The sequence below is a fragment of the Panicum virgatum genome, chromosome 3N, assembly GCF_016808335.1.
Source record: "Panicum virgatum strain AP13 chromosome 3N, P.virgatum_v5, whole genome shotgun sequence".
Classification (NCBI taxonomy): domain Eukaryota; kingdom Viridiplantae; phylum Streptophyta; class Magnoliopsida; order Poales; family Poaceae; genus Panicum; species Panicum virgatum.
Window position 1 is genome coordinate 5130362 of NC_053147.1, and position 138987 is coordinate 5269348.

General features: G+C 46.8%; 15 protein-coding genes, 3 long non-coding RNA genes and 1 pseudogene across 22 annotated transcripts; 11 read left to right on the top strand and 8 right to left on the bottom strand.

Annotated features, from left to right (window-relative positions):
- Positions 1-8865: 8865 nt before the first annotated feature.
- On the bottom strand, positions 8866-12717 carry LOC120663847. Its single transcript, XR_005670637.1, has 2 exons — positions 12448-12717; positions 8866-9101 (listed from the first exon to the last, which is right to left on the bottom strand). It is a non-coding gene; the product is annotated as an uncharacterized LOC120663847 (long non-coding RNA).
- An 8480-nt stretch (positions 12718-21197) lies between these two features.
- Positions 21198-22300, top strand: LOC120667196 (probable carboxylesterase 15). The gene has a single exon (XM_039947259.1). It carries the CDS (start codon positions 21198-21200, stop codon positions 22230-22232), a length of 1035 nt encoding a protein of 344 aa, XP_039803193.1. The 3' UTR covers positions 22233-22300.
- Positions 22301-25438: 3138 nt separating this feature from the next.
- LOC120667325 (myricetin 3-O-rhamnoside 1,2-glucosyltransferase UGT709G2-like) lies at positions 25439-27186 on the top strand. The gene has a single exon (XM_039947429.1). It carries the CDS (start codon positions 25550-25552, stop codon positions 27008-27010), a length of 1461 nt encoding a protein of 486 aa, XP_039803363.1. The 5' UTR covers positions 25439-25549; the 3' UTR covers positions 27011-27186.
- A 1197-nt stretch (positions 27187-28383) lies between these two features.
- Positions 28384-30108, bottom strand: LOC120663849 (jacalin-related lectin 10-like). Its single transcript, XM_039942791.1, has 4 exons — positions 29683-30108; positions 29321-29516; positions 28956-29156; positions 28384-28795 (listed from the first exon to the last, which is right to left on the bottom strand). The coding sequence occupies exons 1-4, from the start codon at positions 29961-29963 to the stop codon at positions 28541-28543; spliced, it is 933 nt and encodes a 310-aa protein (XP_039798725.1). The 5' UTR covers positions 29964-30108; the 3' UTR covers positions 28384-28540.
- A 710-nt stretch (positions 30109-30818) lies between these two features.
- Positions 30819-32391, top strand: LOC120663848 (mannose/glucose-specific lectin-like). Its single transcript, XM_039942790.1, has 4 exons — positions 30819-31210; positions 31323-31521; positions 31594-31791; positions 31934-32391. Exons 1-4 carry the CDS (start codon positions 30930-30932, stop codon positions 32198-32200), a joined length of 945 nt encoding a protein of 314 aa, XP_039798724.1. The 5' UTR covers positions 30819-30929; the 3' UTR covers positions 32201-32391.
- A 3318-nt stretch (positions 32392-35709) lies between these two features.
- LOC120667197 (disease resistance protein PIK6-NP-like) lies at positions 35710-39501 on the top strand. The gene is made up of 3 exons (XM_039947260.1): positions 35710-38506; positions 38583-38680; positions 38784-39501. The coding sequence occupies exon 1, from the start codon at positions 35710-35712 to the stop codon at positions 38014-38016; it is 2307 nt and encodes a 768-aa protein (XP_039803194.1). The 3' UTR covers positions 38017-38506; positions 38583-38680; positions 38784-39501.
- Positions 39502-40657: 1156 nt separating this feature from the next.
- Positions 40658-43260, bottom strand: LOC120663850. Its single transcript, XR_005670638.1, has 2 exons — positions 42826-43260; positions 40658-42731 (listed from the first exon to the last, which is right to left on the bottom strand). It is a non-coding gene; the product is annotated as an uncharacterized LOC120663850 (long non-coding RNA).
- Positions 43261-47767: 4507 nt separating this feature from the next.
- Positions 47768-50503, bottom strand: LOC120663851 (translation initiation factor IF-2-like). Of its 3 annotated transcripts, none has more exons than XM_039942793.1 (2): positions 49275-50503; positions 47768-47951 (listed from the first exon to the last, which is right to left on the bottom strand). In XM_039942793.1, the coding sequence occupies exon 1, from the start codon at positions 50361-50363 to the stop codon at positions 49377-49379; it is 987 nt and encodes a 328-aa protein (XP_039798727.1). In that variant the 5' UTR covers positions 50364-50503; the 3' UTR covers positions 47768-47951; positions 49275-49376. The 3 variants fall into 3 exon arrangements, with proteins under 3 accessions (XP_039798727.1, XP_039798728.1, XP_039798726.1); XM_039942794.1 differs by lacking the exon at positions 47768-47951 and having other exon boundaries at positions 48256-50289; positions 50320-50503; XM_039942792.1 differs by lacking the exon at positions 47768-47951 and adding an exon at positions 48256-48505 and having other exon boundaries at positions 48781-50503.
- A 6421-nt stretch (positions 50504-56924) lies between these two features.
- Positions 56925-58368, top strand: LOC120664503. The gene is made up of 3 exons (XR_005670923.1): positions 56925-57253; positions 57559-57784; positions 58174-58368. It is a non-coding gene; the product is annotated as an uncharacterized LOC120664503 (long non-coding RNA).
- A 7911-nt stretch (positions 58369-66279) lies between these two features.
- Positions 66280-67500, top strand: LOC120663854 (TLC domain-containing protein At5g14285-like). Its single transcript, XM_039942798.1, has one exon. It carries the CDS (start codon positions 66516-66518, stop codon positions 67287-67289), a length of 774 nt encoding a protein of 257 aa, XP_039798732.1. The 5' UTR covers positions 66280-66515; the 3' UTR covers positions 67290-67500.
- A 457-nt stretch (positions 67501-67957) lies between these two features.
- LOC120663853 (DNA polymerase alpha subunit B-like) lies at positions 67958-73195 on the bottom strand. 3 transcript variants are annotated; one of them, XM_039942795.1, is made up of 16 exons: positions 72940-73194; positions 72766-72841; positions 71827-71958; positions 71379-71748; positions 71213-71308; positions 71044-71123; positions 70874-70949; positions 70624-70800; positions 70240-70344; positions 70050-70145; positions 69872-69964; positions 69579-69620; positions 69446-69487; positions 68902-69032; positions 68681-68807; positions 67958-68506 (listed from the first exon to the last, which is right to left on the bottom strand). In XM_039942795.1, the coding sequence occupies exons 1-16, from the start codon at positions 73028-73030 to the stop codon at positions 68354-68356; spliced, it is 1887 nt and encodes a 628-aa protein (XP_039798729.1). In that variant the 5' UTR covers positions 73031-73194; the 3' UTR covers positions 67958-68353. The 3 variants fall into 3 exon arrangements, with proteins under 3 accessions (XP_039798729.1, XP_039798730.1, XP_039798731.1); XM_039942796.1 differs by lacking the exon at positions 69579-69620 and having other exon boundaries at positions 72940-73195; XM_039942797.1 differs by lacking the exons at positions 72766-72841; positions 72940-73194 and adding an exon at positions 72391-72729.
- Positions 73196-73927: 732 nt separating this feature from the next.
- LOC120663855 (stromal 70 kDa heat shock-related protein, chloroplastic-like) lies at positions 73928-79140 on the top strand. Its single transcript, XM_039942799.1, has 8 exons — positions 73928-74488; positions 75229-75481; positions 76239-76318; positions 77011-77153; positions 77265-77363; positions 77481-77670; positions 77816-78214; positions 78459-79140. The coding sequence occupies exons 1-8, from the start codon at positions 73943-73945 to the stop codon at positions 78861-78863; spliced, it is 2115 nt and encodes a 704-aa protein (XP_039798733.1). The 5' UTR covers positions 73928-73942; the 3' UTR covers positions 78864-79140.
- LOC120667472 (GDSL esterase/lipase At2g42990-like) lies at positions 78941-81206 on the bottom strand. Its single transcript, XM_039947540.1, has 5 exons — positions 81169-81206; positions 80945-80970; positions 80482-80664; positions 79758-80251; positions 78941-79392 (listed from the first exon to the last, which is right to left on the bottom strand). Exons 1-5 carry the CDS (start codon positions 81204-81206, stop codon positions 79237-79239), a joined length of 897 nt encoding a protein of 298 aa, XP_039803474.1. The 3' UTR covers positions 78941-79236.
- A 1488-nt stretch (positions 81207-82694) lies between these two features.
- Positions 82695-84645, bottom strand: LOC120663856 (54S ribosomal protein L37, mitochondrial-like). The gene is made up of 2 exons (XM_039942800.1): positions 84462-84645; positions 82695-83454 (listed from the first exon to the last, which is right to left on the bottom strand). The coding sequence occupies exon 2, from the start codon at positions 83432-83434 to the stop codon at positions 83039-83041; it is 396 nt and encodes a 131-aa protein (XP_039798734.1). The 5' UTR covers positions 83435-83454; positions 84462-84645; the 3' UTR covers positions 82695-83038.
- Positions 84646-84876: 231 nt separating this feature from the next.
- On the top strand, positions 84877-87182 carry LOC120663857 (lysine histidine transporter 2-like). The gene is made up of 7 exons (XM_039942801.1): positions 84877-85172; positions 85309-85692; positions 85813-86206; positions 86358-86463; positions 86593-86684; positions 86815-86883; positions 87029-87182. Exons 1-7 carry the CDS (start codon positions 84991-84993, stop codon positions 87125-87127), a joined length of 1326 nt encoding a protein of 441 aa, XP_039798735.1. The 5' UTR covers positions 84877-84990; the 3' UTR covers positions 87128-87182.
- Positions 87183-90121: 2939 nt separating this feature from the next.
- On the bottom strand, positions 90122-94234 carry LOC120663858. Its single transcript, XM_039942802.1, has 6 exons — positions 94075-94234; positions 92914-93061; positions 92579-92649; positions 92269-92318; positions 90603-90739; positions 90122-90511 (listed from the first exon to the last, which is right to left on the bottom strand). Coding segments are annotated over exons 2-6 (471 nt in total). The 5' UTR covers positions 92916-93061; positions 94075-94234; the 3' UTR covers positions 90122-90300.
- A 5868-nt stretch (positions 94235-100102) lies between these two features.
- On the top strand, positions 100103-101465 carry LOC120667384 (acyl transferase 15-like). The gene has a single exon (XM_039947469.1). It carries the CDS (start codon positions 100121-100123, stop codon positions 101360-101362), a length of 1242 nt encoding a protein of 413 aa, XP_039803403.1. The 5' UTR covers positions 100103-100120; the 3' UTR covers positions 101363-101465.
- Positions 101466-109918: 8453 nt separating this feature from the next.
- LOC120663859 lies at positions 109919-110845 on the top strand. The gene has a single exon (XM_039942803.1). The coding sequence runs from the start codon at positions 110115-110117 to the stop codon at positions 110364-110366; it is 252 nt and encodes an 83-aa protein (XP_039798737.1). The 5' UTR covers positions 109919-110114; the 3' UTR covers positions 110367-110845.
- A 22406-nt stretch (positions 110846-133251) lies between these two features.
- On the top strand, positions 133252-138138 carry LOC120667473 (annotated as a pseudogene).
- Positions 138139-138987: the final 849 nt, after the last annotated feature.

The following is a 138987-nucleotide window of genomic DNA, read 5'->3' on the forward strand; positions in this document are numbered from 1 at the left end:
CCTACACGCGGGCCCACCTGTAAGCATTTGATGAGAGGCTGACCAGCAGGGCCCACTGACCTGCGGACCCCACTGACACGGTTGACCAGTCAATGTTGACTTGGTCAACGCTGACGTCAGCAGGGCCCCACTGCTGACGTCAGCAGAGCTGACCCCGAGGTGACATCATGGTGACATCATCATGCCACGTGGCACGCTCTGGTGCTGCCACGTGTCACCTTTGTGTTTTTCCTTTTCCGATAATCATTTATTAATTCCAGAAAATGCTTTGATCTTAGAAAAATCGCAGCAATTCAACCGGAGCTCCGAAAAATATGAAACCATTTTCATAAATCTTCTAAAATCATGATCTACGCGTTAGAATAGGTTTTGTTGTGATTTGGATCTTATTTGAGCCTATTTTGTGCATTCTTGCACTTTGGCCCCTGTATTTATATGTAATTACGAATAGGTCCTGACAAGAAGAAGTTGACCGACGTCTCGGACGACCACAAGATCCAGAAGGACTACCCCGACACTCGGAGGACCCAAAAGGACGTACCGGACGACCAGAATACATCAGAGGACCAAGAAAGACCACGAAGACCTATTAGGTTCATGCCCATTCGCTATTGAATACCTATTAGGCATTGCTTGCTAGATACGCTACGCACCCAAATTGAGTGTGATGAGATGAGCTTGCATGTCCATTTACTTTCCGTATTCCTTGTTTCCCATACTTAGCTTTGATTGTTACATGCTATTGCTACTATGAGTGAGATTTGGGGTATGGGAATATATGATATTATAGTCCTTGCTTGCTGGAAGTTGCCTCCACATATATGGGAGTTGGTGATTAGGTTACAGCGGGGGCGAGCGGACCCTTTTCTCGGATAGAGCCGGGGATTGTGTGTTGGGCACGATCCTGTGAGCACCTGTAATGGGTGACGAGCACCTGTGGCGGGTGCAAGGCTGTTCCCGTGGGAACATGAGTTGAGGAGTTGAGGTGGCGATACCTGTAATGGGTGCCGATCACGAACCGTGTTTACGGAACGCAAACTATGATGAAGACGCTCGTCCTTGCGGGATTAAGGACTTGACTTTGTGGCCCTAGTGACGGAACTATGTCAAACGTGCACACCACTTATCCTTTATGAGGGGGGACCCAGCCCGAGCTAGCTACGCGCGGCACCATTACTGTAGGAGGATGGTGTTTCAGTGTCAAGGGGAGTGGGCAGGACCCTTTAGCCCCCGATCGCAGGATCCATAGAGATTCCATTGTAGATAGCTTCACAGCCCCGGGCGACCTACTGCGGGAGGACGCGCCCCAGATCGGGAGTAGGATGGTGCCGTAGCCGTTAGTTTCGTTGACTGGTGCCTCGGAGAAGGTCAGGTCGCTCCTGGCCGGATTCGTGGCGAGTGGGTACAGGTGTACAACCCCTGCAGGGTGAAAACTATACATATAGCCGCGTACTCGGTCATGTATAACTCTTGATCTGGCACCACACTGTAGGTAGATCCACATATACTTTTCTACCTCCCTCTAGTCTACTTTTCCTGTTTGGATAGCAGCTGAGGTGCGGGGAGAGGGAGTTCCTGCACCGAAACAGGGTTGAGACAGTTGTAGTGGAAGATAGGAGACCGGGAGTCCGGGTTGCCGGAGCTGCCCATGTTGAAAGGTGTTTGGATGACTTATACATATACTGCTTGCATAGGAAAACATAGCCTATCCCTGGCATTACTTTTACACCGTCTGCATCCACATAAAGCTTGCATACGGATGGTGACGTGAACCTATCACATCCTTGGGGATAGCCTGATAGATGCAGGATCCGAGAGAAGGAGTCGACAGGACGACAAACGTGGAAGGAGTTAAGGATGGCCCGAGCTACACTCCGAGCTGCCTGTGGAGAGGAATTGTGAAGATGAAGTTCGCCTAGAAGACTAGATATCGTTTCCGCTTTCTATTTGTTTTCTTTTAGCCCAAGGGGCTTGTACTCTGAAATTCGTATTACAATCCTTTGGATTATGTAATAAATAAACCCATGTGATGTTGTAAACGTGAGATATATCTATGATATTCGATTGAAATGTGTTCTGTATGTGATAGCTACTGATCCAGGGACTATCACGACGATACAGAAAGTCGGGTTCACCTTTCGGGAACCCGGTCTGTTTCATATGGCTTGCCTTAGGTATCGGTTTGGGAGAACTGGTTGGAAAACCGGTGCCTAAGGCCATTTCCAACCAGTTCCATAGCACATTTTTAGTAGTGTCGCATACATGCTGACAGTTATTAGAGCGAGTTGGCCACCTACCATTTGATGATTAAAATGAAGACGCGCATGGCTGTACATTGGTGAATCTAGAATTTATTGCTAGCGTGGTTCAATATATATAACATTTTTAAAAAATATCTTAGTGAATAAATCAATTTTAATTTATAAAAAAGTAATTTCTCATAATTCACCTTTCAATTCAACTATGAGTTGTTGTATATAAGAAAATAATTACTAGCTATTTTTCTATTAGTAAAAATATAGACAAATATGAATAAAATTAGAGGAGAGGGTCTTTGGGTCGAATCTTAGGGTGGGCTGGGGGCCACCCAACCCACCCCTGGATCCACCGCTGGCTGCGTATAACATGCTTTACAACAAAAAATAATGTGACTTTGGATACCAAAGATGAAGTCTTCTGCACACTTAAAGTAGTAATTAAGAAGCTTCTTGGTTTCAGGAGTAGAGAACCATAGGCCTAAATGATGACTTCCATTCACGTCAAATGTATTTCATGTTACTATATAGCAGTCACATTCATGCATGTGATACATTTTAATCCATGATTGCATCTCCGTTCACAACTTCACATCACAGTATGAACGTGGAATAGAAAAAGAGGACGAGGGATCGGAAGACTGTGCCCTGCATGACGTATATATGCTGCCGTCACATGACACGTAATACCTCTATCTATGTGCCATCTTGAATTTTGCATGCGTGCGATGCTGATTCCGGCTCTGTGGTAGCGTACGTTTAAGTGAGTCCGAAAGTGGCGTAGCACACAGACGACGCTTCCTTTTACAGAAACAAGAAAATCTCATTGAGAATCTCTAGCACATTATTCATTCCTCTCTCTAATACTAAAAAAATCTATCTTTTTAATAATGGGAGGAGCTCCAGCAAAATTACCAATTCTATCGCCAAAATACACCTCGTCGTATCTAAATGTAGGGGATTCCTCCCTTCACCTTGTTCTTTGAGTAATTTCACTACCGGACTGACGCGCTTTGCCGAGTGCCGAATACACTCGGCAAAGGTTTTACCGAGTGTGGCACTCGGCAAACCGGATAAGGTAAAAAAAGTGACGGTGAAATCATCTTTGCCGAGTGCATTTTTTCAGCTACTCGGCAAAGCCTTTACTGTGAGCCGGAAGCCACTCCGCAAATATTTTGGATCGGAGCAAAAATAACAATTAAAAATAACAATTAAAAATAACAAAAAAAATTATTTTTTTCCTCAGAAACCACACCAGTCATCCAACGTCAGAAGCACGTGCATGCAAGATTATTTGAAAGATACAAAATAGATGGGTTAACAACTAGAACTGGCCACCTATACCCCGCTGACTAAAATGATGGCACTGCGTATGCATGCATAACCAAAGAATTAACAGAGGCGTTCATTTTTTCTGCCCGTCTCTAAGGTTTTTTTAAATCACTACTACATAAAATATTTGTAAGGACAGATAAAAACATACTTTTAGGGGCGGATGCCGCACCCACCCTTAGTTTTCGCAGCTAAAAATACCATTTTAGGGGGCGGGTCATGGGCTCAACCGCCCAGGCGGGTGAGACTATGACCCGCCCATACAAATTATTTTTCGAAACACGGAAAAATTGGAAAAAATACAAAAATAACAAAATAAAAATAAAAAAAAATATCCTACCCTATCGAGATAGGATTATTTTAACGAGTAAACCGGGATTCGAACCGGGATTCGAGCCGCCTACCTCAAGGCTCACGCGAACCTTCCTTACCATCGCACTACGTAGCCACTTGTGTCTCAAAGAGCTATGATATTCTTTTATATTAAATATGAAATTGATTTGTAGGGCCGGGTGATGCCCCCACCCGCCCCTAGCTACAAATGATTTTCAATTTTATTCTAGAAATTTGTTTAATTCAAAAAAATAGCAAAATATATAAAAAAAGGTGAAATTTTTAGCATAAATTTATTGTGATATACAGAATTAGGAAAAAATATCAAAATCATATTTCAGCATATATAATAGCTAAGAGTGTGAAAACATAATGTATAACTCACTCACTCTACTATCATGCAACTCAAGCCTAATTTAACGGTTTCCACATCCATAATCACTTTATACGCTCAAATACACTTTTAATATATTTTCCTAGTTCTATAGATCACATTAGGCTTATGCTAAAAATTTCAATTTTTTTATGTGTTTTGCTATTTTTTATTAAACAAAATTATAAAATAAAATTGAAAATTATTTATAGGGACGGGTGATGGGGTGAACCGCCCCTAAAAATCATATCACCCTCTCACCTGCCCCTAAAATGGATTATTTTTAAGGGCGGGTGAGAGGGTGACCCGTCCCTACAAATGATATTTTTAGAGGCGGGTGAGGGGTGACCCGCCCCTAAAAATGGATTTTTAGGGGCGGGTTGATTGCTACAGTAATTTCAATCCATTTAGCAACGGGTCAAATTTTGAGCCGCCCCTTAAAATAAACCGTTGTGTTGCTACAAATCATTTTTGTAGTAGTGAATGAAGCGATTAATGCTTTTCTGTACTAGTAGCATAAAATATTTTCAAGAACAAAGGACGGCTTGTCACTAAAGAGATAACTCAATGACTGCTTGGAGTGACCAAATTTCAGTCGTCTTCTCTTAGTTTAATCACTAACAGACTGTAATGGTTTGGTACTAGAAGAGCATCTATCCTGAATAGGTAAACTCCGTCAAACAATGCTAGCATGTTAGTAGGAACACGCATGTGTGCGAGCAACCATTTAAAATCTGCCTTGATCTCATCACGTCACATTCACAGTATGAACTATATATATAGATTCATCAAGACTACATAAAAAGAGGTAGAATGAATAAGATAATAATGATAACACGCATGACACCTAATAGACGAAACAATACACCTCAAATTACCTATTTGCATGTTCAGCGATCACATGGTTATACGTGAACCACATTTTAGTCTCTGATTGAATCGCTGATGGCACCACAGTTTTAACAATACAGCCATGCATATGACTTGTTTAGTTGCAGGGTGTAAAGTTTTTGAAAGGGAATTTTTCTATATTTGAAGTACTAAACATATATAGACTAATCACAAAATTAATTACAGAACTCATCTGTAAATCGCGAGACGAATCTAATGAGCCTAATTAATCTGTCATTAAAGATCGTTTACTGTAGTATTATTGTAGCAATTTAGCGTCTAATTACAGCCTAATTAGGTTCATTAGATTCGTCTCGCGATTTACAGACAAACTGTGCATTGCGTTTTTTATTTCGTCTAGATTTAAGTCTCCATGCAGGTGCCGGAAAAAAATTTAGAATTTTGAATTATGCAACTAAACAAGGGCATAGATAGGTTGTCGGCACATGAGTGCAAATAAGTTACCACCCCCTATTAGTCCCCGATTAGATCTAGCTGGCCCATTAATTACATGATAAAATATTTGATCAAGACTGCATAGAGCTAGGTCTAGGAAAAATACAGAAATAGTAGTCCAACTTGTTGGAGAAATCTTACTTTGAATAGATCTCCAATCAGTTGAACTATTTGTGTATCTTCAAACTATTGCAACTAAACTTCTAAACCTGGCACATGCATGTGTACATGCTAATTTAAATGATGGCATAGTCACGTGCATAGAATATTCTTGAGAATAATTAAATGACATGGCGCCAATTAGATAAAGTCACTGCAAGAAAAATGAGCTTTCGTCCCTTCACTTAGTACCGGTTAATTTAATTTTGATTCGATACTAAAGTTGGCACGAAGCCATTTTAGTACCGGGTCCAAATTTGAAAGCCCCCGGAACCATTGTACCGGGCCAAGACACCGGTGTCGGTGTTCCGTATAACCGGCTAGTAAATTTGTAAGCGCGTCGCTGCTCCGGATGGTAATGCAAGGATTCGACACTAGGGTTTATACTGGTTCGGGTAGAACGTCCCTATGTCCAGTTCGAGGTCTCGCGCTCTTGCACTCAAAGTTTGCAGTAGGGGTTACAAACGGGCGAGAGAGGGAACGGGCTTCCCAAGTCTCGGGTGGAAATGAGCGAGTGTGTGCGTGTGCGTGTGCAGCGTGTGTCGATCGGTCCCTCATGCTTGGGGTACCCCCGTCCCTTTATAGCCCAAAGGAGATCGGGGGTCGGATACAAAAAGGATGGAAAAGTGAGAAAGGGGAAGCCCAGGGGGTCGGATGCGTCTTGGTCATCCCCTCTTCCGGTTGGTTGGCCTTGATACGGCCCCTAGTCACCTATTTTTTCGGCGGCAATCTTCTTCCACCAATTTCCGCTCCGGATGATCATGACGGGTGGAAGAAAGTCGTGGCGTGTTGTAGCTATTGTCCCGTCATAGGGACACGTGTTGGCGATTGCTTTGCTAGTGGTGCTGGCGTTGGCAGGGAGGGACGTCCTCCCCCCTGTCCCCGAGGACAGTCTCCCCATCCTTAGAGCTGACTTCGGGGTGGGAAAGGGCGTGCTCCGTCCCATCGATAAGGCGTTGTCACGTCGGACTGCTGTCGCCCCTGCCCGAGCCCGTGCTGTGGCAGGGGCGAATGGTCTTGTCAGCCCACTCCGGCCTCTCCCAGGTTAATGATAGTCTTCGAGTTTGGGGCACGGTCAAACTGTCTCGTGGACCCGCTCCTACCCCTTCCGCCGGGATCGGAGCAATATTTTTCCATAAGGGTCCGATGCGGCAAGAGTCTCTCCGCGAGGGTCGGGCGAGGCGGAGTCTTCCTCGCGGGGTCGGTCTGAGGGCGGCGCTCCCCCAGGGGTTGGCTTCCCATGGGCCGGTTGCGCCCGTCTCGGGGCCGTGATTATCTTATCCTTATTGGGCTTTTATTGCTTAATTGTGGGTTTTGGGGGTACCCGTTACATTTATCTCCATCAACCGGCTGGTACTAAATGTCACATTTTAGTACCGGACCGTGTTTTGACCCAGTACTAAATAATTCTGGTAGGGTTACTTTAAAAGGAACGCATCTCCCACCTAGTCACATGCGATACATAGGTGGGGTGGTAAGAAAGAAACGTGTGAGGGTAAAGGTCATGAGTTTCAATCCTAGGAATCGCGCACGAGCATATTACGTGTAAATTTTTCGTGACTTGTGACCAAATGTCAGTCTTCTCTTAGTTTAATCACTAACGGACATTCATGGTTTGGTACTAGAAGAGCATCGATCCTGAATATCTAAATTCTGTCAAACAATGCTAGCCTGTTAGTTAGAACATGCGTACGTGTGAACTACCATTAAAATATGCCTCGATCTCATCACGTCGCATCATAGTATGAAATAAATAGGTTCATCACGACTACATAAAAAATAGGACCTAGAAGGAATACGATAAGAATGATAACGTGCATGACACCTAAGAGACGACTTCCACCAAAAACAATACTCCTTAAATTAACTATTTGCATGTTCAGAGGTCACATGGTTATATGTATGTGAACTACATTTTAATTTTTGATTGGATCGGTGCTGCCACCACAGTTTGAACAATACAGTCATGCATGAACAGATAGGTTGTTAGCACATGAGTGCAAAGAATTTACCACCTCCTAGTAGTCCCTGATCAGATCTAGCAGGCACATTACTGGATAAAATATTTGATCAAGACTGCACAAAGAGCTAGGTCTAGGAAAAATAAAGAAATAGTCCAACTTCTAGGTCTAGGAAAAATAAAGAAATAGTCCAACTTGTTGGAGAAATCTAACTTCGAATAGATCTCGAATCAGTTGACTATTTGTATTTCTTCAAACTAATTGCAAGTAAACGTTAGACCTAGCAAATGCATGTGTACGTGCTGATTGAAATGATGACATGGGCACGTGCATAGAATATTCTTGAGAATAATTAAACTTCTTGGAGAGACCAAGAATTTGTCTTCTCTTAGTTTAGCGACTACAATACAGTCATAGTCCTTTGATATTGATATTGAAAGGCGTCTGATCCATCCCCAAGCTATATGCCAATGCCATCCAACAATGCTAGCCTTTTGACGATATGATATGCATATATTATATATGTACCTGTGAACCATCATTTAATGCTTGGCAAGTTCACTTTCATCACAATTTGATCAAGACTTCATAAAAAATAGGACCTAGAAAACACCATCCATGACATGTATAGGATGGGGTCACATAGTTTAAGATAAGTCAATTACTTAGTCAATATCTCTAAGTTGAAATAACTTAAAGAAATGTAAATGATGAAATTACTATAAAAATTTAATCCTTTTTCCTTTTCTTCCTGCTGAAAAGATTGATTTTTTTTCTTCTAAATATGCAGTATAAGGACTATTGGCCATTGGAAAACTCTATCCATAAATATATCCTAAAATAAATCCAGCAAAATGCGAGCATCCATGCTGAATCGGGAACTCGAACTCGTGCGTGCACGTTCCACCACATGGAACTTTTTTTTTGAAAACCATAAAACTGCAGCACTTGCATTAAAATAGAAGGGGGGAGAGAGCAAAGGAAAAGGAAGGGAAAACTACAACTAAATTACTTAATAGTCTCTAGCCATTGTAAGTGTATAACACCCCATGCATGTATCACGCAACCCTAAGATGCTACACTCTACAGTACCAAAAGCGGAAAATTAAAATTTCAGCAGCAAAAACCTATAAACAAACACGACGCGGAAGCAACAATAGATAGATGTATATAGAAAGCGTGATGCTCCAACAAGACAACCTTACATCATGTACAAATATGATTTAAGTTATTATAAGATCTAACAAATTTAGAATTATGCACCAAATCATTATCAAATCCTGTAGAAGTGTATGGCGTGCAACTAAACCACTTTCCTTCATGCTAGCTTCAAAGGATAACCTGGGAAGGGATAAACAAGGGTGAGATTGAATAATCTCAGCAAGTGAACTACATTAACAAGTTATTTAAACTGCAATAGATTAATTATGATTTGACAAAGTAGCAAGTATCAAAAGATAGCTCCACCATTTGCCAGTTGTATCAAAAGCATAGCAAGGGTAAAATAATATTATTTGATACCGAGGTACTAATAATGAATAATGTAAGATCCAAATACGGCGATGGTAAGAAACCCTTAACACAACCCTAACATATAGGTTTCCGTAGAAATTAGAAATAAAAGTAGCAATGTGCTGATCGTATGACAATAAAAAATAGAATGATATTTGTAATCCAATTATGGTGCAAAGGAATGCTAGAAAACAACACGTGCAATATATCCATAATCTCGTAAGTCATACAAAATGCCCATCACCATGGAGAAGTATCACTCTAGCAAATTATTTTCATTGCAACCATATCCACCATTATCCAAATATCCATGCAATAAAACATGTGAATGTAAGAGGCACACATATGGTATACCCAACTCTCATAAGCTACATCGCAGTGCGTGTCACCATGGGCCATAGTATATGTATGTAATAACATATCTCCATCACATCCAACATTAAGCCAAAAAATGCATACAATGCACATGAACTCCTGCCTTCATACCCATCAAGGTATGAAGCTGCATCAATATGCCAAACCAATGATGTATGCCTATGGATGCATATGAACTCCTGCCTTCATACCCAATAAGGTATGAAGCTGCATCGTTATGCCCAATAAACGATGGTGTACCAGTCCGGTCGCAACCATAGGTTCGCGACATAACTCCAAATGCCATGTAATGCAATGTAGTGCAGTGTAATGCAATGCAATGCAATGCAACAGGATCTCCAAAGCCAGATATCATATACTCCAAATTCAAATACCATGTGCTTCATGACCGAAGAAGAAAATAATCCATGATAGTTAATGCCAGAAATGCATATAGTACTCCCTCAACATAAACAACACCACTCATGATTGAATAATCATATATTCCAAGCATCAACCAACCATGACTGAATAATTATATATTCCAAACATCAACCAACCATGACTGAATAATCATATGTTGCAAACATCAACCAAACAATTATTCATACTATTATCTCTATAGATCTCCTTAATCTTAATAGAATTAGAATAGCGTGTAGCCATTATGAATTTAAATGTACAAGGGAATAATTTCATAATCCAAGCCTCAAGCATATCTATCATATAAAAAAATACATTTCTAAGTAGAGCCAATCAACCCAGGATTCAATCCATATATTTGAACACATATACCAAATAATTGTAAGAAACTACTTCGAACCTTGCCCGTAATCCAAAGTCCAATTTATCCACACATGATAGCACTAGAAGACATAAAGTAGCGTAAATGTCATAGAGGTTTTCATACACCAAGGTTAACATACCTCTACTAAAACAAGTCCACTCACAACTAAACCGCTAAGGATTTCATAGATTTTACTCAAAGAAAAACATTTATAGAATAAATTACGAAGTATCTGTCATATGTAAATATACTTTCATCCCCATCCATAAATTCAAAATCCATCACATATAGACCACCTCATTTATCAATCCACCCATGTTGAAGTAAAAAAAAGTCATGTTACCTCTATATTTATATTAGCAACAACATTTCATACTTCACCCAATCATTATGAGTCATGTCCAAATTTGTTATATTATCACCTATGTGTGCTGTATTTTATAAGTAGAGGCAGTAAAAATAGAATATTAAAGTTGTAGCAACGCAACCGGTATGTTCACTTGCCTTCACCGACCATGTGGACATGGCATAAAAGACTCATAGCAACATCACCTGCTAAACCACTCATGTATCAGATACACAACTCCAAATTATATAGCTATGGAAATAGGAAAAAGTCTATATCACCCCCTCAACTATGGGGTTGGACTACATAACCCCCCCCCCAAACTATGAAATGGTCTATATCACCCCCAGAACTTTCCAAAACCGGTCAAATTACCCCCTAAATCAGTTTTGAAAAATCATAGTAAATCACATAAAAATCATAAAATAGAAAATCGAATTGTGTTAGACTCCAAATGAGTAGATCTACACAATGAACATATAATATGGTATGCTTTAGTACAATTTTTTACAGTTATGAAGAAAAACATAGATCTAAAGCTACAGCAAAAAAATATACTAAAGCATACCATATTACATGTTCATTGTGTAGATCTACTCATTTGGAGTCTAACACAATTCGATTTTCTATTTTATGATTTTTCAAAACTGATTTAGGGGGTAATTTGACCGGTTTTGGAAAGTTCAGGGGGTGATATATACCATTTCATAGTTTGGGGGGTTATGTAGTCCAACCCCATAGTTGAGGGGGTGATATAGACTTTTTCCTATGGAAATACAAAGTGATTCTATGCCCAAAACCTCAATCCGAAAGGGCACCTACATACAACAATACTTGTCACCAACATCGATGAAGATCAGCAGTGCTTCTCTTTTTCATATCTATTTTTATACAATGAATGAGGTGCTAAACAAATAGATATTTCAAAACTACAAATAAATACCTAAAACTTTCATGGAGGAACTTTATTTTTATTATGGCATTAAGATGGTCAAAACTACAGTTGAAAACAGAACTTTGAATCTGCCTAGAAAATCATGACAGCAAGCTTCACATTTCCATAAGTCCAAATCTATTTGTCTAAAAATTCTAAAATTAAACCAGAGGATAGATAATTCCACGATCTACAACTTTGGTATTATGAACTTTTACTAAAAGGGTCAATAAGATGGCCTAAATAAGGGTTTAACCTTAACTCAAATTCTGCTAACAAAACAGGGAGCCGATTTTATAAAATCTAAAACTGCAGATATACTTATCCTAAAAATACAATATTTACCAATCTAGAAAGGTAATGAAAATTACTACAAGTTCCCCGAGGTTGGAAATTCTAATTATGACTTTAAGGTTTTCAGAAACCTTCTTGTTCCAGTCCTGTCCAGATTTTTGTCAGAAAAATGACAGCTAGCTCATAAAATCCATATCTCTCAAATCCCTTAGGATAAAATCATGAAATTCGATGAGCTACTAGATCTGAATGTCCCCTACAACTTTGTAGTTCATTCCAAAAACCAGTTCGGCCTCTAAGTGCCCCGAAATTCTCTCTCAACATAGCTACAGTAAAGTGACGAATCTGAAATTCTAGGAAAGCACTAAAACATCATTCATCCCTACTAATCCACTAAATCTCCAACCCAAACTCGCACATGAACATTCAATTTCAGTAGGAAGGATGGAATCCCACTCACCTTTGTCATCCTTGAAACCCTAGGGAGGGGGAACCGATCTACATCGAATGCGCACGTCTCCTTCTTCCTCATGCCGCCCTCATTCCATTTTGCTGGTTTTCCCCTATGGATTTGGTGCAGCAGAGGGTGGATGCAAGGGCATGTGCTGCAGAGGGTGGATGCAAGGGCATGAAGCCGTGGCTGGAGGAGCACCAGAGGAAGAACAAGAGGGAGAGGTCGGTCAGCCAGGAGGAGAGCGTGAGGGAGGGAGGAAGTGGGCTGTTGGGCCTTTACTCTCTCCTAAAAAGATTTTCTCTTCCTCTTTTACTTCTCTTTATTTTTTTGGTATTACAGTAAGATAGGTGGACGCAGATCTTCTCTAACTCTCATGAGCTGGAGCTTAACTAAACTCTTGAGCCAGAGCTGAACTGTAGGGGTACCATTATAAAAAAAATCTTTGAGTTCCTCAGGTTCCAAATTTCCCACGCAGCCATTATAAAGATTTCCATGAAGAATGGGACAGGACTAAGCCTCAGAACTTCCATGACTTTCTCATCAAGATCTGGCAGTGTGGACCATTGGATATCCAGCTTATTCCAACAAGCAACTGCAAAGGGGCATTCAAAGAAAAGGTGATTGATATCTTCTTCCTCCATGTTAGCACACATGATACAATTGGCATTGGGCTGCACATAGAAGTGTCGATGGATGAGCATGTTTTTCATGTTTAGTCTGTCCACAAATATGAGCTATGACCACATGGAACCTTACCAGCTGAGCTATTTGCATGACACGTATGACACCTAATAGACAAAACAATATACCTCAAAACCTACAATAATCATAGCCCTTTGATATTGGAAGGCATCCGATCCATCGCCAAGCTATATACCAATTCCGTCAAACAATGCTAGCCTGTTGATGACATGATATGCATATATTATATATACCTGTGAACCACCATTTAATGCATGACAAGTTCACTTTCATCACAATTTGATCAAGACTACATAAAAAAAGGACCTAAAAATAGTACACCATCCATGACAATAGGATGTGGTCAAATAGTTTCAGATAAGTTAATTACTTAGTCAATATCTCTAAGCTGAAATAATTTAAAGAAATATAAATGATGAAGCTACCATAAAAATAGAATCATTTTTTCTTTTTCTTCCTGCTGAAAAGATGGATTTTTTTTCTTCTAAGTATTGCAGTATAAGGACTTTTGGCCATTGGAAAACTCTATCCATAAATATATCAGCAAAATGCGAGCACCTGTGCTTAGTCAGGAACTCGAACCTGAGTGTGCACATTCCAGACGCAGATTGGGTGACATTCTCCCATGACATTTTCGGTGACATTGAGTCACTGACATGTGGGATATGTGTCCCACATGTCAGTGACTCAATGTCACCAAGAATGTCACAGGAGAATGTCACTGAATCTCAATCCGCACGTTCCACCACATGGAACCTTACCGGCTGAGTTATGCTCAGTTCGCAAAGTTGATGTGTTAACAACTAGAATTGGCCAGCTATAACCCATTGACTAAAATGATGACACGGCATATGCATAAAGTATTTTTAAGAACAAATGATGTACATGTCACCATAGATATAACTCAATAACTTCTTAGAGTGATCAAATGTTAGTCTTATCTTACTTTAATCACTAACACACAGTAATAGTTTGGTATTGGAAGAGCATCGATCCTGAATATGTAAATTCTGGCAAACAATGCTAGCATGTTAGGAACATGCATACGTGTGAACTAACATACATGTAGGAGTAGGTATGAAACTCTCTGCACTTCCAGGAAGTTTAATTTAGTGGCTTCATTATTTATGGCCACATATTTAGATTTTATTTAGACCTAACATAATCACTGCGTTCGGCTGGTGCAGAGATCTCCAGCCCTACAGTGTTTTTATCTCACACTATTCCAGCTCTAGCCTCTAGCCACCAGCCAGGTAACAGTGTTTTTCTCTCACACCATTCCAGCTCCAGCCTCCAGCTCCAGCCTGCCGAACGCAGTGAATATGTACTTCCTTCTTGACCAATGTGCAATGCAAGTCGCAGTATTATCTGCCGTGATTCGAACCCGTGACCTCTTGCTTCGCCGGTAGCCTCCTCTACCACTCCACCCATGCGTCACCTGTGTCTAGATTCTGTTTTGATTCTCCACATATCATACTAAAATGAGATCACATTGCTTGTTTGAGGCCATAAACGAATTCAAATAAAAAAGTTTGAACTACAAAGTTTCATAACTGTTCGAGATCTACAACTTTGATGTTATAAGTTTCTTTATACGAGGTCGTTTGTGAAATTTGAATTTCAAATTTGAGAAAATCAAACACATATTCGAAATCCTAAATAAATTCAAATAAAAAAGTTGTGAACTACAAAGTTTCTTAACTTTTCGAGATCTACAACTTTGATGTTGTGAGTTTTTTTCGAAACAGGGTTAACCCAGCTTTTAAAGAAAGCGTATTACAAAGTAGCAACGACTGGGGAGACTAGATCGTTCGAAAATCAAAGAAAAGAAACAAAAGGAAGGTCTAAACAACCTGACTACAAAAGGTTCTCATCCACTAAGGCAGTCTTCATTTTCTCCAGGAACGACTCCACCCAGCTCTTGACTTGGGCAGCTAACTCCTCCAATCTGCTATGATCAATACCCCTCAACAGCACCTTCCACTTCTGCAGGAAAGAGTGTATTTTAAAGAGAATGTCAGAAGGATGTCGCGCAAATTGGCCCGCTATGGTTAGTTTATTGCGAGTGGTCCAAAGAGCCCACATAACTACAGCCAGAAGAAAAACTTTTGTATTATAATTCAAACACCCCACAGGTAGCCAATGATCAAAAAAATCCTGCAAACTGATCGGACTTCTGTCCCACCCCAGAGCTTCCTGGAAGCAAGCTCAACTAAATCTAGCAATGATGCAATCAAAGAAAATGTGATCCCCTGTTTCTAGCTTTCCACACAAGTTACAGCGGGCATTTCCTTTCCAACCACTTTTCCTTAGTTCCACCCCTGTTTGCAACCTATCTTGTACTGCTAACCACACAAAAACTTTTAATTTCATTGGTAATCTACTGCTCCACACTCTTTGCATCTGTGTGTTCACCACCCCCCCCCCTATGCAGCTTGACTCTGTACATTGACCTTGTAGAGTAAGTGCCAGCTTTTTCATGGACCCAAAAAATTTGATCTGCATCATCATTCAGACTTATCTCTCCTAACATTTGTAGCAGATCCTCCCATTGTCTGACTTTTGCCACTCCGAGAGATCTTCTGAAAGGTATCCTCCATTCCCCCCCCCCCCACTTTGCAGTCACTGACTGTGCAGTTTTTAGTATAGCCTCCATGCCCCCCCCCCCCCACTTTGCAGTCACTGACTATGCAGTTTTTAGTATAGCTGAAATCATACAATTTAGGAAAGACTAGCTTAAGAGGGATTATTCTAATCCAAACATCCTCCCAGAACTTTGCCATTATTTACAGAAAAGCTAGCTCCCCCATCCATCAGATGTTTAATTTTGTTGAGTCCTTTCCAAAAGTAGGATCCCTTGTTCCCTTTGCAAATAGATATCGGTTTGCCCATTAGGTACTTGTTCCTAAGGAGTTTACAGCATAAATCTCCCTCATCGCTTCTATATAGTCTCCACACCCATTTTAGGAGAAGAGCTTCATTTAACACTCTTGTATTGGTGATCCCAAGACCACCAAAATCCTTAGGTAAGCAGACATTCTCCCATTTGACATGTGATATTTAAACTTACTACAATCCCCCCGCCAGAAAAACTGACTTCTGACTGAGTCCATTTGTGCATGAACCCCCTCATGAATATTAAAGATGCCCATCATGTAGGTGGTCATACTGCTGAGAACAGAATTTGTCAGCACAAGGCGCCCTCCTGAAGAAAGAAGTTTGCCTTTCCAAGGTTGTAATTTTTTCCTCATTTTGTCCACTATACTTTTGAAGGCTTCACCGTGTAATGTTGTATCACTAATTGGGAAGCCAAGGTACTTCATGGGCATACTGCCTAGCTTACAGTTCAGCCAATTGGCAATGTCTTGTTGTTCCTGTGGCTCATATCCAAAGGCTACCACTTCACTCTTGTGATAACTGATCTTGAGTCCTGTCATCCATTCAAAATAGTATAGTAGAAATTTCAAGTTTCTAACTGAGTCCTTGTCTCCTTCCTTAAGTATAGCAGTGTCAACTGCATATTGGAGATGTGTAAGCCCCCCTTGGATCAGATGTGGAACCACCCCTCTGATTAAACCTTGTTTTTTTTGCTTTAGTAAGCATGTCATCCAAAGCATCTACTGCTAGGTCAAATAACAAGGGAGAAAGGGGATCTCCCTGTCTCATCCCCCTATGGATCTTGAAATAAGGGTCATTCTGTCCATTAATGTTGATACAAACTCTACCCCCTTGAATAGTACTCATGATCCAGCCCCTTAGCTTAGGAGAAAAACCTTTCTTGTCCATTACCTCCTCAACAAAAGACCAGTTGATGCTGTCATAAGCCTTCTCGAAATCTATCTTAAAAACTACCCTCCTCATCTTTTTTGAATGGAGTTCATGAACCACTTCATGTAACATTACAGCACCATCTACTATGTATCTCCCCTTGATGAAGGATGTTTGATTTGGAGATATAATTTCACCAGCAAATTAGATAGTCTATCCATAAGAAGTTTGGTGAAAATCTTAAAACTCACGTTCAACAGATAAATTGGTGGTATTGTTTGACATCATTAGCATCTTGCACCTTTGGAATCAAAGTGATCACCTCGTAGTTTAACCTTGCTATATCAAGATTGCTCATGTAAAAGTCATTAATCATGCCCATTAGCTCATTTTTTATGATATCCCAACATTGTCTGTAGAAAGACACTCCAAAGCCATCAGGTCATGGGGCTGTATTTTCTTTCATATCAAACACAGCTATTCTGACCTCCTCCTCTGTAAAAGGTCTGCATAATAGTTCATTATCCTCTTTAGTCAATCTCCTGTTGTTCTCCCAAACCTCTATAGTTAGAGACACCTTCCTCTGATGACTTTTTCCAAACAGTTGTTTATAGTTGGTATAGATTGCATCCTGGATCTGACTAGGTTCTGTAATTGTACCCCCCCCCCTCTCATGTTTCAAAGATAGGATGGCCTTCCTCCTCTTCCCGCCATTTGCTACCAAATGAAAAAAGGAAGAGTTCATGTCTCCTTCCAGAACCCATTTTTCTCCACCTCTTTGTTGCCAGTAAAGCTCTTCTAATTCCATCAGATGCTCCAGCTCCTCCTCCAGAATCCCCCTTTTCTGTGATTCTTCCTCACTTAGAGGTCTCCTTTCTTTCTGTTTATCTAGGGTTTGGATTTGAATCAAAAAACTCAGTCTTCCTTCTTTTGTACTCTCCTCTCAGGTTCCCCCCCCCCAACCTTTTAAAAAATGTCTGATGGCTGAGACGCCCCCCCCCCCTATGCCATTTATCCATGGAGTATGCTTGTAAAGGCCATTTTTCCTTGACTGAATTCCATTTGGATTCAATCATCTTAAGGAAGTTATCTTCCTTGCACCATTGTTTTTCAAAGAAAAATTACCTTTGACTTTGGATTCTCTGTTCCCCATCATCTAACAGTAAAGGTGTATGATCAGAGCCTATTCTTGTCAGGGCAGACAAAGTAGCCATAGGGTATTTTTCCTCCCACTCAGTGCTAATCAACACTCTGTCTATATTACTCTGAATGGGGTTGGTTTGCTTATTAGTCCAAGTAAATTTGTCTCCCCCTCAGTGTAAGTCTCTCAGGTCAAACTTCTCAATAAAGTCATTGAAAAGCTTCATTAGTTTCTCACTGCCTGTTTTGGTACTTTTATCATCTAAAGTTCTTATCAAATTAAAAATCACCTCCAATGACAAGAGGTAGGCTGGCATTCTCACATCTTCTGGAGAGAGAATGGATGAACTCCTCAGAAAGATCGGGATTAGCAGGACCATAAACAGTGAGAAAGTCCCATCTGAAATTCATTTTCCTATGCCTTATGGTAGCTCCAACAAAAATTCAAATTCAAATTTCATCCGAGAGGATTTGCCTAGTGTATCTTTATGGCACTCGGCAAAGAGATGCTTCGCCGAGTGCCAAATGAAATACACTCAGCAAAGAAATTAAGCAAAAAAATTTAAAAATATCAAATGGACCCGAAAAATTTCCAAAATTTCACATTAAGCAATCTATGTTGTATATTGCCTATATAAAAAGTTTTGAACTTAAACAATAATTCGACCATCAATTTGACTCCAAATCTTACCGAATCCTTCTCGACTCTATGATTCTTCTTTGGAGATGTTTTGATTTGTAAGCGACGTACGTGACAAAGTGTGTGAAACCTCCTCAATTTTTTCCCACAGCCTACACATATGATATTACGACATCTTGCCAAATCTCATAATTTTTAGACTTTGTTTGTTATTTTTAAATTTTTAAAAATTTAGGAATGGGTTGTTCGCCGAGTGCCCACCCCTTGGCACTCGGCAAACACCTCTTTGCCGAGTGCCAACCCCTAGGCACTCGGCAAACAACCTTATTTGCCGAGTGTCTTTTTTGTCGAGTGTTTTTTCCTTGGCACTTGGCAAATAGATTGTTTGCCGAGTGCCCGAAGGATTGCACTCGGCAAACCCATTGGCACTCGACAAACTACGGTTTTTCCGTAGTGTTTGCTATTGCACTGGCTACCAAAAATGTAAAAAGCATTATTGGTGATGGAGATAGAAAATATATAGGGTATGACAAATAAGTATGCTACTGGAGATGCTCTATATTCGCCGCGTCCAATAAAAATGCAATCGTAAAAATTTTCAAACAAATTAGTAATCATGATAATGGCCTAATAGGTGCTCCTGATTAACCATGTTAATTGTGTTTGAAAGTCATGCACATACATCTTGGAAAGGGGAAAAATATATAGAGTATAGTCTATCACCGATTGTTCGACTGTGTCATCCCGGTCCCTAAACTCGCAAATCGACCGTTTAGGTCCTCAAACTTATTTGACTGTATCATTCCGGTCCCTAGACTTAGAAATTTCTCACCTGCTTAATTAGGTCCTCAAACTTGTTCAATTGTGTCATTTTGTTCCCTAATCTTGGTTTTGAGTCTCATATGGTCAAAACAGGACGATCTAAAAACTCTATATTAAAAAATAATTCATAACTTTTCCATAGGACATCAAATGAAGTTAAAATTTATGTCAAACTATAGCCCTCGACACTGTCTACAACTTTGAAGATAAAATCGAAGTCTAAGAAACTACATGCACTACTACAAATCGATATCCCAAATACCATGATAGCAGCGGCGGATCCAAAGGGGGGGGCCTAAGGGGGCTCGAGCCCCCCCCCCCCCTACTGCCTGGGCATCCATGGATCCCCCCCTCAGCCCCCCCCCCTCTAATTTTTAGCCACCATGGATGAGCAATGGAGATGCTGGAGGTAGAAGAAGACTCTTTCTTCGTGACATGGGCCAAAACAACCAACCAGCCCAGCTGCCCAGGCCGACTGGCCCAAATCGCGCCTCGTTGACCTGCCCAAATGGCGCCCCGATGGCCCATTTAGGATTCAGCCCACCCACCACTGGTTTTCCCCAATCGAAATCCTTGGAGGCGAAGACAGGAGGCTGGCTCGGGCGCTCGGCTGCTCACGAGCGGACGGCAAGGCGGCACCCGTGCGGAAGACAACCAGGGGCGGCGGCGGTGGGAGACCGGTGGGCGGGGCGGGGGCTGCTCTGCGACAGGTAGCCAGGCAGGGGCTCGGTTGGCCGCTCGGCTGCGCATCCGCGCAGCCGCAGGGACCCGCGGTCCCGGTCTGCGGGGGCGGAGGGGCGTCCCGGCATGGCCGCGGCCCTCGGGCGGCCGGGCGCTCCGGACTCCGGAGCAGGGGCGGAGGGCGGATGGACCGGCGGTCCGGCGTAGTCGGAGCCGCGGAGGCTCGGTGTTCGGCATGACAAGATGCGGCACGCAGCGCCGCGGCCGTCCAGGTATGGAACTTAAACTTTCTGACCTCAAATCCCCAATTCCATGTTATCACATGAAACTACTGTAGACTATCACGTTGATATAGTTTGGGAATATGACATGTGTTGATGAGTTAGTGTATTGTGGTCAGCCCCCCTATATTTTTTTCCTGGATCCGCCCCTGCATGATAGAATTAAAGAGTGGGAAGGAAGGGGATTGGTAGAGGGAGGAGAAAGGTCATTGAAGGAATTTATTTTGTAACCACCACTACAAAATTATGCATTGGGAACTATAGTTTCTTATGTGGTGTCTATGTGATATGACATATCATAGACACTACTAATTTCTTGGTTGGGACTGCCCTTAGAAATAAGTAGGATTGCATTCTTTTTTAGTGGGAGAGGTTGGCACCACGCCCTTTGTTTTCACACTTGACCATGCATAGTAGTGATAAGTAGTTACTTAGAAACAAGTACTAACATACATGTAGGTAGGTATGAAACTCTCTGCACTTCCGGGAAGTTTAATTTAGTGGCTTCATTATTTATGGACACATATTTAGATTTTATTTAGACCTAGCATAATAGGTAGTTCCTTCTTGACCAATGTGCATGCTAGTATATATTGCCTGCGCAGCGGCTGTTCTTAACGCACGGCTTCAAGAGCAATGCAATAGGTTTAATTTCTCCTCCTCCTCGTCGTCGTCGTCAGTCATGAATTGAAGAACCTTCTGCATTTGATGCCGATCGAGCCATGTTGTCCACCATTGTCCCCTCTCATGAACCTCCTGTCAGGCAACAACCCTCTCTTGCCACCACTGCGGCTCCCTACGTAGTGGAGGACTGCCTCGGCTTGGTACAGGTGCTCAGCGACGGCACCGTCCTCCGCTTCCCACCGCCGCCTTTCCCCGCTGGCGCCGCCTGCGACGATGGCCGGGTGGAGTGGCGGGACGCCGTGTACGACGCCGACAACAACCTCGGCGTGCGAATGTACCGGCCTCGCCGCCGCGTAGCGGCTGATAACAAGGGGGCGGCGGGGCGCAAGAAGACGAAGCTGCCCGTGCTCGTGTACTTCCCCGGCGGGGGCTTCTGCTTCGGCTCCTACTCCTACCCCAAGAACCACGCCCTGTGCCTCCGCATGGCCGCCGAGCTCCCCGCCGTGGTGTGCTCCTTCGACCACCGCCTCTCGCCGGAGCACCGCCTCCCCGCCGCCTTCGAGGACGCCGAGGCCGCGCTCCTCTGGCTGCCCGGCCAAGTCCTCCGCAACCCGTGGCTCGCCGGCAGCGCCGACCCGCGCCGGGTGTTCGTGTCCGGCACGTCCTCCGGCGCCTGCGTCGCGCACCAGATGGCAGTCCGGTTCGGCACCTCGGGGCTCCATCCCCTGAAGATCGCCGGGTACATCCTCCTGATGCCCTACTTCCTGTCGGAGGAACCGACCCTATCGGAGCTGAGCACGCCGGCGACCGCCTTGCTGAGCCGGGAGCGGAGCGACAGGTACGTCCGCCTGGCGATGCCGGCGGGGTGGAACAAGGATCATCCGCTGGTGAACCCGTTCGGGCCGTGCAGCCCTAGCCTGGCGTCGGCCGACGTCGGGCGCGTGCTCGTCGTCGCGGCGGAACGCGACCTGGTCAGGGACAAGAACCTCGAGTACGCTGAGAGGATGAAGGCGTTGGGGAAGGACGTGCGCCTGACCGTGTTCCCAGGGCAGGAGCACGCCTTCTGCGCCATCAAACCACTCTCCGCGGCCGCCGATGAGGTCATTCGTCTCATCAAACGCTTCATTATTTAGAGATGAAGAATTCGATCACGACACGAAGCGATCATTCGTCTGAATTTTTAGTTTGGAGATCATTTGCTCATGAGTGCAGAGTACGTTTCTTGTATAAAAAGTTTCTTGTATAAGATTTTATCTAGCAAAGAATGCGATTGTAGCCTCTGGAATAGCTTGTGGGACTCAGTTAAGTTTGTTATTTTCTTCAACGTTTTTAGTGTGAGTAATTACAATCTGCAAGCTCAGCGAACTCGTCCCTAATAATTAGGGGTGTTCAAGTCATTGTTCTTCATCACTAGCTAAGCCTTCTAAAATTCCACAGGATTGCATTCTTTTTAGCAAGGGGAGCAGATAGATTGATTATATGCGTAAAGCTATCCATGAACACATGGTATACATGGATTGTCGAACGAACGAACTATCAAACCGCTTTCGAACATTTCACTAAAGATTGGATTTTCAATTTGCAATTCGTAAAAACGACTTCGATCTCAAGGTCCAAAAATATTTCAAAATAAAAATATAGGAAGTTTCATAGGTAATTAGTGGAATACAATTTTAATCATTGAACGACTTCTCAAGGTCGTCGTCGTATAATATTATTGAAGGAAGACTTGACAACGTGATGGGATGGTCGATGGGATGCTGGCCGTGCGCTTACATGCATGTGGTTCATTGGGATGATCAACCTCGCATGTGGTTATCTGGATTGGCGTGGAACTCGAGCAAGCATGTTGTTGGTATTCAAAAGATTATTATGAGAAAGACCGAAACAAAAAGACTATGGGATGAAGTCTGTTAAAATATAATATACACACACATATATATATAAAGTATTGTTTTCGTTCACAGCTTGGGAATGGAAATAAGATTGGAGCGCCTGTAATAGTGTATGAACAATCACGACGAGATGGACAGTCAAGTCAAACAAAGAATTTAGTAGCAGATGCAGCCGAACGTGTTGACAGATAATTAGAGGGTTCTTTAATGGATAGCTACTTAGTTAATTATGGAGGGTAGAGCTGTAGTTGGGCAATTAATGATACTTAGAGATGGCTGATGCGCCAGACAGGCTTGTTACGACTCATTTTTTTGAAAAGAAACCCAGCATCCAGGGCTGGCTCTGACTTTGGCTCTGACTTTTTGGTGGTCACATTAATAAGAGAAAAATAAAAAAATTAAAATTACCCGTCACTGCCATTATAATAAAAATTAGCCTAAAATACCTCTATGCCTAATTAAAAAACACCCGCCAATGTCATTATGAAAAATTAAATATAAAATATCATTTAGCTATGTATCAGTTACAAACATATACTATTAATAAAAATTAAAGCTAACAACAATCAATCAAAATAAAATAAAAATAAGAATAATTATATGCATAATATTATTAAAGCTCAACAAATCAAATTGTTATTATAGGTAGATCATATTTGAATTGTTTTAACCAACAATAAGATATAATTTACGAGAACAGGGTGATATATGGTAAAAAATAGTATAATTTTTAAGTAAAGATACAACGATATGCAAATATTTGAATTTTCAATACTAGCTAGCCGCGCAAATGCGCGGACTATACGCCAAGTTTACCATAAAAATACAAAAAGTTAAATAGGCAATCAAGCATGATAAGCAGGCGGCGAATCGGTGATATGCAGACTGCAGTGTCGTCGCGTGAGAAAGTCAAATAGGCATTGAGGCGTGCAGTTGGGCAGACGGTGCATGAGTTATCGATTGGTCTTCCTCTCTATTAGGTCTACTCTCTATATAAACCTGCAACTGGGCTTTGTTGGCACTTGCGACTTTTTTTTATCCCAATACAGCTCGTTGCTTTATTCATCTAACTGGGCAGAGATGTCACACACAATAATAAGGGTTACAAAATCTCCTCGAGGGAATCATGCCGAATACTTGGACGATTCAGTCCTTTTCAACACCTAAACAAGCTAACTTATAAGTGTTACTTGTGACTTGACATGTCTCTTAGCATAGCAATTTTAGGAGGCCCGGTGCGGTTGCACCGCATGCACTGCCTCAGAGCCGGCCCTGCCAGTATCAGCGTATAGATGCTCACAAATAATGTACACATAATTACCCAGTAATACACGCGCGCAACCCTATCTCTATGATCACTTCAGATGGAATTTACATAAATTCGGGGTCTTTACAGTTAGATCTATGTACCTCCACAAGATGAACCAAAATGCTCCCTTTCGCCACAGATTAATTTGGAAACTAAAAATTTCTCTCAAGATAAAGATTTTCTTTTGGTTTCTTCAAAAAAGAGTTATCCTAACAAAAGATAATCTAGCGAGGAAGAATTGGAAGGGGAGTTTGAAGTGTTGCTTCTGTAATTGTAATGAATCAATTACACATCTCCTCTTTGATTGTCACCATACAAAGGAGATTTGGAAGATAGTCTATTTAGCTACAAGGTTAACCCCGCCAAGATCGACTTCTCATATGCTACGAAATTGGCTCTCAAATTTTGATAACAACGAGAGGCGTGTCATTTTGGTGGGGCAGCTGTATTGTGTTGGGCTATTTGGAGATGCCGTAATGATATTATTTTTAACAAAATCAAATATTCATCATTTATGCAGACTGTTTTCAGGGGACCTACTGGTTGCGTTTATGGGCGCAACTGCAGCATAAAGATACGATAAAGGTGATGTTCCGAAAGGCAAGTCTTGCATTGGAGGTCGTCGCCTTGGAGATAGCCAATCATAGGTGGAAACATAACCTTAGAATTGGTTTAGATGATTTTCCCTTTTGTTCATTCCACCAGCTAGCCAATAGACGACTATGTTTTGTAATAATCTTTGGGTTGTGTACACTTTGTAGAGGCCGGAACTCATTTCCATTATCTAAAAAAAATGATCACCTCCGAGAGACTAAGTCGGTAGAACCTCGAAAGAGGATGATGCGTGGGATCTACGTGTTAGTGTGTGTGGAGGGGAGAGTTGAAGGAACCGTTAGGATTTAGAGAGTATGGAGAGTCTGTTAGAAAGAACTCATCAGTATGATCAGTATGGAAAGAAATCTTTTTAGAGAGCCGAATAAAGAGTTAAAAATGACTAGATGCTCTTAGGTAGGCTGAGCTAACCAACAGCTCTGGAATCTCGAGTTTTTTCTAAGTGCACTCTAATGCTTATAAAAGAACGACGATATGTCACTTCCAATCCCTGCCATCTTCCTTCCCGTGTCCTCTTCCAACCCCAAGGGCCCCTTGACCCCATCACCCTAGCTCAGCTCAGACACCCACCACCACCCTCCCTGCATATACATCCTCCACCTGTTGTCACCCGTCGAGCCTCAATCAACCTCCAATGGCTGTAGCTGCGGTGCACGTGCTTGTGTTCCCATGGCCTCTGCAGGGACACATCAACACGTTTGTGCCGTTCAGCAAGGCCCTGGTCAACTCCGGCGTGCACGTCACCTTCTTGCACACCGACCACAACCTCCGCCGGGTCCGATGCACGGCGGCGGCGCCACGCCTCCGCTACCTGTCAATCCCGGACGGCCTCCCCGACGACCACCCCCGCTCGGTGGGCGACATCTTCACGCTCATGGAGTCCATGTCCACGACGGGCAGCGCCGCCTACCGCGCGCTGCTCCTCTCGCTGCTATCCCCCGGCAGTGGCGGCGAGTTCCCACCGGTGACGTGCGTCGTGGCCGACGGCATCATGTTGTTCGCCATCGACATCGCCGAGGAGCTCGGCGTCCCGGCGCTCGCCTTCCGCACGGCCAGCGCTAATAGCTTCTCGGCGTACCTCGCCGTGCCCAGGCTGCTGGAGCTGGGCGAGACGCCGCTCCCCGTAGACGACCCCGTGCACGGCGTCCCCGGGATGGAGGGCTTCCTGCGGCGGCGGGACCTTCCACGCCTCGCCCCTGCCGCCGACGGCCACCCCACGGAGAGCGCGGCGGCGGCCGGCGTGCACCCATTGCTGCTGACGATGGCCAAGGGCATCGCCGACTGCGGCAGGGCACGGGCGCTGGTGCTCAACACCGCGGCGTCCCTGGAGGGCTCGGCGGTGGCGCACATCTCTCCGCACATGCGCGACGTCTTCGCCATCGGCCCGCTCCACGCCATGTCGTCCTCCGTGCCGGGGCCGGCGGCGAGCCTGTGGCGCGAGGACGATGGCTGCGTGGCCTGGCTGGACGGGCACGCGGACAGGTCGGTGGTGTACGTGAGCCTGGGGAGCCTCACCCATATCTGGCACCACGAGTTCACGGAGTTCCTCCTCGGGCTCCTCGCCACGGGCTACCCTTTCCTGTGGGTGCTCCGGCCGGACATGGTCGGCGCCGCCGAGGAGGCGGCCCTCCGGGGAGCCGTGGGAGACGGCAGCAAGGTGCGCGTCGTGGAGTGGGCGCCGCAGCGGGACGTGCTCCGGCACCGCGCCGTCGGGTGCTTCCTCACCCACTCCGGGTGGAACTCCACCATGGAGAGCATCCTGGAGGGCGTGCCCATGGTGTGCTGGCCCTTCTTCGCCGACCAGCACATCAACAGCCGGTTCGTCCACGCCGTCTGGCGAGCGGGGCTGGACATGAAGGACGTGTGCGACAGGAGCACGGTGACGAGCATGGTGACGGAGGCCATGGAGTCCAGCGAGATCAGGCAGTCGGTGCAGGCGCTGGCGCAGCGGGTGAAGAGGGATGTTGCCACGGGGGGGTCGTCGGACGCCGAATTCAAGCGGCTCGTCGGTTTCATCGCCGAGCTCAGCGCGACGCCCCGGCACCAAGCCCAGACTCCAGTTATTACCAACGGTGATGGCAGGCACCAAGAGTGAAGACACAAGGCTTGCCTTGGAAGCTGCTCGTGAGAAATAGTACAAATCATTTCCTTGGATTACTACATGTATTTGAGAGAGAGAGCAAGTACGAAAGTGATATCCTATTTTATGGCCAGTAAAAATTTGTTTGAGAATTGAAAACAACAAAGACTAAGAAAAAGTCCATTGTCCTCCCTCGAACTATCACGGTAGTCTAATTTTCAACCCTTAACTATAGAATCGGATAACTAGATCACATCCTAATGTTAAATCGGGAGTGGATCCTTAGGTGGTTTGAAAGGTGGTTTTCCATTTTTTTAAAATATAAAATTCATGTGTGGTCTAAAAAAAATTAAAGCTACATTTGAAATCAGAAAAAATATGACACGTACTGTTACCAAAATTTTTGTAACAATATAACACATTTATTGGTGCTCTATTTGGTACTTATTATTTAAAAAATAATAGGCATACCTACAAGCAAAGTGACACTTGGAAAGGAATAAGTTGGATCCAAATAACTGACAAGTAGAGTATATCAATAGACAGGTTACACGTTTAGAAAAAATAGTACTAGTTTTACATTTTTTCAGATTTAAAATAAATTATTGCTGACTATTTGATTAGATTTGAATTTTTTTAGTTTCAATAAAATGAAAATCCACCTTCAAAACCACCCACAGGTAACTGATTTTATAGTTGAATGTTAAAAAACAAACTTTTGTGATAGTTCAAAAGTGTAAACCGAATTTTCCTCAAAGACTAAGACCTAGTGCGCATTCACTACATGATTATTAGTCGGTTGTGATGCATGATTAGTGATGGGCCATTCCCTACTTTTGTGTTTTCTATCAACTTTCCATGTATTTCTTTTAAATCATGTATTTTTAATCCGTGAGGGCTATATATATGGAACAATATGTACAGATTATCATGTTTAATTTAGCTTGTCTTCGAAAAATAACTATTAAAAATATATGTTAAAAATAGTCATGAAAAAAATAAATATTGCAAATACGATCATTCTTCAAATTATTGTCGCAAACATTATCATTTACATATAAAATGGTTAACTTGTTAGTTACAATATGTGGATAAAATAAAGATGTGTGTGGGAAGTAGGGAGACAATTTGATTCGTTGCTAGAACCGATAACCATGACAATCAATTTATTAGTCCACCCTGAGCCTAACTACAAAAACCATTAATTTCCAGTTGTGTAGGATTCTGACCATGGAAGCTAAGTGAATCAGCTGTAAATAGGGTTTGTGGTACCCTACTTGCCTGGGATACATAATCATTTCGAAGCAGTAAAAATATTACATTGCACAACAACTTTTCTCTCATTTTTTCCGCAAAAAAAAATCTCCCATTTCAAATAGGCACATAAGTAATAACCAACAAAGCTTCACGGGATTATTGATGCTTATTTCATTCAAAAGACAATAGGTATAAATGGGAAAAAAGCTAACATAAAGCATTACAAGTACAGAGGATCATCAGCACATGAGACCCCCCTTATTATTTCAGCAGCACACCGGAACCTAATCAAATCTGTGTCTCTTGCACATAAACGCCAATGGCGTCGAGGTACAGCTTGCCGCGCGCAAAGAAGCCCACAATGGTGCTGTTGTTCTGCACGGGGATGCTGAATGGTGCGGTTCCATTTCGTGGGTTCCCAAAAGGTCCATATGTCCTGACGTTGGTGACGATCACAAGGGTCCTAATGATGTTGTTGAATTGGCTGTAAGATCCAATTGTTCCAGAAACTTCCTTCACAAACTCAGAAGGGCCAAGTTCGATCTGCGTTACAAGAACAATATATAGGAGTAGTTATTTACTACTGTTAAAGTAGCAGAGGTACTCTTATTGGCCGCAAATGGTGGTTTACCTTGGCCTAAAATAAATAAAACAGTAGAACCACCGTAAATAAAACATGCTACTTATTTAGATTTTCACTTACCGTTTTGGTGTACATTCCGCCTGAACCGCACCACCGACCTGTAGTCCGCTTCTGACCAGATTGGTTAACATATGAAAACTCAATTCCATCAATAACCCCGGCGTAACGAATTGTGATACTCTCTAGGCGACTTGGTGTGTCTGATATGTCCCAAGCTACCCCACCATTCCCACCACATGGCCCAATCTTGATGACACGGCTCTGGTGCATCCAAATATATAACAAAAATTATTACATAATTATATTATATCTGTGTGGTATTTTGGCGTCCAAAATGAAAATTGACAATAATTTCATTCTTGGTAATTTAGAAATTAAAACAATCTATATTGGGCTACAAATGGTGAATACAATATCACTGTTACCGTCGGTGGCGACCGTTTCAGCACAGGGAAGAATCCGCGGATGGTAAGTTGTATGATGTTACCATCGCTCCTCTGCTCGTGAAACTTTTTGTAGATGACACCTCTTGCCATAGCAAACTGCCCTGTTCCACCAACAATGGCATGCTCACCATGCTCAACAGATATGCCCATCACCTCAAGCGTTGAACCCCTAAACCTGTCCCATAGTAGTCATATTCAGGTATATGTAGTATCATCCACAGCAATGATCACTCTGGTATATATTTCTATTCAGCAGAAAGCTGCTTCACTAATTCTGTGCTTACACGAGGACATACAACCACAATTATCAACAGTAATAAAAATTTATTATGTGTGTGTACCTCTGATTCTCGAACACTATGCTGAAAACATTGTTCCAGTTACCGGCATGGATGTGCAAGCCTTGCGCGCGGGCTACGAGGGTGGCGCCTGCGCCAACTCCATCGTATATCGGCCAGTTGTTGACGACGATCGAACCCAGACCGGTAGCAGCATCCGAGCTTGTCACTCCAAATTGGTTCCTGTCAGGACCCAGAGGGGTGTGGAACAAGTAGAGGTTGCTGAAGCTGTACTCGTTGTTCTCAACGGTTGCAGGGCTTGAGGTGATTTGGAAATTGGCCATGGGTGAGTTTGGGAGCTAGCTCTCTTGCCGGCCGGAGAGGTAGCTAGAAGACTAGCAGCGAGAGCTTAATCAGCTAGGGAAGGCTATCTCCTGTGTGAGAAATGAAGGGTGGGGATAGGTACTTATATGCTGGAAGGATGCCTTGTTTCTCATTTCCACTCTGCTAAAGCCTGTGAAGAGAACACTTATCATTGACAGACTCCCGTAGTCAATTTTCATTGCAGGTCTTCCTTAGTCATTAAAATTATCAGGTCCTCCCGATCCATCAATGCACATGGGCCGGGTTCACATGCGACGAGCTCATCCCTGAAACTCAAAACTGAAGATGACGTCCAATAAATGATGTAGGCATGACGTCAGAGGGAAGAGATGACTATAGATCGGCAGCAAGCATCCATCCATTATTGGCTTCATCAACCACCAGGTCAAGTCTTCATAACAAAACAAACTCTCTGCGCCATTTTATGAATGCCGTCCTGTTTGGTTCCTGCACGCTATATGCTTCGTAGTAATGGATCAGCACAAAGCACTGTACTTAATTTGACTTGACACGGGATTAACTTAACAACTTCTTGAGGTCGAATTTGTATTGTTATGAACACTTGACCTGCTGGATGCACAAGTGACGGTTCGATGATGATCGCCTGAACTTTTATGAATGCCATCTTGTTTGGTTCCTGCAAGACCGCAATAAAAAGGCTAAGCAAGTCCGTCAAAATCTAATATATATCGTCGCATGTGTACCCATGTGGAATTAGTATTCAGAAGACTTGAGCAAGACCAGAATACATAAAAGGACTTAGAAAGTCTGTCAAAATTTATGGAATTGTTTAGTTTTGCAGGGCTTGGAGGGTGAGAGAGCCCTACCTAGCGAGCCATAAATAAACCTATGCCCACCTTCCATTTTTCAGGGCAGCTAGATCAAGCCTTTCATCACTCCTCCCAGAGCTCGCCCAAACTAACCCCATGGCCAATCTCGAAATCATCCGATCCCCTTTGCCTGAGGAGAACAACAACTTCAACTTCAGCAACCTCTACCTGTTCCACACCCCTCTGGGTCCAAACAGGAACCAATTTGGAGTGACAAGCTCGGATTCCGCTACCGGTCTGGGTTCGATCATCGTCAACAACTGGCCGATATACGATGGAGCTGGCCCAAACGCCGCCATTGTTGCCCGTGCACAAGGCATGCATGTCTATGCTGGTAACTGGAACAATGTTTTCAGCATAGTCTTCGAGATTCAGAGGTACATACAGAAACATCTATATGTAAGATCTATACAGTATAGTAAGAGCAGAGAATTAGTGAAGATTTCTAGCTTTTGTATTAGATCGGAGTGAAAAATGAATACGATGCAGGTTTAAGGGGTCAACGCTTCAGGTGATGGGTATCTCGGTTGAAAATGGTGAGTTTGCAATCGTTGGTGGGACGGGTCAGTTTGCCATGGCAAGCGGTGTCATCTACAAGAACTTTCATGAGCAAAGGAGCGATGGCAACATCATACGACTGACCATCCAGGGATCCTCCCCCCTGCTGAAAGGGTGGTCGCCACCGCCGGTAAGAATCCTAGCCAATTTTGTTGAAAACCAAAATTCCATACAGTTAATTGTCGTGTGATCACTTCACCAGAGCCAGGTCACAAAGATTGGGCCATTGGGTGGAGATGGTGGGGTGGCTCAGGACATAACAGACACACCAGGACGTCTAGAAAGTATCACTGTGCAGAGTGGTGTGGTTGTTGATGCGATCTCATTCTCATATGCTGACCAAGCTGGTAAGAAGCGCACCGCAGGCCCTTGGGGTGGTTCAGGCCGATGTTCCCACACGGTAACTGAAAATTCGAACTCTGAACACTTTTCATTTGAGATGCGGTTTGAGGCTAATTAGGCCAAACAATTTCTGGTCAAGAAGATTATTAGCTCGCTCTGCACAGCTTTTGCAAGTGAAGTTGTTCTTTATAACAATGCAGATTCAGCTTGGCCCTTCTGAGTTCGTGAAGGGGATTTCCGGGACAGTTGGCCTCTACCGCTCGTGCAACGTCATAGCATCCCTCACCATTGTCACCAACGCCAAGACGTACGGGCCTTTCGGACTCGGAGACGGGACCCCTTTCACCGTCCCGGTGGAAGATAACCACAGTGTTGTGGGCTTCTTTGGGCGTAGCAGCAGATATCTTGACGCGATTGGCGTTTATGTGGCAACCACAACAATGAACCAGGGCTGCTGTGATTTCTAGTTTCCACTGTGTTCCTACAATTATTACTGAATAAGATGGGGATCTTATCATCTTGTGCCAGTGATCCTTCCTACTTGTAATACTTTCTTTTAATTATTTGTTTCAATACTGAATGTTGAATGATGCGCCAGCTGAATTCGTCTTGTCATGGAGAAAAAGATAGTAGAAGAACACAATAAATGTTATCATCATCATCTCACGCAAGAAGGGGAAAAAATGGTTCACTTGAGCAAACTGTTGATCCACAGACGAATGAGAGTCATCAGGCTGGGACCTGAGCAAACCCTCCCGCGACGCCCTGCCGGGGCTCTCCACGCCACACCGGCGGCGGACAGGACCCCGCCGCCTCCTCAAGGGCGACGTAGGAGCCGATCCCGACGGCCGCCGCGGAGACGGCGAGGAATGAGCCGCCGGCGAATACCCCGGCGACGAGCACGGTGCATCTGTAGTAGGTGGAGGCGTCCCCTCTCGGCCGCCGCTCTCCGCTCTGGTTCCTCAGGGCGCCGACGAGGAACGCGATCGCCGCCAGAACCGCCAGAAACCTGCGCGCGCGCGGCGCCGCTCTGAGCGTGGACGTAATCAACCCGATGCTAGCTAGCTAGATAGTGCTTACCAGGAGAGCAGAGAAGAGGCGACGGCGCGGGCGCGGCGGACGTCGGCGGCGCGCGTCCTGCAGCGACCCCAGCAGCCGGCGGCGGCGGAGAGGACGACCTGGCCGGTCAGCAGCGAGGCCGCCGCCGCGAGGCCGCACCCGAACGCCGGCGTCCTCCGGTACACGCAGGTGGCGCCGTCGTACCTGACAAAAGACTGCACCGCCAGGTCAGGTCAGTCAGCCAGGCAGTGACCCATCGTGCACGCGCACGACGTAGACGGATGCGTGCGCGCGCGCGTTGCCTTGGACTTGCCGGTCGCCTCGCCGACGATCCCCAGCGCGGCGGCGGCGAGGGCGAGCGCGGCCACCGCGGCGCAGATCACGGCCACATGCCCCTCCACCATGGTAGCATCACGCGCTCCCCTCGATGTGCATGTGCTGCTCCTTCCTCGGAATAGTCGGGGACTTGGGATTTGTGAAGGATGTTTCGATGGAGACGAGAACAGCAAGGCAAGGCAAGTTAAATTACTTGTTGATGTTTCCATTGACGTGAACAAGTATGTATCGCAGCTCATCCGGCCCACCGTGTTGTCAGCAGCCCAATGGGCCATCTGGGCTGGGCCTCATTGTGCTCCGGACACAACGACGAGTTGAAAATTTCTTGCTTGTTTTTCCCAAAAAAATAAGCAGAGCGGACAAGCAAGTTAATTAGGGTCTTGGTGTTCCTTGGCTACAGAACCTGAGAAGGATCCATGGCTACTCACCGGAATGACGACGAGAGGGTTAGGTACCAGATACAGGAAGCATCGCGAGGACAACCTAGCTAGTTAGCCCGTAGAAAGAAATGGACAAGGAAAAGACCAAAAGTTTGAGAGGAATAAAGAAGGTTTGAACTGGAGCTGTCGCTTGTGGGGATAGACGGACGGATCATCCTAGACAGCCACGAAAAGAAGGAAAAAGTATTCGATCTTGTTGCCTTCCTCCATAGGCTTGCGTTGGCGTTGCTCTTATTCTTGGATCATCAATGCAAGAGGTTAGGCACTAGATGCCAGCGTCGCCTTCCATGCATATACCGACACCCCGTTTGGCCATTGTGTGCGTGCGTCACACCGTCAGCCGATCGATCCACAGGACGTACGTTAGATTTAAAAAAAAAGGGCGAAATACGTTAGGTGTAATAATTCGCCAGCTACATCAAATTTGTAAACCATCTCCTCCTCAATCTCAATCTCTCAAGATTACGAGCTTGGTTGGTTGGATGCCAATTTTATGCCCAGTCAAAATGATATCAAGTCAATATCTTGGCTTACCAAAATTACGGCAATGCCAAATTGTTGACAAAAAAATTAGGTGTTCATTTAGTTTAGTTCCAACTAATGCTTTCTTCTCCAGTAATAAGGTTTAAGAAGTTTGTAGTAACTTACCATAATTTCAGTTAAAGTGGCTAATTTATTGGCATAAACTAATTGGTAACTAAATCTTATTGGCATGCCTGATATGGGCATGGAAAATTTGGTATCAAACCAAGCTTCTGCATCCAGCCAATGCCAATAATGGGTCCGTTCGTTGTCTGCCTCCGCCGGACCCGTTAGTGCCCTTTTGGGCTGTTTGTCTGTCTTGGGCCCCATAACAGCCCAACATTGTATATGGACCAGGCAAGTTTATTCCCTCTGTTTTTCCTATTCGGTTAAATGTTTTGAATATTGGTCTTCGTTCTCGAACTTGTTTATTTAAAGAACACATGGCTTTGAGCATTTCTTTACAACATAAGTAGGGTAGGGATGCTAATTCCTCATCCTTAACTCAAAATTATATACATAAAATATGAATGGATCGGGTATTCATGTCCTATGGAAAAGTACTGACTGGATGTTGCGTGGTGACGTCATCAGAAGGTTGTCGTAGACCTGGTCTTTTTCTTTCCTTTCATCATCCGCAAACTCATGAACAGGTCCTTAACAATTCCGTCGCCTTTCGTGTTTGTCCTGCCTTGCTCTGTTGTGCTGAGAAAGAAAAATATTCAATTCCGTCGGCTACAGGGTCACGCTTAGTTTTGCTTCTTCCTGGCGACATGGCACAACAAGGGCTCTCCTCTTCCATGCATAAATACTCCCCATTGGCCATTGCCCACTGGCATCCATCATCCTCTCTCTCTCACACACACGCGAAACGGAGGGGGGGGGGTGCGAGAGAGAGAGATTAAATAAATTAAAGGAAGAAGATGGCTGACCTTACCCAAGGCGCTGTGGAATCGCTGCTGGGCGTCCTCGTGAAGGCGATCGAGAGCGAGACGAAGCTCCAGAAAGGCGTCAAGGGCAACATCCAGTTCATCAAAGACGAGATGGACAGCATGAACGGCTTCCTCCTCCACCTCAACAAGTCCGGCAACGACCACGACGACCAGCAGCGTGTTGGCCCTCCGGATCGCTGCTGCGCCGCTTGCCTCGCACTCTCGCGCTCACTCTTGCTGGCAGACCAAGGAAGAAGATGAACAGTAATTTCAGCGACGAACGCCCCGGCGAGCGACCTCGCCCGTATGTTGGCCATTTATTCCATCTCGACTCGGCAAGCATTACACAGGGATGGGTGGTGGCTCTTATAGCCGCTGTGCGTCTCTGATCCGCGCCCGGCGCTCTCGCCATGACCGCGCGACGCACGTTCGTGCCCAACGGCCTTCCGCTGCGCCCGCCACCACATCAACGATCCACGACTGCGTCTACACACACGTGCTAGCCCTTCCTCCCGCATCGCCCGCACCAGCCCGAGCCACCTCGTGCTCGCTGGCCGCGACGCACCCACGCACATGGCACTTCCACTGGGCTGCACACAACTCACGCACACACGCATGCACACCGTGCCCCGTCGTGCACGCACGCACGATGCACACAGGCGCGCACGCACATCGCCACGACTCGCCATGTCTAGCCTAGCTCCAACACAGCGCGCGTGGATGAAGCAGGTCCGGGAGATCGCCTACGTCGCCCACGACTGCATCGAGCTCTACAACATGTACTGCACCACCCCGCCCCGCGACGGCTTCTGGGCCCTCGCCACCTTCGTACCCAACTACGTGCACGCCTACCTGCAGCGCCGCCGCTTCTCCATCAAGATCCAGGAGCTCAGGGACCGGGCCAAGGACGTCGGCGAGCGCCGGGAGCGCTACGGGGTCACCGTACCGTCCGCGGGGGCGGAGCGCGAGAGGTGGCGCGGCGGCGGCGGCGACGGCGAGGAGAGAGAACAGTTCCTCAGCGCGTTGCTGCAGCCCACCGGCGAGGAGGGCCCCTCCTCCTCTTTGCCTTTCGTCTCCGCTCTACGGAGATGGGTGTCTCCTCCTGATGCGCCATTCGACAAGGCCATCAGCTTGCTCCCGATTGACCTTGCGACTGACGCTCGCAAGATACACAGAGGTCTCGGTCTCCTCAAGCCCAAGGCGGCCGCGGCCGCCGGCACTGACGCGGACACCGCCGCCGACGTCTGCATGGGGATGGTTCTCCGTGCTCTCCATGCTTTCCGGCAAGGCCCTGCCGGAGACATGCGAGAGCTGCAGAAGCTCGCGGCGGCCGCGGAGGACGACGCAGCCGCGGACCTCCCCAAGCGAGCGCTGACCTTCTGCTACAGCGAGCTGTCCACGGAGGAGAAGGGTTGCCTGCAGTACCTGGCCGCTTTCAACCGCGAGAAGAGCATCAGCAGGACAAGCTTGGTCCGGCGGTGCGCCGCCGAGCGCCTCGTGAGCGACGACAAGGAGAAGGAACAGACCGTGGAGCAGCGAGCCGAGCGCTGCTTCGACGAGCTCCTCTTCCGGGGCTTCGTCTCCTCCGGCGCCGTCATCGGCGCCGCCGGCAAGGTGAAGAGCTGCCGTATCAGCAACGTGTTGGTCAAGAAATTCATCGAGGACATGTGCAAGCAGGAGAACTCCCAGGGGCACGGCTTGCCGACGCACCTTCAGATCCAGATCAAGATCCGCGACGCGACGTTGCCGGCGGCCCACCTCCCTTCGTCATCCATCATGCCGCTGCCGCGACACAAGGATGACGCCATCGACAAGATGCTGCGAGAGCTGAAGCAACTCCCGAACACCTACCGGCTCAACGTGATTGATCTCGGAGGCTGCGTGGCGATACTGAACCGGAGCCACCTGAGGAGAATCTGCAAGCAGGCGCCGACGATCAAGTACCTGAGCCTCCGGAACACGGACGTTGATCACCTGCCCCATCAGCTCCAGGGGCTCCGGCTGCTGGAGACGCTGGACATCCGGCAGACCAACATCCACGGCTCCCACACGAGGAACGTCTTTCCGAGCAGCCTCAAGCATCTTCTTGCCGGGAACGTCGACTCCGATGTCACCGTGATGATGCCTGCCAATGCCAGGGAAATGGCCAACCTGGAGATACTCTCCCAAGTCCGAATTTGTTGGCGCAGAGATCTGAGGAAAATCGAGTACCATCCAAAGCTGCGGAAGCTTGGCGTTGTGCTGGTCCCAGGGGACGAGCACGCCGTCAAGGATTTGCTCCTGGTGATCTGCAGGCTGAGCGGATGCCTGCACTCCCTGTCAGTGAGGGTGGCAACTCCCCCCATCAATGGCAGGCCAACCCTGGAGGCCACCGACGGCACCTTGTCCCCGCTCCCCTCGAACCTGGTGAGCCTGAGGATAGACGGCATGCGGAGCTCCGGGATGCCCAGCTGGGTGGAGAGGCTCAAGAAGCTGAACAAGATCACGCTGTGCAACACCCTGCTGACGGATGAGAAGCTGGACGCCCTCGCCGGCCTCCCGGCCCTGGTCTACCTCAGGCTCCGCCGCAGGTCGTACAGCGGCGGCGAGCTCGCCTTGAGGAAGAGGCCAGGCGGCGGCGGGTTCCCGGCCCTCAAGTTCCTCCGGATCGAGGGCGTCACCGTCATCACCGAGCTCACCTTCGAGGAGGACGCCGCGCCGGCGCTCGAGACGATCGCCTGGTCCTCGGCGGAGCCCGCCACTAGCTACGACGCCGTCGTGGCCGTCCCGGTTACCCTGACTAGGGTTGAAAACCTTCCCAAGCTGAAGGTGGGGGAGCTCACAGGCCTACGCGAGCATAGCTGGCCAACTGGGCCGAGCCCGTTGGGCCGGCACGGGCCCGGCCCAAGAAAACATGGCACTAACCCGGTCCGGCCCGGGAGCATGCGGGCTAGTGCCGGGCCCGTGCCAGGCGTCGGGCCGTGCCTGGGCCGCGATCACGGCCCGCGGCACTAGCACGGGCCCGGCCCGACAGAGGCGGCGGCACGGGGAGGCACGGCCTCGGCCCGTGAGGCACGGAGGCGGCCCGATGGGGCACGGCCGCAGCCTCCCCCCTCCTCGGTGACCGTTGGATCGGCCCATTGGGGTGGCGATCTGCCCATTGGGGGCTGGGCTATATAAGCCCCGGCGCCGGCCGCCCTCCATCCCAACCCTAACCCTGATTCATTTGCTCCCCCCGGCAGCCGCTCGCCTCACCTCTCTTCTCCAGACTCTCCTCTCGTCTCTGATCTCTCACCCTCTCGCCTCACGGCCTCTCCCCTCGTCTTCCCGAGCTCCGGTGAGAGGCCGGGGCCTGGTGCCGGCACTAGCAGACGGCACGGCCTTGGAGACCCATCATCTCGATCTCGCACAGACCATGTAGCGTCCTCATCTTCTTGTCGTCCTCCTCGTCATCTCCATCGCCATCGCCGCCACCGGACTCTGGTACTCCGGATCCGGATCTAGCGTAAGTGAAACGAATCCTCTCCCTCTCGTTCGCTCTCTCTCAGTCTCAGACTCTCACTGTCTCACTTCTTCTGTAGATGTAGAAGGGATCCGTTGAGGAACCAGGGCCGGAGGCGGAGGGCTGGATCCGTGCTTCATCCACGGCGCCGGTGCACCTAGTGCTCCAGCTACAAAGGTGGGTCCCAAACCCTAACCCTAATCCTAGATCCAGTCATCCAGTACCGTTTCTTCTCCAAGATTTAACCCTAACCCCTGTTCTTTTCTGTGTTGCATTGTAGCTGTTGAGGAACCAAGTCACTGACGCTTGAGCATGGCCGGATCTGACGAAGAGACGGTGGAGGTGGGCATGAACGAGGAGCGGCGGTTGTGCGGCTTGGCCGGAGATGACGACGAGGACAACATGGAAGAGGACCGCGCGGCCCTATTCGGTGCAACCGCTGATGATGCTATTCCCGTCGACGGCGACGGTGAACACGTTGAGGAACTACCTGCACCTGACGGTAACTCCGCCAAACGCCCACGCCCCTCTACCTCTCCTGTCTGGGCTGACTATGAGAAACTATTCAAGGAAATCAAAGGTAAGACGGTCAGGTATGGAGCTCGATGCCTTCACTGCTCTAAGGTCTACTCTGCTTTCTCTAGTGGTGGCACTGGTCACTTATCCCGGCATATTTTAGTTTGCGTTAAGAAGCGTTCCTGTGTCTACCATATCTTCAGAATCCACTTTTAGTATGACTGGCAGGATTATCGAGGAGCGGCGAAGGAGTTTGAAGCCTGAAATGGTGGAGATGCTGACCTGCATCAAAACTGGGAGGCTGCAGAAGCAAGACTACAACAGAATGTGGAGGGCAAGGAGCTTGAGGAAGCTTTTGAAGAACTTTATCTTGATTCATGATCATTTATGTAATGGCCTGTAATATTTAGGACTTGGACTCTAGAACTTTAAGTTTGAACTGTGATGTAATGAACTATTTAATTGGAGCTTGGTTGTACTCTTTTTCCCTCTCTAGGATTTCTCACAAGGGTGAGTTTTACCTAGAGAGGTTTTTAATGAGGCAGTCATTGCACAAGCTCCTAATAAAATTGATCTTTTGTTAACTGTCTGAGTTTGGTTTGTGTGTGAATTTGATTCAGTTCAATTTCTTATCTGTTATTTGCTTCTATATGTTTGAAATTTAAAAGTGCTTGAAATTTAGAGTTGAATGAGGTGTTTTGGCAGTTTGGCACTATAGTGCCAGTGCCGGCACTGGCACTACTGTGCCCCTTGACACGGCACGACACGACACGACAAAGTGTTAGCCGTGTCGTGCTAGTGCCTGGACTCCGACACGGCGGCACTACTGGGCACGGCACGGCTAGTTTGCCGTGCCACTTAGTGCCGCGCCTGGCACGGGCCGTGCCGTGTAGTGCCGTGCCGTCACGTTTGGACAGCTATATACGCGAGCAGCATCCTTGAGCCTTGAAGCAGGTCATGGATGAACATCCAAACCACCCGCGTCTCATTCATAATACCCGCTACGCTAGCTAACTGATCGTGTCTACTTGTGTGTGCGCGCGCGAACTGCGGCGAATAAAATCGGTGTGCTGCGTTGTGTGTATGTATGTATATGTAAATAAGGTGGTTCGTGCTAATAGCCCGGCCAGATTTACTGCACTGTACTCTCAGTTGTAAATACAGTACCAATTAAGATAATAATAATATATTGTGAAATTTGATCATCAAGATGGGTGTATATATGTGCTGCCGTACCTAGCTATAAATCGTTCTATGATGATCCCTCCTCCATTTGATGCGAAGAAATGAGATAGCTAGCACTGCGCTTTTCTTTCTTGAAAGGTTTTAATGATTATTTTGTTCACCTTTTAATTAACTTGTTCTTGAGGTAGAGGCGGAGGTGTCGGGTGATGATTTATTCTTGTTTGCAGCATAATCCGATCCTCGAGGAAATGATCCTCTGGTTGGTTCCTACGTTAAGGCCTAGTTTGGCAGCAAGAGACATAAAACCCAAGGATAGGAACCCCCAGGGATATTTTCGTGGCAGGTGAGAACCCCCTCAATTCCATGGGGAGAAATCCCTGCTTGGGATTCATCCCCGGTAACCATTTGGAAGACAAATGGTAGAAATCCCTAGATACAAAGAAAATGATCAAATAAATTGGAAAAAAATGAAAAAAATTAGGTAACTTGCGTATCTTCTCTGGCAACGTCTACCACGGTTACAGAATATAGAACATGTGGTTTGCCGTACACACATAAATTAAAAAACAAAGATAAACGGCTATCAAGGCATAATGCATCTAACAGATTTGTATCATCCAACCATATCAGGTACTTGCATGCATACAAATAACACAACTGCAAAGAATCAAGAGGACTTGTAGCGCCATTAACAGTCAACTGCCATGTTGATTCATCACAAATATGTAAAACTTCACTTCTCTGAGATCATGCATTGGTTCCCACCAAGCACACTGCAAGTAACACAAAAAATAGCGACATGTTAACTCGGATTCAAAAGGTTAGATGTTAAAAGATATCTGTATTTTTCATACCACACACACAATATGATTCTACTTAAAATCAAACTTAAAAGGTCATCAGTTGTTACAATTCACTTTAAGAATTTCGAAAAATACTCCTAGTCTCCTACAGTACAGCTTAGATTCAACATATAATTTAGACCTCATATGTTCAATACCTTTTTCATGACAACCACATGTTTTATGCTACTAGAAAAAAATAATACTAGCAGCTAGTGCTAATTGAGGCTTCAGAATAACGCGAAGCTGCAGCTCGAGCACGTGCAGATGCTGCTGAGCAATGTGCCGGGGCAGCTGAGCAACGTGCACAAATTTTGGAAGGCCAAGTCTCCACAGTGGTCGAAACAAATGCACAATTGCAACAAGAGCAGCAAGCCCAATGCGATGAGCTTAGTTTCTTGAGTGATGAGCTTATTTCCTTGCGTCAAACACAGAGTGTGGAGAAGTCTCACGTCTAGTGATGTGAGAACTTGATCAACAAATGGGTAACCTTATTGCACACATACATTCTGGTGCTTTGCAGCTTCCATCAAACACAAAATATGTGGAATTACAATTCAGATCTATGTGGACAGTGGACACCACCAAGTAGCACTCCAATATCAATGCAAGAAAATTGGCATCAAAGAGATCTGCTTCGATCATTAGTTTAGATATCAGTAGTTTAATAAATTGTGATGATAAAGGTGTCACTTTTCACATATCAATTGTGATGATTTACTTGACACTGTTATAATAAAATAGTGAGAAGAAGAATTGACACAATAATTTCTAACTAAATCAAATGTTTTTGTGACAACAAAAGGTGCCACAAATGGATAGGCTAATAGTGCTACATTAATTCACCACTATTGGGTATGGTTATTTGTGGGGAACAAAATTTCAACACTACAATATTTTTGACTCGAGTATTTATGGCAATTGGCAACTAGTGGTTTTATGTTTTTGTGATTAGTTTTCACCACAACCCCCCCCCCCCCCCCCCACCCTTGTGATTAATCTAGCATCAAGCACATTTTTTTCTTAGACCAAACAAGTGTAATGTCTTCCTCAACTACTGTCTCTAGGCTTCACAGAAGAAGAAATGCATACCTGATTGCTTCAGTTTTATACCATTCATTGCTTCCACTGAGCACTCCGCAAGTAACACAAAAATTGACATTTCGCTTAGTTTACATGATTACAAAAGCATTAGAAATTCAGGTGCAAGACCAAAACAAAACTTCATCCATTTGATGATATCTATACTAACTCTACTTGCTTTTTCAGTCAGATATGATCAGACAAGTTTACATGGCTCAGTTTCATGGTTACAGAAAGTGCATATTCAGCCTTGAACAAGATTAGTCCAACTTGCTACACATGGATCACATCACATCCTAGCATGCATCAGATCAAATATGCAGAAGCATGCTACACTTGCTTTGAAACTAGCTATTTTATTTCCAATAAATATACATGTAGATTAGTATTTCATTAAAAATTGCACTGGTTAGCTAACTACCACTATTAGCATTGTCATGTTCTTTCGTGAAATGAGATGAAAAAAAAGGCAAAATTGAGAATGCAGGTACCAATTGCACTAATATTTCAAGCCAAGCCACCAGCAGTTAGTAGTATGAGCTGGTTCGATGGATCAGGATGAAACAAAACGCACACTGCCGGCTGGCCGCCTCACCAGCCTACTGCATACACATGATACAACATCACTAGCCTGCATACACATGATACGACAGATTGAGAAACAAACAAAAAGAACTGCAGGAACAACAAGCCCACCTAGTAGATCTTGACGACATGCCGCTGAACGGCTGAAGTGATAAGATAAGATCCTCACACTCCCACGACCAACTGCCTCAGATTGTCGTCTATTCGTGGCTGCAGCTCTTCTTCCCCGTGATCTACAAGAAAAAGTGCGAGGAGATACTAGCGGGGGCACGGAGCAGATGCGGCGCGTAGATCGGATCGACTCACTTGATGTGGTGGCGATGGAGACGAGTACAGCGAGGCGACCAGCGGTGGCGGCGGAGAAGGAGAGCGCCACCGCGGTGGGGGAGGGGGGGGAGGAGAGCACGTACGCGCGGTGGCGACGGGGAAGGAGGAGGAGAGCGCGACCAAGGCGGTGCGCGGCGGCGGAGGAGGAGGAGAGTGCAGCGGTGGTGATGGGGAGTGGAGGAGTCGAGTCGATGCGGGGACGGGGAACGATGCCTGGTGTCCGGAGGTCGGGCTTGTTTCCACGTGGAAAATCGGCTCGATCGGGCTGGAGATCCTCGTCAGGCAGGCTTCCAAATGCGCCGATTGAGTGGCCCGTGAAAACTTTCCACGCGGCCTGCCTCCACGGGGAAATGGCCGGGAACCCGGCGGGGAATCAAGCTGCCAAACGAGCCCTAATTGGAGGGGGGGGGGGTCGTGTGGTCTTTCCTCGTACTGCACCAGAGCACTTGCATATGTATATATGGTGGCTTTGTTTCCAAAGCTTCGTATTTCTTTTGTTGGACGGGGAGGGAGAGTATGACTGAGGCTCCGTTTGTAAACTTTGGATCCACCCAGCTAATTGGCTAATTGATATATTTAGCTGGTTCTGCTACCTGTGCCTGTTTCTAGTGAAATCACTACGATATCGCAGATCATGCGGCGCGCGCGGCCCACCGTGTTGTCTGCAGGGCTGCAGCCCAATGGACCATACCGCCTCATGCTCACAACCAACGAGGAGTTGCAAATTCCTTGCTTTGTTTTCCCTCCTCAGCGTGGCCCTCCAAGTGATCTCTGACGGAGGACGCCCTTGGCCGCTCGCCAATGGCCACTTCGAAACCTCAAACCACCAGCCAGATGCTTCCGGCAAAGCAGCAGCGCATCGTCCACCTGGCCCTCGCCGTGCCGCCAAGGATCTCGCAGCAGATCGCCTCCGCCCTTTTCTTTTTTCTGCAGCCCAATAACCTATCCCCGGATTCGAGAGAGAACGGCGTCGTCGCCGGGCTACCTGGACCAATCGCGCCGCCGGGAGCCCTGCTTTTTATAATCAGACTGGCCGGCCGATCGCCCGGCGTGCTACGGCACAGTTGTTGCAGTTCTTGTAGCGATGCATACGTATACGTATACTATATCCATACAGCATCCTGATGTCTTAAAATAGTAAACATGCTCGACGCTGACCTGGCGCCCCAATGTATTAGAAAGAAGCTGGCCTTCGCAACTTGAATTTATTAATTATTAACTGACTAGTTAGACCATACATTATTTGTATTTATTAAGAAACAAAAATAAAAGGAGAAGATCGTATATATGGTTCTTTCACGCTGGGGAGTACAAGATTAGACCTATCAAAATCCGCTCGCTTGATTTTCTCGCTTGAAGCATGGTTTGATAGTCCAAATAGAGTTTATTGGTGATCATATTTTTTTAATAATATTTTATTAACATCATAATGAATAAAAAAGTATCCATGTTTGGCCCATAATTCATATATTGTTGGAGTAATTGTTGGTCAAAGCGTGGCTTGATTGATAATACTTTGATTGCTAACTTTTTCACAAGGTAGGCAATTTAATGAAAAAATCAAGGTATAAAATTGCGGGGTAAGATGTTTAGCGGAAATCCTTCCAAAAAGCTAAGAGAGTTATAGCGAAAGCTATAGCGGAGCTATCCATTTAGCGGTTTGCAAAAAAAAAATATGCATAATGCGGCCAATAACACCAGTAATGCAACTAATTTCAGCAAACTTTTCATAGCCATACGTCCATAATACATACAAAATTAGAAGCATCATTGGTCTAACATTCTAAAATAGACTCAACAAGTCTCTTGACTGCCTAACTGTGCCCGTGATGCTTTGTCTATGGTCCACCCTAGTTATATTGATTCTTTATTTCTTTTGGCTACATCTTTAGCGGAAGTAGCGGACATTTATTATCACTGAATCTTATAAAAAATCCCTATAGTGGACATAGCGGACAAATATTGTATAGCGCGGGAGATATCTTAAAAAGCTAATAGCGAACAATAACGGGCTATTTTGTACATGGGAAAAAATACAGTTTCGTACGCTAAAAAACGCTTACAGTCTGACTGATAGTTGAACAAGACTTGCAAAGTTTTACTTCTTTATAAGAACATGGTATGAATACCCCAAAGCTGTTTTTGCGGGTGACCGCAAGTTTGGAGAGACACGGTCGATTTTCATCAATACGGTGGACCCCATACCACGTGATGTTATCAATTCCTCTGCCGACCACCTCTCTCTCAGATTCCCTTTCCCCTCTCTCTTTTCTCGTTCTTCCCCAGATCCGCCCCTAGGGCGAGCGGCCCGACTCTGGGCTCCGACCTCAGGGGAGCAACGCGGCAGGGAGGTGCGGCGGCGACGGCGGGCGCCCCTGCGGCGCTGGGAGCTCCGCCCCCCAGCGAGCCTTCTCTTCTCTAGATCCAGCGAGCGCTGGGGCCGGCGGCGCTGGGGAGCTCCGCCCCCCAGGGCGAGCGGCGGCGGCGCTGGGAAGCGGCACGGCGGGGAGGCGCCGCGAGCCGGCGACACCGGGGGCGGGAGGAGGCGCCGCCGCCGCCGGTTTGTTTTTTTCTTTTTTTTTATAATCTGAACAATTTTTTTCTACCTCATTTTGTTTTGATGTAATTTTTATCTAATTAATTTTTGCACAATATTTTTCTCGTTAATTTTTCCTCTATCTCTTAAAAAAAATTTGAAAATTTTTCCATCTCTCTTGAAATTTTTTTATCTCTCTGAAATTTTTCTTGAAATTTTTTATCCTCTCTAAATTTTTTCTTGAAATTTTTGTTAAATTTTTTTTAGAAAAAGACAAAACTTTACCAAAAAAAAGAAAAAAAAACAGTCTGAAAATCGACTTCCTAGGGTCCACCGCAAACTATCCTAGCCCTATGAATACACGTACAGGTAGGCACCTTTTTTATTATACCTTAAAGAGTGCAAAGCTTACCTCATCCTCATCATGCGGTCATGCCCCCCTCTCCCAACACCCCCTCGTCATCATCATCTGCTCAAACTCAAAGCGATTAGTTCCACTTGGACCCCAAATTGACGCCCTTAGCCACTCCCCAATGGCCACTTACCACTGATCGATCGGCCAGTAAGTACACGCCTGCTCCTTGATTAATCATTTAATCCCCATTCCCCCGGCATCGATCCATGGCTTTCTGCCCGCCCGGGAGACCGAGACGGGCTGAGCTGAGGTGACCAGATGCTTCCGGCGAGGCAGCACTCTCGCTGTCCCGCACCATCCACCTGGCCGTCACCCCCCTATCTCCGAGATCTGCGAGCCGATCCCCCTGCGCCCTTTTTCTAAACCCTGGCCAACCCCAGGGCCCCCCCCCGGCTTCGAGAGAGAACGACGCCCTGGACCAATCGGGCCGCCGCGGATTGTCGCTTTTCAACCGGATTGTCCGATCGCCGGTCGCCGTCGTCGGAGCCATCGATAGACCACCATTCGCCGTGCGCGGAACTGTTGGGTGCGGCGGTTTGGTGGCGGCTGGTTGGTGGAGGGGTAAGGGGGACACAGTACATGCGGTAGGGCCCGGCGGGGCGCTGTCCCTGTCCTGGGGCGGACGTGGCGCGCCTCGGCGGGGCCGCCGGCGCGGGGATTTAGGTCTGCACGCCGCTGGCGATGGTGGCCGGACGAGCACGGACGGAATGGCTGGTGGTGGTAGCAAATAGATTTTCGGTTGCTAATCTCCCTCTAGCTGTTCCATGCTTTCGAGGTCATCCACTTCCCAACCATCTGATCCTTTACTTTCTCTTCTCTCTACTTGTAACATCTGGCTGTTCCCCCGGTGGTCTTTGCGTAAATCATTCTTACTGGAGGTGTCGCATTAGATCTTAGGAAGCAAAAGAAACAATATATACTAATATTAGTAGCTGTATGTGAATATTCTTTGATGTAAAGAACATATGAGTGATTTCTTCTTTTTATCTTCAGATATGTTCATGCATACAAGCAAGGTTCTTACTAGAGTTATTGTTATCATCACGTATAATCCGGTAACATGACGATTGAAAAGTTCATGTTATAAAATTCAGATAAATTGATTAATTAATTAGCTGACTAAAAAATATCATTAGATACATGCTTGCATTCTTAGAAATAGATGTTTGGCACAGTGCGTGTGCCATGCATATAGGTAGCCACGTGCTGGCAAATCTCATTGGTATCTTTGGCAGCTATTGATGAGCAAAACGTCAATTGTTCTTCTATTTTTGTTTGTGGTAGCCAGCAAAGTAAAAAAGAAATGAGGAATTGATAGAAGGTGTAGCTTTATATATTTGTGGTGCCCTCTTCAATGTCAAGAAAATCACGCGTGCCATTTCCTCCCATTCTCTCTTATTGTTTTTCATGCAAAGTACTTATTCACAAGCAATTGTGAGTTGTTTTTGGGCTGAACTTCTCGGGCATTTGCTGAAACAACCAAGGCTGTGTTTAGATCTGCAAAAAGTGGTAAAAAGAGTCACATCAGATACTGTAGTATACTGTAGCACTTTTCGTTTATTTGTGATAAATATTGTCCTATCATAGTCTAACTGGACTCAAAAGATTCGTCTCGCAACGTACATCAAAACTATGCAATTAATTTTTTTATTTACCTACATTTAGTACTCAATGCATAAGGCAAAAGATTTGATGTGATAGATGAATAGTAAAGTTTGGAGAGAGATTTTGCAACTAAACACAGTCCAAGCAAGTGCTTTCCTGCCCGTGAGTAATGACCAAGAAAACGGTGATGATAGCAAAGTAGAAAAAGATATTTAATTCGTTTCCTAAAAAATATAACAACTTCCGACAGGAAATCACCACTATCTAGCTAGTGCACCATGACAAAATCATGTGAATATATATAAAGGCCTCCCTTTGCTTGCCCATGTGAGCAAGTTTTCTACTTAAAGCAAGGTTTATTTTCAATGTGGTATCACTTTGAAATTCTAATAATCTAGTTTAACTACGCTTCTAATCGCTCGATATATTCCCTAATGCTGAAATTACAACCACCCTAATTTTCCAAACTCCGATATATTCCGCCTAACGTCATGGCAGCGACCGGCGAGCGAGGTCTTCTAGTTCCAGTCGGAACGGATGGCTGCGATCATGACGTCCTGATATCGGACGGGTGATCGACCCTCTGACAAGTCCGCGCGATTCCTTGAAACGTCAAAGACTTCACGACGACCCCAAACAGGAAAGCTGGATGCCTCGCTGATTGAATCACCACTAGTGTAATCAATTGGATTAGTTTATCGTAAGCCTCCACACACATATCAAATTCGAAACCTCCATACATTTGGGGGGAGAATCAAATCAAGCAAAATAAAATAGAATAAAAGAGCTAGCTGCTTGCACATCCAGAAGCTTCATCCATCACATGGTTTGGTTTCTTCTTCTTACACTTGCAGGTTCTTGTAATTGCAACTCACTCACTCAAGAGTGGCGGATCCAAAAATTTGCAGCTGAATATGCCAAATATAAAAAAATTGAAGCTAATACACAATATAATAGATCATAAATTATAATGGTCATAGAAAATCCATAATAATAACCAAAGTACAAACATGAATAATTAAAAAATATTATAAAATAGTAAAGGATACTACAATATAACCCTACAATCCTTTTTCTTCATCTACATTATAAAAATTAAGAACACAATCGAAAATTAAAAAAAGGAAATCTTGTATAGTTCACCGATGATTGGATGGATGTGGATCCAGAGTGTTCATCTTACCTTGCTGAGCTACTGGCTTGCTTGAATTGAAAGGCCGAGGTGGAGGCGTGGAGCACTGGTCAGTGGAGCAGTACTCGGCGCCGCTGGCCGCTGGGGCCGGGGCGCTGCGCTGCCGCGCTGATGCCTGGTGCAGGTGCAGGGGCGCTCGCTGCCCCTGGATGCCTGGCTGTGGCGCTCGCCTGCTAGGGCTGGGGCGCTGCGTTGCTAGTGCCTGGGGCTGGGGAGCTGGGGCTGGGCAGAGGCCGGTGGCCGGAGGCGGAGGCTGGGGCGCGGACGGCAGGGGAGCGGCCGGAGGGGGGCCTCGGGGACGCAGAGACAGGGAGGGAGCGATTCCTATGTTGGCTTGGTTGCTGGGCTTGTTGAATTAGGACCATAAGCTATAGATGACAATATACATCTGTGAATATATATTGGTATACCTAATCTAATAATCCATAATTAGTATACCTAATCTGGCCTCGACATGCTTAATTGGGCCCGACCCGGTTGGCAATACGCCGGGTTGAATCAGTAAACAAACCCATGGTTCGATTTGCTAGATAAAATACGCCCCCGTACGAGGGACACGTACTCCGGTTCGGATGGCTGTGCTATGCCTAGCTGTAGTGGGGGAGGCCGCCGAGGGTGAGCGCCGCCTGCAGGTCCAGCCGCCAGAGGTAGCAGCCGCCGGCGTCCAGCCGCCACACGTCGCAGGGCGCCACCACGGAGGAGCCACCGCCGCCGCCGCCGCGGCGCGGGGTGGCGCTGCTCGCGTGCCGGACGACGCGCACCCGGCAGGTGAACCCCGCGCAGGTGCCCCACGCCGGGAGCGCGCCGGCGAGCCCCACGGCCCGCGCCTCCTCGTCGCCGTCCGCGGACACGGCCCGGGCGAACGCGGCGTTAGTCCACGTCACGCGGCCCCACTGGTCCGACACGAACGCCGGGGCGTCGGCGGCCGCGGAGGACGGCGCCTCCTCCCCGTCGCGCCACGTCGCGGTCACCTCCTCCACAGTCACCCAGGAGGAAGCCGCCGCAGCGGGAAGGAGCACCGGCCGCGGAGGCACCGGCTGTGCTCCCGCGGCGGGCGCGGGCGCCATAGACGCCACCGGGGCCGGCTCCCCCGTCGCAGCAGCAACGGCAGGCTTCTCCTCCACTGGCGACACGGGCATGAGCGGCAGCGTCGCCGGCTGCCGCGCCTGCTGCGGAGGCGGAGGCGGCGACGAGTCCACGGACGTCATCCCCGACGAGGACGAGGACCGGGACCGCGACTTCTCCTTGTCGCAGTCCTTGTCCTTCCTGCAGTCCCCCGCCGCCGCAGGAGCAGCAACTACCGGCGCAACAGTCGCCGCCCTCTTGGGTTTCCGCCCCCTCCTCCCCCCACCGCCCACGGCCTTCCGCTTCCCCCTCCCTGCCCCCGCACCCGCCGCTGTCACCGGCACAGGCGCCGGGGTCGGGACGGGCGCCATCGCCGCCGGCTTGGGCGCAATAGGCCTGAACTTGAGCATGATCCTCCCCATCTGCCACGCGGCGCCCGCCTGCTGCTGCTGCCCAGCCGCGGCGGCGCCGTACCTCGGCGCGAGGCAGCACCCTCCCTTACTCTCCATCCCGCCTCTCCAACGCACGCCCCCAAACCAACCAACCAAGCAGCTACGCTAGCAAGTAACCAAGCAAGCACTCTTCCTTCCGCTACCACTGAGATACGAGACCACCACCACCGGGACGCCGGCGACCGAAGGGTCGGGGAGGAGGGGGGCGCTTTAATACCGCGCCGGGGGGAGGCCGGAGGCCGGAGGGACACGCGTCGGTTCAGGTACGTGTCGGGCGCGCCCCAGGCCGCGCTATCATTGGCGCGCCACCACGTGGCGGCCCACCGCGGCGCGGGGCCCGTGAAAGGCCGCGGCCCGACTGGGGAAGCACCGCGCCACCAATGGGCAATGGCTGCCGTGGCACGCAAGCGGGGACAAAAAACAAACCCCACCTCGCCGTGCGCCCGCTCGCTGACACCCTGGACCCACGGGAGACCTACCGAGCTCGCCGGGATTGGTAGGGCAGCGGCCCCGGCGACGTGTCCCCGCTGCTGTCCCACCCGTAGAGCGCAAGGGAGCCTGATCGCTTCCAAGACACGTACGTGAGTCTGGCCCCTCACTGACGTGTGGGTCAACGAATCTTTCCGGGTCACGTGTCAGTGGCGAGGGCGGCTGGGCTCCGTGTGCCGAGGGTAAAGGCGCGGTGGTCGGGGAGGGCGTGCGGTTCGGGCAAATGGGAGGGCGCGGAGTGTGCAGCGCTTTATGGTGGGGCGGGGGCCTGGGGGACGGAACACGTAGGGAGGTCGGGTGGGCCCGCGGGAGGATTGCGCCCGGGCCCACGTCCGGCCACCAATATTCCACTAGCCCCACCCCGGCACTTCGTATCCGTGGATGGTGTCCACCACCGACCTGTGGCCTCGGAAGAACTTGCTAGATTTCTGCCTGGCCCGATAGGCCCAAAGGAGGACATCCTTTTTAGTTTTCCCCCTTGTTTCTCATGAAAAACGCAGCCTCGCATGAGTAGATTTGTTACCCACTGTGATGACTTAGTGGGGCATATGTCAGCATCGATCATCAATATATCTCTCTACATCTACCCGTTTAGTTACAATTAAACTGCGTTAAACGAGACAATAAACTTAATAATGATAATGTTCGAAGGGGCAAAAGTGTATGCTTTTGCATCACCTAACTTGATCCTTCTCGACATGTTCAAATAGATTTGTGTAAAATATCAAATGAAATAGGTTTGTTGTATCTGTTATTCTTGGTCCGGAATAAATCCTAGATAACCGAATAAGACGTGTCTTGTTTGGTTTTTTCCCCCGTTTTGGAGTGATCCCTTTGCGCACGGTAATTCTGATTATGGCGAATTGAGAACCATGCCTGCCTGCTACTCTAGTAGTATAAGAAGATAGAATAGAAATACTAACAATCAGGGAACGGAACATTGCAGGCCACGCCACACCACACCAGGTGGCAGGCCTCCTCCCTCGTTCCTGTGTGTGTGTGTGTCATCGTGTGTGCGGATGAGCGAGTGCGCGGTGCAAAACGGCAATGAAGGAGCCCTGGAGTGGAAGTGGGGACGTGAAGCGACCGCAGGGGGTGGTAGTCCGGGACTCCTCGTACAGTACGTGGACCAATGGTTGCGCCGGGGGAGCCATAATTGGCGCGCATCGGATTGGAGCGGATGCGCAGCGGGGACAGGGACACCGCCGGGGACGCGTGGCCGCCCGCCCGCCGGGCCCGAATCGCGCGCCGGGATCTCGTCGTCGGGGTCGGGGCCTGCTGTGGTGGCTGCCGCCGCTCGCTACTCGCTAGGGTTACTTGGGCCGCCGTATGGCTGCTGGACTAGCGCCAGGATTGGTCCGTGCCGCAGGGCCCGCCGCCGGAGTACGTCAGGCACCGGTAGAGGCAGGGTCGGTGGTCGATGCGAGGTGGGCCCCGCGCACGGCGATGTGGGGCCGACTAGATGGGCTGGCTGGCTCGTACCCTCCATCTAACATGGGTCTTGTTTGGCATTTTAAAAAATAGCGCATGTTTTTCGAAAAAGAAATTGTCGCATGCATAAAATACTAAATGATGTTTATTTGTAAAAGTTTTTTAAGAATGAGTGTAACTTTTCGCGACGATTCTAATGATAATAATTAATCAATAATTAGCTATAGTGATGCTACAGTATCATTCTCTAATCGCGAGGTCAAAGATTTTATTAGATTGTTCAAAGTCACTAGCGCGAGGGTCTGGAGTTGGTTTTGTAAATTGCTTTTATTTGACACCGTAATTAGCGCGAACCAAACGAGGTCATTAGAAAATTCGAAAAATTCATTTATGCAAGAACTATTTCTATTTTTCTCCGAGACACGCGCCGGGGCGTCGCTTCGTTTTTCACCCGCGCAGTAAATCGCACCCACGTGGCCGAGTACATCCTGCTCTGGGAGGCGGTACAGGAGGTTGAGTTCTCTGTTGAACCGGATCAAATTTCCTGGAAATGGACTGCAAGCGGCATTTATTCCTCAAAATCTGCATATGAGATCCAGTTTGTTGGGAGCTGCTGCAACTTTAACACGCAGGCAATTTGGAAGGCAAAAACTGAAGGCAAACATCAGTTTTTCACTTGGCTGTTTGTTCAGGGAAGGATCCAAACAGCAGACATAGTGCTGCCAAAGGGTGTCGTGTGCAATCCGATTTGCTGCCTGTGTGATCAGGAACAAGAAACTGCAGCTCACCTTTGTCTTCACTCACCGTGTTCGGTTGGTGCACCAGCCTCCAGTCCTACAGTATTTCTCTCTCACATCACTCAAGCACTAGCCTCCAGCCACCAGTCAGATAATAATGTTTTTCTCTCACACCACTCCAGCTCCAGTCTCTAGCTCCAGCCTACCGAACGCAGTGACTGTTGATTTGGTCTAAGAGGTCTGGTGGCAGGTGCACCTGTGGTCAGATGGCCTGATTAGCACTCCAGCACCAGGGTTCGATGCCGCGGAATGGTGGAACTCTTCACTGCGGGAGGCTTGCGCAACCCCCTTCACGAGTTCTCACTTTGATCAAAAGAAGAAATGGATGTTCGACGTCAAGCATGCGAGGGCGGAGTCACCTAATTTTCCTTATATTATTTTTAGTTAAGAGATCGAGTTTGTTGTTTATTTATGTAATCACAACTATTATAAGAATTCCTATTCTTCTCCTTCTTATGATCTGGCAGCGCTCCTGCCTTTATGTTAAAAAAATCGCACCCACGCGTGCCTTGGGTTTCCTTCCACGGTGATCCGATGCGACCGATCCTCCCATCAGACTTCGTTCTTTGTTGCCGATGTGGCCATGGCGATGGCGCGAGTTTCTCCGGGAAGTCTATTTATCGCTCGCGCGACTGGCGCACGAGCTATCGCAGAGACCTCCCCTGTTCATCTTCTTCCTTGAGCAGGGGAGGAGGCGCGGCAGCCGGCGAGCTAGGGAAGGGGGGAGGGGGAGGGGGTGGCCGGCGAGGGGTGGTTGGTGGGGGGGAGCGGCCGCCGGCGAGGTCACCGGCGGCCGGGGTGGCGGAGGGCGGCGGCGGAGCTTATTGTTCCGGGGTTGCTATGGGTGGGGGGCAGTTCCATGACCACCGGACTTAGAGGACGAGGTCGCCGGCGGTGTCGGCCCGGCGGTGGAGGCGGTTCGGCCGGCGGAGGCGAGGCGGCGCGAGAGCGCCGCCGGCCGGGCAGGGCTGGATATCCGGTGGCCGGTGGCCGGCGGCGGGGGCGATAACAGAGCTGGATAGGTAGGTGGGCGGTGGGCCGGCGGCGGTGGATGGTGGGCGGCGCGGCGGCGGGAGCCGCCGGCCGGGGCGGAGTATGAGGGGGCGGGGGCGCGGGCTGGAGGAAGAAGATGGCTCGGCTTCTGCGATGGAATTAGGGGGAATCGCTGAAAGCAATAAATAGACACCCCCAGTTTCTCGGCTTTTTGTCGCTGGTGAATAAGGCGCGCGATCTTTCCGTTGGCAATGGTGTATGCATAGCGGATCCGTTCCGATTAATGAGGCCTTAATGAGTATGGTGAAGTAACGAGCAAATACTAAATGCCAGTTTAGCTCTGTTAATTTCTCCTTGGCCCCGTTTAAATCCCAAAAACTCCCACAAAAACCAAACTTTCCATCACATCTCCATCACATCGAAATATTAAATGTTGCAAATGACCCATACATGGAGTAATAAATGTAGGTAAATAAAAAAACTAATTATATAGTTTTGATGTACGTTGCGAGATGAATCTTTTGAGCCTAGTTAGGTCATGGTAGGACAATATCTATCACAAACAAATGAAAAGTGCTACAATATACTACAGTGTTTTTCACCAGCACTACAGCGTTTTCCAGGGGAACTAAACACATCCTTGGTCTCTGATAGTTGGATGGAGGGGGTGGGCCGGGGTAGTACAGTGAAAGTAGCGGTGGACGTGGCGACCGGTCCGGGTGATCGGGGTGGTTAAATTTAAAAATGCTGGTAGGACTACCAGCTGCCCCCCGGAGGGAGCAGCGTCTGTAGCGCCAGTGCGCCACACCACACGGGCGAGCCTCGACTGGTTACGCTTGCGACCTGGTAGGACGCAATGAAAGAATTGGACGGAAATGGCTAGGTATACTATAATATCGTGGTGCTGAGAGAGTAAGGTTAATAATTTAGTTTGCTGTTGGTTGTAAGAATTTTTGTAGTCTATCTCTCAGTCTACTTGTATTGTGGTTTAGTCCTTCATCATTAATATATGGCTCATCTGTCTCTCTCACATGTTTTTTTGTTACTGTGTCGAAGTCAGTTGTAAATTTACAGCCTGTTTCTTCTCTCCCTCCTCTCTTCTCTACTCCAAGCCATAATTGAGCCTGCTTACAATCTGTTATAATATTTGCTCTGATGTGTACGATATGACTCTGTTTGGCACGTGTAGCAGCGAGCAATTATGGGAGCCAAATGCGGGTGATGCGTGTGTGCTACCACGACACCATCTTGTGCTAACGAGAGAGAAACTAGAAAGCGAGAGAGTGTGAGAGAGTTAATAGGCATTAGCTCCTGCCCCTATGTTCCGATAATTGCGAATCAAAATAAGGTCCTACTACTTGCATCCTGTTATTGGTAGGCTGTACTATTGGTACTGGCGTAGGTTGTGCGAGGTGGCAGCCTACACCTTTGCCTCGTTCAGGCTGCTCGGCATGCCATCTCTGTTCTCAAGGCTGGTGGCCGTGCGCGCGGTGCCAAACCAACCAAAGAGACAAACAGCGACTTGTCAAAAATAAAAAAAAAGAAGAAAAAAGACAAGAGCGGAGGCGAAGGGCATGACACGCCGCCGGTAGGCCAGCAGGGGGGGGGGGGGGGGCGGAAGGGAGCTCGCGGGGCGTTGCGGATTGGGTGGTGGAAACGGGACGCCGGACGACGCGTGGCTCGCCGTGCGCCGGGCTGCCCTGGCGCCGCCGCGGGGCCGGGGGAGTGACGACGGTGACAACGAGAGCACTGGCAGGCTGGGGCTGGCTCTGGCGGCGCCGTGCGTGGTGGGGGGCTTGGGGGTGGGCCGTGGGAGCGCAGGCGCGGCACCGGCGCCGGCGCTTCAGGGAGCGCCGCGTTGGCTCCGGAGACGGCGCCGCAGGATTGCAGAGTGCGACCGGTTGGGCTGGGGTGACGTGGTGTACTGGTGTTCGTCCGGTCGCCCCGGCCCAGGTGCGCTGAGAGAATTAGGAGGTCTGTAAGCCCACAGAGCTTGCCGGACATTCCCGCCCACACCAAATCCGGCCCACAAGGCTCGGCCCGTAAACGACCTTTTTCTTCTGCCAACGCCTCCAACTAGCACCGAATGATGCCTCCTATACAGTACAGTATTCCGGTGGCTGATGGCGAATCGCCGGCTCGCCGCCTTCCGCTACACCCTCTACCCTCGCCGCCTTCTCCTCGACGAGCCCTGTTGTGCCCGCTAGGATTAGCAACTACTATGAATGAATGAATCTATAGCTGCAAGGAAGGTCGGAACACATGAGCACAGGATGCACATGAGCATCAGAAATGCTCAGAAGTACTGCACGAGAGCATCAGAAATGCGTATCCATGGTGCAGTGAAGCAGCGCAAAGGATCCAGCTGTCATGCAAAGCAAGCCTCCGTCTCTTCCGCGACGCGCCGAGGGCGAGGCAGCCATCTTTCCGTTGCCGGCGTCTGCTCCTCTGCTTGTCTGTTAACATCTCAAGTTCTTAACGATCTCTGAATTTTTGATAAAGACGGACGTCACGCGCGGTGCCTCTACCAAACAATCCCTCGTTCCCTCTGCTATATGGCTGCCTCCGCCGGCGGCCTCGTCGCCGCCGCCTCGCATCCGCAGCGCCATGGCGGCATGCTCCAGCAGTCTCGTGCACGACCGGCTAATCTCTCCTCGTCAGCAAGCAAACGACCAGACCTAGCTACCTATTGCCGCTCAAATGACGTTGTTATCATGCTGCTTGGCATGATATTTCAACTTTCTTTTCTTTGCTCTTGCAGTTAGGAAAAGCGATCGAGTCAGAGCTGCAAACGCTGTGACCAACTGACCATGGAGGGCTGGGCGGCACGGCTGGAAGCCCCGGTCTGGTCACGGGAGCGTCACGAGAGATCGGCAGGGCAATTGCCGTGGCTCTCGGAAAAGCAGGTGCAAGGTGCTTTTTCAGCTGCTGCCTCTATCTTGCCAATGCCATCACCAACTGAAAAGCCTAGCTACATTGTCATTGATGTACACTCTGTTGTTATGAAGTTTTTTTTTTCATTCTGAACCTCCTTTGTCTCTTTCGTTTGTCCAAGGTGGTTGTCAACTATGCCAAGTCAGGCTTGGAGGCTGAGAAAGTGTGCAGAGAGGCGAGCCGATTACGTTACAATTTCATGCAAAACCATGGCAGATGAATACAGCTCGTCACTTTTTTCTTTGTCATGTGTTGGTTTGTGCTTTCATGATTGCATCGAAATCGGATGGGTGCAGATTGAGGGTGTGTTTGGCAGGGCTCCGGCTCTTCCAAAAACAGCTCCGGCTCTGGCTCTTCAGATGGAGCGGCTTTTCTGGTGGAGTTGGAGCCGTTTTAGAAAATATTTGGCAAAACAGCTTCACTTGTTAGATTGATGTGTAAGTCGCGTGAAGCCACGATTTCATGGCTTCACCTTGCCTGTGTAAGCCGCTGATGGCTTCAGAACCGGCTTCACACGTGAAGCCAGTCCCAAAACAAACGTTTGGGAGGGCTTCACCTGAAGCCGCTCGTGAAGCCGCCGGTGAAGCCCTCCCAAACGGGGCCTGAAGAGTCTGGTGGCACGGCGTTCAGCTTCGCCGCTGACATCTCCTGCGAAGCAGAGGTTGAATCCATGATGAGAACTCTGAGTTGGTCTTCTCTCTAGCCACATCTATGCTACATATATAGCAATCTGATCAAGTGCATGAATCCTTAATACCACTATGTGATGATTTGCATCTCTGCCACAGGTAATTAATGCTTGGGGAACTCTGGACGTGCTGGTAAACAATGCAGGTAGCTGAACTTCTGAACTTTTACATACTATCGATGCCCAAGTTGACCTTTTGGATGACACAATGCGACATGGCTCCATAACGCACTGGGATTACACGAGATGCGCTGCTGATGCGGATGAAGCGGACAATATATATTTTTTTAAAGCTATATAGTCTTGTCTATATTCGGGCTGCCTATACCATTAAACAAACTTGTTCCTTAAAGTGGTAGTGGACAATCGCATGCTCAACATCTTTGTGACTTTGTCATATGTCTTGACACAAACCAAATTAACCTTTTCCTAGTAAAGATCTGACTTCTTTGTTCGTCCTTTAATTTTATTATAGAATTGAAAATAAACCACTTGGATTCGTTTACACTGTTTTGAACATATTGTATACCTGCAGGTTATGGACAAGAGAAGAGAAAGAGATAGCCATTGTCACTCATAGTGGTTTATTGTGGCATACCTTACGTATGTATAACAACGGGTGTCATCCTACTGTAAGGTATGAAGTGAGCAAGTAGAAGAAATAATGTATATGGATGTAACCGGATGTAGCTGTGTATGGATGTAATAAAGGAATAGAAGAAATTTTGAACTTTTTTATTTCACATAGGTAACGGACGTTACCATAATGCCCATTACCTATAACTTTCATCGGTAACGGGCGTAATGATGTCTGTTACTGATATTTAGTTATTGGTAACTACCGTAATTGATGCCCATTAACGATGATGGGTCATCAGTAACCCAACGTTGGCAACACATGCTATGCTTGTTACTAGTGTGGTTCTACGCCCGTTAACATTAACCCTCTTCACGTAGCGAGAGGGGCTATGATAGGGTCGTGGTGGACTAGCATCTCCTTGCGAACAAGTCTTGCTCCGCGTTCACTAGCGGAAGCCTGAAGATGTTGTTGGCTTCAGTAGGATCAAGGCAGCGTCGCTTTCTGCTTCCTCTACTTCGACTACATTGGCTACGACGAAGAGTGATCTGAGGATACGACGAGGCTCAAGCGACACCGAGGGTGTGAGTGCATGGCGCCCAAGGCTCCAAAGTCTATGGAACTGTTGATGCCGTTTTTTGACACGCGTCAAGGTGAATATTAAAAGGAAGGAAAATTGCTGGTTTGGAAAGCAACGGCGGATTTGGCAAGAAAAGGATGATGTTTTGTTGCCGATTGAATATTCTGTTGACCGGCGGAAGGATAGGGTTGACCAAATCTTAACGGGCTCCGATTTGGAAGGCGGTATTTTTGTTTAGGGAGTTTTTTTTTGCGTCAAGATTGTATTTGCCATAATCGGCTAGGACTCTGTTAGTGCGGGATATAAATATGTATTCCTCGTCATTGTAGAAAGTTTGATACACATCCAATACAACAAACCTTTACAATTTCCAGCAGCTTTGTTTTTCTTTTCGGCAACTTCGCCACCCCTTTTTATGCGATTTCTTTCGAGCCGATCAAGGACGTATCACATTCGAGCGACTTGGTGTACTGATAAGCTTTTGTTTTTACCAATTAAATCTAAGCTTTAGTTCAACCGGCACATCGCTGTTGCTTCGTTTAGATTTATTCACAATGTATCGATATTTGCTAGATCTATAGGATTTCCTATCATTTTAGCTTTTATCAAATCTATCCTGCTCAGAATACGTTTGATGGGCTGTAAAATCCTTTGTTTTTTGTTCTAAATCTCACAAAGCCGATTAGATCTGTTTCTAGCATAGCTTTGCTTAAATCCACACGTTCGTGGCTTTCTGCATCATTCCGTGCACGCATCGGTTAGATCTAGCCGATTGTCGCTTCCTGCATTAGCATCCTTTGCCGATTCCTTCACATCGCGTTTAATACTAGTTTATCCTGATCGCTTTTGTCATTTTCTGTATTGGCAGCATCTTGCCGATACGTTGTGTGAGAGTTATTCGGAAATCTAGCCGATACACTCTCGAATTTAACGTTTGTCAATTCCACGAGGATGTGTTTATTTTTTTTGCGACAGAATCTTTCTAATTTGAAGTACTAAATGAAGTTTATTTACAAAACTTTTTGCGCAGATGTGTTGTAAATCACTAGACGAATCTAATGATGCTAATTAATTTATGATTAATCAATAATTAGCAGATGATTACTGTAGCATCACTGTTGCAAATTATAGATTAAGTAGGTTCATTAGATTCGTCTCGCGATTTACAGCCCATCTATGCAAAAAGTTTTGTAAATAGACTTCATTTAGTACTTCAAATTAGCAAGATTCCTTCGTAAAATTTTGCGTTTTTGCGTTTACGGGGTGGGAACTAAACAGGGCCTCGGTGGCAGTTTCAACGTGCGGCCGCCAAAAAGCGAGAAACGGGTTCGAGCCGCGTTTTGCTATAGTGTCCACCTCGGATTAGGAGTGTGTATTTTTTTTGTGATAGTACTTCCTGCTTTATATTAATTCATCTCGGTGTTTAGTGAGGTCACTACTCACGAACCAACGAAACATTTACTACGTGAGGCTGTATTTATTTCGCGAAAAAGTTTAGTTTTTTGTATTTTAGCACATTTCATTATTATTTGATAATTAATATCTAATTAGTATCTAGTTATATTAAACAGTTAAATTGTGGAATTAATTATTTTTTTCAACAGCATTTAACGCTACATGCATGTATTCGAAGATTCGATGTGACGGATACTGTAAGAATTTTTTTGAAACTAAACATGGCCTGAATCAAGGTGAGGGTGTATCCAAAAAGCAGGACCATCCGGGTCCCTATTTCAACCAAATTGAGCCAAATTTGTACCTATTTATAAAACGAGTATGGTTTCCACCTAAATTATTTTTGATTTAGTTTGTCTTATGTCATTGATAGGTGGGCCTTAGTTCATCCTATATGCAAGTCGGATTAACCTTTCATTAATCGGAATTCTAACTGCAACCCAGACAAATCAATTGAAATCCTAATTAGAACCCACAAATCAATCGGAATCCCAATCGGATCCCGGACAATCAATGCCTCGTATGACCACAACATGGCTTGTACACAGAGTGACGAGCACAAAGTTGGTGATATTACTTTGTTAATGATATTATGTAGATCTATTATATATTACCCGTAGCAACGTACGGGCACTACGCTGTAAAAAAATGATCCGCCAGGGGAACACCTCTCCGAAGGTATTAAGGTAGAAGATAATCTTGATCACATATCAAAAAGTATACCCGAACCCTGACTTTAACTGATGAGGACATTTTTTTAACACCAGCCTCGTAAATTCGCTCCGACTAGAATTCGACGCCGGACCTAATGGATGCTCTAACCACTCAACTAGAGGGCTAGGGGCCCTTTTGCCAAACTATTATAAGAACGCGGTGCATGAACCACAACCATAGATGAAAGTGCATCTAGGCCCTTAATGGGTTTTGGTGAGTTAATTGACAAACATGATTAAAGGACTAACACTTTATTTGAGATATCATGAGCAGGGACTTATTTGTATATCATTTATGCATTGACTCATGTGAAAAAAAATTAAATAAAAGAGAAGCTTATTGTTGAAAGTCAAACATATTGTGAAGGAAAGCAAGAGACAAGTATTCATGAGATATTATCGAATGGTCTCTATTTATGGCTTGGCACATTTGAAGTACAAACTGTTGAAAGCATTATTGCAAGACTTCATAGTTTAGTAAAAATAAAAAGAGACATACACTTGTGAGTTAGATATATTGGTCTTATTTATGGAACTTGCAATGCGTGAAATATGGTTATCATTCATGATTACAATGCAAGACAAAGAAATGAAGATATGATAATGGTATATGGAATATATTATTGGTGTACAAAGCTTAATTCAACATAGCAAGGGTAAGTGATGAAGAAACCAACTGAGATGACTAGTGCGAGGGACTAAGCAAGCTTTGGTGGAGCGACGGCTCACCATGTGCGCGGATTGCTAAGGTGAAGTGCTAGTATCCGTGAGGTGTTCGAAGAATCATATCCAAGCCTTGTTGTGAGAAGTGATGCAATGCACCAAATATCTTATTGGAGTGACTTGAGGATCCAATGATTGATTTGCAAAGGTATTGGGACTCTAAGTCACTAGCTCAAGTATGGATTTGCTCAAAAGAGAAAATTATGCAATATTGGAATCCCAAGTTTGAGAAAATCAAAGTATGGCAAAGATGAAGTGATTCAAGACTCAAGTGGATGAAATGTGTTTTAAATTTAATCTTAAGTATAGGTATGTTGTACTATCAAGAGGGATGCAACATTGATTATTTGACTCGGTCAAAAGTGTTCATAGATAATCCTTGAGAGGATCCTGAGAGATTGGAGTTCTATGGCCCTGACCGGTCTGACCGGTCCAGGGTCCAACGGCTAGTTTATTTGAACTGACAGAGCAACGACTAATTTTTGGGAGTGGGGTATTTATACCCCTCAGCCCTCTTCTTTGAGTGCGGCTAGTTATTGGCATTCTTCTGAGCTTCTTGAGCTATTTTCTTAACCAGTTAGCTCTACCCAACACTCTTTGTGAGTTGTGCTAACTAGATTGCATATTCTTGGATTGGGTTGAGAGATTGAACTCTGTGAGATTGTTGAGCATTGTGAGAGCTCCATTTCGAGCTGTAGAGAGCAACCATAGCTTGAGCACTTTTGATTCCGTCAAAGATTCATCTTTGCATTTGTTACTCTTGGAGGTGAGCCTCCTAGACGGCTAGGCGTCGCCGGCTAGCTCCCAACGGTGTGGTGAGCAGCGGCAAGTTTGTGCGGGCGTGATCTTGCCCCCTTGGTGGAAAGGATCAAGATAGTAGAAAGGAGTAGTGGTTGAAAAAGACCCAACTCAAGGGATCGAGTTGCAAGAGACTCAAGCCCAACGAGTTCCTCAACAGAGATGTATGATTCACGTTGGTGAATCTAAACTTCGGGAAACAAATCCTTGTGTCTCCCTTGTGGTTTGCCTCACTACTCATTTCTCTAGCTATTACTTTGTGCTTCCGCTTCGATCTACTTTGTGGTGTTGTTTTTGTGTGTGCAAGGACTAGAAATATACTTGATATCATCTACAAAGACACTACACCAAGTTACATTTGTGCTAGAGTCAAAGAGGGACGAAACTCTGATTGTGGGCAGGTTCTGCATAGGACCGGTCTGACCGGTCTGCACAACCGGTCTGACCGGTTGCCTGTTTTAGTTCTGCGGTTAAGTCTTAGACCGGTCTGACCGGTCTGTGTGCTGGCAGTGCTTTTAAGTGTTGAATTTTGCAGAAATTTTAGAACGCCTATTCACCCCCCCTCTAGGCGACATCCAAGATCCTTTCAATAGAACTAAGGGGAAATTCCCTATATGGCCCTGTAATAAATGTCAATCCCTTCTATGGCCCTCAAGAATTTAGACTCTTTTGTATGGCCCTATTTTCATTTTACATCCCTTCTATGACCTTGCTGTTATCTCTCCATTATCTCGTAGTTAAGTAGGCATGAAAAGACCAAAATACCCTTACCACATACAACAGATATTTACATGTCACAGAGAGCATATAATCTGACCCCATGTACAAATCATATCTAACATGTATGATCTTGGTAATTGCAAGATATTATGAATCAAATTTCTAGTTTTTGAACACATTAGAGAGATCACCATGCACAACAACATAATAGATTCACATTTAGTAAGTTCAACATAGAGTTAAGATATCTAATAAGTGCAACAGTACATTATAGAGCCTTCATTATATTAGGTTCAGACACTTCACTTGGAATGCATGATATACATGTTCACATACAACTCACAAAACGAGTGAATACATAAGCACAACTAGTCCAGAACAGGGTAATTCACAAAATGAGCGTTCTTTTGCTTCTTGTGCTCATTGCAGGGCTGCAAGGATCAACTTTTTTTTTGCTTCTTGTGCCCATTGTAGGGCTATCAAACAACACATCATTTTCTTTTGCTTCTCTTTAGTTTGCTTCTTAGCTTCGGTCTTCTGGAGGTTTCCTTTGTCTTTAACCTTTTTAGCTTGCTTCTTCCCTTTTCCTTTGGTTGGAAAAAGTTGATTTGAGCCGCTAGACTTGGAAACTCAATACCGATGGGCTCAGGCTGGTTTGTACTACCTTTTGACTTGCACCTATACATGGATAACAAATAAAAATGGTCAAGAATTATAAATCGAACAAGACTGGTTTGTATTCATGAACTAATGTGATTGAGCCTAAAATTGTAGATTGCAGGTTCCATATTGTAGGTTCAGATTTGAATCTAAAATTCAGCAGAATAAGAAGCATGTATTATCTGTTTGAGCCTCCAGATTCCGATGTACCTTTTCCACCTTTGTTAGTTGTAGGTTCTACATTTTGGCTATGATGGAAAGAAAGAGATATAATTAGAAGTGAAAGTATTAAGATGCGAATAAACAAAAATGTAAAAGAGATCACTGTATGCAATGAACATGTGCACGACCTTTGTTGTTACTATGTTTCTGAAACATGACATCAACTCTTGGTCTGTGTTAACTACTGGGAAGGTTTTCAAATCAGCATCATAGTATTGAACATGTGCTACTTCTAGATAACCAGGTGGATATTGATCTGTGATATCATCAACTAAGTCCTTCAAATTCGTTGTATCACTGTCAACAGTCTTGTCAAAGCACCAACAACGGACATCCTTTCTAACTTTCTTTATATTGACAACAAGTTTAATTTCCAACAAATAATTTGAATCTGAATCCATCCTGTGAATTAAATCATCCTACACGCATGAGCTATACTGTTCTATCTTCCAATCTTCTAAAAATCTAAAAAAACGTATGTAATCTGTTGTGCATACATGATACTAACCCTTGACAATCTAGATGCCGCAGCGGTGAAGGCACACTGCTGGGGTCAGGCCGCCGCCTCCTCGGAGCCTGCAGCCGTGAAATCAAACTGCTGGGAAAGCTACCTCATGCTTGTCAAGGCCTGAGACGGGGAGGGGAAGGGTATTTTAGTCGCAGATTCTCTTCAATGGGGGTGAGGCACAAACCCTAACGGAATATGCTTACCGGAGGCAACAGCAGGGTCATAGAAGGGATGCAAAATAAAAATAGGACCATAGAAGGGACTCTACATTTCTTAGGGCCATAAAAGGGATTGGCATTTCTTTTAGGGCCATAGAGGGAATTTACTCTAGAACTAAAGCTCATCGCCATGATAAACTTAGCTTCTCGGAACAATGTCCCGTCTCGTGCCCGGTCATCCTCGTTAGGTTGCAATGCCTTAACCAAGATCCGTGAGTTTGACTCCAGGATAATGTCCTGAAACCCCTTGTCTACTGCAGCTTGAAGAGCAGCTAATAGGCGTGCGACTCAATGGGTCGGCACGGCTAAGGCATGCCACAACTCGTTTAGCAACCGTGCCTAATCGGGCCGTGCCACATCAGGTTCGTGCCATGTCAGATCGGGCCGTCTGTTTGGCTATCTATACCTCTGAGAATCCATTGAACTATACAATGCTCTAAACATCATGGAAATTAAGGGTCTGTTTGGGAGCACTCCACTCCCCAAACTCCACTCCACCCCATCAAGTTTTTCTCATCATGTTTGGGATAGCTCCACTCCATAAATCCTATAAGCCCAATTCTTTCCGCCCCACTAGCCTAGTGTGCAAGCAGCGGCCCAATTAGGCCCATCTAATTTTTTTCATTGCGAACCGGTATGGGGCTGTGTAATCAGTGGTAGTGGTTAATTTTTTCCCAACTCCACCAGCTTCAGGTTTTGGTGGAGCACCTCTTGAGGTGCTCTAGGATTTTGGTGGAGTGGAGCTACTATTTAGTGGAGTGGAGTGGAGTGGAGCATGTTAAGGTGTTTGGATAAAATTTTGTGGAGTGGAGCTAAATTTGGTGGAGTGGAGTCTATGGTGGACTTACAAGTAGGTCCAGTTGGGCCTTGGCATACCCTAAGATTGGGCTAAGTCCATGTAAATTTTTTCCCCATTTTTTACTGCTTGCCCCGTTGGCCACTCGGCCGGCCAAAAGCCCATCTCTCGCCAGTTGCCGGCAACGCGGTTACCCTGGCCTTTTCTCCGCTGACTAGTGTCGCACCGTCGCCTGCCGGTCCGGCTGGACCTGCGGCCTGTAGTGCTGCACAGGTGCACAGCGCATCGGTCGGCCGCTCCCCTTCGGCAATACGGAGGCTGCTTTTATTACGGAGGCATTGTTGGCTAGACAAGCACAACTAGTATCTTTTTTAGATTACCTTTAATTGTTGAATTGAAGACACTATGTTATTTCTTACATGTATCTGAAATGCTTGGTGAATTTTTAATATCTTTTACCGAATTAGAAAATAGATTATACCGTTTTGTATGTAAAAATTTTGGCATGACATACCCTATATTAAAAACCTAAGTCCGCCACTGAGTGGAGTGCTCCAAACACCCCCCTAAAAGCTCGCATAGGTTTGAATATTCAGGGGTTACTATAAAGCTGTTCCAAAAAAAAAGGGTTACTATAAAGCAAAGAGAATATACCTTGGTTTCGGAAGGGCGCCACCACGGAGCGCGCTGAAACCGTAGCCACGCAAGCAAGCGAGAGCTCATCGCCTCAGAGTCACAGCCACGCCACGCCAAGCCAACCACGCCCCGAGCGCGCGAGACGACCAACACGGCTGCCACGGCTCATCCCGACGAGGTTGTAGCCAGCGTCGTCTCCGTGGACCGTGGGTCCTCCTCTTCCTTAGCCAGCGGACGCACGAGCACCCGAGCGCGTTCTGTTCCCAATCCCATGGAGGAGCACGTCGCGGAGTCCATGTTCCTGCCGTTCCTGGCGATGTTCGCGTCCATCTACCTCGTCGGCTACTTCATCGTCCTCCGCGCCTGGGGACCGCGGCGCCGCGCCGAGGCCGCCAGCTGCTTCACCTCGCTCTTCCACGGCACCCCCGCGGCGCTGCTCGCCCTCCGCGCCGTGCTGTCCCGCCACCGCGCCGCCGGCGGCAGCCTCCCCGCGCTCCTGGTGGCGCCTAACGCGGCCGCCGAGGACCTGGTCCTCGACTTCAGCACGGCCTACTTCGCCGTGGACCTGGCGCACTACCTCCTCTTCCTCCCCGGCGAGGCCCTCTTTGTCGCGCACCACCTCGCCACGCTCTACGTCCTGGCCACCTGCCGCCACGCCGCGGGGGCCGGCGCCGGCGCGCAGCTGCCGCTCGAGGTGCTCGCGGAGGCCACCAGCGCCGCGCAGAACGTGTGGACGCTGGCGGGCATGCGGCGGCGCGACTCGCCGCTGGCCGCCCGGGTGCACGCCTCGCTGTCACCGCCGTTCTACGCGGCGTACACGGCCGCCAGGGCCGCGCTCGGCCCGGCGTGGTTCGTGAGGATGGTGAGGTTATTCTACGAGTCCAACGGCGGAGGCGGCCGCGTGCCGGTGTGGGCGTGGGCGTCGTGGACAGTGGTGATCGGCGCCGGGATAGCGGTGAGCATCCTGTGGGTGGGCAACCTGTGGCTGGCATACTTCAGGGAGAGGAAGGAAAGCAAGCAGTTGAGGAGCAGCAAGCAGCAATGACCAGTTCTGGAGCATTTCCAGTCATTTTGCTGTTCAGAGCCAAAACAATTCATGTCTCCATTAATTGGATTGGATGTTGTCATCATGTTAACTTGGAAGAGGAGTGTTCTTCGGATTTTTGAATGAGACGAGTAAATTCACAGAATCTGTTCAGAACATGTAAATTTCGCAGAACAATCGACATCAGAATTGACACAAGAAAATTATAATTCGTACTGGCTCAAATCCAAGCACTGATGTCTGATTCCACAATATAGGAACATATAAATTGTTACTGTATTTCATATCCATGAAACCCTGCCATGGACATAAGCCAATCTTAGGTTATTAAGTATTAACCATCCAACACAATGAGCATCCCAATGCATGCCAAACTTTTCACCTGCTGACAGTTAACGCCAGTCACAAAAGACAACCTATTTCCAAAATTCATCAACCCCCCCTCCCCTCAAAAACAAAATGGCATAGAAACGACACCAGTATTGCACATGGATTTGATCTGAAACACAAAATGTCTGCATATGAGCAACCCCGGTATGCCTTTTTCGTTGAAATAGAAGATAAGCTCTACCAGAGAAGGAAGAAAAACCAGGTCCAGAAAACAAGCGAGGCTCTTGGACGCGACGCTGGATCCACATTTCATTTCGTCACATACACTCAACACTCTGTAGATAGAAAGATGCCAATCTCAGACCGAACAAGGCAGGGTCACACAAAGGGCGTCAGCATGCCTAGAAGTTCCTGATATACAATAGGACGGCAAAACCGAGAAATGATCAGATCAGTTGTTAGTTGACAACAATGTCAATCTTCTAGTCAGTACTTGGTTACAACAGAAATGCCGCCATGCGCTAACCGATGACATTCGCTGAGATGGCTTTCTGTGCAAAATTTACATGTCACCAAGAATGCTAGCCACAAAAGTAAATCTGAGCACTTCAATCCTTCCTGTTGGAGTGTTGGGTGGCTACTGCCTACTGGTGGCAAACAAGACCTTTGGTAGATTTTCCACTGCACAAGAATCAGCCGCTTTTCATGTCAGGTGATATGCTGCGCCGGTAAAATTATATACGGATGATGGAGGCGTTCGTCCTGCTGGTGTCCTCATTGTAGTAAAGCTCCACAAATGTGCCCCCACCAATACCCTTTGCCAACCTCCCAGGGTTCAAGCAAATAAACTGTTTCTGATCATCCCTGCCTTCACCAAGGGAGAGGACCTGCAAACAAAAATGTGCTCAGCTTCACTTCGTTTGAAAGCAGAGGAAGTAGCTCATAAACAACAGACATGAATCTACAGTTTTGAACAATGTTCTCCCAGATGGTCAAAACTCAAATATATGCACATTAAATTCTTCAATAAAATGTACTAACAGTCATAAACTTATAATTACCTTCACAAATGGAGCAAGATCGGAAGGAAGCAGGAGAACATCTGGAGTCAATGAGATCTCCAGGGCTTCCTTAGCAAGTGAGAAGTTCAATGGCACACCAGCAGCAGGAGGATATAGAGGATAGTAGCTGCAGGAAGTGCCGAACATCAGAACTCCGAAACTACAAACATAATTCATCCCTAGTGATACAAGTATACAACTGCGTAAATAAATGGAGTCACCTTTGTTGCTTTAATATGTGCGTTGCTAGTCCCCCAATCCTGTCGCCAGGCTTTCCATTAGGTGGCTTGTGAGAAATTTCCTCACCACTGATCTGTTTCAGGATGTCCACTGTACAACAGCCAAAATGTATCTGGAAAGTGGGAAAGAAACATTTTTGGATAAGAATAAAGTTAAAGGTAAAAACTCTAATAACAACATAGGAGACAAATTTTGTTCATAATATGCATGGCATGTATCAAGAAAGCCGCATTATGCAGCAGCATTCAGGTCTAGGAATCCCCAAGCATCTAGACAACACAATAAATAGATACAAAAAGCAGGAAATGAGAATATTAAGATCACAATAAGTATACAATTTTTCTTTTAAGTTAAATGACTATGTTTCAAAAAACATTAATTCACAGCAGAACAGCAAAAATAATTTAACTGGAATAAAAGCATCACCATTAGATGTTAGAAAAAGACAACCATATGTACTTTGCGCCATCGAATCATTACATGTATAACATATTGTCTGTCACATCTGTTTATATAGTAGCATACCTGGTTAGAACTGAAGAAACTTGGATTTGCCAGAGAAGAAATCTGCATAATATACGTAAACCTTTTTTTTAAAAAAAAGGGATATAATCATCAAATGCTTCACAAGGTCGATCCTACAAAGTAATGGATATACCTGATGTGTGATATCTTCTGGTAAATTCAAGTCAAATGCAGGCTGCATGTAAGCAATCAAATAGACCATTATAGATGCATGTGCTGAGAACATTAACAACACTTAAAACAATAACACAGTGCACTTGCATATAGTATCAGACTACCAAGCCTAGGTAATTGTAGTAAACATGAAGTAAATCTCTCAGCCAAATTTACATCGAACTATGCATATATTAGTTAATATGCAATGATACACCAACGTGTTTATAATTGTTAAATCAGATCTGAATCTCAATAAGGAAAATTACAAACCTGAGGGAAAACAAAGTCATGGTGAGCATCACGGATAGATGGAATGAGAATTACACAAACAGTGTTACCCAAATATTGGGTAAAGTCTTGAATCTGAACAAAAATATATAACAGACGAATTACTCTTGCATTTGACAATGTGCCAGCATAACATCTTCAGAAATCAGCATTTACGTACCTTTCTCAGAACTTCAAAATAGAAAATATCATGAAAGGTCTGGTCAACAGTTCCCTTTTTCATGACGGGATGATCAGAGTCAATAAAGGGTCCCATCTGCAAAAGAGAGAAGAATCGATCAGTGTGTACAGTAGCAGAACATTTCAAATATGCATGCATTGTTTCATGTAAAGGATTGAAAATGACTCACCAATATGAGCAGTTGAGGCTGCTTACGACAAGCATATGCAAGAAGTTCTTGCAATGGCTCAAACAACAGATTATCGGTTGTTGTGTAGGGACCTGCCGCGATGACCTATAGAAACATGTATTGTTCAAAGATAAGCAATAACTGCAAAATCCTAAGATCAAATGGTATCTAAAATATTAATGTGTGACCTACTCTCCTATCATTGAGCACATTAATGCAATAAATGAAGAAAGTATAAACACACAGTTTATTCATAGGGGAAAAAACCAAAATAGAAGAACAATGAACTGATACTAGATTAAGCTTGGATGAAATAAAAATAATTGTTTGTTAAACAGATATGTTTGGTACAGCATATTTTCCAAAGACCAGACAGGAGCTAACCGATGACAATGCTCTTGACAGAGTGCCAGCGTCGGAATTTTGGTGGTGGCTTCCATTATCAACAGCTTGTTTCTTAGCACTAGGAAGTTGAGCACCCACAGAGACTGGTATCAAATCAATCAATTTTGATGCAACGAAACAGTGCCCACTGGGATTGTGGCCTTCAATACCCACCACCTGTTATTTATTAACTTTGCGTTAACTTGATTCAGTAGATAATGTATATTGCATTAAAACTGTTTGCACTTACCTGCCCAGGAAACAAAGAGAAGTGATCGAGATCCTTCAAGTCAAGCCGCACACGCTCTCCCCTTGAGTGCTCAGCACTAGAAAAATATGTCGGTGTAGTTAGCCAAAAGAAATAACGAAATGATGATAAAGCAAAGATCGTCACATGAATGGGCCAAGAAGCACGCTCACCTGCCCTGTAGCAAGATAGATTTTTCATTCAGACGACCTTCCCCATCACAGGTTACCATGCCGACTGCGAACATTTTCTCCTGCAGAGGGCAAGTAATTGGTTATTTTACCAAGGAAAAGGATGGTGATAAGTAGTTGACAGAGCAAAACTAAGGTTCCTTGCAGTTACCTCTGAAGCAAGGGTAGCATCTGCAGGTTCTCCACATAACCCAGATGCAGAAAACAAGGTTGCCGATTTTCGTATCCGATCTTCCAAGTAGTTAAACTGGAAAAGGAATGCAGTCAAAGAGCAGCCACTAAACACAATCAAGAAAACAAATTAGCAGTGCCCTTACCCTGTCTTCCATTCTGTCATACATGAACCTGCAACCTGGTTCAGGCTGTGAGCGCTGAACTTGTAAGGAACATCTTTGACTTGGTTGAATTCTTCTAATTAGTTCATCTTCAGTAGTTTCAGCCTCACGTTTACTTGGCATGCTAGCCGCATTATCAGAATTTAGAACGTACTGTTGAGTAAATTTATTTACTCGTGTTGCAAAAGGGGTGATATGGCAACCATTTGTTTTGGCCTCTCTGCTGGATGATGGTCTGTCACTTGTCAGAGGAGTCAACTCAGTGCTAGATGATTCTCCAGGCAGCTTTTCCTGTTTAGAGCCTGGTGTGTCAAGAAATGCCGCTTCATCTGCGTGTGAATTGTTCAAGAGCCTGCAACAGGTACTTCTGCATTATGTATTTCCTTGGAGGTGACAAAACAAGATGGGACCATCCATATGTAGAACTAACATGTCAACATCATTACTGGAGTAAACGTGAAGGTTGGCCTCTTCTTCTATTAGCCTCTCTTTAACTTCATTTTGAAGGTGTGAAAGAAAACCATCAAGATACGACCTTTCGAGCTTTAAGCCATCCAATTGTCTGCATAAATTAGTTCTTTCAGTTTCGGTAGATGCATCATGTAATAGAACGAAAATACAAGTTGCTTTACCGTGACAAATTTTGGAACATAGTAACATTGAAGAGGTGAAGTTAAGAAAAGGTAACAGTAAGAGTACATTAAGTTCAGAAAATCTAACAATATGTGTCCTGGTATCATATCATAATCATATAGAAAAAAAGGGGGGGGGGTCTCTTAGCACAAACATGCAAAAAAATCAACAAGAGCTGCATTATTTTAATGGTACCAAAATATGATAGTGTTTAATGTCTAGGCAAGAGAACCGGGAAAGTTTGATAGCAGCTAATCTCAATCAATATATGGTTGTTCACACTCAAGCCAATAAAATAAACAGTGAACCAAGACGAGTACGCGAAATATCCAGAGACATAGTGGAGATAGCACAGCATTACCTAGTCCAATAGATAAGCAAGGTTCACGACTCCAGTAATCCAGAAATTAACAGGTGTGTCTTGGATTCTTTTTTCCTCTGACACTTCAGATGATAAAGAAGTGTCTGGATTGGCATGTCATGAAGGTTCTTCAAAAACTTATCAGAACAAGCAGCATGCCAGCATCTTATCAAAATGAATCAGCACCTCCGAACAAATGATATGATTGGTTCAGCGGTGAAAGAAGCTACCATTGATTTTAGCACTCTACACATCCAAATTCACAAAAGAAGCACATTCTTTCACGGCACTAAGATGAGGCTTGCCTTATTTCATATGAGCAAAAGACGCTACAATTAATGTTATTTGCAAAACTCTCATCTGGGATGAGCTGACCTGTTGAGGTAGTAGACCTCCCAGTTGGAGACGAGGTCCGCGGGGCTAAACTTGTAGTTGATGCAGTAACTCAGCACTTCAAACAAAACCACATGACCGCAGATCAACACCGACGCCAACCGAGAGCCGGAGAAGGATAGAGGAGGGGAGGTGGGGGCGTGCGTGCTTGCTTACGCGTGGAGAGGATCTGGGCGGCGTCCTCGGGGCCGGCGCCCCCGATGGAGAAGCCGCTGCTCTCGAACTCCGCGCGGATCTCTGCCTCCATCGCCCCGCCGCTAGTCACTCGCTGCAGGCGAGGGTAATTGGTGAGCGGCGGCGGCGGCCCGGCGGCGTGGGGGTGGGGAGAGAGGAAGGCGAGGGATCAGGGGGCACAGCGTCACAGCGAGGCTGGATGGCGGGAAATGGGGGGACGAATGGCGGGAAAGATTGTGCGGGTGGGTGGGGGCGGACGGAGCGAGCAAACTGCAAACCCTAGTGGAAAGTTAGATAGGACGGAGGCGGGTAGGGTGGGCCGTTTCTTGTTTGGGCTGTCATGGCTTGAGTAAACTGGGCCTGGTTTGGTGAGGTCGAGCACATTGGGGAAGTGTTTGTTTTACTTTTTTTTTCTTTTCAACCAGCTTGTGCATATCACACTTCCAATTTCCAAAGAAAAAAAACTCGTGTGTACCGAATCTTTGATGTTACGACACCGCTTAAAAAGTAGCATCACAAACGCATAATTCCTCGCAGGTTCTTCTGCGTTTGAACTTTGAACCCTCCTACTAAGGTCTCTTGTCCAACGTGCTTCTCCCAAAGTCCCAAACAAAAGGCAACAAAAACCCCACGAGACCCACGAGAGAAGGCCGCCATGCGCACAAGCGGCCGCCATGACGGCCCACGAAAACCCCCGCTGTTCAAAACCCACCCTCGCCTCTCGCGGTCTCCACGGACCACCGACCACGGCGGCCGCCGCCACCACCCGTACCGTACGCCAACTACCTCCATCCCGGCCCCACACGTCAGCCCCTCGCCTCCTGTATAAACTCCCCCTTCTCCTCACCTTCCCCTCCCCCCTCTTATCCCCTCGCGGCCTCGCCTCCCACCCCCTCCGCCGCTCCCCCCACCGTCTCCGTCTCCGGGCCGCTCCCCCTCTCCGGATAGGGTTAGGGCGCCCCCCCCCCCTCCCCGCGCGCGCGCCATGGCCTACTTCACCTGCTCCCAGGTCGGCGCGGCGGCCGCGGGCGGCGCTTCGCCCTTCCTCTTCTCCCGGCGGGGGAGCAGCGGCGGGCCCGGGGGAGCCAGCTCCCCCTTCGTGGGCCGCCGCCTCGCGGCGGTGCGGATGCGCGCGCCCGCCCGCGGGGCCCGCGGGGGCGCCGCGCTGCGGGTCACCTGCGAGAAGGTGGTGGGGATCGACCTCGGCACCACCAACTCCGCCGTCGCCGCCATGGAGGGCGGCAAGCCCACCGTCGTCACCAACGCCGAGGGCGCGCGCACCACGCCCTCCGTCGTCGCCTACACCAAGACCGGGGAGCGCCTCGTCGGCCAGATCGCCAAGCGCCAGGCCGTCGTCAACCCCGAGAACACCTTCTTCTCCGTCAAGAGGTTCATCGGCCGCAAGATGTCCGAGGTCGACGACGAGGCCAAGCAGGTCTCGTACGGCGTCGTCAGGGACGAGAACGGCAACGTCAAGCTCGACTGCCCCGCCATCGGCAAGCAGTTCGCCGCCGAGGAGATTTCCGCGCAGGTATACATACCTCTTCAATCCACACTTGCTGGATATGCATTTTACTGTAAGTTTGTTCTTGATGCAATTGGGTAAATGTGGTATATAGACATTTGAGCAAGAGGATATGGATAGATGCTATGTTTGTTGTTTGTCAGTTGGGTATATGGAAAAGTTAACAGTTTTACAAAGAGTATAGCGCTTGGACCTGGTGAATTGCTTGTTAATATACACCATACTGGATTTTGTTTGTCATGCCACTAGATATATGACATTTGAGATAAAAGGTGTGTTCAGTCACAGAAACACGTTTCAAGTTAGAGACATTTTCATTTCAGTTTGCAAAATGGATAGTCCATATTAGAATTCTTAACATGCTCTGGAGCTCTAATCCCTTGGAGAGTTGGCACCTGTTTCAAATGTGGGGACTTTTCCAGGATTCTGAAAAGTGAAAACAAGTCGGACCAAATTAGGCTTAGTGTATTTTGATTCCAGTCTGAAAACAAAACAAGTGGCATGCGAATATGATTCCTATCCACATTGAGGATTGATTGAAAGCTCATTGCTTCAGTTAAGCAGTTGAGTTATTTGTACTCTGTATTTCTGTTCTGGAAGTGTGAATTTTCGAATGTATATAGAAGATGGTATCTTATCATATTTATATTTACTTTGAGTAGCTACCAGGCATTTATATCTGGGCTATGTATCATTTATTTTTATTTGTTGTATGTTTGATTTATCTTGGTTTGTTACCGCGATAGGTTTTGCGGAAGTTGGTGGATGATGCCTCTAAGTTTCTTAATGAGAAAATTACAAAAGCAGTGGTTACAGTCCCAGCATACTTCAATGATTCACAAAGGACAGCTACAAAAGATGCTGGCCGTATTGCAGGGCTGGAAGTTCTTCGTATTATAAATGAGCCAACTGCTGCATCATTGGCGTATGGTTTCGAGAAGAAAAACAATGAAACAATTCTAGTGTTTGACTTGGGTGGCGGTACCTTTGATGTATCTGGTAAGCAAGAGTTTCAGCTGTTGATTTCTCTCTCTTATAGTTGTGTTACTTCTGAATCATATGGATCATCATCACGACATCACCTTATATCATTGAAATAAACCTTCACTTTTAGTTGGATCAAAATATTTGCTGAATACTTATTCGGTTATATGAATTGTTCAACATTGATTCATTTTGCCCTGATTGAGCTGGGTTTCAAAATGCTTGTCCAGCAGTATTAGCTCTACTTTTACTCAGGTTTTGCCCAGTTTGAGCTGTGAGGTATCAAATGGTCTGTTCAGGAATGTAAATGGCATTTTACGTTGCCCAACTCTTTGAGCCCGGTGTTTGATAAACACTGCTATACTTTTTAAAGAGAAATATTTAGTCATAAGGTTACTATTACAAAGATAAATTATTTGGCTATTGAACTCATATTGAAACTTTCTGTGTTGTGAAGTCAATCATGCTTCTGCAGTCAAATTAGCAACTTGTTGACCAGACAATATTGTAATCATGTCGATCACATTCCATTCAGATAAATTATTTGGCTATTGAACTTATATTGAAACTTTCTGTGTTGTGAAGTCAATCATGCTTCTGCAGTCAAATCAACAACTTGTTGACCAAACAATATTGTAATCATGCCGATCACTTTCCATCATATTTTTCTTTATGAAAGTGGTATTCTACTGGTGTCTTACTGTTATACTTTTAAATGCTTTCTTTGAGATGTTTATACTCATATTGCAACTAAAACAACATTGTCCTGCAGTACTGGAGGTTGGAGATGGTGTGTTTGAGGTGCTTTCCACATCAGGTGACACACATCTTGGCGGTGATGATTTTGATAAGGTGTGCCAAATTTTCTTCTTTTCTTTTTTTAGCAGATTGTACATTGGTAGAATTGTCTCAACTGATTCCATCTTGTTTTTTTTTTTATGTTGTCAAAGTGTTAATCTGAAATTGTTTTTCTCTTACATTTGGGTCATTACCTTTTGCAACACAGCTCTGAGTAACAAATGCTTTCAAGATTTCTGATTTCTATTTTAGAGTCCATAAACATGCCATTTGAATTCCTGAAAGAGCAAATCAAAATATTGTAGTGTGGTACTAAACGTATGCAATGCTTAAAAAAAGGGGTGCTAGGCATAGCAGCATTGCCGTAGCTAAGTGCTTTCCTGTCTCGAGCAGTTAAGGCTTTGCCTAGACAAACTGGAGGTTGAGGAAGATGAACATTGGTCATGGAACTCATGGATGCATGATATGCCAATTTTTATGTTTAGTAGGACAAATTTAATATATTTAACATGCCCTTACTCTGGCACCTGGAAAATGTACACAGGTGTGGAACAGGATTGGACCTACTGTTTCATGCCTTTGCATTTTATTTCTCAAATATCGATCATATAGAATTTTGAAACCAGTCTAAGTATCTAACCAATTTCAGACATTGTGAGTAAAAATTGTTTCCACACAAGTTCTGCAATTTTTTTGGGGTTGATAACACTCCAGTATATTGATCATGTTATCCTTGATTTGTGCAGCGAATAGTAGACTGGCTTGCTAGCAACTTTAAGAAAGATGAAGGCATTGATCTTCTTAAGGACAAACAAGCCCTTCAGCGGCTTACTGAGGCAGCAGAGAAAGCTAAGATGGAACTGTCAACGCTGACACAGGCAAACATTAGGTAGGCTACTTCTCAGTTGTATTTACAAAGATATTTAAACTTGAACTTCTCCACTCAGCTGTTGATCTACATCATTTGAAATTTCTTATTCCTGAAATGCCTTAAATGCAGCTTGCCGTTCATTACTGCTACTGCTGATGGGCCAAAACACATTGAGGCAACCCTTTCTAGAGCCAAATTTGAGGAACTATGTTCAGATCTTATCGACAGGTAACTGTGGACATTCTGCCAGTATTTTGAGTCCAGTGCTTTAAAATCATTCTGTAAAATTTCGTGTTTATTCTCGTTTTTATTTGAAGGCTTCACTGACATTCTCTCTGGTGACAGGCTTAAAACTCCTGTGAATAATGCTTTGAGAGATGCCAAGTTGTCGGTCAGTGATCTTGATGAAGTGATTCTTGTGGGTGGATCCACCCGAATCCCTGCAGTGCAAGAACTTGTGAGGAAGCTTACCGACAAGGATCCTAATGTTACAGTAAACCCTGATGAGGTTGTTTCTCTTGGGGCAGCTGTGCAGGTGATTTTCTTCATCCCTATTTCATGTTTCCACATGATTGTAAAGCTGCATTTATAAAGAACTGCATAATGCATGCCATTACATAGTAAACCATTGTGACTTATTCAATATGCCACATTTTAATATATCTGCATTGTAACATCAGGGTGGAGTTTTGGCGGGAGATGTGAAAGATGTTGTTCTTCTGGATGTTACTCCATTATCTCTTGGTTTGGAGACATTGGGTGGAGTCATGACAAAGATCATCCCCAGGAATACTACACTGCCCACCTCAAAATCAGAGGTGTTCTCAACAGCTGCAGATGGACAGACAAGTGTTGAGATTAACGTTCTCCAGGGAGAAAGAGAGTTTGTCAGGGACAACAAGTCCCTTGGAAGCTTCCGGTTGGATGGAATCCCCCCTGCACCTCGTGGTGTCCCACAAATTGAAGTGAAGTTTGATATTGATGCAAATGGTATTCTCTCAGTTGCTGCCATTGATAAGGGCACTGGGAAGAAACAGGATATCACCATCACTGGCGCTAGTACGCTACCGAAGGATGAGGTATGGCACAAATCTTCAGCTTAGGCATTCTTTTGCCTGGTAATTGTATTGAGCTGTAGTGGTGTATTGGTGGTTAGACCTAAAATTTTTCTAATGTCAATGATGTGGTGCTGTTTTGATCTCGTGGTATTGGTGTTAACTATGATGTCATTGTTATATTTCTAGGATTCAGTAGTATGGTGCCATTGACTAAAAAGAATAGTGTGTACATTGGTGCCTGAACCCTTCAACTACCTCTTTGCAGGTTGAGAGAATGGTAGAAGAAGCTGACAAGTTCGCCAAGGAGGATAAAGAGAAGAGAGATGCCATTGACACCAAAAACCAGGCGGACTCCGTGGTCTACCAGACAGAGAAGCAACTGAAGGAGCTCGGCGACAAAGTCCCTGCTCCTGTGAAAGAGAAGGTTGATGTGAAGCTCCAGGAGCTCAAAGACGCCATTTCTGGTGGATCAACACAGAGCATGAAGGACGCCATGGCTGCTTTGAACCAGGAGGTGATGCAGATTGGGCAGGCAATGTACAACCAGCCTGGTGCTGGTGCAGCCGGACCTACTCCTGATGCTGAGGCCGGGCCTACGCCTGGTGCTGGACCAGCGAAGGGAGCCAATGATGGGGATGTCATTGACGCGGACTTCACTGATAGCAACTGAGGCGTGATTGGTAGATCTGGCGATGGTTGAGCATGGGTGGCAGTAGGGAGTGAACAAAATGGTTCTCTTTTTCGTCCTTTGAAATGTACTATAGGCTATCTAGTGTGAAACTGATAGAGATAGTGTTTTTGCATACATTTCTCGTGAGTTTAACTCGGGATTATCAGAATGCTCTATAAAGATGACAGAAGGGCACAAGGTTTTGATGGAAATTGTAGCTCATTGGAAAGACGTTTCTTGCAATAAAAGCCATGATGACTGTATCGTCCCCATAGCATATAGCATGTCAATGGTTCCATCTTGTATATCCACTCCGTGTCTCCGCTGCAGAGCACATAGCAGCCATGTCACAGGAATGCTGCTAGTGAAGTATTCAGCATTTCACTAGCTTCCTCTCCGTTGGATGAACCGAGTCGAAGAACACATACTTATCAGTATCTTCACACGTCAATGGTTCGTCCAAGACGCATAGGAACGACACCTCGATAAGTCCTGTGCCACAGCAACCTTGCGCTCCATTCTCAAATCCTGGCCATCATTAACAAAGAAATTTCATGCCCACTGTTAAAGTTTCGCCTACCTATGTATACTGATACTCTGATAGATGTACAAATTGCATGTTGGTTGTAACTTGTAAGCATATAGCTAATTATTTAATTAACATTAATGCCTGCATGCCTCACAATTCACAAACATTTACCATGAGATGAACTGCATATATACTCTCTCCGCCTCAAAATACAAGTCATTCTAGAAATTGTAGAACAATTAATAAGAAGGTAAAATGACTATGCTTACCTCTATTTATTATCCATATTTGGCATTAATTTTTGAATTCTAGAATGACTTGCTAACTAAAAAGAATCCTCTTTGTGAAAACAAAATTAACTTAACATATTTCAATGGGTTAGCAATAATGGTGGACACGAGGCTGTACATGTCTGAATAGACCACATGCGCTTCAGAAAGCTCGCCGTTGAGCTTGTTCGCGGTCTCGCGCAGCTCGGCGTTGAACAACAAGGCGAACTGGTTGAAGTCCTCCATGCACTCGCCCGGCCGGTGGAGGTTCACCGTCCTCATGGCAGGCACGCACCCCACCGGCAGTATGCCCGTCAGCTGGATCTTGCGCCCGCCGAGGTGGTAGACCTCGCGGACGGCTGCGCCGGCGATGCCGACGAGGAAGGCGGCGTACTCCGGCGGGCTGAACTGGGCGCGCCTCTGGGGCAGGAGGAAGTAGTTCACGCCGATGTCGTTGTTGCCGATGCTGAAGTAGTAGAGCGCGCCGGCGATGATCTCGTCGGCCTCGGACACGCCCTTGGCCACCGTCAGCCTCTCCTTGTACTCCCTGAAGTACTCCAGCTGCTGCCTCACGGGTATTACGTTCCGAAATAAATTTTTTTAGCGACCGTGTCTTTTTCATCAAGAAGTATGATGTATGTTTTGAAATGAATTGATCGTAACGTCTTTGAACTGAAAATCAGGACCATTATCTTTTCAAAAAAAAAATCAGGACCATTATTTACGCACAAACTTTAGTTGTTTTTTTTTTATTTCAATGACGTTATGGTCAAGTGAATGGTGAGGCTTAGATAGAGATTCAGCTAGCTGCTTACAAAAGTATCTGCGGTCAAGTCATCCAGTCCGGTGCCTCCAGAAGCAAAGCTTACGCCCATGGCGAGCTGGTCGATGGTGCAGCTGGCGGCGTCGAGGTAGGCCGGCACGGACGACGGCAGCCCGAACCCCTCCGAGATGAAGTCCGTGACGAGGCGGCCGTTGGAGAACCGGCCTGTGGCGACGCCGCTGTAACAGCCCGTGGGCCAGTGTTGGGCCGGGCCGAATTTCGGGTTACTGTAGCAGAGCGTTACTGTAGCCCGTGGCATACTGTTTCCAGAACCACCGGAGAAAGAGAGAGAGGGAGCCGAACCAGCTTAAATAGCCGGCCACGGAAAGCGTATTAACTTCGGATTGATTTTTTTACGTGAAGCGGGGACGAAAGCGCAAGAGAGTTAATTAGCAGATGTGGTCTACTCAATGTGTAAGCTAGATCTTAGCCGTTATCCCGCCCGGGCCGTTGCAGCCGCCGTTGAAGTCGCGTCCGTGCCTAGGGCTACTTTGCGAGACAATTCTAACGAAGTATATTAATCCACAATTAGTGGATGGTTACTGCAGCAAATCATAACTTAATTAACATCATTAGATTCGTGATGAAAAGTTACACCTATCCCTAAAATTTTTTTGCAAATAGACTTTGTTTGATATACCATGCATGCAAGATTCCTTTGTGCAAAATTTTGGATCCCGTTACCAAACAGGGCTGAGGAAGCTGGATCGGAGCGAGTGCATCTCCAGCGGCTGAATAAGCTAGCTGTGTGATGAGACTGATCGAATCTAGATGCTGCCCATGCACAAATTTATAGTGTGCTGCTGCTACCTCTGCATGTAGATGATGGCAACTTTTGCGTCTGATTGCATGTGCTCCTTCGTTATGAATGACGGGGACGTATGCGAGGTGGATTGATAGATCGATCCCAGGAGTACGTACTGACAGTTGAGCTTCTGTCCACCGTTCGCTTGATTCTGGCCCGCTTCAATGATTCAGTTTGATAGGTAGCGTTTATATGTGTACTTGTAATGTTGTGTCATACTGTCACATCCAAAATATTCGAAGCCTTTAATCTCCTTCATTAAATTGCATCATCATTATCCAATTTGTTTTTCACTTTCTAGCTGGACGAGTTAACTCTTTGATCCCCATATTCATAACAGCATGTATGCTGTCCTATTTCATTTTAACTCCTTAAAATTTGTATCATCTTCCAATAATCTGTCCTATTTCAAATAGCATGAAGAAGGATTAGTCGATCCTTTGGCATTTCCTTCAATCATTTGTGTCATCTTCCAATACTCTACTTAACTTTTCGGTGGATTTGGCACCTGTTTTTCTTTTTTTCTTTTTAAAAGGATGCGACAACAGGAAGTCAAATTGTACCACACTGGTTGTGGTCTAACTTGATCAGAAGTTCTGTAGTTGGGCACTGGCCCAGGTAGCATCAAACCAATCAACAATAGTTATGACGTTTGATGTTTGTAGCATCAATCAATATCCGTACTTCATCTCCAAGTTGTACGACAAGCAAAGCTCATTTATGTTTGTCAACAACTAGAAGTACATATCACCCTCAATGGAAACATTACACTGTTCAATGAACTTTCCATTCTTTTGTTACTAGGTACTCCTTCTGTCCCGCAAAGATTGTTCGTTTAGCCTTTAAATTTTGTCCCACAAAGATTGTTCGTTTAGCCTTTAAATTTTGTCCCACAAAGATTGTTCATTTAGATTGTAGTAAAATCCATCTAATTAAAGTAATATCAAACACCAAGAAAAAATTGCATTGGAAAGGGTATGGAGCCAATCAAATGCTTAAATGGATGTTACTTTCCTGGTTCCAATGCTTTTGCATTTATTGATGACCTATGAAACTAAATAAACAGTGCGGTGTTCAATCACAACTGCTATAACTAATGGGGGTAACATAGTCATTTTCCACTACAACTAGCATGTTTAAAATTTTCTAAACGAACAGTCTTTGCGGGACGGAGGGAGTAGGCCTTCTCTATGGGTGGATCTTGTTTTGGACATTGAGTTGGATCAGATCGATAAGACTGATAAGCTGGAAACACTCAGCGACTATTCCAGTCGCCGTCAGTCATGTAACTGTTTTACATTTGACATAGCGCTTGTGGCAAAAATGTCATGCATTGTAGCCAAATCAGAAAAAACCTAGAAATCAGATAAACTCATACAGATACCTAATTAGCAAACACAATCAATGAAAAATCCAGTTACATCGTATTTTTCACCTCCCAACAAGATTCAGATGAAATTAAAGATGTGTGAACTGTGAAATACCATAGTACAATTGAACACCTGATAAATGCCACAGAACCATGGAAATTGAGAATTACTACAGCACATGACACAAGAAGCAGAAGCTACATCTTCGCAAAATGAAACAGAACCATCCTGGCTGCCTTATAATAGTACCAAACCAAGCAACTCCACAAACTTTAATGTTCTGAAACACTGTGTTATTGCCAAAAACAGTTCATTATAGTAAATATTTAGATAAAGTGGACAAAATAACAGCCCCTGTTTCTTGATGAGACTCTCCAGGTCAGTTCTTAGCAGTGAGAGCATTGTTTTCCTTGATCCGAGATCGGTTATCCAACTTGACAAAACGCTTCAGGTCTTCGTAAGGAAGTGTCTTGGGATCTTTCCTCCGCAGCTCACTTAGCACAGGACGCTTGTCGAGCAGGTGCCACAGCCACTCGGGATACTCAGAGTCTGGTTGAATTTTCGGATCAGAACCCTCCTTGAGGATGTTTGCCCCAAACACTGTTGTACTCTTAAGCTCTTTGCTGAGTGCCGGAGTTTTAGCGGCATCAGCTGCGCCACCTTTTCCACCCTTTTTTGCCTTGCTTGCAATGGCAAGACCTCTACTCTCTACCAGTTGAGCCGCATGCCTTGGAACAACAACATACTTTAATCCTCTTGTCCAAAACATTGCCATTCCCTGGTTTGAAGTGTTCACTGCATATACACATCATATTAAACTGGTGAAATCAAGGGAAATTAGTGCAGACTGTAGAAGATCAAAATCAGTAAACAAAGACATATCTGAATGGAAATCGTTCAAACAGATCGATGCACAAGTACCTTGAAAATATACACATACACACATAGTAAAAGATCCGTTTTGGGCCTTCCCATTGTAGTTTGTTGCTGTCAGTCAGTTTTCATAATTTAGTGAATTTTAGCTCTGAAAGCTATACAGGCATTATAGAGGCATATTATTCTTGTTTCCTTAAGATGTTTACTACAAAAAATGAAAATATTTATTATTGATACGGGATATTTTTTTACCTATATTGTACTAGTTAAGACAAGAATCACAATAGATAAGGCTAAATTTGGGCAAATGTGGAATTTTAGTGGTGGGCAGATAAGATGGCAGCAGCAAATTTTTCCAAGGTGGCATGCCAGATGGTTTTATAACCTTCTCGTTGTTCTTTGGGAGTTCGGGAAATTGAGAGTGGTACGCTTGGAAAACAGAAAAAAAAATGCAGTGCTGTAGGCATTTCCCTTGAAAGTACCAAACAACCACCACTCAGTTGGAAGAGGCATAAAGCAAAAACATCACAGCCCCCCATTCCTAGCATGAAGAACAAACCCGTGCAAAATGAGTACTAAGTTATACGGCACATATCAACAACACGCAACCTTTCGATCCCAAATAATGTTTCACCTATAAGCACCATAAAGGCCAGTAAAGCGCAGGAAGGGTGTAAACAACACTGAGTCGCATTACGCCACTGTCGCCTGCACCAGCAAAACCCCCCAAAATATCTGGAAAACGGACTACCTAGTACTAGTCCGCTCGGCCAGCAAACAAATCCGTCCGCAGGAACGCGACGAATCCGCTCATCCGCGCCGCACCAGAAGATCCGGACGGACTCGGGGGCGCTCACGGCACAAGGAGAATCCCGCAAGCAAGACGAGCAATCCATCCAACAGAGGAAGGTGGGAGTCTCCCTTACCGGCAACTCGAGCAGCCGATCCAACTCCGGGTAGACGGGATGGGCCTCCGCGCCGCAACAACCTGGGGTGGCGGCCAGGGGAGGGAGGGAGGCGGCGCCGCGGCGGCGGTGGACGATGGCGAGAGGAGGAGCGTGCGGCGGCCGGGACGGCGAACGGAGTGAGTTGGGGAGGCTAGTGGAGCCCCTGGGCTGGGCTCGGTTGAGACAGAGCCCCTGGGCTGGGCCGGCGTAGGTAGCGGGCCGTATTCAAAGCCCAACAAAGAAACAGGCCCATTTCCGCCGCCCCCAACCAGTCTACCACCAACAGTCCAGGAAAATAGGGAGGAGAGGAACGAGGCAGGTCGTTGGCGAGATCCCGCCGCCTGCCGCCGCCGTATCTATATAACACTACGCGGCACACGCATCTCCTTCTTGCAACTGCCCCCTCCCTCAGATCCCGTCCGGCCGTTTTGACTAGCGCGCGCCCGCTAGCTGCTCGATCGTCGGGTTCGCCGCCGTCCGGCCGTGGTCGGAGCTGAGACGACCGACGATGGCGCAATCGGCCATGTCGTCGGCGACGGGGAAGGAGCAGCAGGAGCAGGCCATCGACGACTGGCTGCCCATCACCTCCTCCAGGAATGGCAAGTGGTGGTACTCGGCGTTCCACAACGTCACCGCCATGGTCGGCGCCGGCGTGCTCAGCCTGCCCTACGCCATGTCCGAGCTCGGATGGTACGGAGTATTATTACATGCATGCATGCATGATGGACCTCGATGCACGCATTTGCTCTACGATTGATTGATTGATTCATTGATGGATCGTCTGATCATCTCGATCTGATGAACTGAACGCCGCGCGCGCGCGCAGGGGCCCCGGCGTGGCGGCGATGCTCCTGTCGTGGGTGATCACGCTCTACACGCTGTGGCAGATGGTGGAGATGCACGAGTGCGTCCCGGGCAAGCGCTTCGACCGCTACCACGAGCTCGGCCAGCACGCCTTCGGCGACAAGCTCGGCCTCTGGATCGTCGTCCCGCAGCAGCTCATCGTCGAGGTCGGCGTCTGCATCGTCTACATGGTCACCGGCGGCAAGTCATTCGAGAAGTGCTACACCGTCGCGTGCCCGGACTGCCAGCCGCTCCGGACTAGCTCCTGGATCATGATCTTCGCCGCCATCCACCTGCTCCTCTCGCAGCTCCCCAACTTCAACTCCATCACGCTCGTCTCCCTCGCCGCCGCGGTCATGTCGCTCAGGTACCGATTGATCAGTCTATCTCTATCATCATGCATATCACGAGATCGACTTCAATGTTTGGAGAACGCGGATCATCTACCCTAAATTAATATAAACTCCGGCCGGATCATCATGATCAGCTACTCGACCATCGCCTGGGCGGCGTCGGCGCACAAGGGCCGGCAGCCGGACGTGGACTACAGCAAGATGGCGTCGACGGCGACGGGGCAGACGTTCAACTTCCTCAGCGCGCTGGGCGACGTGGCGTTCGCCTACGCCGGCCACAACGTGGTGCTGGAGATCCAGGCCACCATCCCGTCCACCCCGGACAAGCCCTCCAGCAAGCCCATGTGGCAGGGCGTCATCCTCGCCTACCTCGTCGTCGCCATCTGCTACCTCCCCGTCGCCTTCGTCGGCTACTACGTCTTCGGCAACGCCGTCGACGACAACATCCTCATCACCCTCGAGAAGCCACGCTGGCTCATCGCCATGGCCAACATCTTCGTCGTCGTCCACGTCATCGGCAGCTACCAGGTGTGTGTGTGTGTGTGTGTGTGGTCGTCTCGTCTCCCCCTAAATTAATCGGTACATAGCGTAATGCCATAATCCATTCTGATATCCATTAGTAGCATTTTTTACACTTTTTTACGGGTCGTTGTTGCTTGCATGAATGCATCAAATAAAGATCTACGCCATGCCGGTGTTCGACATGCTGGAGACGTTCCTGGTGAAGAAGCTCCGGTTCAGGCCAGGGCTGCCTCTCCGTTTGATTGCGCGTTCACTCTACGTTGGTAGGAAGCTTTCTTTTATCGTCGAAAAACTAAACTTAGTCAATGCATCTTATTGATTTCGGAGCATTATATTGTGCTTAAGAAAACCCTGCTGGCATGCAAGTGTTCATTTGATCTTGTGTCGCGCAGTGTTCACAGCTCTGGTTGGCATCGCCGTGCCGTTCTTTGGTGGGTTGCTAGGGTTCTTCGGTGGCTTTGCATTTGCGCCAACGACCTACTATGTGAGATCCTTTATTTTCTAGTTCTTAATTTTCCTCCAACCGATTCGAATTAGGATGTTCATAGCTAGAGAAACTAGTTCTTGATTTACTAAAGTTTGACTGAACCGACACCCCTGCTGCGATTCAACAGCTTCCCTGCATTCTGTGGTTGAAGATCAAAAAGCCAAAGACGTTTAGCATCTCCTGGTTCGCCAACTGGGTAAGTAATGTGATATAAAATTTTGCATCTTCTTCACTTATTCATGATGCATGATGATGGTGCATTATATTCTTCATGCATGCAAGATTTGATATATATAGAGCTCATTCATATGCGCTAATCAACAATTTCGTCTTTTCTTCAGTTTTGCATCATCATCGGCGTGCTCCTGACGGTGTTTGCCCCCATTGGAGGTCTCCGGTCGATCATCGTCAACGCCTCCACCTACAAGTTCTTCTCGTGATCGACCGATTATCCGCTGTTCAAGACATTAGTTAGCTATCTAGATAAAGACGAACAATTAGCTAGGCATAATCAATCTATCTAAGTGTCTGTGTTGTGGCTATATATATATATATATATATATATATATATATATATATATATATATATATATATATATATATATATATATATATATATATATATATATATATGGCTGCAGGTGGCGCTCAGTTTAATTTGTGCTACTGCGAGTCATTGGTGTTCTAAAGGGATGATGCAGCAATTTGGCTCCATTTGTCATATGTACTGTTTATTGTTAGGGGTTTGGTTTAAGTAATCAACTCATCTAGAATGGGATTCATAATTCCATGAGCTTTGATGAGATAAAATAAGTTACTAAGGTGTTCGTGCATATAGATGAAATTGTGTCATCCCGGCCCAGGGCTTAATAGAATTAATAGGATACTTATATCAACAAGTTGCAACTTCTTTTCCGGAATTATACCAATAAGTTGCAACTTCTTTTCCGGAATTATACCAATAAGTTGCAACTTCTTTTCCGGAAGCCAATCTCCAAAGAAATCTGAGGTTAAGTGTGCTTGGCCCGGAAAAATTTGGGGATGGGTGACCAACCGGAAAGTTCTTCCCGGGTACGCACGAGTGAGGACAAAGTGTGCAGAAAAGACTTGTGTTGGTCTGTGAGGGCAGTCTATATCTTAGATAAGCAGCCAGATGTAAGCGGGCCCGACCTCGGGGAGGCGGGACGGTACAGAATGGTATCAGAGCCGACTCTCGCGGTTTCACGGGCACGTACGGGCGTAAGTGCGCGGGCATGTGGATGGGCGCGTGCGGGCGCAGATGCCACCGGCATGTGGACGGGCGCGTGGCAGGTCAGTGCGCGGGCATCTGGGATGTGCCGTTGGCACTGGACGCACGGACGTGGCACAGGGGCCGTTGACACTGGACGCACGAACATCGCACATGGGCCGTTGGCACGGGACGTACGGGACGTGGCTAAGAGAGGACGTTCGTGGTTTGGGATTGACCGACGAGGACGTCGGTCTCTTAAGGGGGTGAGTATGTGACATCTCTGCCCAGAGCTTAATAGAATTAATAGGATAACAACAAATTGCAACTTCTTTTCCGGAAGCCAATCTCCAAAGAACTCCGAGGTTAAGCGTGCTTGGCCCGGAGAAATTTGGGGATGGGTGACCGACCAGGAAGTTCTTCCCGGATGCGTACGAGTGAGGACAAAATGTGCAGAAAAGACTTGTGTTGGTCTGTGAGAGTAGTCTATGTCCTAGATAAGCAGCTAGATGTAAGCGGACCCGGCCTCGGGGAGGTGGGACGTTAATAGAGTACCCAATTCTATCATTCAAATAAGTTGGTTAGGTTTGAGTTAGATGACGCATCACTAAAGAACTTGTCACAGAAAGAAAATGGTAACACATAATCTTCCCAAGAACAATCGTTCAGTGCCAATGCAACTTCAGGTCTGCATGGACGTAATATTTCCCAAGAGCAAAGCATCATTTGCATATGCATCCCTGGTGTTGAGATCTTGTGAACGCGTATGTGCGTGAGCATCGTTTGAGCCGTCAGGAAGAAAAATCGGAAACCTTGTTGCAATCCGTGCTGGACTGCTGGTTCAGTTAATGCATTATATCTCTACTCCTATAATGTGGGAGTGGTTCGTGCGTCAAGCGGCACTTGTTCGTGCGTCGCGATGCAGGAGTGGATGCACGCATGGGCCGTCTAATGTTTTGGGCCTCTGCATATTCCAGCCCAGCAATTTGTTCCTCCGTCCCTAGCCAGCCCACCCACAGCGACGCCTCCGTCCTCGTGGAGCCGCGCCCTCCAGATGCGTCGTAGCGCCGCCACCTCTCACCGCGCCATCGCAACAGGCCCTCCGGCTGCCCTCCCGTCGCGCCATGGATCCAACGCCGCTGCCCTCCCCCGCGCCATGGAGCCGCCTCCATCCTCATAGAGCCGCGCCCTCCCGATACGCCGTAGCGCCGCCACCTCAGACTCGCCGCGCCGTCGCAACCCTACAGCTGCCCTCCCGTCGCGCCATGGATCAAGCTATTCTATCAACTAGGAATGAGAACGTCGATGGCATAAACATGAAGCTCATCGAACGCTTCCCAGGACAGCAAATGATCTATCACAGCTTTGATTGTGCAGTTGATGATCCAAACAATCACTACCCATCTGAGTTCTTGAATTCTTTGACACCGAATGGTTTGCCGCCTCACATCCTAAAGCTTAAGGTTAATTGTCCAGTGATATTGCTCAGGAATCTTGACCCACCAAATGGCTTGTGTAATGGAACGAGGTTGGTGGTGCGAGCATTTCAGAGGAACACCATCGATGCAGAGATAGTGCTGGGTCAACACGCGGGAAAGCGAGTCTTCCTCCCACGCATACCTTTATGTCCTTCGGATGATGAAATGTTCCCATTTAGGTTCAAGAGGAAACAGTTCCCTGTTAGAGTGAGCTTTGCAATGACTATCAATAAAGCTCAGGGGCAAACGATCCCTCATGTTGGAGTCTACCTCCCTAACCCGGTGTTCTCACACGGACAGCTATATGTCGCTATGTCACGAGCTACAGCCAGAAGCAGACTCAAAGTTCTCGCTGCAACGACTAATGATGAGATTAGCGAATTAGATGTCACACTTACCAAGAATATCGTCTACAAAGAAGTGCTCACTTCCTAGATCTTTGGAACGTTTACATCCATGTTTAGTTTTTTTATTTGTAATTACTAGCTACGAACGTTTGTGTTTTCCATTGTCCTGTTAATTTCTTGAACTGGTGCCAATACTAATTATCTTTGTCTTAATGTTATCGCAATATGTCTATACCGCATGTCAACAAATAACGACTTTTTACATATATCGCATCGTAACAAAGGACCCGTAGCAACGCACGGGCACTGTACTAGTAACTATATATATTTCTACGGCATATATCCGCGGCGAAACTGACAGAGTCACAGAGACAACCGGGCAGTGAAAAGGATTAGCAGATATAGATCTACTGGTGCCAAATTTTGACATACATCCATACCAAACTTCCCAAGTTCAACCTCCGAAGTTCCAACGAAACTAGGGAGGTCGCTTCCGTACAAAATTGCCAACGAAAAAAAATCAAGTGTATCACTGCAATTGCAATGTTAAAGTTGCAGCATCAGATATCCATTGTTTGGGAGCTAGACGAAGTGCTCTTCTTCTTCCTCCTTTTCTTGTCCTTGGAGTCCTTCCTATGCTTGGCGGCATCATCCTTCTTCGCAGCCGCAGGTAGCTGTGTTGCTAGCAGGTGCTGGTGGATCGCGGCAAACGGGTCGAGCTGGAACTGCGGGTTGTTCAGAACAGCTTTCAGGTGAGCAGACTCCCGTAGCCTGCAAAACAGAGTAGGTTTCTTAATTCAAAACCATAGATGGAAACTACCAAGACCTGAAGCGAGGAAGCAAGATGTCAGCAGAGGATTACACTAAAGTCTGCCTTGACTTGCAGTTCAGCTTTGCATCTGTTTTGTGCTCTGGTTCAGTTGGTTCTGGAAGGAACTCGGAGAGTGCTGAAAGATCGTATGCTTTCAGTTTTTTCTGACGACAACTCTGGTTCTTTTTCTGCGCAAGAATTAAAACTTAGAATGGACAATGCGACATCACACAGAACTAAAAGAAAAAAACGAAACTACAAACTTAAAAAAAAATGATGAGATGTACAAGTTAGTTTCAATATTGGATCCATATAAAAAGCTTACTTTGGCAAACACTGCAAAAGACCTTTTGAAAAAAAATGTCCAGGAACATATAATTCTCTAAGCTGAATATGTGGATAATGTTGGAATATTACCTCTTCTCCAGTATTTATTCAGTAACACACAGAATATGTGGATATTCAGGAAACTTGTCCTAAGGGAATCAGACTGACCAACACCAATAATAGGACTTAATTGAAATACATGACAGTACAACCCAGTGTAGTGAATATGACAGTACTACAAAATGTGCAACTTCACATCTTCCATAAAAAATGGGATTTTTCCCAGTGTAATACTAATCCCTTGAATTGAGTACAGGCTGGCTTTGATAGAGAACTGGTTGTACTTGAGCCAACTGCTCTAAGTGATATTCTAAATGTGGACAACACCAAAGTACTGCATTTTCTCACTTTTTGACTAGAAAAGTACATACATTTCAAATTGTTTCCCTGGTACCTACTATCTTTTCTTAATAATTATAGCATAAATAAGGGACAAAAGTATGATTCAGATTAGCAACAGATGCAAAAACTAGAGTTATGATGCATTTAACATCATGCTCTTAAAATTCTAAACCAATTCTCTTTAATAGTATATTGACCTCGGTCAGAATTGATGGTAAGTTGTGGCCATCACATCAATGTTGAAGATGGAGGACCTACCAATACCAGAATTGGGAAACAATCTAGAAAGTCAATCATAACTCCTAATAGATTTCTTGCAAGAGGCATGGCAAATACCAAATTTATGTCAGGTAGGACTCAGCCATGAGCAGCTAATACTGGTTCTAACCTCTTTTCACATTATCTTGTCAACATCCTATGAAAAGACTGAGATCCAATTTATAAACTTCTTAAGCCACAGTTCACAAAAATTAGGCCTGGTATCCTTGTTCTGGTTGTGCTCAATGTCTAGGCAGGTTGAATACGAGTTTAATGCATTAAGGGTAAGTACCACCTAGCTAGCAAACAGCCAAAAACACCTAGCAACAGTATTTAGGAAGGACTATGCTAAACTGGTATAAACATTAAAACTTAAATGCACATGACCCGGTTGTCCCAGGGCATGCGATCCTGTAGTGTGCTATACTTCAGAAAAGCTATACAATAAATTAACCAATCCTAACATATTGTATGTGGTTGTGATAGTAACATTCCACAACTTCTACGGAAAGGAGGCCAATAAGAACAACTTTTAACAGAATGTCATACTAAAAACTATTGACTTATCAGACATAACAGGGCACTACACGATAATATTTTCTTTATATGTAGGCATACATTTAGTGTTTATACAGTTTATAATCAAATGATAATCTGTGGAGTTCAACAAACACGCAATGGCTGAGAAAAATCTATTAATATGTTAATGAAGGGTAGGAGTTGGAAATACCTTACTGATAGTCTTCTTAGCATTTAAGGAAGTAACAGCATCTTTTACTTCTGGAATAATAAAGCAAAACTTTCAGCGATTATAGCACATATTATGGTAGGGCATGTTATTATGCAAAATAAAATCAAGGTAGAGAAATGGAAGTGGACAACAAGAAATAGCCGACTTGAAATAGATCTTGTTATAACTTCTAAGTATTTACGGTACACTATATCAAACTACTATGCAAATCATAGAAAGTGAAGAACGAAAATATTAATCAGGATCAGAAAGTAAAAGACTGTCAACTCAACGGGAAAGTCACACCCACTTGTGTAAAAGCTGAGCTTCTTTTCCAATTTTTCCTTAGATTTGAGCTCATGCTTCTTAGATGACCCAGTCCTGCAGTATTTTTTTTTTATCAAGAAGGAACTTTCAGAATTATAGCAGCCAAATCCAAAAAACAAAAACATAAATAATATATTATTAACAAGGTCTACTCAAAATATCACAAGCGTGACTTGTAACGGACGAAAGCATTAGAATCGACAAAGGACTGCTTGAGCAGAGCAGTAGCTTCCAAATTTATCTGATGCCTAAGCCGAGTGCGGTAATAGGAGCCAACGAACTGCGATGGGAAAAGAGAAGATCGGGGAAGGCACAAACATGTCGGGGCGAGGCGGTGGCGAAGCGGAGGAACGGGCCGAGGAGGAGGGGAATACAATGCCGATGCGCCAGCAACTAGGATGAAGACTAGCGAGCGGTGGAGGCGGCGGAGGAAGACGAAGAAGCTAGCGACCGGCGGAAGTGTTCACTGCATATACACATCATATTAAACTGGTGAAATCAAGGGAAATTGGTGCAGACTGTAGAATATTAAATTCAGTAAACAAAGATATATCAAGGGAAATGTGGAATTTTAGTGGTGGCCAGATAAGATGGCAGCAGCAAATTTTTCCAAAGTGGCATGCCAGATGGTTTTATAACCTTTTCATTGTTCTTTGGGAGTGCGGGAAATTGAAAGTGGTACGCTTGGAAAACAGAAAAAAAATGCAGTGCTGGAGGCATTTCCCTTGAAAGTACCAAGGAACCACCTCTGAATTGGAACAGGCATAAAGCAAAAACATCACAGCCCCCATTCCTAGCATGAAGAACAAACCCGTGCAAAATGAGTACTAAGTTATAGGGCACTTATCAACAACACGCAAGCTTTGGACCCCAAATACTGTTTCACCTATAAGCACCATAAAGGCCAGTAAACCGCAGGAAGGGTGTAAACAACACTCAATCGCATTATGCCACTCTCGCCTGCAGCAGCAACAAGCGCAATCCACACATTGAAGTCCACAAATGCGATGATACCTAATAAGGATTCCATCAGTGCACCTTGAAAGAACGCCTCACACTCACAGGGCGGGAGAAGAAACATTGCGCTGTCATTTTTAACAAATTAGACGAGCGCGACTGAGCTATGCGCAGCAGCTTTTCTTGGTTATTCGATTTTCTCCATCCTGTGCAAGGGGGCACGCCTTAGATTCCCTTCCTCGCTTGATTCAAAGCAAGAATGGACCTAACATGAGGGTATGGGGTTCAGGAACACCGCCCCCCCCCCCCCCCCCCCCACACACACACACATATCTGGAAAACAGACTACCTAGTACTACATTCGCTCGGGCAGCAAATAAATCCGCAGGAAACCGACGAATCCGCTCATCCGCGCCGCACCAGAAGATTCGGAGTCGGGAGTGCTCACGGCACAAGGAAAATCGCGCAAGCAAGACGAGCCATCCATCCAATCCAACAGAGGAAGGTGGGAGTCTCCCTTACCGGCGACTCGAGCAGCCGATCCAACTCCAGGTAGACGGGGTGGACCTCCGCGCCGCAACAACCTGGGGGTTGCGCCGCGGCGGCGGTGGAAGAAGGCGAGAGGAGGAGCGTGCGGCGGCCGCAGGGATGGCCGGGACGGCGAACGAAGTGAGCTCGAGATACCTGGAGCCCCTGGGCTGGGCTGGGCTCGGAAGCTCGGTTGAGACAGAGCCCCTGGGCTGGGCCGGCGTACGTAGCGGGCCGTATTCAAAGCCGAACAAAGAAACAGGCCCATTTTCGCCGCCCACATCCGTTTGGAACGAAGTGACAATTTTTTTTAGCAAAGGGATAATTTCCGAAATGTGGGACCAACTTAAAACAACTAGAAAATGTTTGGACCAATCATAAAGGCATACACAAGGCTTCCTTTACTACTGTTACCCAACATATATAGTTTCCAAAATTCAGCTCTGTACCTGCAATAAAATTAGTGTTCTTGGTGATCGTGAGGTGTTTGTATTAAGCAGGGTTTACATTTAGTGCTATTTGCCATGTTTCTATATATAGTCCTCGCCTACTACTTTTATTCTTTCTTTTCCTTTTTATTACTGTATTCCTCATTCTCACATTCGTGTACACAAGTCTCTTTGGAACAATCATGTTCATTGTTGGTGCTTCCTATGTTTCTCTTTTGCAAGCTGTGCGGTGGTTTGCTGCTCGCTTCCTTATGCTTCTTTAAAACATGAAATTTGCAAAGATGGTTCTATGCTGTGCCATGGAAATACAATTACCACTTATAGAACCGTTTTCGCACTGCGATAACTTTTATTTTGGACGTGCACAGAATCAACAGAGGTATCTGCCTACGAACAAGCCACATTTCAAGCCGGTCATATCAGCAGAGTTATATGGATTGGTTGTTATAAATTAGGAACAAGTCCATTTTACCCCCCTGAACTTGTCAAGGAGTCCGAAAACCCCACTGAACTAGAAAACCAGGCAAACTACCCACTGGAGTGGTTTTCCACTGTGGTCCCCACATGTCAGTCTCATATCTATTTCTCTCCATCCCTCCTTGCGACTCGCGTGCGTCCAGGTGGCGGCGGAGCAAGCGGCCCGCGGCTAGCGGCGGAGAGTTGGCTGGCGACGACAAATGGCGGGGTGGGCTTCGCGGCGATGGGGTGGACTTCGTGTGCGCGACGGAGCGGCGCAGCGGTGGCCGGAGGCGGCTCTGCGGCGGAGCTAGGCGGCGACGAGCGGTGGCGGGCTACTGCGAGGCGGCGGCGTGGTGATGCGCGTTGGCGGTACAGCGGCGAACACGGCGGGCTAGCATGCGCACCGGCACGGCGAGATCGTGACCAACACGCCCATGCCGTTTATCGTCGTGAGGGGAGAGCGGAGGGTGGTCCTCACCGGCAGGCTTGGGTTGGCGGCGTCGGCGTATGGTGGCGGCACGGCGGACGGCTCTGGGGCGACGGGCTGAGGAGTTCGGCGAGGTGGCGAGGGAACTTATGGCCCGCGGAATCGAATCGGGATGGCCGGAGGACGACGAATTGAGACCGGCGGTGGAGGTCTGATCAGCGGCTCCAATGGCGGCCGGGTGACTTGCAGTGTCGCGCGCACAGCGCACGTGGGCGCGGCACGAGGGGGCGAGACGGTGTGGCGCGAGGGGCGATCGGTGCTGTGTTTCACGAGTGGTTCCGGCCTGCTCCGCCGCTCGCTCCGCCGCCGGCCGCGCACGAGGTCTGTCGCCGCCGCTCACTCCGCCGCTGCTGCCTCTCGCGAGGTCTGCCACCGCGGCCGCGTGCGAGGTCCGCCGCGCCGGCCCGCTCCGCCGCTGGACGCACGCGAGGAGGAACCGGCAGCGGCGGTGAGGAACCGGCGGCGGCGGCGGTGGTGAGCTCGGGAGAGATAGAGATGGGGGCTGTGAGGCTGACATGTGGGGCCGTGAGGCTGATAGGTGGGGACCACAGTGTTAGACCACGGGTAGTTTGCCCGGTTTTGAAGAGATAAGGGGGTAGTTTGCCCGGTTTTCGAGTTCTGAGGGGATTTTCGGACTCCTTGATAAGTTCAGGGAGGTAAAATGGACTTGTTCCTATAAATTATAGTTTTTCAAGGATTAGTCCATTACAAAAAAATTACTCTACTGCATACCATCATGCTTTGTAATATATGTACAGCCATATTTTCAATGCACTTTTATATTCCCTCTTCCATGTTTATAAATTGTTAATATAAACCTTGCTACCATCGCGCCCATGCGCGCACAAAATCACTGGTCTATACCCGGCACACGCATCTCCTTCTTGCAACTGCCCCCTCCCTCCGCCCCTCCCTCAGATCCTGTAACACCCTGCCTCACGGACAGTCCGCTTGGGGCGGCGGACGGTCCGCGACGGCCCTGTTTCACCCACTCCGAGACCGTGGTTCGTCGGTCGCCGCTACGTGCCGACCGTCGAGCTCGTCCCTGGCCATCCCGTACGTCGCATTGAAGGCGAGCACCTCCCCTCCACCCACCCGCGCCCACTCTCTCGTTCTCTCTCTCGTTTCACTCTCCCTCTCCCTCCCGACGCCATGAGCGGAGCGTGAGCTCCTCCCGTTCGCCGGCCGAATCCGCGCGCTTCCCTCCATGGATTTCAAATCCACCGCACCTAAAGCTCAACCACCTCCCTAGCTTCCTCCTCAATCCCTCAAACCATAGCCACGACCCCCACCTCACCGGGAATCCCAGATTCCCCGGCCGCCGGTTGGAGTTTCACCCAAACTCGACGTCACCGGGGAACTTCATCGCCCGGCCACCATTTCTTTCATCCAAGAGCTCGAATCAACTGTAAGTAAGCCGCTAATGCTCGTGCTCCCCTCGTTCCTCCACGTTCTAGTTGTTTCCACGCACGTTCTCGAAGAAGTCATTTTTACCGCCACGGGCCGCATGTCACCGACTAGGTTAGGCTTGATTTCTTCGCGTGCATCATCCATGCCCGTGTGCGCCTTGTCTAGTAGATGGAGTAGTGCTAGCCTCGCCATCTGTCGGGTCACCGTCGGCGGGAACGACGCGCCGCGCTGCCGTGCCGACCTCACTGGTGGCAGCGCGCGGTGTCAAACGACAGGAATCACGGATGGTCCGCCTAGGAGGGCCGGATAGTCCGCAAGTCAGGTTAGACGTTGTCCAGAGAAGTTGTTGTCTCTGATGGTTTCACAGAATTGAACTGCGGACGGTCCGCTATTGGAGAGCGGACAGTCCGCCGTAGAGTTCGAAATTTGTCCAGAGACGATGTTGTCTCTGATGGGTTTCGCATGGTTGAACTACAGACGGTCCGCTATTGGAGAGCGGACAGTCCTCCGTAGAGTCTAGAATTTTGTCTAGAGATGTTGTCGTCTTTGGTGGATTGGCAGAGTGAACTGCGGACGGTCCGCCAAGGAGGGCCGGACGGTCCGCCGGTAGGATTAGAAATTTGTCCAGAGACGTCGTTGTCTCTGGTGGATTGGCGTAGGTGTATTGCGGATAGTCCGCTAAGGGTGAGCGGACAGTCCGCCAGCCAGTATAGAAATTCTCTAGAAACGTTAGTGGTTCTGGTGGGTCTGCCGAGTTGAACCGCGTACGGTCCGCGACTTGGGCGCGGACAGTCCTCAGTACATTTCATTTCGAAGTATAGTAGTTATATAGTTGGGTTGCACTCAATTATTTCATGTGCATTCGTGTAGCATCCGCAGTTGAAAACGTTGTGTATGAGGTGATTGCGGCAGCACAGGAGCAGCCGGAGCAAGCCCAGGAGGAGAGGTGTGAGAAACCGGCCCAAGGCCCGTCTGACCCCAGCTCTGAGCAGCAGCCCGAAGGCAAGCACCGGTGCATAAACCTTATTTCAAATTATGCAACATTATATATATATATATATATATATATATATATATATATATATATATATATATATATATATATATATATATTCTTGTGCATTAAAGTCATATGAGTTGAATGGAACCTTAGATGCATAACCCTTAGGTACCATGAGTTCTATACTAGTATAGGTCAGACGATAGATGTGCTATGATAGATAGGGTTCGATAGAAGTCGAGTAATTTCAGTTACTCGCGAGATATAGGTTATTTTATGTTTCTATATATGAGTTACTAATTTTGAAAGGAAATGAAAAATAGAATTTGAGACTGGGCGGAGAAAAGTGTAGCTCCGTCTGTGTCGGTTAAGGACCGTACCGTTGTCGGCCCTACTGATCATGTTCGAATTGTACTAACCGCATACCGGGAGTAGGAGGTAGGCGAAACCGGTAAGCCGAATACTGCTTTGCTTCGAAAGTACAGGAACCCGCACCCAACTCCTAGGGCGAGTCGAGTGGCTACGGAGAAAAGGGGTCGCATATGTTTATTTTTGGTGGTCTCACATAGGGCTCGACTGACTATATATCGTTGAGCTGGTTACTGTAGTTCGAGGCGGGGAGGGGAAATGTTGGTGCGTGGGGTCCGACGGAGTTTTTGCGTGACGTGTTGGTTAGGTCCACCTTGCAAGGTTAAATCGAATCGATTCGCCGTCAGTCGCTCTCGGACATGGGCACCTTGATCAACTACGTCACATCGTAGTAATATGAAATGGAATATGGATTATATTATATATGTTGATGTCTACTTTGAATTGTGACTAATGTTCTATCATGTTTGCTTTAAATGGTTTATGCCAATACTAGATCATAATTAGTCTATATAGAATCTGGATCTAAAATATCGAAAACAAGGATCCATCTCTAGACGCTTTTTCTGCAAAATAAACCACCAGCCAGAAAGCTTTGCATGTCTAGATACGTGGGCTATGTATACCCATAGTCGGGTAAGTCTTGCTGAGTATTAGTTGCTCAGGATTTTTGTTGAAATATTATTTCAGAACACCCAGACGTAGACTTCTGTCCTTGCTGCGTTAAGTTCATCATTCGGGACGCAGAGGGATGGGAGGTTGTGGAGCCAGACACTTAGTTAGGGGTCTCCTTGGTGTACCCTTGTGGTAGTTATAGGTTTTTTTCCCCTCTGTTCGAGCCTTAGTTTCGGTAATATAAAGTTTATAAATTATGTATGTATTCAAACTTGGTTTGTAAAACGTATGGCAGAGTCATGTGTATATCGTTGTACTTTCAAGTATTTGTCGTATTTGTACCATCGGCGCTCACCTTCGCGTGAGACTATCGGTGTTGTTTCGATCGGGACGTGGGCTGAGAAAAGACTGTCAAATTAAACCATTAAGCTAATACGCTCGATGTGTTCAAATAATGACTATTATATTTAATTGAGAGTTTTAATTTGGCGGTTCCGTCACTAGATGCCGTCCGTTTTGACTGGTGCGCGCCAGCTGCGCAATCGTCGGGTTCGCCGCCGTACATTCAAACAGCCAAATTAATAAAAGAATCATGGCTAAAAAGCCTTGTTTCACGTACATTCAAACATCCAAATTGTTGTTTTCCGTCTTCCTAGCATGCTCGAGGGGCAAAACGTTCTATCACATTGCACAATAGCGCTGTGTTTAGTTCCGCCAAAAGTTCATAAAATTTTTCACTAACGCATATCACATCGAATTTTACGATACATGTATGGAGTATTAAATATAGTTAAAAAATATAACTAATTGCACAGTTTGATTGTAAATGATGAGACAAATTTTTTGAGACTAATTACTTCATAATTAGACAATAGTTACCAAATAAAACCGAAACGTGCTATATCAATTTTTTCGCAAACTTTTCGCGAACTAAACACACAGGAGTATGGAAATAGCAGTCTCTCGGTAGTACTAATAATATAGTATTTCACCCTGGAAATACAGAATAGGACCAACGACGAGATGCTCTTTTTTATATTTTTGAAACAGAAACGAGATGCTCTTCCACATCGTGTACCGCATGTGTTATGAAAAGTCAAAAGTTGTCGACTCTGCGATCTCCATCTGCATCACGTGGACACTGTTCAGAATCACAGAAAAGATATATTGACCAAGCTTATTACCAAGTTGCTGTTCATCGTCCTTTGCTTTGTACATAGCGACACACCAAATCAGTCAGCACAGTTCCATATGGCCCTCTCGGTGACCAAGTCCTCTTCGCCGGCGCTCGTCGCGCCATGGAAGCCGACGCCAGGCGGCGACCTCCCCCTGACATCCACGGACAAGTCCCGCCTCTTCCTGTACTACACATCCTTCCACGTCTTCGAGCGTCCGATCCACAGGCCGGCCGACACCATCCGCCGCGCGCTGTCGGAGGCGCTCGTCCACTACTACCCCATCGCCGGCAGAGTATCCGCGGGGGACGACGTCAGGATCTCTTGCACCGGCGACGGCGTGGCGTTCGTCGCCGCGACGGCGAGCTGCACACTGCAGGACGTCCGGTGCCTGGACGCGCCGCTCGCCGTCCCCTTGGACGAGCTCGTGCCCCGCTACGGCGAGGCCCGCCGGACGTCTGACCCCCTTATGGCGATGCAGGTGACCGAGTTCTCCTGCGGCGGGTACGTCGTGGGCGTGACGACCAACCATGTCGTTGCCGACGCCTCCGGGCTGGCCCAGTTCCTGCAGGCCGTCGGCGAGCGCGCCAGCGGGCTCCCTTCGCCGTCCTCCGCCGTGCCGGTCAGGCACGACGCGTCCCTCCCGGACATCCCGCAGCTGTTCACCGCCCTGCCGAGGTCTCCTGCCAGCTTCAAGCACGTCGACTTCGCCTACACCGACCGCACCATCCCATGGAGCTACATCGACCGCGTCAAGGCCGAGTTCCGGGAACGCGCCGGCGGCCTGCAGTCCTGCACCGTGTTCGAGGTGGTCACCGCCGCGATCTGGCAGTGCAGGGCCCGAGCGATCGGCGCCGCGCCCGACGCCCCGTCGCCGCTTGTCTTCTCCGCGAACGTCCGGAAGCTCGTCGGAGCGAAGGACGGGTACTACGGCAACTGCGTCACCTCGCAGATGGTCACGGCGACGAGCGGCGCCGTCGCCGACCTGGTGAGGCTCATTAAGGACGCCAAGGAGCGGCTGCCGGGCACCCTTGCGGGCACGGCGAAGCTGGCCCTGGAGGAGGAGGTCGTCGACGCGCTGTGCGGGTACAACGCGCTGTTCGTGTCTTCCTGGGCCCACATCGGCCTCGACGGCGTCGACTTCGGCGGCGGGAAGCCGGCGCGGGTGGTGCCCAACATGGAACGAACAGTGGCGCCCATGTGCTGGCCCTGCCTGCCCTGCTCGAGGAAGAAGGATGACGGCAGCAACGTCGTAGCCTGCTGCGTCACCAAGGAGCACGTTGAGGAGTTCGATGCACAGCTGGACAGACTCCGGTGATCCTATAGTGATTGAAATGTAATTCGTTTGCAATGCGCATTTTTTTAAAACTTTTTTGTGTCACCCTTCCATAAAGGCCTGTTTGAATAAATTGAACAATTATATTATGCTATTTACTCCCACCGTTCGAAACTATAACTCGTTTGATTTTTTAACTCCAAATTTGACCACTCGTCTTATTTAAAAATTTATACAAAATATCACTTCTTTTGTTGTAGCTTACTTTATCAATATAAGTTCTTCAAAGTAACTTAAATTTAATTATGTTTATATAAATATTTTGAAAAAGACAAGTGATTAAACTTGGAGTTAAAAAAAATCAAACGGTATATAATTTGGAACGGAAGAAGTATTCTAGAATATATTTTCTGACGTGCATGTATACTATCAAGTTTTGAGCATAATACGTTTTTCAACCAGGTGGGTCAGTGGGTGGATATCATCATCGGCAGGCTACACGGACAGCACGTCCATCGAACATCTTGCCGTAGGAGATGGCGGTCAATGCAAGTGGCTGGCGCACCTCCTCGACGGCCCATGGCTTGGGTGGATGGGCCATAGGAGGATTCCAACAGGGCATTGCATTGCGAGCTGGCAAGCGACAGACCTGGGCTTAACTGGGCCGTAAAGTTAGTCCGGTAGTCATCTCGCCGGCCATTGTTTGTTTTGGGCAAAAGTCTATTTTATCTCCTCCAACTATCATCAAAGTTTGGTTTTCCTCCTACAACTATAAAACCGGGTATTTCACCTCCCACAACTTTTCAAACCGTGCATTTTACCTCCCTCGAGCGGTTTTGAAGACTGTTTGCTACAGTAAACATAGTTTTGTCTTTTTCTTTTTTAAAAAAATTTCAGTTGAATCTTTGAAAAATCATAGTAAATCACAAAAAAAATCATAAAATAGAAAAATCCAATTTTGTTGGACTCCACACGAGTAGATATACGCAGTGAATATATTATATAGTATACTTTAGTATAATTTTTTTACTATAACTTTAGATATATACTTTTCTATAATTAATTTATGGCTACAGTTTTCGTCATCCCATTATGGTGAAATTTTTATGGTGAGCTAATCATTATATGATTGAGCTGTAGTAAAAATTTTATGATTATTAGATCATGTTTGACTGATCTATAGATTTATCTAGATTTATCTATAGATTCGTCTAGATTTTTCTATAGATTTATCTAGTTTATATAGATAAATCTATAGATCAGTCAAACATGATCTAATAATCATAAAATTTTTACTACAGCTCAATCATATAATGATTAAATCACCATAAAAATTTCACCATAATGGGACGACGAAAACTGTAGATATAAATTAATTATAGAAAATGATATATCTAAAGTTACAGTAAAAAAATTATACTAAAATATACCATATAATATATTTACTGCATATATCTACTCGTGTGGAGTCCAACAAAATTGGATTTTCTATTTTATGATTTTTTTTGATTTACTATGATTTTTCAAAGATTCAACTGAAATTTTTTTAAAAAAGAAAAAGGCAAAACTATGTTTACTGTAGCAAACAGTCTTCAAAACCGCTCGAGGGAGGTAAAATGCACGGTTTGAAAAGTTGAGGGAGGTGAAATACCCGGTTTTATAGTTGTAGGAGGAAAATCAAACTTTGATGATAGTTGGAGGAGGTAAAATGGACTTCTGCCTTTGTTTTGCACCTCTCCGTGTAACCTAACCACGGACGCCCACGCCCCTGCACTCCTGCAGATCGATCCATCGATCGATGCTTGCATTGCCCCTCCATCTGATCTGATCTGTTCTCTCCCTCTCCTCCCTACTCGTGCCTGTCTTGCCGAAATGGTATGATACTTGCAGTCCACACAGTGGTGGAGTCAGAAATTTGCTGCTGGATATGCCAAGTATAGATCATATATAGTTTTTTTTAAGCAAATACTCAATATAATGGATGATAAGTTATAACGGTGGTAAAAAATCCATAGTAATAACTAGTAATAGCGAAAGTACAAGTTTTAAATATGAATAATTTAAAAAATTACAAAACATTGAAGGCTACTACAATATAACCCTACGATCCTTTTGTTAGAAAAGATTGATGATATCCTTATCGTTCACTTGACCGAAGAATTCTCTCTCAATAAAAATAACCAAGCAATTGTTCAAATATTCATCACCCATTTTATTCCTCTGTTTGTTCTTCACAAAATTCATAGTAGAAAATACTCTTTCAAGTTTCAACACAATTGAAAGAATTAGAAAAGAATATCTTCAGTAGTTTACTGAGGAGTGAATGTGGATCTAAGGTCATACTGTCTAGGGTGTAACCTTATCTTGCTTGAAAGTTGAAGCTGCTGAGGGGCCGGTGGTGGCGGAGGGCGGATGGTGCTGCGGCGCTGCCTGCCTGCCTCCTCCGACCGCCGGGGCACGGCGCGCGCGCTGGCCCGCTGCCTGGCCACCGGTGGCTGCCTCCGCTCCTCGCCAGTGGAGTGCTGTTGTGCTGGAGAGGTTGAGAGGACCGGGCACAGCCGCACAACGGTCAGCGGCACATGGCAGCAGGTCGCCGGACACTGGAGTGGGGGATAGGCGGAGGCGGAGCCAGGTGCCAGGCGGGGAGCCGGCGGGGGAGGACCGAGGACAGGGCGACGGGGCGCATGGCCTGACCCTGCGGGCTGCGGCTAGCGACGGGATGAACGGACGGAAGTTTTTCTGGTTCTGGGCTTCTTCCTTGTGGGCTTTCTTTGCTGAATTAGGCCTACGAGGTTATGAGCTATCGTATAAATTTTTATATATCAGTATATATATTGGTATTCCATCCCAAATCTTGGGTATGACTTGGCATACAGGGACATACCCCTAGCGCCGCCCCTGAGTCGACAACAGATCAAGCTGTTTGTGTGTCTTGGCGGTGTATGTATATGTGTGTATGTGCGTACCAAACGTATAGCTAGTAATGCCATGTCATTGTCCATGCATCTACTGATTATTTCCACTTCAAGCTAGCTATACGCAGGCAATCATCTGCTGATTTTTTAACCGTTGGGAGTTGGAATTTTATCCTGCATGATCGAGAATATTGGCAGTTAGCTAAGCAGTGGCCCCTCTGCTGTAGGTAGAGATGAGGTTCCATGCTGTACTGTACTGTAACGATATGATCCAACTGGATGGAGCCGACCTCTTGTTCGATTCCACAAACATTTTTTTATGTAACCCTCCGCCTCTTGATTAATTTATGCGATTTGGAGAAAAGAGTTATTGAGACATACTAATTTATTTCTACGATTTTAAATTGACTGCCGAATTTGGTGTAGTGCTTATCTTTTCTTTTTTACCAGACGCAACTCCAGTGGCCCCATTGCGCCAAAGCTTCACAAATTCTTCAATGAAATTGAAGGTAACATCATTTAAAACTACAAAAACTACTGTGTCAAGAGTACGAAGTTTCAACAAGCACGACGACCTAACATGCATGTCCAGCATTCAGTACTGTATTTCCTGGTTCAGTGCAGGCCTCTTTCACAATCACAGGTGCCCCGCCATACCAAATGCGAAATAAATTCTATTGGACCAGGGCCAAGCGCAATGCCCTCTCATCATTTGGCTATCAAGGTACGGTGCCTCACTGTATGGTGGGACAGTCCGTAACGGCCACATTTTATCCACACCAGTACACAAACGGGCTTAATATAGGGTCTGCCAGTCTGAAATTTTAATTGGTGCAAGCACACCCAACCCTGTAGTCCACGGGATTTGGAACTCACCAACTCTTAGCTCACGCATAGCTTTCTTAACATCATACCAACACAACATATGTGACTTTGCACATTATGCTTTCCTTCAAATTAAAACTATTATGTGGAGGACCCTTTATTCCCGGTTGATAACTGATCCTTTAATTTTTCCAAAAACTATATCAATTGTGATTTGTGATCTAGACCAGAACATGCTTCAGTCCAAATATAACATACATAGTACAATAATTCTCCTACAAATCACATGGGTCGTTAAATTAGCTCTCATCATGACAAGACGACATCTGCAAGTACTATCGAAGCGCTCTCTCTCACACACAGAGAAATATTTGAATTACAACGGCAACAACAGTTCATAAGGTGGCCATCATGCAGGCACAAACGGCCCCTAGCTCGTACTAAGTCTGTTTTTGTCCACATGTTTAGCCCTAATCAGCCTAGCCACATGGCCTGCCCTAGCATGTAGTAACATGCATATGCCAATCATGTGCCTCCCATCATTTGGTTCCATTTGTCAGATACTGATGCTGCTGCTGTACAATCAACGTGGTGTGCTGAGTTGCAAAGCAAAGTCCTGTTATTATGCCAAATATTTTACCAATTACCTAACTTTTTACTTGAAATTGAATTGTCTATCACCTAATCATAAATAACTTGGACCTAAGTAGTTGTAACACCCGAAAATTTAACAAATAAATCACTCGCTAAATTATTTTCAAAATTAGTTTCATCGTTGAGCTCAATTAACCCTAAACCCTAATCCCCTCCCAGAATTTCCGCCGTCCTGATGTCCGATTTCAATCATTGTTCCATCTTTTCCTTTTTCCGCCGACCGTACCCTCTCTCTTTTTCCTCGCCGCCGTCTCATCCCGCGCCGCTCGGCTGCCTGTCGGCCACACACGACCGCTCGTCGCGATCGGCGCCGGCGCAATCTCTCTCTCCTTTTCTTTTTCTTTTTCTTTTTCCATTTTCCTTCTTTTCTTTTTCCTTCCTTCTCCCTCCTCCTTCTCTTCTCCCCTGCAGCCCCGAGCGCCGCTCGGCTCACCGCCTGCCCGCGCGCACGCCTTCCCTGGCCCGCACACCCGCCCAGCCCGGCCGCCTGCCCACGTGCGCGCACCTCCCCTGGGCCATCCATACGCGCGCGCCGCTGCCGCCCTCTGCTCGCGCCGTGCGAGCCGCTCGCCGCGCTTACGCCAAGCCGCGCACGCCGCGCCGACCCCATTCCACGCACGCGCGCGCGTACCCGGCCACCCCACACGCTCCACGCGCGTGCGTCCACGCGCACCGCGTGGCCGCACCGCCCGTAGCGCCGCTCGTCGCTGCACTGCTCCGCTGCAGTGCCAGTGCACGCCCGCGCTCTCCGGCAGCGCTGCGGCCTCGCCGCTCCGCTCGACGCCGGCCCGCTCCACGTGCCTGCGCGCCTGCTCGAGCCGTCACGTCGACTGGAACCGCCGCGAATCGCGCTGCCGCCGCGTCACGACACCGCACTGGCCCCCACCGCCATTAAAACCGGCCACGCCGCTCGCCGACCGCCACCACATGCCCCGCTCGCTCAACCGCCTTACTAGGCCTATAAAGAGGGCCTCCGCGCAGCTCTCGGCCACCACAACCATCTCCACCACCTCTCGCCCCTTCCCCAAGTCTGCAGCGCCGCCTTCACAGCCATAGCCGGCCACCTCCGCCCGCCACCGTCGCCCGCCCTCCACAGACCACCTCCGCCCGAGGTGAGTAGGGGAATCGGACCCCCTCCTCCCCCTCGCCCTTTTCCCCCCTGATCCCGGCCGCCGCCGTGCTCTGGGCCACCGGCGAGGGCCACCGCCGGCGCCCAGCGCCCCCTCCCCTGTTCTGCATCGAGAGGAAGGGGATGAAGGGCTATTTTGCCCTTAAGCCCCTCCCCTTCTTCCATTTTAATTAAGAACCCCCACCCTTTATAACCCTCTTTACAAAAGGGCCCTTGTCTATTTTCTTTATTCACAAATAAACCCTTCCACTATAAACTTAATTTCAATTATACCCCTACACTTTTCCGGAGTGGCCCCGATGTTTGCTAAAATTCCAACCAAGTCCCTTTTATCTCAGAACTAATTGTAAAAAGGCCCCTGAACCCCGGTTTAACCCTAAACCCTCTCTGACCTATCATTTCATGCGCCAAACAACCTCCGATCAACCTGAAACTTTACCATGCCATTCCTATTATAGTTTTGGCCATGCCATTAGGAAACCACCCAAAAATATTACTCCTATCTCCATATCTTAATTGTTTCCAAATCGAGCTCAGCGATAAAACTTTTATTTCTTTTTCTTGATTGTGTGTTTGTTTGTATGCATCGTAGATCACGATGTGAGCGAGGGAGAACCTGTCGACGAGTAGTACTGTGAGCAAGCGAACGAGGACCAGTTCCGCGACTCCAAACCCGAAGGACTGTACCTCGAGCAAGACTTTCCGGAAGGCTTCGAAGACGGCAAGTTCAATCCCGCCCTTTGATGCATAATTTGTCCTAGTTTTTATAAACACAACCTATTGGCTTGTTTTACAAAACTGCTTATGTTTTTTCTGCTGAAAACATGGTTGGATAGCCACCCCTTGATTTGTTATAACCATTCCTTGACCACCTAGATTAATGTCTGAATGTGTTTTGTTTGGACATTCTGCTAGAACGCTTAGGACCTTATACACAATACAACTTGTTTTATAAAGAAAAGGTGTGCGTGTGTGGGAAGGGAGAAATGTGGAATTTCGAAAGATGCATTTAGACGGGATGGATGGCATTTCTGAGTGATTTGCCGATTGGTGTGCTCGTGCCTGTGTGGCAGAGCAAGGAAGGGAGATATCCATCTTGTCACAACTAAGGACCGAGTTGGTGTGTCATCTCACCTAACTCCACTATCGTGCAAACCACTCAACCGTTGAATGGGCAACGGCTTAGCATAAACCCCACTAGTTAGTCTGATAGCCATCAGGAGAGCTGAGAGCAACGGGTGATCAAGGAGAAGAGATTAGCTCTGTGTGACTTATGCCCCGGTTACAACCTCTGTGATAGGTCAATGACCCCTTGGTGGATCCCGTGATGGCTAGTCAGGTCTAGCTAAGGTGGGTAATGGCTTTGTTGGGATCTGCACCGACACTACGGTGATCGAGCTGTGGTACCCCGCTTGTGGGTAAAGTTGCACACCTCTGCAGAGTTAAAAATCTATTCGAATAGCCGAGCCCACGGTACTGTGCGAGTTATGGTGTGGTCACATAACTAGTGTTTATTTTAGGATGGGTTGGCGTGAGTTTTTTTGGGAATGTGTCCGACAGTTGTGCCGTGTGCTACGGCGGATGAGGAGTCCGGTAGCAGCTTAAAATTTGGGTCCTGTGTGGGCCAACATTATGGGTTATTCGGTACAAAGAAAACTTGCTATGAAAAATCCTTTCTTTCAAATGAACCCTTGCATAAAAATCAGCTTTCCGCAAATTAAACCCTAGCCTTATCCTTGATTTATCCTATGCATTATATTCTATTTATACCCCTCCGTGGGTGTGGTTGGACTTGCTGAGTACGTTTGTACTCACTCCATTCTAAATTTTTACAGAGGAAGATCCAAACTTCGTTCCCGAAGACGTCGAGTAGAGGTTCCGTCTTGCACCCAACCTTGCCTGTGGATAGGGTCACCCGCAGGAAGTTCCGTATGGCGCAAGACTCTGATGACCCCCTCTTCGTAGTTAATATCGTTGTGTGGGTGTTAGTTGTTATCCTCGTGATAGTGGCGCTTCACTGTCCACTTCCGCGTAGAGTTGTACGGTGATGTACCATCTGATGTAATAAAAGTGTTATCAGCCTCCTGGGACTGATATTGTATCACTTTTAAGTCTTCTCTTATGAGGGGACGCTTCAGTAGTTGAATTCGTTCCGGCAATAATGCTCATTATTTGAATAGGTCGAACCAGCAAAATCCGTTCAGTCGTTCCTCAAGAAAAATCTGTCCTGTTGTTTCGTTCGGAAAAATCATACCGTTCAGTTACTTTCAAGTTAAATTGTCTCTTCAATCTCATGGGATCTTATTTTCATCTTGAGTTCTTGACCATTGTAGTTTTAACCCATATTTTTTATCGAAAACGCAGGAGAGCTGCGCTTCTTTGTATTAAGATAGAAAAAAACAGTTTCGAGCAGGGGCGGATCTAAAGGGGGGGCTAGGGGGGATCAAGCCCCCTACCTCCCCTACATCAATGGATACCCCCCTAAGCCCCCCCTTCATTTTTAGGAAGAAATTATGAAGAAGAAGGGGAGAAGAAGAAGAAAAGAAGGGAAGGAAGAAGATGAGAAGGGAGATGAGCCCCCTCTAGATGTGTTTGCTAGATTCGCCACTGGTTTCGAGTTACACACCGCGCCACGACTTCATACGCTAGCCCACCTTTTATTAGATTGCATAATAAAAGTCCGGGCTCAGAAGCAAAGTACAAAAGCGACTGCTCACTAACCCACCCATGCTGTTGTAGGCGACGAAGTTGCGTTGCTCCATGGCATGGACCGCTACTGCTCTGTGCGACTGTACCCTACCATGTTAGGATTCAGCTCATCAACTGTTCCATGCTTTTGCACGCTGACCAGCAGCTCGATCTGCCTCCTTGCCGTTTCAAATCCTCTCCAGCTTTTATCCTCTCTCAGTAGATAGCCTTTTCCTTTGCTGCTTGTAATTAACCTAGCCAGCTAGCCGCGCCGGCAGTAGCTTCCAAACGCATTCGAATTAAAGATGTCGTCGTCGTCCATGCATCCAGCTATAGACCCTGGATCGAGCGGCGCAATAATGCCATATGGCTACAGTTGTTTATCATTTGGAAACAGAAATCGCAGCACATGGCCGGAGATCGCCGGCCGGCGGCCTCTATAAATAGGCCTCGCCACATGGCCATGCCTAGCCTCTTCACTCTCCTCCTCCTCACCGGCCTACATCGATCAGCTCTCGCTCTCTCCATCTCATATAATTAGTTCTATAGAGCAGCATACCGATAGATATATAGGATCCGGAAGATGGTTCACCGGCCGGCTGCAGCTGATCAGGTCGGCAGGGTCGTGGACCAGGCGGCGGCCACGGCCAGAGGCGGCGCCGGGAGGCGGCATCAGAAGCCGGCGCACGCGCAGGAGCTGGTTCTGCGGCGGCTGCTGCCGTGCAACAAGGGGAAGGCGTGCCGGTTCAAGCGCAGCTGCTTCAGCGAGGAGGACGACGCCGCCTCCTCCGCCATGCTGCTGCTCGCCTGCGTCGTCTGCGCCCCCTCCATCTGACGCGCGGGGTGCATTTGTCGGTGTGTGGAACGAACGATCTCCAAGATGTTCGTTAGGTGTGTAGACTCTAGTGTGTCCATTGATCTATCTATGCGTCTCTCCCGGCCCTCCCCTTGTATGTGGTTCCCGGAAATTAAAGGAAGTTGTTTTCTTCTGGCTAAGTAGTGGTCCAAGACTTGTTGACCTGTGCTTAATTGTGAGGTCGCCATGGGAACGAACAATTGGATTGCGATGGCCGCAGTGCATCTACAGGAGAGATACCAACATCGGGTTGGTCCTCATGAAGCAAATAGCTAGAAAACAGAGCGGGAGAATGGAGATTAAGCCGTCCTGGGACCTGGGCCGGCCGGCATCTCCGTCCGGAATGTACGGTACGGTGTTTCTGTGATGTGCACCTACCTTCCCATAAAGTTTTAAATCCAAACTCCGGATGTGCAGCGAGTAGCAAAAAGTGAAATAAGTAAGGACTGTTTCTGCTGTAGTGTGTTATCATCTTTAATTTCCCTGTCAGATATCCTGAAGATAATTACTATAGAGCAGCCGCAGCAGCTCAGCTCAGCGCTCGACGTCAACTGCTCGTATGTGCAATTCCTCTCTAAAAACACGCAAAAAATAGACGCAGACCACATACAGCATGTGGAAATAGAGTAGAACAATTGGCATGCTTAACTCTAATCCGCCATGCCACCCGGCCAACTGGGAGGACAAGTCTAGCTAGCAAGTTTAGGCAGTGGATGCCCTTTTGTGAATGAGCGGCATCAGTAATACAACAGACTCTTGATAACCAACAGTTCGCCCCATTGTCACTCACGAAGTTTGTGCGACGCCAGTGCCCAGTGCCAGCTTGGCAAGGTACTCCTCAATTCGTCGCATGTTAGTGGCTAGAGCAGTACGATCCGCGAATATCATAGCCTCACCTGAGATGATGCAGGTTCCTGTTTTGTCCACTTTATGATTTGTGCATTAAGAAAAAAAACAAGGTTTCTTTTGTCTTAAAAAAAAAGGATTGCTGGAGCCAGTGAAAATAGGCTATGTGCTGCAAGCACGTGAAAATTAAAAGAGAGGATCTAGAGTATTAAAGCCTGGCACAAAAATAAGGGAGATATTCAGACATTGAAGGGAGCTCTTGTTCTCCAATACCTGTTTAAAATTCCAAGATTAAATTCAACTTTATTTCTCTCAAGTAAAATGAGGTTCTTTCTCTTAAAACATATTGCTGAGACATAATACATGGAATCGACATATGTTGCGATATGTTTTTGAAATTTTCTTAATGCGTATACCTAGTTTTAGCATATTAATTTGCAATATATATTGTACTCACACTAATTGCTCCACCCTGTACACACCGGCCTCTAGGTAATTTACCCCCTTCTTACTATTACTTAATTGGAGGCTCCTTCTGAAGCCTCACGTGAAGCCACCTAGGATCCTAGGTGAACACTCTTAAAAAATAGAGAAATTCTAGAAATTCTTAAAAAATCAGAAATATCTGGCCATCAATCTAACAACTATAATTATAATAGCCATTCGATCTGTTATCTTTCCTAATAAATTATCAACCTCTGTCATTATAAAAATAGACTAAAGTAATCCCCTAAATATGTATCTAAATTACCCACCTTTGCCATTATAAAAAATCTAAAGTAATCCCCTAATCTTCGTGTAAATTACCCACCCTTGCCATTATAAAAATAATACAAATAACCTCCTAAATTTGCATATAAATTATCCAATTATATCATTATTAAAAATTAAAGTAATCACTAAATCTGAATCTAAATTATATAATTATAACAAAATATTAAAGTGCACCAATATAAAATTTTAATTACTATTTGTATCATTATTAATATATTATTTATGCTATTGTCTATATAAAGATACTACCCACAATATGTATCACCATGTATTCATATATGATGGAAAAGATAAAAAATATCAATTCACAAATAAATGGTTTGTATACCAAATAAACATGGAGGCATGATCCAAAATTAAATCTGTTGCAACTAGATAATGATACATATGTATTTTAGAGTATGTGCTAGAATGCTTAATAAATGAAAGAAGGCGTTAATTATTAGCTATAAGTCTTATTTTTATATTAATTATAATTAGTCCGTACTGGAGCACGGGTTGATAGACTAGTTTATCTAACCAAAATTAGGCCCTTTCGTGAGATTTTCCCATGATTCCTGCAGGATTACGGATTACCTGTGATTACTCCAAATGTACAACGAATAACCAAAAAAAAAGTGAAATAGGTAATGGCTGTTTCTGCAGTGTTACCATCTTTCCTTGCCAATGATACTGGAAATATATACTACAGCAGTGGCTTAGCACTTGACTTCAACTTATATCTACTTCTCTTCAGCTCGATCAACCCCAAGCTCGATGTCCATATTTACACATATCATTCTGACGAACGAGAGTTCTCTATCCTGCTTGTGATCAGTGAATTGTCAACCGTGCGGTGTGATCGTGCGCTTGGTCTTTGGATTGCAGGTACACGGGCGTCAAGTGTCGACGGGGAGCTGCCGTGGAGGTGCTGTGGCCGATGGACCGTGCGGTGGACGGCGGTGAAGGGCAGCCGGGACCGGAGCTCGGACCGGGCAGCAGCTGTGGCGTCTACTCCTGGATCGAGGGCGCAAGCGGCGACGGAAGGCGGGTTTCTTGGTTTGCGCCACAAAACCAAGGAGGCGGACGGCGGTTGAAGACGTCAAGTCGTGGAGGCACGGGCGTCGGTCTCGGGACAGACGGAGGTTACGGGCGTCGGGCGGCGTCTAGGGCCGTTAGAAGGCCGAGGCGGGAACGGCGTCTAGGGCCACGACGCGGAGGCGGGAATCTTCCCGCGCGTGAGGTTTTGGCGGTTTTCTCAAAACCGGCCACCTACCCGGGTTTCGCGGACCCTCCAAAACCGCGGACTGGATCTTCATCAAGACGGCGGCATCGCGGAGAAGACTTCGTTTCGAAGAAAGAACCTCGGCTGTCGGATGAGATTGTTGTATAGGGGGTGCTGCAGGCCAACCGGTCTGACCGGTCCCTGGCACCGGTCTGACCGGTCTAACCAACCGGTCTGACCGGTCCAGCGTACCAGTCTGACCGGTCCCGCGGGTATAAATACCCCTTCACTTGTGTTAAGTTAATTGCGGCTTTTATATTGTGTCCGTGAATTCTCTGTTTCCCCAGGCCGCCGCCCCTGTGTTCCTCTTCCTCTATTCCTCTCGTTTGAGTTGATTTTGACCATGGATTGTTGAAACCTTATAAGGGATTTGATTGGGAAAGGAGGCCCTATCCTCCTCGTGCCCTCAGGGCTTTTGAATCTGAAGAGTTCACTTGCATGTGCTGAGCATCTCGTCCTCCCTTCCTCCTTTGCGTTTTGGATTCAATTCTCCTCTTTTGGTGCGATTCTTGTTTGGAGGAAAACAATCCTTGTCTCCGTGGTTTATTGAACTCTTTGCAATGATTCTTTTGCATCTAGCCTAGTGCTACACTCCCTGGAATCATGAGTTCTCAGGGATTGGCGATTTCGTGTTCTTGAGAAAACCCCAATCCTCTTCGATTCTCCCTCGATTTCTCACGATCTGTTGATCCTTCGGGAGAGATCTTTTGGGGATATGTTCATGGGGTAGTTACGACGCTTTCCTCCAAGTTTGATGAGATTTGGACTTCGTTTGCTCAAGATTTGTGATTTGGAGCTTTTGTTCGCGGGCTGTATGGGAGCAACCGGTCTGACCGGTCTGTGAAACCGGTCTGACCGGTCGGCATTTTCAAATCCCAGCCCGACCGGTCTGACCGGTCCGGGCAAGCGGTCAGACCGATCTGACTCAGCAGAGCCGCAGTTTGAGAAGTTTTCTTGTTTTGCTTCCGCTTTGTGACTCGGGTCTTTTGCTTCGAGATAGCTTGTTCATAGCTATTCTCGCTGACATAGGTTCGAGGGTTTGCGGTGGTTTTGGGATATAGGCCGACAATTCGAATTTCGGAGAAATTTTGATCGGCTCCCATTCACCCCCCTCTGGTCGCCGGCTTCGGTCCCACAATTGGTATCAGAGCTTGGTTGAGGTTTTTAGTACCTTAACCGGTTCGAAAATCACTCGGCGACCATGGCGAGTCTTGGTAAGATCACTGTGTTTTCCGGCGAGGATTATGCCTACTGGAAGGTTCGCATGAGAGCCTTCCTGCAGAGCATGCGAGCCGATGTCTGGGAGATTACCACAAACCAGCTTTACGAGGTGCTTGCTGTTCGGACCACACCTCTCCAGGTTACCCAGCACGAGGCTAACACCAAGGCCGTCAATGCCTTGTTCGCTGGCGTTTCTCGTGCGGAGTTCTCACGCGTCCAGGGCTTTCAGGAAGCCCACAAAATTTGGACGTGCCTTGAGAACTACCACGAGGGTACACCTTAGGTGAAGGCCAGACTGTTCGAGACTCACCGGCTTGAGTACGAGAACTTCACACAGGAGCCGGGTGAGAGCATTAACCTGATGTTCAGTCTTTTTCAGTCGATTGTGAACAAGGTCAATGCGAACAGATCTGCTGGTGCCCTTGAGTACACAGAGCACGAGAAGGCCCTCAAGTTGCTTTACGCACTTGATCGCTCTGTGTGGGATCTCAAGGTGAACACCATCATTGAGTTTGCTGGCTATGAGACTCTGACAGTGAACGAGCTTTTTAGCAAGCTCAAGGCCACGGAGGTGGATAACCAGACACGAGCCAAGCTCAATGGTGCCCCTCATTCCAAGAGCGTCGCTCTTGTGACTGGCCTAGGTGGATCGAGCTCTAACGCTAACTCTGCTCTTGGCTTTTCTCTTGCCTCTTTGCCTTCTGTTTCAGATGAGCAGCTGGAGACGCTGGGCGACGACGACTTGTGCCTTCTGATTAGCAAGTTCCAGCGCGTCTACCACAACAGGCAGAGGAAGAAGAATCCCGGGTGCTACAACTGCGGCGATCTGAACCACTTCATCGCCGATTGCCCCAAGAAGTCCGGCGGTGGCCAGAACAACTCCTTCGACTACTACCGCCACCGCGACCGCGACGAGGGAGGCTCCAACAAGGAGCGTCGGCACCACAAGCACCGCAGTCGTGACCGGGGACTCGGGGAGGACGCTTCGACAAGGAGTCGCTCAAGAAGCGCTTCCAGTACAAGGCCAAGAAGCAGGAGAAGGCCTTCCTGGCGCAGCTCAGCGACCTCGACAAGAGCTCCGACACCGACCGCTCTTCTTCACCGATGTCACACCCGGTTTTAAGGACAAAACCGAATGCATAGCTATATGTATGCCAGGATCAAGTTTCATACATATAGAGACATCATAACTGAATAATCAGTAACAGTATCACGAAAAAAAACAACAATTAAAAGACTATCAGAGTTTACAGCTTATCCTGGAAACGAAGGCTCCAAACTTCACAGGCAATCGACTGGGGTTGCGTACGACTAGAACTCAGCAACATCTTCCATAGACTCCACCATAACTTTCTCCTTCTGAGCAGCAGTAAGTAAGGGTGAGTACACTTATGGTTGGTACTCAGCAAGGCCACAAGAAATAACCAGAATGTGATTTCAATCCATCTTTAAGTTTATTAATCATGTGAGGGTCCAAGCCGCTCTTGACCGTGAGCACGGCTAACCGGTTAGTTTTAACTCTGCAGAGGTTGTACACTTTCACCATAATTCGCGTAAAAGTTCCGAAGAACTTTGAACCCAACCACGCATATGTGCTGATCAAGCACAATACCACACTTCCGAGGTGTGATTGCATAGGGACGCTACGAGGCCTTTACAAAGATTCCCTAACCTATGACAATCCGCTAAGGTTTCAAGTCAAAGCGGTCATAACACTGTCCTAATGAGGTGGTACCTTGCCAAAGGACCATTAAACAATACCAATTGCCCCAAGAGGACCGAGCTATACCCCGTCGATGCATCCCCTCTTGCCTTTTCGGTAAGATTGTCACAAGCTAGAGTCTCTAATTAATCAGCCAAGACCAGAGCCATATAGTATTGTGGTTGTACGGTTTTCTTGGGTGATTCTCCATGTTCCAATTAAATCATATCATCTTGTAAATAAAGCATAGATAGAAGTATGGTTAGGGTCACTTGCCTTTTTCCAACGATAAGCTACTCTTACTGCTCTTCAGCTTTTGCTCACTTGGAACTCTTGATCTTCAATCTTCAAACAGCGATCCTTCTACTCGGAGCAAACATACAAAGCAAATAAGAAAATACATCTAAGAACAATACACCAAAACAAAAGAAAGGCTTAAAAAGAACGCACTAAAGGATAGGGCTCGTTGCTACGATTACGGGAACTCAAGAAACGCGAAAAACGGAGCGAAAACGGCGATTCTATGAGTTAAACGGTGAGTTAAGGATTTAGTCGCGATTAGCCAAAGGGTTAAGGACTAATGGAAAAGATTTGTAAGACACAATAAAGTGTGCTCACAGAGGATAAAAAGGTTATAAAGCTATTGCACACGTTACAAGGATCACGTGAGCGCAAGAATTGCTGAAAACGGAGTTGAAACGTGAAAGATATGGCTAAAACAAGGTTCTAGGGGCTTATTTGTGAAGAAACAGGGCTTCCAGGGGCTATATCTGAAGAAACCAGGGGCCTAAACATAATTAAACCTAAATTTTAGGGGCTAGCATGCAAAACTACACTTCCTGGACGGCGGGTTCTATTTCCTAAAAGATCAGGGTCTAAAGCATAAAACAAAGGGCTGTTTTGTAAATACTTTTCAACTGCATAGGACGGCGGGTTGATTTTCTAAAATCCTAGGGGCTCTTTTGCAAAATGTACAAGGGTTGACCGGTATGTTTGGATTGACTCGGGCTGGATTGGATCTCGTCCGTTGGATCTTGATCCGACGGCGCGCAGTAGGTCGGGGCGGCTCGGGCGTCGGCCCACGGCTCGGCTGGCGGGATGGCTCGGCTGCAGACAGACATATGGCTCGACGAGCGGAACGGCGGCTCGGCTCGACGATGGGCGGAGCCGGCGACGACGTGCGACGGCGAGCGGCGTCGGGGGTCGCCGGAGTTGCTAAAATCGGCACTCCGGACGGGTTCGAGCGCGGTTTGGCCTGGGAGTGAGAGCGAGAGACGGGGAACTCATCTTGGGGTTCGGTGGTCAAGGGGAAGGCCGGATCGGGGCACGCGGCATCGAGGAGCGGAACAGTGGCGACGGCGAGCTCAAGCGAGCGGAACTGAGGGAGAGAGGAAGGGAAAAACGGCTGGAGACGTTGCTCACCACGACGCGGAGCTCCGGGGTTGCGTGGCCGACGAGGATAGGCGACGGAACGGCGGATCGGCGGCGCGACGCGGAGCTCCGAGAAGCTCCAACTATGGCGCGGCGGCGGCTAGGGTTTGAGCGAGGGAAAAGGCGGCACACATCAGAGGGGGGGGTCCAAGGGAGGTCGCGACGCTTATATAGGGGCGGGGACTGAGCCTTGGCGTGCGGGCCAAGAAGGAAGGAGCGGTGCGGGGCGTGCGGCGGCCGGACTCCTTGAGTCCGCGTCGCTCACGCGAGGGAGACGGCCCCGACAGGCGGGGCCCACGTGTCGGCGGCGCAGGAGAAGGGGGCGCGGCTGGGCTGGCACGCGAAACGGGCCGGGGCAACGTGGGCCGCATGCGGAAGGAGAAAAAAAGGAGCGGACTGGGCCGGGCTGGCGGTTTGGGCTGAAAACGAGTTTTCCTATTTTTCCTTTTTGCAAACGGTTCAAACAAATTCAAGTTGAATTCAAATTCGAAGAATTCAAATTCAAATTGAACCACAACATTAAAACAATACAAGGGTAGCATGAGTGCACAACAAACAAAACACCTTCATTTAATTTTATAAAAACAACCAATTATCATTTATTTTTACTAAATTCCCTGTGAAGAAAAAAATAAATGTTGACAAAATTTTAAAATTATGAGAAAACATTGATTTATTTTTAATTTTAATCACATCCTGAAATTCAAAAATTTCAGGGTGTGACAACCGACCTCCGACGACGACGACAAGAAGAAGAAGAAGCGGGACAAGGAAGCCATCGGCTTCATCGGCCTTTGCTTGGCGGCCGGTCGGCGCAAGAGCTTCTGCACCATGGCGGGCGAAGCCAATGGTGCTCGTACGTCTTCGGGTGGACACGCTACACCGACGCACTCCGGCTCTTCTCCTGGATCCGAGAGCGATTCAGAGGTAAACTCCACAATCGACCTGTTTGATACAGAGGTTAGGGAGTTGTACGCCGCTCTCGACAACCAGAAGAGGCTGCTTAAGGAAGCAGCTAGAGAGCCTAGAAAGCTTAGGGCTGAGCTGGCTTGTGCTAGGGAGAAGTCTAGTGAGGATGAGTGCGCTGGCTGCATATCTCACATGAACGATCTTGTTGCTCTCCGTGCCAAGCATGATGAGAACGTCGCGGACTTAGATGTTGCTAAGATTTCGCTTGCTGACGTTTCTCATGAGCTCGCTAAGGCCAAGCATGAACTAGAACTGGTTAAGGATGCTCCTATTGTTAGCGATGTGCTTGAATGCGGGGAGTGTTCTATCTTTAAGTCCGATCTAGCTTCGTTGCAGTCCAAGTTTGCTACTATTGTGTGCGAGCTAGAGGAGATGAAGTCTAGGCCAGTTTTGCTTGGTGCTTGTAAGCTTTGTCCCACGCTTAGGTTGGAGCTAGAGGAGAAGAACGCTTTGATCAAGTCTTTTGGAAAGACTAAGGTCATAGAGTCTAGCCCACCTATTGACTACTCTGTTTGCCCTGGTTTGATCTCTGATTTGGATAATCTTGCGGTAGAGAAAGCCAACCTGGAGAATGAGAATACCTATCTTAGGGCGATTCTTAGTTGGGTTTCTGCTAGTGAGCCGCAGTTGGGCATGATGATCAAGCAGTTCAAGCGTGGTGATGGGTTTGGGGTCGGTTACACATACACGAAGTTAGACTTTGATAGGTTGTATGGTAAGATCAGCAAGGCTGCTGGAAACACTGCTAGCATGAGCACGCAGCATTTGCTTGTTGACCCCGCGGATGGTGTGCTTAAAGAACCACCGAAAGCACCTCTGCAGAAGCAGGTTTGGGTTGCAAAGCCCAATGAGCTGAGGAACTCCCTCGACACGCTCCCTGCTGCCACAGCCCAGGTTGCCCAGAAGAAGAGGGCTGCTCCTCCCCGTCCGCAGGCTAGGCCTCCACCTCCCAAGCGTGAGGTGAGGTACCACTGCGAGTTCTGTGACAGGGAAGGTCACCTGGAGGAGTTTTGCTTCAGGAGGAAGCGGGCTGTGAGGAGAGGGCAGGAGAGACGGAATGTGGACATGTACTCTGCTCGAGTGCATGGTCCTTCTCGGCGTGGTGATAGGCGAGATGCTAGGGCACGCCGTGTAGGTGGAGGTCAGGGAGACGGTGGTGGTTACCGTGCTCCAGCAGGTGGTCACTTTGCCGGCCGTGCTCCTGGTCGTTTTCAGTACGGCTATGGACCACGAGACCGAGGCTTTGGAGGAGGTTTTGAGGCTCCACGCTTTCCTCGCGGTGGTGATCGTCAGCCTCGCAGTAGATGGGACATGGGATACGCTTTGCCTGACTTTGCTTACCGTTCTGTAGAGCAGATGGCTCGTCACTGGTTTGCTTCTCACTTTGCTAACCCCAGTGTCGAGACATTTGCTCCTCCTTTGTCTCGATGGTGATGCAGGTTGGAGGCCTGGAGAACAAGTGCTCCATGGATCTTGATCTTATGCAGGTTTGATCAAGACTTGATGGTTCTCCAAGGCTGATGGATAGCCCGTGGTGGTTTGTGTATTATATGTACATTTGAGTTTGCTCTTTGAGTTCTTTGTACACTTTCTGCTTGTGACTTGTTGTAGATTCTTTATCTCATACTTGCTCTGCGTGCTAGGTCTGTACTTGTGCTATGGTGGACTAGCCACTATGTATGCTAGTTTTTGTGGTTTCCATATTGTCATGACTCTTGCTAGCTCAGGGTGTGTGCTTTGTCCAGTCCCCTCATGCTTGTGTAGCTTTTGCTCCTTAGTTCTGGTTGCTAGCTCAAGTATCTTCTTCATATAGTCTTGCTGCATTGGTACTTGCTATTGAGTGCCTTTAGACTTTTCTAGAAATATCTTCTGTCTTGATATATTCTAGAGTGTCTTTTGGTATACTTTTGCATGTAGCTTGACTAACACCTAACCGTTTGCTTGAGTTTTGCTCTGGATCTTTGGTGTTTGCTATTTTCTTGTGTCCTAGCTTTTCTTGTGCTAGGTATCACTTGTTGAGGGGGAGCTCTACCTCAGGTGCCGATGATGATCTGGAGTTACTGCGCCGGCTGCAGGCTCTAGCCTCTTCTGCTTCGACTACCACAGCTCAGGAGGACGATCTTGTACCACTACTTCCACTTCGATCGTTCGTCTCTACAAGAACCTGTTCGAGCAGAAGGTGGATCCGCTGAGGACGCAGGGGAGGTGACCTCGAGCTTGCTATCCTCTAGGTCCAGCGGGATCTTCATCGAGGTATGTGAGCGTTCGGCTTGTACGTTTTCCTCTCAGGATGGACTGGTGGTTTTCTGATTGTTGCCTTTTTCATGGTACTCAGTTGGATTCATTGGTCTAGTCCTGTGTGTCTTTGAGCCGTTGTATTTGCTGAATTTTTCAGTTGCTTAGCTTTTAGTTTTTCGGTGCCTTTCTCTTAAATTTTAGCTAGGTTAGTTGCATTGTGCATATGCATTGTACATGTTTGCATTTTGCATTGTCTCACTTGCACTAGCATTCTTGTATACATTGCTATGATCTTCTAGTACCTGCTAGTGTGAGTTGATAAATTTGATCATGTATAGCTTGCTCCACTGTGTATATGACATCATCTGAGTTAAGCTATTTTGATTTGAAAATCTGAAAACATGATCACCCTGTCTTGGCTACTAGCATGTTAGGGCGTGTTGATATGCTTTGCTATCTTATTCATGTTAGTATAGCATTTCGTTCAGCAATTCATTTTTGAAATAATCTAAACCTGATAAAATTGTTTGAACTGTTCTTGAAATGGATTGAAAAGATCCAGGTGGGATTGCTTGTCGCACTGATCGAGCTTTCGGGACGGCTCACTTTGCACTTGTGAGAACCCGGGCAAGGCTGTGCATGACTGAAATGAGTGCTTTAAGCTCCTGATTGTCTTTGACATAGGCTTGGCCTCGTTGCTAAGTAAAGCATGATAAGCTTTCAACCCCTGGCATTAAGAATTGCTTGATATGAATTTGATTGAAAAATGAATGTTGGCAACTTGTTTTGGCTGTTTTAGCTTACCTGTATGAGTATGATTAGCACTGCTTTCCATTCCCTACTTGTTAGTGCTAGATCATGGGTGATGCTTTTATTTCTCCTAAACTGAACTTGTCTAGCTCTAGACTGATTTGATATACCCTGTTGAGCTAGATGCAGGTCTTGTTTATGGATGCACACATGCTTGAGACTAGATGTTGCTCATATCTTTATATCCCTGAATGCTTTCACTTACACCTCCTGCATTGCATTCATTGCATAGCATCTGTTCAGGGGGAGTCTCAGCTTCAGGGGGAGCTTTAGGTCTTTTTAGACTTGATGTGTGCATGTGCCAACAAGGGGGAGAATTTTGAGAGAAGTGATCGAACAAGGGGGGACTTGTTTGATTTTTGAAAAACTTGTTGTGCACAGGGCTTTGAGAGTGCATCATTTTGGGAGAGTTGCACTTGTGAGAGGGAAAAACTTTGCTTGAGGAGTTTCTGCCTTGTTCTTGGCTCCTGGTTTTCTTCGTTTTCCCTCTGCTTTTTGCATGACTGCGTCGAGCGTTACCTCTGTCTTTGAGGAGTTATGTTGTGGCTTTTGGTCGATTGCGTCGAGCCTTTGCCCTTGTCTTAGGGGATCGATCTTTGCTTGAGTAAGTGACTGGTCTTGCTTCTCTGAGCTTTGTGTCACTTGCTTGAGTTCTTCACTTTCTTGCTTCTCTTTTTATCACTTCTCTGCTTTCAGGTGGTGTGTTGACAATTCACTCATCAAGGGGGAGATTGAGGAACGAGAGTTCTCTATCCTGCTTGTGATGAGTGAATTGTCAACCGTGCGGTGTGATCGTGCGCTTGGTCTTTGGATTGCAGGTACACGGGCGTCAAGTGTCGACGGGGAGCTGCCGTGGAGGTGCTGTGGCCGATGGACCGTGCGGTGGACGGCGGTGAAGGGCAGCCGGGACCGGAGCTCGGACCAGGCGGCAGCTGTGGAGTCCACTCCTGGATCGAGGGCGCAAGCGGCGATGGAAGGCGGGTTTCTTGGTTTGCGCCACAAAACCAAGGAGGCGGACGGCGGTTGAAGACGCCAAGTCGTGGAGGCACGGGCGTCGGTCTCGGGACTGACGGAGGTTACGGGCGTCGGGCGGCGTCTAGGGCCGTTAGAAGGCCGAGGCGGGAACGGCGTCTAGGGCCACGGCGCGGAGGCGAGAATCTTCCCGCGCGTGAGGTTTTGGCGGTTTTCTCAAAACCGGCCACCTACCCGGGTTTCGCGGATCCTCCAAAACCGCGGACTGGATCTTCATCAAGACGGCGGCATCGCGAAGAAGACTTCGTTTCGAAGAAAGAATCTCGGCCGTCGGATGAGATCGTTGTACTGGGGGTGCTGTAGGCCAAACGGTCTGACCGGTCCCTGGCACCGGTCTGACCGGTCTAACCAACCGGTCTGACCGGTCTAACCAACCGGTCTGACCGGTCCAGCGTACCGGTCTGACCGGTCCCGCGGGTATAAATATCCCTTCACTTGTGTTAGGTTAATTGCGGCTTTTGTATTGTGTCCGTGAATTCTCTGTTTCCCCAGGCCGCCGCCCCTGTGTTCCTCTCCCTCTGTTCCTCTCGTTTGAGTTGATTTTGACCATGGATTGTTGAAACCTTGTAAGGAATTTGATTGGGAAAGGAGGCCCTATCCTCCTCGTGCCCTCAGGGCTTTTGAATCTGAAGAGTTCACTTGCATGTGCTGAGCATCTCGTCATCCCTTCCTCCTTTGCGTTTTGGATTCAATTCTCCTCTTTTGGTGCGATTCTTGTTTGGAGGAAAACAATCCTTGTCTCCGTGGTTTATTGAACTCTTTGCAATGATTCTTTTGCATCTAGCCTAGTGCTACACTCCCTGGAATCATGAGTTCTCAGGGATTGGCGATTTCGTGTTCTTGAGAAAACCCCAATCCGCTTCGATTCTCCCTCGATTTTTCACGATCTGTTGATCCTTCGGGAGAGATCTTTTGGGGATATGTTCATGGGGTAGTTACGACGCTTTCCTCCAAGTTTGATGAGATTTGGACTTCGTTTGCTCAAGATTTGTGATTTGGAGTTTTTGTTCGCGGGCTGTATGGGAGCAACCGGTCTGACCGGTCTGTGAAACCGGTCTGACCGGTCGGCATTTTCAAATCCCAGCCCGACTGGTCTGACCGGTCCGGGCAAGCGGTCAGACCGGTCTGACTCAGTAGAGCCGCAATTTGAGAAGTTTTCTTGTTTTGCTTTCGCTTTGCGACTCGGGTCTTTTGCTTCGAGATAGCTTGTTCATAACTATTCTCGCTGACCTAGGTTCGAGGGTTTGCGGTGGTTTTGGGATATAGGCCGACAATTCGAATTTCGGAGTAATTTTGATCAGATCTCGTTCACCCCTCTAGTCTGACGGCTTCGGTCGCACACATTCACCTCGTCGTCATTTCTTCCCCTGCTTTGCTAGATCGAGCTCGTATGTACGACCCCTATCCAAAACATTCAACAAGAAACACAGTGCACCTTTCACCACGCTACCCGGACAGCTTGGTGGAGAATTTTCCCTAGCAAGTGGAGACACGACTAACACTGCTTGGAATGAGCGGCATCAGTAATAAAACAGGCTCGCGATAACTGCCAGGTGGCCTCATTGTCAGTCCAAATGGCTGTGCTACATAAATGTCCGTGACCACTTTGTCGTTATAAGACCCTCTTTGTACCCACCGAGGTGTGGACCAAAATGCCTTACACAACAGTAGCTTCAGCGGCGGGAGAGCGACAACGACCAGATGGAAAGGGAAGCGGTGAATGCAGCGCAGCAGAGACGGAGGTGGTAGCTACAGAGAAATATTGGAAAAATTTTAAAGTAGCATCCTCAACTTGTAAATTCAATAGTGTTAATTATTGAATTCATGGAAACTTTCTAAAATTAATGTATGTTCTAGGACAATAGAGTTGTTCATGAGCATAGTCTCTGCTTTTTATATATGAATTCTCGGAATGCTTCTACTAACTTCTCCCGTATACACAATCTCACTGGCAGGGAGGGATGATCAAACAGAAATGTTTTATCCTGGAGGCCATGTACCTAAATATTAACACTGGGCCATGTTTTATTGAAACTGAATCTTTCGAGTTTGTTCGCGACGCTCACCAATCCTCTGAAAAATCTTATTTCGGGTAAGGGGGCGTTTAGTTGGTGAAAAAGTTTGGGTTTTGGTACTGTAGCACATTTTGTTATTATTTGACAATTAATATCCAATTATGGACTAATTAGGTTTAAAAGATTCATCTCGTCCTAATCAGTTAAACTACATAATTAATTATTATTTTCAACCATATTTAATGCTTTTTTGGAAGTAAACACCCTCTAAGTCTTTCATGGCCGACGGTAGGCACAATGAGCACGCAAAGATCCTTCCATGCTCATCCAGAATGTGGATTCTATTATGGGAATCGAATATGAGAAGTAGCAAGATTTCCCCTTAGCTCCAAAGAATGACATGCCCTTGTCCTTTATTCATACCTTGGCCCTGTTTCTTTCATTCTATTCTATTCTCTTCTAGAAAAAAAATCTTATATGTATGGACTACTAAATGAAGTCTATTTGCAAACCTCCTCAGGAATGGGTATAACTTTTCGCGACGAATCTAATGACGATAATTAATCTATGATTTGCTACAGTGGTGCTACAGTACCATCCTCGCGTTGCGGTCAAATGTCTCATTAGATTCGTCAGGTTCCTAGCGCAGGGTTCTGGAGTTGATTTTGTAAATTAGTTTTATTTGACACCATAATTAACAGTTAAAATCCATTCTAGGGACTTCTAGGAGCAAAGAAACAAGTTGTACAACTCCAAGGGCTCGGGGATCAAGCATCTCTGCAGCACCACAGGCTAACAAAACCTTGCAGAGTAGCTTGTTTGCTAGTGCCACACATTCCGATAGGACTAGGCCCGTGTTTAGATGCAAAAACCAAAATTCCAAAAAAAATTTCCGGCACCTGCATGGAGACTTAAATCTAGACGAAATAAAAAACGCATTGCGACTGCTGTCTGTAAATAGCGAGATGAATCTAATGAACCTAATTAGGCTGTAATTAGATGCTAAATTGCTATAGTAATGCTACAGTAAATAACCTCTAATGACGGATTAATTAGGCTCATTAGATTCGTCTCGTGATTTACAGACGAATTCTGTAATTATTTTTGTAATTAGTCTATATTTAGTACTTCAAATATAAAAAGATGATTTTTCAAAATTTTTACATCGCGCAACTAAACGGGGCCTAGATTTACATTTTCATCTTTCTTCAGTGGAAGTCTGGAAGACCTTACGCTCTGTTTCCTTAATTTTCTATTCACTGGAAGTCTGGTGGGGCAAGAAGCAAGATGGTAATAGCGAGCAGCTAGCATCAAATATATATGATTCTGAACCCTTTTTTTGCGAGAAATATAGTGCTGAACTTTCAAAGTATATTATATAAACACATGATAGTTGATGGTCTATCATTTCTATCTCCTGCGTTCATAAAAACTCGGCTTTTCCTGAGTTCATTGATTTTTTTTCATCTGGGAACTTTTGGTAACACCCCAGGTGTTAATTTCATGCATTAGTCGCTAACCATGGCTAAGCAATGTCATTAGCTTGTTAATGACCATTGTTATCACTCAACCCTAGCTGAACTTTGACCACGTTTTTCTCCCAAATCTAAGGCTCAAATCAAGTTTTGCCCAATACTAATGTTGTAGATCTTTTCTTCCTCTACAACTTTCTTTTTGGCCAAATTCCACTTTGCAGTGCGAAATTCTGAGTTTTTGCTAGCCAAAGATCGACTCAGTCTCTTTATGCCCGGATAGTCCGGATTTTGGCCCGGATAATCCGGAGGCCGATCGGATGTCCGATCATCCCTCCGGATACTCCGGACATACTCCCGGATACTCCAGACAAACGTCCGAATGTCCGATCGTCTTGCTCGCGGACGGTCGCTCCGAGGGCCGGACGGTTCGCCACTATTTCTCCCGCCGTACCCGCACCCATACCGACGACTAGCACAGCGCTGGCGACTCAACGCGTCGCGCCGGCGAACCTCGCCCTCCGCGCACGTGCTCGTCCTTATCCTCTCCCGACGCCCATCCTGCCCTCACCCTCGGCCTTATCCTCCCCTGGTGCCTAGTTCCTCTCCTTTTCCCCTTTCTTCCTTCTCCTGCTCGAACCGCACCGAGCGAACTCCGGTGCCGCACCGGCCATCCCCGCCACTCTCGCACCGATCCCACGCGCCCAGGGCCTCCTCTCCTCCTTCTCAACCTCTGCGGCCCCTCCTCGAATTTGGCCATCCTAACTCGGCCGAATCGACCACTTCTTCGCCGGTCACCACGGCTGTTCCGCCCGAAGCTCCGCCCCCAACGTCGAGCCCCTCCCTCCGGTCCTCCTCCGCCCAAACCAAGGTCGTGGTGAGCTTCCCCGTAACCCCCTCGACCTTCCCAACCCCTTCACTGACCCCCACCGGCCACCCCTTCGCGGAACGAGCTCGCCACCGCCACCCGAGCTGCTGCACCGCCAATGCCCCTCCTCCGACCATCCCCGGCTCGAACTCTTGCTCCAAATCGGTAGCAGGTGATTCCCTCATGCTTCCCCACCACTCCCCGGCCGCCGGCATGGTTTCCTCTCGCCGGAATCGGGCTCCCCGTGCGCTCCTCTGTTCCTATTTCCGCCCAGGGGCCTCGTGCAAGAATAGATAAATATGCATGGGTCTTTTTGTGAAGTCATAGACTCATATAAATAGTGCTGCGAGGGGTTCTCTTTCAATAAACTGGCCGAAACCGATATCACCGGTTTTGCAAACCTCTGTTACCGAAACCGGTACCACCGGTTTGGTAAACCGGTACCACCGATTTTCGTAGAGCTGCTAGGTGTTAAGTTTGCAACTTCAGCTGAAACTTGTAAATTTTATAGAAAATGTTAGAGAAATGAGAAAAATGTAAAACTAAGTTTGTTATCTTCGTATTTTTATGCTCTGTAGGATAGAACTATAAAATGTACTGTTTGACAACTTTTGCTTTGCAGTTGTTCATGTTTAGGAAATAGTAACCTTGTGCTTGTCTTGTTTGCCTTTTTGAGGCCTCATCCATGCATTCATACATCAGTATTGGTGCATCTCATTTAGGTACGCTAGAGGTACAACGCATGGATGTGAAGCACATGACTATGGAGCCGAGCCAGAAGACGGTGACTGGTGGACACATCTAGAAGATGGATGAATGGATCCCGATGTGCATGACCGAAGGAAGATGCTCGCCAAGCTAGTATCATCTAACTAACACTGACTTAGTGTTGATCCCAGGCAAACTCCGGAGCATAACCCCTACTTTTAAAAATTATGCCATGTTATTAATTAAGTACTTGTTCATTAAGTTTCTAGGAGTTATTTGAAACCTTAGTATGCATGTTTCTCCCTAGGTACCTATGAGTCTCTACTAGTTGCAGGAGTCGTTAGAAATGCTTTGCTAAGTAGGAATGTGGTAGAAGTCGAGTGATTTCCTGTCACTCGTGAGATATAGGTATTTGTTACTTATGGCAAAGTTGCTTGAGAATTGAATCAATGAGGAAAGAAAATGGAGACCGGATGGGGAATGATGTTGAGATGAAAGTGACGGCAACAGGACAGGGTCCTAATGTCTTAGATGGCCCCGTCTGTGTCGATTGAGGATCGTACCGTTGTTTGCATTGATGATCGAGTTTGAACAGTACTAACCACATGCCGGAAGTAGGAGGTAGTCGAAACCGGTAAGCTAATTACCTGATTTGCAACGATACTTTGAACTGTGACCTGCTACTCTGGGAGTGGTATGATGGCGGGTGATGGATTGTATGTCGCCTTCGGGTTCTCTGGGAGTTCTCCGTGAGGGGCCCATTCACCCGGGTTTTGGAAGGTGTGGTTTAGACGTCGGGGTGATGATGGGAACAGTTGACGTGTGTGGCCTGACGGGGTTTGCATGTGTCGTGTGAGTTAGGTCCACCTGGCCAGGTTAAATCGGATCAATTCGCCGTCTCTCTCGGTTAAGAGAACCTTGATCACTGAGTCATATCGTAGTAAGGATTGAAATGAGAATGGTATGAAGATGTTGGTTGTGATAATTCTAGAGGTTAATCTGATCTACCATGCGTGTCTTAGATATTTATGCAAACCTAGTTGGTACGGGTTACATTAAACTTGAGCTAAAATATTGAAAGTAAGGATCCACTATTAGTCGCTTTCCAGCAAAATAAACTACCAGCCAGAAAACTATGCATGTCTAGTTAGTGGGCTAAGTATACCCATGGTCGGGTAAGTCTTGCTAAGTATTAGTATACTTAGGGTTTGTTGTTGACCCCTTTTTCAGGTTGGCAGCACATCGAGGGGCAAGATGTGAAGCTCGCCTCTTATCGACGACCGTTTAGCTATCAATGTTTTTAAAAGTAAACTTTTATTTAATTTCCACTGCATGTTTAACTCTGATAACTTTTATTTAAACCTAGTTCGTAAAACTTTGCTTTGAAATTTTAAATTTTGGGAACTTCTGTCTGCTTATAATCATCTGTGCTCGTCTTCGTGCGGGACTTCCAGTGTTTTTCGATCCTTGATTACAGTAGTTTAATCGGGCTTGACCCGACAGGCTGCCGGATTACACCGTTTTAAGTGTGCGGTAACTTAATTAACCATTAAGGGTTTAATTTAGACGGTTTTGCTACTGGATACATGTGCAATAAATCATACATACAGCTTAACGTTTCCACGTTCTCGAAATGACGTACGACGAGCATGGTTCATGCATGCATTGTAAATCTACTGTTGTAATGCAGAGAGAGAGAGAGAGCAAACTGTAAATCTATTGTTGTAGAAATACCATGCGTGCCAAGTAGGAGGGGTACCGACCATAGTCATATAAATCGAGGTCGTGAAGGGTACCGTTCCTCGACTTGGAAACACGGGGATATTTTCGTTCCCATCTTGTAAAAACCTCTCGAGGACCGTACTCCGTTCCACGAAGCTAATCGACCCGGAAACTTTGCGACTATGGTAGATACCGCCTTGGTTTCCACCAAGTTAGCACCACCAATGAAGTGGTATCCACCAGGTTAGCGCTAACAATGAAGTTGTAGCTTCTTTCCTGGTGCCTTCTATTATCAATAAAATATGGAATTTCATCTGACCTAGTACTAGCTAGCTAGTGTGGTTTTACTGACTCTCTCTTGTGCTCACTCATCTTTCCCTTATGATCTCTCCGGTTATTGTTGATGGACACTTACTGTAAGGCAAATGGGTGAATGAACAAGTATATATACGGTAGTCATGGAGTAAAATATAGTACTTCAAGAGTTACTTTTCTAGCAAGTACAGAGAAAGTCTATTGTTCATTCACTAGATATTAAATTTGTGTTTGTGTTTCATCTCATCCGTACAATGTGCTTGGTAGGTGACAGCGTGCATTATTCGTTTTATTACATTCAGTTGTCTACAAATTAAAATGGAACAGGTATAGTATCCCACTTTACCCAGATGGCAAAGATTGTGTACAGAGGATAGCGATGTCGATCTCGTCCATTTTATGGACTTGATCTACTCAACTCTTGCTGATGACCATAATTTCACTTCCATTGTAATAACAAACTAAATTGCACATCTCTCTCAGAAAAAGATGAAAATTTTATTCCATTAACTTGTACATTCACATAACTCAAAGTGCTATGTATGACTTGATTCAGTCCAGAGGACAAGATTAGTCTTAGAACCGTTGGGGGCTGAATTTTGCACAAGCTGGAAACAAAGAAACAAGAGAAGCTCCGATCTGGTCTCTGGAAGATGGCAACTGGGCTGGAACAAGTGAATGAACGTTATCATGTTTGTTTTTCATCTTAGCTCAACATGAATCTAAGGATGCTCATGGCTGCGCCCTGCTGATATGCTCTAGAGTCCAGAGATGTGTGAGTTGCCTGCATCGATCTACAGGTACAATACCGAAGCACTATTGTCCGTGCCAAATAGTTAGCAAAGAGAACTCAAGGATCGACCGTATCTGTGGACCACAGTCTTCGAAAACCTTCCATATTAGCCTATTTCCCTGGTGCCTCGCATTTCTACAATAGTAGATTTACAGTTTGCTTTCCCTACACTACAACACCCTAGCTAATCTCTCTCTTTTCCTTCATTTTCTACTGATATTGACTCGAGGTGGCTCGATGTGGGTGCAAGCTAAGGCGTGCACCAGGGAGAAGTAAAATGCTTTTCACACCAAATATATAATGTATACGTTCCAAGATCTATTGTATTTACACTATGCATATGATAGTTGCTGGATTATTGTTTGTAACTATTCTCTATTTTTCATATAAAACTGGTTTCCTTAGCATTCACATGCATCACTGCTTGATCTTATATCTGCAGGACATAAACAATTTCCTTTTTCTTAGCTAGATTAAGCCCCAGGACAAGCGCATGCGATTATATATAAGCTATATATATTCCATTACACTTCTAAAAGCATATATAGGTGCGTATAATATATGCAAATTAACTGCATATGCATTCGTGCCATCGGTGATAGAACAACAAGGTATGTAGTTCATTTATGTGCTTAATTTTTGTGTTGCAGTTGCATTTCCAAATTCCAACTCATTGTACTAGTTTGTAGTCTATTTTACTCATATTTGCCTCTCTTTTTAATCATCTGTACTGTAATGTAACTCTCTGCTCCTTGTTAATGATCAGTCAGTGCTCCTGCCTTTGCCTTTCATCAATGGAAAGAAAAAGATCGAGTGCGTGGGCACACCGCTGCAGATCATGTGATCATTTATTGCCAGTTATTTTTCTTCCCAAAGAAAGAAATGCTGTCAGCTCCTTACATGCATGGTTGCGTTGCTTGCACCAAGAACCATCATAGTTAGCTGCCAGATCTATAGCTGATATCTTCCAACAAGCCAACGACCAGCTACAATGATATGGACCGGAACCGTGCGTGCCCAGGAGGGATAGTCTCCACTTTGCTACTTTCATCACCAGTAAACTCTTCAGCAAGTGGTAGCTTCTTTCCTGGTGCCTTTCATTCTCAATGCTGTATGGAATTTCATCTGACCTAGTACTCCCTCTTGTGCTCACTCATCTTTCCCTTATGATCTCTCCGGTTATTGGTGGTGGACACTACTGTAAGGCAAATGAGTGATTGAACAAATATATATAGGGTAGTCTTCATGGAGTAAAATATAGTAAGTACTCCAAGAGCTACTTTTGTAGCAAGTACAGATAAAGTCTGCTATTCATTCACAAGATATTAAATTTGTGTTTCTGTTTCATCTCACCCATACAATGTGCTTGGTAGGTGACACCGTGCATTCGTCTTACATTCATCAGCTATAAAATGGAACAACTAGTATCGCACTTTATTACCCAGATGGCAAGAAGAGGAGCAGTGGAGTACCAAGGGTAGCGATGAGTCGATGTCGATCTCGTCCATTTTATATTTTATGGACTTGATCTACTACAGTTGCTGATGACCTTGATTTAGCTTCCATCGTAGTAACAAACTAAATCACATCTATCTCTCTTAGAAAAAGATGACAATTGTCTTCCATTGACTTGTACATTCATAGAACCCAAAGCGCTAATTATAACAATTTTTTGAACCGGAGTGCTATCTATAACTTGATTTAGTCCAGAGAAGATTAGTCTTAGAACCGTAGGGAGATGAATTTTGCAGAAGGGAGAAATAATATGGTTGTTCTAAGAGCATCTCCAGCAGATTGCTTATATTCACCTCAATATCAAAACCTACCATTTGAGACATTTTGGAGATAAAAAAGAGCTCTAACAGATTACCAATAGGTCCCTAATACCAAAAAAATTTCGGTGATTGCCAAAACCTCACCTCCTCTCCCCTAGATGTAGGGGAGAAGCAACCATATCCCCTATATATGGATGGTTGGCTTTGGCGCGCCGGACTTCTCTGCTCGCCCGGTGCCATTGCTCCGCCAGTTAGGCGCCGCCGCTCCACCCCTAGTGCGGCGGCGGCCGCGCCTGGTGCCCGGGCTCTACCCCATGCCTGCAACCCATCCTCTGGCCGCCCCAAGGGCTCGACGGAACCCGGCTCCAACATGCGCTGGCGACCAAGCCCAGGCTGCCCCTGCCTCCGGCCGTGTCCCGCCTCACCTCGTGCCGGCACGCCCCTACTTCACCTTGCGCGGATCGACAGGGTGAGCTCCCATCGTCGAGTGGGGTTAGATGTGCGCGGGGCCGACCGGGCGAGCTCCCCGTCGGGACGAGCGCCGGGGGTACAGGCCCGCTGCTAGGAGGAGGAGCCGGTCGCCGCTGTTGGGAGGGAGATGGGAGGAGGAGCCGGGAGAGCGGTGGAAGAGGATAAGATAGGGGAGGAGAAAAGAAGAAAATTAGTGAAGCCTATGATGTGTGGGGCCCACGTGGTTGGTGGAGGTATTAGAGATTAGCATTTGGTAGTCTGCTATGGGGGTTGATCAACAAAAATGAAAAAATAACTATTGGAGATGAGAGAGAAGATATTTTGGTAGTGGGATATGAGCAATCTGCTGGAGATGTTGTAACAATTAAATATACAATATACAGTTAGCCTCTCAGATCGTTAAATAATAAATGGTATAAATGAAACTATACCCAAAGCATGGATGATCCAGTAGAGGCCCAAAACGATCCAGACTTAACTGTCAGCCCGGTATGCATGGGAAATCTCGTGTGGCACTACCGGGCTGACAGGTTGTTTGGGCCTGGGTTTTGGCTGCAACGGCCCACACTACCACTCCGTTGCCGATCCAGACTAATTGTCAGCCCAGTACGCATAGGAAATCCACTTTCCAATTTCCTCCCGTCTTGGGCTCTTGTTTGGGCTTGGCTTTCGGCTGCAACGGCCGATCATACTCCGATGAGGAAACCGTCGATAGCCTTCGAATCGGATCCCTCGGTGCCGACTGGTCCAAGCTTCCGGCGGACATCCTCAGCTCCATCCAAGGCGAGCTCGAGTTCTCCGACCTGTTCCGCTCTGCTGCCGTCTTCCCCTCCTGGCGCGCCGCCGCCACGGCCTCTACTCGCGGCCCCAGACCCCCTGCCTCCTCTACTCCGCCGCGGCCGGCGCCCGCGCCGCCGAGCTCGGACAGAACCACGTACACCATCCCTCTTCCGGACTAGGGTTGAAAACGGTCGGAATCGGTCGGGATAACTCCGTTACCATTTTCACTTTTATATTTTAATACGAAAACGATATCGAAAACGAACAAGTCGAACATGAATACGAATACGGACTCACGGTATTTCGAAACGAACCAATTCGAACGGAAATGTGTTGAAAGCGAACGGTCTACGGAAAGGCAAAACGGAAACACCGACCCTGTACGATCGTACCCAATCATCCGACAAACTTGACATGCATACATGAAAATACATTGATAAATAATAATAGCACAAGTAATTGTAAACATGATAATAATTAACAACCTCACAAGTTCACAGCCATACAATAATGTATGATAGTCAGTCACAAGCCACAACTCTCAAGCCCACGCTTAAAGAGAGATTTTTTGAAATCAACAAAATACTCATGCTCAACAATATTGAAAGGATATTCATGCATGGTTATTGCTAAATTTAATTTCTTTAAGCTAGTTTCGTGATCATATTTGTAAGGTTGAATATGTGTAATTTGAGTACCAATGTTGAGCTGCTGCTATCCTTTCACAATACCATACGCAGACCTCAAATCTGTGAACCTCTGCTCTGTGACTGTGAACATCTGCTCAGATCGGAGGGGCTGGGCACCTGGCTCATGGCTCATGGCTCCTGGCGGGCGAGGACCAGAGCTGAAAGGCTCAGGCAGAGAACCAGCAGCTGGCAAGGGAGGGACGAGAGAGACGGCTGCTAAGATCGGAGGGGCTGGACAGCTAGCGGCTGGCGCCTGGCGGCCGAGGACCAAAGCTGATGCAGAAACGCGGCGGCTGGCCAGGGAGGGACGAGGGAGGCGGAGGCGTGCGGTGACTAGTGATTTGGGCTGGGCCGTCAAGAGGACCTAAGAAATGCTTGGGTTTGGGCTGCTAAATCCGATATATTCCGAATTTGCTAAAACGGGATATCCCGATCAAATACGGGAAATACGAAAATGATCGGGATAGAAGCCAAACCGTTTTCGTTCCGTTTTCGAATTTGACATCCCGTATTTTGTATTATTTCCGAATTTGTTCGAAAATACGAAAACGAGACGGTAAAATGTGGAAATCGGAGCGGAACGGAACGGGATTTATCCCGACCGTTTTCAACCCTATTCCGGACCCGCCCGTCGCCGAGCGCAGCGTCGTCGGGTCATCGCATGGGTGGCTCGTCATGGCCGACGCCCGGTCGGTGCTCCACCTCCTCAACCCCGCCACCGGCGACAGCGAGCAGGTGCTGCCGCCCGTCGCCACCGTCGAGCAGGTGAGCCCCGTCCTCGATGACGCCGGCGACCTGCAAAGGTACGACCTTTCATTCTACGACACCAATCTACCCAGGAAGGAGAACCAGCCGCCGCAGCCCTACGCGGCGGACCGGCTCCGGCGAGCCTGTAGCTGAAGGTGGTGCTCTCCTGTGATCCATCGCGGGGTGATTGCATCCTGATGATGATTCACAATCCAGACCGGCAGCTCCCGTTTGCGAGAGTTGGAAGCAGTGAGTGGCACTGTATCACCACCTCGTTCTGGGTGTCCCAGTACTCGGACTGCATCTACCACGACGGCGCATCCTACGCCATGAATCTCCTAGGAGGGGTTCATCGCTATACCATTGAAGGTTCTTGTGCCACACGAGATATTGTTCTGAAGGACACCCTGCCATACATGGCATATAACATGAACATTGCTCGGGCGGCTTTATGCAAATCTTTGTTCATATTTATTTATATACGCTTATTAGTTCCATGCACACTTCACTATCGAACGCATCGTTGTTTTCAAGTCTCCCAGGTCCAAAACCATGGAGCTACAACCATCTCTACAACTGTAGGCAACACCTTACTCTTTATATTAACTCAATCATTAACTTTCATCTGCCAACTCAACTAACTCGGTATGCATATTCCATGATCTGCTCTATTTAAGCATACTCATCTCTTCTCTCATCCTCGGGGGTATGTCGTTCTGAATTTTTCTTTTTAGTAGGCTGGGGTGATATGATCTCAAGTTCTCAACGTTCAAGATGCTTGATCCGGGCATGCACTGCTTAGGAACGAGGGGCGCCAGGAGGCACACCAAAACCGGTCGTGTTGCTGTAGCTACACTCTGTTAATCAGAAAGAAGCTAAAGAGACAAGAAAAGTCACCACACTACCGGATCTGCGTGATTTGCCGAGTGTGTTTGGCACTCGGCAAACTGTAGACAGCAAAAAAAAAAGTGACGCTCTGCCGAGTGCCTTTTTTCGGGCACTCGGCAAACCCTTCGCCGAGTGCCAAAAGACACTCATTGCCGAGTGCCAAAAGACACTCGGCAAAAAAAGTAAAAGAGATGGATGTTTGGCAGTTAACGGAACCTTTGCCCAGTACGATAACATGATATTTCAATAAGTCCTATGATTTTCAGACATCGTTTGCTATTTTTTACTTTTTTCGAAGTTCGGGCACAATTTTTGCGGTCAAGTTTCGTGATCAAAATGTAACAAATTTGAATTTCTTTCCCTGCTATGCCTCAGTTTTGATTCAATAACACGAATATCACTTTCCCTTTCAATTATTTTAAAATTTTGACCCACTTAATTTTTTGCAAACAAAATAAAATGACAGAATATAGTAAACCAATTGATAAACGTATCATGTATCACCAGGGTGTAACTTTTCAAATTAAAGGAGAGAAGAAAAAAATTGGAATGTAAAATGCTAAAAAAATTGTCGAGTGCTCCAAATTAGGCACTCGGCAAACCATCTCTTTGCCGAGTGCCAGCAAAAGACACTCGGCAAAGTATTGTCTTTGCTGAGTGCCATCTCTGCCGCACTCGGCACAGGCTAATAGCCGTTAGCCTTTCCACGGCCGTCGCACGTGGCGGGCACATGCGCCAAGTTTGCCGTGTGCGAGCGTTTAGGCACTCGGCAAAGATATGGTATGCCGTGTGCCCTGTGTTTTCCGAGTGCCTTAGGGCCGGCACTCGGCAAATGTCCTCTTTGCTGAGTGCCCGATGTTTGGCTCTCATCAAACACCTTGGGACACGGCGTAGCCTCGGTTTCCGGTAGTGCCAGTAGCAACTTTGTTGTAACGATGAAAACGGGACACCTACTTGCTGATAAGTTCAGACAGCACTGCTGAATTCAAGTACTCATGCAATCGTCATAATGAAGATGGAGGGCATTTGTTCTTTGGTTGCAAGTATGCTAAATATGTGTGGAAAGCATATGACATGGAGGAAGTCAGGGCAATTCTGGCAGAAAAGGAATAAGCAAAGGAGGTAGTCCAGTGCATTCTTGAAATGAAGAGGAAAAGAAACAAATACTGGTCGTCAGCCTCTTGTGGCAATGGTGGCTGGAACGAAACAGAGTACGGGAAGGAGAGGGGAGACTGGCAGATGACTTGGCCATTATTAGTTTTTTTTCGAATACGCAGAAGAGCTACATATCTTTGTATTAAGGAGAAGAAAAGATCCAAATACAAAAACCACTTCCCCCCCTTGGATCAGTGAGGGGAGTAGGAATTACAGTACTTCTAGGACTATTACAAGTAGACTAAGGTATAGAACCTGACCATAAACAGAAACATTATTAGTGGCCAGAATGCTCATGAATACCTAAGCATTTCAGTAAAAAAGAGAAAGTGGGATGCCAAAGGGAAAAGAAACATTGGTGCCAGCCATCAGAGGATCAGCTGAAAATCAACTCTGATGGAGCATACCACTCAGCATCGGGTGATGCAGGCTGTGGCTTTGTCATCAGAGATGAAGCGAGAAGCCCATGGTTGCTTGACACTGACGCCTTTCATGCGGAAGTTTTTTTTTATCTCGAACGTGCAAGAGAATTGCGCGTCGTTGTATTAATAATAGAAGGATCGGTCCAAACCATGGTCTGGGTTATTTTTTTGTTACAAACGCGCCTAAAAATAGATAAACAACCACAGACAAAAACACTGCAACATCCCAACTATGGCAGCAGCTCCCCCAACGCCTTTGCCCCTGCCAGCTTACACAGGCATGCCTGCTCGTTAATCTCCTGCAGCACGGGACAGGCGTCCCGGTGGCAGCCATAAAAAATGCAGCGGCTACGCATCTTCCAGATCGACCAAGCCGTGAGGATCACCAGGGAGTTCAGCCCTTTTCTAGCAGCCTTCGGCGTCCTTCGTGCGGCTCATCTCCACCAATCCTTGAAGGTGTCAAACTCCAAAGTAGGGGCCAGGTGTTGTAGGGCTACCCTCTCAAGGACGGTCGTCCAAACCTGTCTTGCGAAAACACAAGATGTGAGAATGTGATGGACTGTCTCATCCTCTTGGTCGCACAGAAGGCACTTATTCGGGTGTTCCCCAACGGGCTAGTCGATCCGCTGTCCAGCACCTGTTGAGAATGGCCAACTAGAAGAATATCTTGCACCGAAGGGGCGCCCAAGACTTCCATAGGCGCTTGTACGGCTCAAAATCAGATGAACCCACAAAGAACATGGCATACACCGATCAAGTGGAGTAAGTACCCCGAGCTCTCCGGTGTCCAGAGATGTTGGTCCGGTTGGTTCTCGAGCAACTAAACATTCCCCAGGGCATCCCAAAGCTCCAGGTAGTCCACGATTGCCGGCACTGACAAACCTCCTGCAATGTCACCCACCTAGCGCAAGTCCATCATAGCCTCATGAACAGTCCTCCGAGACCGCGCCCGCTTGTTCACAAAGGGGATCAGAGTCGGAGCAAGGTCCTCGATGGACTTGCCGTGCAGCCAACGATCCTTTCAGAAGAGGGTCATTCTTCCATCTCCCACCAAGGAGGAAACAGAAATGGCAAACATGGCAGTGATGTTGGGGTGCACCTTGATGTTGAATGCAGCCCAAGGTCACCCCAGGTCCGTCTTACTAAGCCATAGCCAATGCATCTGGAGTGCCCGCCAAAGGGTCTTCAAGTTATGGATACCCAACCCTCCAAGCTCCTCCGGGCAGCAAGCTCGCTCCCACGCCACAGGACAGTGTCCGCCGTTCACCTGTCGACGCCCCTTCCATATATAGGAAAGCTCGACGTAGCTTGTCAATGGCACGAAGAAGCCACTTAGGCACATCCAGTGCAATGGCCAATAGACTGGGACCGCTGTCAGCACAGCCTTTACCAGAACCGCACGCCCTGTCGTGGACATCAACGCCGTCTTCCAGCCCGGGAGCATGTCGGCGATCTTATCCACAAAGGGCTGGAGGTCCGCCTTGGTAAGCTTC

Coding starts and splice junctions, on each gene's coding strand:
- LOC120663849 (XM_039942791.1), bottom strand. CDS start 29,963: ATGGCCAATTTCCAAATCACCTCAAGCCCTGCAACCGTTGAGAACAAC. Junction 29,157..29,320: donor TGAAACGGTCGCCACCGACG/GTAACAGTGATA, acceptor TGGATGCACCAG/AGCCGTGTCATCAAGATTGG. Junction 28,796..28,955: donor GCGGAATGTACACCAAAACG/GTAAGTGAAAAT, acceptor CTTGTAACGCAG/ATCGAACTTGGCCCTTCTGA.
- LOC120663855 (XM_039942799.1), top strand. CDS start 73,943: ATGGCCTACTTCACCTGCTCCCAGGTCGGCGCGGCGGCCGCGGGCGGC. Junction 75,482..76,238: donor CGGTACCTTTGATGTATCTG/GTAAGCAAGAGT, acceptor ATTGTCCTGCAG/TACTGGAGGTTGGAGATGGT. Junction 77,154..77,264: donor CTGACACAGGCAAACATTAG/GTAGGCTACTTC, acceptor CCTTAAATGCAG/CTTGCCGTTCATTACTGCTA.
- LOC120663856 (XM_039942800.1), bottom strand. CDS start 83,434: ATGGCAATGTTTTGGACAAGAGGATTAAAGTATGTTGTTGTTCCAAGG.
- LOC120667325 (XM_039947429.1), top strand. CDS start 25,550: ATGGCTGTAGCTGCGGTGCACGTGCTTGTGTTCCCATGGCCTCTGCAG.
- LOC120663854 (XM_039942798.1), top strand. CDS start 66,516: ATGGAGGAGCACGTCGCGGAGTCCATGTTCCTGCCGTTCCTGGCGATG.
- LOC120663851 (XM_039942793.1), bottom strand. CDS start 50,363: ATGGAGAGTAAGGGAGGGTGCTGCCTCGCGCCGAGGTACGGCGCCGCC.
- LOC120663848 (XM_039942790.1), top strand. CDS start 30,930: ATGGCCAATCTCGAAATCATCCGATCCCCTTTGCCTGAGGAGAACAAC. Junction 31,211..31,322: donor ATAGTCTTCGAGATTCAGAG/GTACATACAGAA, acceptor AATACGATGCAG/GTTTAAGGGGTCAACGCTTC. Junction 31,522..31,593: donor AAGGGTGGTCGCCACCGCCG/GTAAGAATCCTA, acceptor TCACTTCACCAG/AGCCAGGTCACAAAGATTGG.
- LOC120667472 (XM_039947540.1), bottom strand. CDS start 81,206: ATGCACTCGCTCCGATCCAGCTTCCTCAGCCCTGTTTG. Junction 80,971..81,168: donor AGCTTCCTCAGCCCTGTTTG/GTAACGGGATCC, acceptor CTCGCAAAGTAG/CCCTAGGCACGGACGCGACT. Junction 80,252..80,481: donor GGATGACTTGACCGCAGATA/CTTTTGTAAGCA, acceptor AAAAAAATTTAT/TTCGGAACGTAATACCCGTG.
- LOC120667196 (XM_039947259.1), top strand. CDS start 21,198: ATGTTGTCCACCATTGTCCCCTCTCATGAACCTCCTGTCAGGCAACAA.
- LOC120663858 (XM_039942802.1), bottom strand. Junction 90,740..92,268: donor CTAAGAAGACTATCAGTAAG/GTATTTCCAACT, acceptor ATTCTTGCGCAG/AAAAAGAACCAGAGTTGTCG. Junction 90,512..90,602: donor AAGTCAAGGCAGACTTTAGT/GTAATCCTCTGC, acceptor TCTGTTTTGCAG/GCTACGGGAGTCTGCTCACC.
- LOC120663859 (XM_039942803.1), top strand. CDS start 110,115: ATGGTTCACCGGCCGGCTGCAGCTGATCAGGTCGGCAGGGTCGTGGAC.
- LOC120663857 (XM_039942801.1), top strand. CDS start 84,991: ATGGCGCAATCGGCCATGTCGTCGGCGACGGGGAAGGAGCAGCAGGAG. Junction 86,464..86,592: donor TGCGCGTTCACTCTACGTTG/GTAGGAAGCTTT, acceptor TGTGTCGCGCAG/TGTTCACAGCTCTGGTTGGC. Junction 86,685..86,814: donor TTGCGCCAACGACCTACTAT/GTGAGATCCTTT, acceptor GCGATTCAACAG/CTTCCCTGCATTCTGTGGTT.
- LOC120663853 (XM_039942795.1), bottom strand. CDS start 73,030: ATGGAGGCAGAGATCCGCGCGGAGTTCGAGAGCAGCGGCTTCTCCATC. Junction 70,146..70,239: donor AGCCTCAACTGCTCATATTG/GTGAGTCATTTT, acceptor TCTCTTTTGCAG/ATGGGACCCTTTATTGACTC. Junction 68,507..68,680: donor ATCTTGCTCCATTTGTGAAG/GTAATTATAAGT, acceptor TTTTGTTTGCAG/GTCCTCTCCCTTGGTGAAGG.
- LOC120667197 (XM_039947260.1), top strand. CDS start 35,710: ATGTCTAGCCTAGCTCCAACACAGCGCGCGTGGATGAAGCAGGTCCGG.
- LOC120667384 (XM_039947469.1), top strand. CDS start 100,121: ATGGCCCTCTCGGTGACCAAGTCCTCTTCGCCGGCGCTCGTCGCGCCA.